The sequence below is a fragment of the Argentina anserina genome, chromosome 2, assembly GCF_933775445.1.
Source record: "Argentina anserina chromosome 2, drPotAnse1.1, whole genome shotgun sequence".
Taxonomy (NCBI): Eukaryota; Viridiplantae; Streptophyta; class Magnoliopsida; order Rosales; family Rosaceae; genus Argentina; species Argentina anserina.
Genome location: NC_065873.1, coordinates 3816978 through 3958315, shown reverse-complemented (window position 1 = coordinate 3958315; position 141338 = coordinate 3816978). Strand labels below are relative to the sequence as shown.

The window sequence follows — 141338 nt, the reverse complement described above, 5'->3', positions numbered from 1 at the left end:
TTCAGATTCTTCTTGTTGCATTTCCATATCTTCAATAACATTACTTTCGATAAGCCATTTTTTTGCTTCTCTAGCAAGTACAACTTCTTTTCCTATGTTCTTCATTCAATTTTTGTTGATAATCTTGGCATTGAATTGAACATACACCAACTTTCTCATCCTTGTGGCATCTAGTCTATTCCTTTTCTTTGTGTGTATCCCTTGAAATGTGCTCAAAATTCTCTCTCACTTGGATGAGCTTGTAGTCAAAGAAATAATCCGTATTGCCATTTTTTTATAAATGTGGCACATCATTTCCATAAGTGGACCACCATGCAACTACAATAAAATGAAAATAGCTTAGGACAACTATATATAGGTCTAACAGAAATAAAACATTTATAATGGAAAGACAAAAAATATAGTTCAAGTTTGAATTTAAACAATATAATTATATAACATCGAGTTTAACAAGATACATACCCGGATCAAAGTCTTTTTTGGCGCAACCCGATTTAGCCTAATTTCTCCCAAACATACGTTCTTTGTTTCTATTCTAGAGTAATTCAACGTCATGAGGGTTTCTTGGGATTGGTCATCATCGGGAAATAAATACTCGGTACAACAAATACAACCTTGCATAACATCCTCATTCAAACATATGCTTTCATCTTTGAAGAAGTAATAAGGTTCAAGAAGTAGGCCGCCAAGTGCAATGGACCATCAAGCTGATCACGGGTTTTTAAATCCATAATCTCTAAGATTGGAGCATAATTTGTGTCTTAGTTCTTGTATACCTCTTTGATCACCTTCCTTGCTTATTGTAGCTCTCCATATAAAAAAAACTTATTGAAGGCCTTTTATCTCCATCAACAAAGTGAAGCACCTTAACTAAAGGCAAGCAAAGTGAAATCCCATTCCAAAATGACATACTTATTATGGTAATAAATGCCGCTTTCCCTTTTGGAATCTTGGAATACTTGCTTTCTTCCCATTCTTTACTTGCAAACAATAATCTCAACAAATGATTCTTGTTATTCAAACTTTGTAAAGTAAAGAAAGAAGTAACAAACCTAGTAACTCCCGGCTGCACTAAGTTTTTTTTTCTTTGTACAATTCCTCAATATGGCCAACATCTTGTGATGTGAATAAATGAAGACGACGAATGCTTTGACTTTCTCAATTACTACTTGCAACTAAGGTATGCTATCTATTCTTTGAAACATGAAATTGATGGTATGAGTGGCACATGAAATCCAAAAAATGTGAGTCCTAGTTTCTTTCAACTTCTTTGCCGCCGCCTTGTTGTTGAAAGCATTGTCCGTCACCACTTATATCACATTTTGTGGTCCAACTTCTTAAATATATTTTTCAATACAAGTAAAAATGTATTCACCGGTATGTGAGTCACTTGAAGCTTCCTTGGAAGAAATGAAAGTTGTGTCATCTTTGTTATTTACACATAAATTCATGATACTTCTTCCTTTACTATCACTCCAAGCATCCGTCATGATTGAGCAACCGGTCTTAACCTACTCATCTTCTTAACTCTTAAGTGCATTCTTTGTCTTCTCAACTTCCTTGTTCAATAATAGTTCCCTTAATTCATATTGGCTTGGAGGTTTGTAGCCTGGACCTGATAGGAGCACTTTGTGCTACGTTCTTAATATGTTTTTACCTCCATTTGTACTTTGCTTAGCCCTTATTGTTGTAATATCGAGTCATTAAGTCACAATAGGAGTCTAGGACGGTATTGGTTGTGCTTTTGTGCTTAAACGAGTTAAAAACGAAGAATTGGTTTAGAGTCCTAGTTTGAGTAAGAATCCTTATAGGACTAGGAAACCTAGTTGGATTAGGAGTTTTCATCTTTCTACGTTTTGGTCGCATTGGCGATATCTTGAGAGTCCTATTTGCATTAGGAATCCTTGTTAGACTAGGAAACGTACAATTTGGGAGAGTCATACTTGAACTCAAACTCTTATTACGAAACTTTCCTAAATGAACTTTCAGGTTCTAGTAATTTACTTGTTCTAGTAAGTTTCCTTTTTGCAAATTAGAAACTTTCCTAATCTAGTTGAGCTCATCTATTTGCATTAGGAATCCTTGTTAGATTAGGAAACGTACAATTTGGGAGAGTCATACTTGAACTCAAACTCTTATTACGAAACTTTCCTAAATGAACTTTCATGTTCTAGTAATTTACTTGTTCTAGTAAGTTTCCTTTTTGCAAATTAGAAACTTTCCTAATCTAGTTGAGCTCATCTATTACATGTCTTTTTAAGACAACAAATGTCTAGATTATGACATGATTTTCAAAATACATTATCTCTTACTATTGTTTTTCTTTTCTTATTCTCAGGTTTTGATTTAAGAGATAATTCAAGGAATTAAATTAGGAATTCAGCCGTGCAAGAGGGAATGGATGAGATAAGGCACGAATTAGAGAAGTTCAAGGAGTCCTATTCCATGTTGGAAAAGAAGAGAGCACGGCAAGACTTGAGGATGAAGCTACTCACGGTTTCAACCCATATCCAAGGAGAAAAAAGAGTCGATGCTGTGCCAATTCATTCAGGATTTAAAAGAGATTAATTTCATAATTGAAGAGATAATATCTAGAGAAAAAGGAGTTTCAGCCGTGCTATCCTTCCATTTAATCAAAGAGAGCCGTGCCTAGCAATCAGCTAGAAGATAAGAGAACAACCGTGCTATTCAAAAGAGTTTCCATTCAGCAAGAAAGAAGGAGTCAGCCGTGATCTATCTAGAGCAAAACAAGGAGATAAAGGCTGAATTTATCAAGAAAACAATGAGAGCCATTCGATCCACTCAAGCTTGAAGATCACAGCCGTGTATTCTTCATGTACCAGCCCATATGCCGAGCTGCTCTCCTCCCTTGTTGCTTCTATATATAGCACGGCTTCACTTCACAAAAAGCATCACCTCTCATTCACAAAGCTAAGCCGAACCTCCGCCAAAATACATTCAGAAAGAGCATCATCCATCACCACCACAAACCGTGTTCATCCTTTCCCTCCTCCATAATCGAATTCATCATCCTTGCCGAATCCTTCAAGGTTTCTAAAGTGTGATTCATCCATAGCTTGTATTTTACTCTTTGGTTTTATGATTTTTACGATTTCTATGTATGGATTATTGAATGTATTTTTCGGTTTTATATATGAAGAACATTATTTCAGACTTGTTTGGTTTTATGTTTTGATTGTATAAAATCATGTTTATGTATAAGGATACCGTGTATAATGATTAGGGGCAGTAGGGTTTTCAATTTATATTTAGGTTTTATTTTGATTAATTCCTTAAACTTGTGCATCTAAATCAATGCTTGAGGAAGCCACGGCCATGACTCTTCTTGGGTTGCGATTTCATTCACCAAAGTAGTATTTGATCGAGTTATGCGCTTCGTGTCTCAATTATTGCTACTTATATAGGGTTGTGATAGTTATAGGAATTTGCATGCTTAAATATGATGAGTGACGCCATGCATGTTTATATGTCTCCAATTCGACTTAATGTGTTTATGTGTTTTTTTGTGTTTATCTAATACGTTGCGTGAAGTTAGACTATTTTTTGCATATGTTTAGGATTGAACGCTTCGTTGATTCTAAATAATTATGAAGTCTTAACGATTAGATGAACCGCTTCGGGCTCTAATTAGAATTCGAATTAAGATGAACTTGGATTGATTCGAAATATACTTGTTGCCTCTTAGTTGTTTTGTGCGTGTCTTACATGTTCATGAGTAGATTTCGTGTTTGGTAATGTGATGAGTGGTAGATCAATTGTATATAAGTAATTTAAAATTTATTTATAGTAGTAGTTTTATAAATCAATCTCAAATCCCCCAATAACATGATAAGTTTTGAGTCTCCTTTGATTCCCCGGACTGAACGATCTTTGCTTATTCTATACTAACAATGATGTTTTACATGGTTTATTATAGACATTATTAGTAAGGATCTACCAGGACCATATGGTCCAGCCGTTTCACAAAATCTTCTACTATCATTATCAAGAGCATGGAAAGGAATATCATTCTCATACACCTATCATGTCAAATATCCATACATACGTTGTGTTCTTACCTTACCAAATGCATCATTGATAACTTGTTGCTTTCTTTTCTTGCTTACATTGGTTGGAGGATGAATAAAAGATGCAAATCTATCCATAGGCCCTCTAATGTCTTTTTTTTTTGCTCCCGTGATTTGAACCTCCTCCTCCTCCTCATCACCACCATTACCATTATCTTCTTCTTCCTCTTCTTATGATGTCATGTGCACTTCTTCCCTCACTTTTATATCATGGACACTCAAAGCATTTTTCTTTTCTTTCTCTTCCAAGAGAGCTTTTTTACACTTGGCGTTAGCTTCATCATTTGCTTTCTTGCATGGGGAACATTACCCTTTATACCGGTTGTCATGCCCCAAATTTTGAAATAACAAAATTCAACAGTTTAAGAGCGTGAAAATTCATAATCAAATTAAATTATTACATTATTGCATTACACAACTAGTACAACAAGTTAACACTCATAAGATGCTCACTACAACAGAGTTATCAAATTTACAAAGTTTTACACCAATGCGACTATGTATTCTCCTCTATTGCAACCTTGACGAACCTCGCCTGCCTGCAAAACCCTACACCATGGATTGGTGCACCGGGTTGTAACAAACAAATCCAATAAGCTATAAAACTTGTATGAGTAAACTGAAACTAAATGACGTCATACACTAAGAAGTTATCCTCTAAATATTATAACTAACAAAACCACTTTTCTAAAGAAAAACCACGACAATTTCCACAAGGGTATGGAAGAGGAGATACTCTCCTCTGAACATGTTCACATGCGTCTAGCGACCAATTGACAACTCATAGGCAAGTAGGAAGTATCACTTAACCTCATTCCTTAAATACACTTACTCGGCATAATGATCAACGTCATTACCCTTAACACTTAGGTAATCAGACTAGAACTCTATTCGTACTCACTCACTCACCCGGCCAAGGTGTGGGTCGTTTATGCCTAATGATCTCATTCGTAACTAAGGAGGGATCATGATCCCCTTCGTCACATATGTAATACCCCGAATTTTCGGGTTTAAATTGGTATAATTTTTGTAAATTATTAAGCTTGGTAATTCGAGTAAAATCACATGTTTTACGCCTTCACATCGATGTCTTGCGAAATGAAACTAATTTCGGAAATTTAAGGTCGAAAAACATTATGTTTTCTGTGACTCAAGAGTTGACTTTTATTTCATCGCTCATCTCTGAAAATATTCTTCACGGAAGTTGTAGGGCTCGTCGATACGAGTTTGTTGACATATGACACACCTTAATCGGATGTCGTATGTGAAAGTTGTTAACGACGAAAGTTTAGTTTCCGATTTTAGAAAGATATAAAAGGAATTTTTGGGAAAGATATAAAAGTTTACTTACCCAAAACAGAAACCGTTTTTTTTCCCGCAGCTTCTCTCTCCTCTCCCTAACCCCAATTTTCCCAGAAAAGTTCTCCGGCCGAGAACTCAGCCGTCCGGCCGCCGATTGGAGGGCCACCGGTGCCATTCTCTCCGCCTATCCATTCTCTCTCGATTGAGCCACAGCCCACGGTGAGCAAACCACCGAGCATGGAGCAGCAAGCTCGGCAGTTTCCATCGTCGATCGGCTCCTCCGTCTCCGGTGACGCCGGAGCTTGCGACCCTTTCTTATGCAGTTATTCCTACTTCTGATTCCGATCCCATATGAATTGAAGCTCAAATCGAGCTGGTTCAATCCCGATCTTCAACCACCGATCCGAGATCTTGCGGCGGCGATTTCGGCGGTCTTCGGCCGATTTGGGGTGAACTAAAGGTATGGTTACGATCTACTCCTCATGATCTTCATCTTTGATGTTGGAAGTTTGTTGATTTGATGAAATTTGGGCGGAGGTGGTGGAGGTGGTGCGCGTGCCGGCGCTTAGGGCGGCGAGTGGGAGGATGTGGGATGGCGGAGAGACGGCATTAGGCCGTATGATAGAACAAGTGGAAAAAGGGTGGAATTGGTGGCCGCAGGCAATCTCACGAGTGGTTGTTTGGGCGGCGCATAAGCACCACATGCGGTAGTTTGAGGTGGCGTGTGACCCCCATGCTCGGCCGTCTGCGGCGGTGCGTGAACAGTATTTTTGGAACATTGTTTCGTGAAAAGTATTTTCATGAAGCGTGTTTTCGTGAACAATGTTTTCACTGTAGTTAATAATCACTTGTAGGGTTACAGGTCATTTTCTAAGAACTTGTCATGCTATTAGGTGACCAACGAAATGAGTGAGGGAATCGCTCTCGGTGTCGTAGAAGTTGCACGCAGGAAATAAGGTGAGTAAATCTCACCATGAAAAGTCTACCCTTGGCGGTGACTCATATTTATGATTTCTTAAAAATAGTGAACTGTGACAACTATATAATATAGTGGGTTGTGTATGTGTACGAAAATGGTAAATACGATACATATATATGCGTTGTTATATTATGTAATGTTATAGTATTTATTTAAATTATGAGATTGTATTGTTTTCGATTAATTGTGACGGATGAGACCGGAAGGGAGGTAACGTACCTTCTGGTGTAACCAATTATTGGAGTGACTATATATATTGTTGTGCAAGAGTCACTTGGTTGTTTATGTACATGTGTGGATTGTTATATTGTACGTGGTTTTAATATTGAGTCTTGTTGAAACTTTTTCTGGTCTTCGGACGTTGTTGGCATTAAATCGGAACCAAGCCTTGGCCGGGTGTTGGTTACGATCAGTTAGAACTCTAGTTTGTTTGACGGTGTACTGCATGAGGGGTAACATATGGGTTGTCTGGGTCTCATGAGTACCCATGTTTGAAATGATATTGGGTAACATATGGGTTGCCGAGTGTCTCATGAGTACACCTGTTTTTAAATAATATTGGGTAACCAGATGGGTTGTCCAGTGTCTCATGAGTACACGTGTCTTAAAATGTTATCAGTTATATTTTCTTTGTATGTGATGTATGTTTTAATGTTGGTTTACTCATACGGGTTGCAAACCTTACCGGGTTTGTGTTTACAATCCAGGTGTACCAAATAGCTTACTCAGTAATCCAGGTGTAGGGGATAGTCCTGCATGTGGGGATTAGCAGGCTCAAATAGATTACTCGGAGGATTACTGAGGGTTTCATTCTTCTGTTTGTGGTGAGGATTGAGTGAATATTACATTTCTAATTGTTTTAATACTTGAGTGTATAAACCGGTATTGTATTATTCAAGTCAACTGAGTCATATTGTGAACTCAGTTTCGATACACTGTTGTTGTAAGATGATTTCATTATATTTGAGATTGTTTTAAAGTTATCATGGCTTCGAATTCGAATTTTTATCATTCGAAATTTCAGGGCTGTGACAACATAGGAGAGACCTAACCTATAACTACAATGTTGGTTATCAAACCAACGTCTTCACTAAGTTACATAACCAACTCAAATGTTAAAACAACTCATACAACATATCAATCTCTCCCTGATAACATTGTACGTAACTCCAAGTCACTCATGCATTAACATATTATAAAAAAAGTCATGTCAATAAACTAATTTACCGGAAGATACATTTTTTTCCTTCCGGTCATTTCTGCTAACACTAACAATTAGCTACAGTTATCAATACAATATAGCAACGTATATATATATATATTTTTATATTACCATTAAATATACATATATAAATAGACTATATCACATCAATAACAACACACATAAACCAATTTCATTCTCAACTATTAATTATAGTCCATAATCACCAAAATCTTTAAAAATCATTTTATTAAAATTTCATTTTACTTATCCATGAACCGTAAAATGATCAAGTTCACATAATTTAAAACCAAAACATATTTTTAGAACAATGAAGTTAAATTTATAATCGGTGAGGTTTACTCACCTTGACATCCCGTTGCGTCTTCTCTCAACAAGTGCTAATGCACCACATACACTACCTCAACTACCTAAACACAATGAAGTCTCGTCTTAGTAACAATCAGAAACCAATAACGCGAACTTAAACCAAACGCTCAAATCCTAATCCGAGGATTCACTCAGAACAACTCTTCCCTCAGGACCTCCCTCGGTTGCTTATGATGATTTAATGTATTGATTACCTTAAAATGAATAGAATGGAATCTAATTTCACCTTAATATACTCAATAGATAACCAAAACCATAATTTATATAGTGGCATGCTTGTATTTGACGACGAGATAAAGGGTCGACAAACAGCCCCCTCCCCTTATTACCACTGCCCAAGACCTTCCCATTGCACAAAATTGACTCATCAATAAGTGTATTATGACTAGGCGAGCATTTCCTTACCTGCAGCTACTGAAAATTTCGACAGGAAAATGGAAAGCACATGAGCTCTCTCACCACCGAGCTTCACTGCCTCAAGCTGCATCCATGTGTGACAGTGGACGTTGGAGGCCGATGTAGGAAGGACCAAAAGGAAGAGCCGAAGCTCTCTAGGTCGGTTGCACCACTAAGGATCGACGGGAACACAGTCTGTTAAGGCCGGGGTAGTCATCGTCGCTTCAAGATCTTTGAACTATGGCTCGTGGCACAAATCAAGTGAAAATGACTAGCCCAGAAATGATCGCAAGGACGAAGGGGATAATTCTGGATTGGTAGCACTACCAAAAGTTACCAAAAAAGGTGGAAATGGAAGTCGGGTCAAAATCGGGTTGGCGTCGCTCCTTACGGGCCATGATGTGCGCAAACTAATGTGAAACGGCACAAGCCACCACGATAGAGCAAGGCGGACGAACGAGACGAAGAATTTTCGACTGGTCTCGTCGCTTGAGTCAACCTGAGTTTGCCGGAAACGTTAGTTCTAGGTCGCGCGGATTCGCGTCGGGTCAGTCAGGTTTCTTTAATACTGAGAGAGAATGAGAGAAAATTTGGGCATGCGCAATAATGATTGAACCCTAGGCAATTTTTCTATTTATACTTAAAATTTTCGAAACCCAAAAACTTCTAATGATTACAACTTTTTCATATGATCTCCAAATCACGCTTACTGCGTGTTTATGAACTCGTATTGATGAGCTCTACGACTTTCGTGAATGAATTTTTCTGAGAAAACTAACGAGTTAAACATCAACTCTTTGACCCCTTACTGTAATGTTTCCGAGTAATTATTCGCTAGAACACTTCTATTTAGGGGTGGGCACGGGACGGGATGAGACGGGACGAGGCTCATCCCACGTCCCGTCCCACTCTTTTGAATTGGGACGGGATCGGGATGGGACGAGGGTTTTTAAGAATGCATCCCACTCGGGATTAATCCCGGTTGGGACGGGACGAGATCGGGACGGGACAAATCCCACATTCCTATGAAGTTAAATAAAAACCTTTATTTTTACTTTTTCATTAACAAAATAACATTTAATAATGAAATTTTAACAAAAACAAATATATGTTATGTTCAAAATATTATAATTTACCATTATTATTTGAGTTGATATAATTTTGGAGTTATTAAGAACATAAATTAGTTTCATTTTAATACAAATATATAAGAATTTTTAAGTTTTAATTAAAGGTGGGATGGGACGGGAAGAAGCGGGATATAAATTATTCGTCCCACGTCTCATCCCACTATTATGAAACGGGACGGGATCGGGACGGGACTAACGGTTTTAGACCTCCGTCCCGTCCCTACGAATTTCGGGACGGGATCAGGATTTCCGTTTTTATGCCCACCCCTACTTCTATTTTCTCCCTCTTATTATATAACCAGACCACCACCAATTTAATAATCTCCCAAAAGAAATTAGAAATTAATAATAAATTTCCGGGATATTACACATGTTTTGTGATCCTTCAATCGAGTTAATCCACAAGTACTAACTCTCTTGTGACACAATGTGCAAGTAACCACATTCATCTTAGTACGATCCTCACAATACCCATAGTCCCAACCAACATCACTTGAAGCCGGTCTCCATAATGATTCAGAATTTTCTTGTGAAGGGGTAGACGTAGTGGTTATTGGAATAGAACTGGTTGCATTTGATGAATCTATTGGGAATGTGTATCATGAAATTGATGATGTTACTCATGTGAGCATAAAATTGGATTGCAAACCTTTCTGGTTTCTGAAATTTTTGGTCCAGAAGAAGGAATGCCTGGAGCTGTTTTGGCGTCGAGTGAAGTTTTCACAGATACATATGGAATTCTAGAGTTCGGAGATGACACATTAGATGATTATATCGGAAGGACTGCAGTTGTTCTTACAAATATTAAAGACAGAGGTGGGGGACTTGCTCACCAACCCTTCGAAATTGTGTCTGGGGTCAATTCTGTACAGGATGAGCAAGTCGTTAAGACAGAAAAGAAGCATCATTGTGGGTTTGATGGGGAAATTGATTTCAAACCTGGTAATCGCTTACAATTTACCTTTTCTCTAATAATTGCCTTGATTAAATTTTGAAAGTGTGGATATATTGAGAAAAATATGAGATGGTTTATCAAGGTTTCAGTGACTAACTTTAGAAATGGGTGCTTGAATTTTCTCCATGACCAGATTCATATCTCTAGTGACATTAAATTGAATAGTTTGTTGGCCATGGAAAATGAGAAATGCATAATTGTCCGCTGTTGTAGTTGCTCTATGGGATGAAGGAGTTGCTGCTATATGTTGGAGTGATACACAGAGAGACTAGTCACATGATTCAAACATTTTTAAGTCTTGAAGTAGAAGTACATTTGTCCACATGTGCTACCATTGAATTTGGTCTTATACCTACTTAATTTGAGCAGTATGTTAATTGGAAACTTCATAAGTCTTCTTCTCGAGAACATGTTGGGGAACAGTGGGCATGAAATGCTACTTCAAAAATCTGATGTTGTTATGCTTGTCAGCAATGATGCAAAGTTTGTTGCTCCGCTAGTAACCAAGCTTGTTATTGAGCATGATGATATTTTTATTATGGGCTGCACTAGGCCTCCAGAGAAGCAACCAAGGCATGTAACTGTGGAAAAAAGCTGTTTGTGAAAGCTGAAAGGGTGCTCGAGAAAATATGGGAGCAGTGGAAAACAAAAATGAATGTCAGACTCGTAAGTGAAGAGGATGCAAAAGAACTGAAGTCTACTGTCAAGGAAGAGTTCTAGCTTTACAGTGAGGTGCTAGTATGTTTATTAAAGACACATAATCAATATTTACCTGCTGAGAACAAATTGGTAAAAATGAATTTGCTTCTTGTTGTTAAGTTGGGAAAAATGGAGAAAATTATGGAATTGATGTTTGACGCCAGTTGGGAGAGATATAAATTCTTAGTAATTTCTGCAGAAAATGACAAGGGTACTGAAGACTTGCATGTTGAATCCTTACTCGCTATGTTGGGAGTCATGTTCAATTATCAGAAGGGCAAATTATAAAAAGATAATCTCTCACCTTACATTAGAAAAAAAATCATTATTTATGAATTAATTATAAAAAAATTAACAAAATTAGAATAAAAAAATCAATTTAAAAATATTTTCTGGATTGTTTTACCCTTTTTCGTCCGGCGAAAAATATTGACGAAATTGGTACCGTTAGAAAGATCTCGCTCCCCTCTTTCATTTGATATACTACCCACTCCGAATCGACCAACCGTACAAGGCGCAATAACCATCGCAAAGGTTGCCACAATCGATGGTGGTGCTCCAAGCAATTCCAGCGAAACCGAAGCTCAAGGTTCCCTAATTCTAGCTATTCTCTTCATTCTAAGCATGTTTATATCAATCTCATTTAAATTTTAACAAAATTTCGCATATTTCTACATTTTCTCTCGACATGTCACACCTACTGTCACAACCACTGTCACAGACACTGTCACACTACCTTTTACACTAACTGTCACACCTACTGTCACAACCGCTATCACACTCACTGTAACAAAAGTTGTCACACTATCTATTTACACTAACTGTCACATCACCTGTCACAACAGCTATCACACTACCTGTCACAACCACTATCACACTACCTATTACACTAACTGTCACACACATTGTCACACCTACTGTCACAACCACTATCACACACATTGCCCATGTCACAACCTCTATCACACTACCTATTACAACCCCTGTCACACTACATGTTACAACCCTTGTCACACTTCTATCACACTACCTATCACACTCACTGTCACAACCTCTGTCACAATACATGTGTAACAACCCCAAAATTTCGAGCTTAAAAACTCAAAATTCTAAAGTCGTTAAACACAAAATAATCTCAAAATATATCGAAATCATTAAATTGTAACAGCGGATCAATTCTGAGTTCTCAATACAACTCAGACAACCAATTATTACAACCCAAATTTATAATCCATACATAAAATGGAAATGTAATAATCCTCACAAATCACTCACAAATCTCACAAATGAAATTACACAAATTCTCACACACAAATCCACGCTAAAACCTCACCACAAGAAGGATACGAACGACTTCGAGCCTCTGTAGTCGTCACTCAACCTCCACTAATCAGCACCTGCGGAATTATCCCATACACCATCGAATTGGTGCACCGGGATTGTAAACACAAACCCGGTAAGCTTATAGCTCGTATGAGTAAAATCAAAATATAATTCGCATATCAAAATATACGAAAGATCACAAAACAACAAATATAAATGCCCTCATGAGTCAATGGTCAGCCCATCTGGTTGACCCAAAGAAATATGAAATGAAACGCTCATGAGAAAATTAAGTAACCCTTCTGGTTACTCAATGCATTTATAAAACGGGTACCAAGAACGCTGGTACACATCTGTTACCCCTCTCGTAATACACCGTTGATATTGGATAGCCACCCGCTACATAACATCCAAAATAAACTGAGTACCCATGAGCAGATAACCACCCGTTACCTCACATGCAGTACTAAGGCAGACAGACTAGAGCTCTAACTGTATTGTAACTTTCGCCCGGCCAAAGGCTAGGTTTCGACTTGCCAAACACGTACAATAATCTCCCATCATATTGTACCAAAAATCAGGTCCGAAGACAATTCACATTTTACAATCTCAATGTTAAAAATCACGTACAATAATCTCACATCATATTGTACAATTCAAATCACATGCTCAATATAATCACAATAAAATCATAACAGTATATTATATAGCAAACTATATATATTCGTACTTATTTACCATTTATACAATACATATATAGTCCACTATATCTTATACATGTCATATTTCACCACACATGCTCAATACACAAACTTCCGTCATCGAAATGACCATTTCTAATGAATTAATAACAGTATATAACATAATGAATTATATATATATGTACTTATTACCATTATACAGTATATATGTAATCCACTAAATTGTATACATGTTGTAATTCATTATTAAATACTCTTGCAAAATCTTGAATCACCGCGAGGGTAGATTCGTAAATATGTGAGATTTTACTCACCTTATTGACTTGAGCGTAATCCCACAATTCCCGAAGATAATTCATTTCCTTGATTTAACGATCACCTTGAAAAGATAAGAAAAGAATTTAGAATCGTTTCGTAAACCTTTAAATGCCGAAACAGTAATAATCGGTTACTGTTCAGCAATTTTCGGTTTTACGAAATTATTGTTCAGTGTTACTGTTCACTGTTACTATTCACGGTTACTGTACAAATATACAATTAATACGTATTTCTGTACGTATAAATATTATATACATATTTCTGTACGTATAATTATTATATACGTATTTCTGTACGTATAAATGTTAATATGTATTTCTGTACGTATAAATATTTAATACGTATTTTTGTACGTATAAATATTATATACGTATTTCTGTACGTATAAATATTAATACGTATTTTTGTACGTATACGTACTATTTAAATGTAAATACAATCTCAGTAAATAAAATTTACTAATTACCTTTTACAAATTACTTTTTACATTTACTGAAAAGTAATTTATATTTACATTTACCGAAGGTAAAATTTAATTACATTTACCGTAGTAAATAAAATTTACATTTACATTTAAGTAAATTACCAAAATACCCCTATCGGAAAACACTGTCACACCGCCGCACGTGGCGGCGCGTGGGGTACACGCGCCACCTCTGGCAGGCAGCGCGTGGGGCCCACGCGCCGAGCCCAAAACCGGCGCGTGTGATGTCACCACCACCCCAAAACCCTCCTCCTTTCTCCCCTCTTCCTCTCTCCGGTCCTAGGCCGCCTCCTACTCCTCCCAAGCTCCTCCACGCGCCGCCTCTAGGCGGCGGTAACCCTCCCCTCTATCTCACTCCGATCTCACTCCAAACACACAAAAAAATCATCACAACAATCACACAATCGTTCCTAGCATGTATCTCACCTCGATTCGATGGTGGAAAGCTCGCCTTGAGCTCGGTGGTGGCGAAGAAGATCGGTGCCGAACTTGCAGGAGCTCGGCGTGGCTTCTTGGCGACGGTGGCGGTTGCGTCCTGGCCAGGAGGGAGAGAAGTCGAGCTTGCGGTGGCCTAGGGTGTGGCCGTGTGAGCCACGGAGGGCTGAGGGCGGAGGTCAGGGGAGAGAGAGAGAATCGCGAGGAGAGAGAGAGAACCGAGAGAGAGAGAGAGAGATGATGGAGGCAGAGGGAAGAGAGAGAGAGGGTTTTCCAATTATGGAAACCCTAATCTCATAATACTCTATTTATACTAGTTTCCAAATCGGAAACTAACTTCCGAAGTTAATAACTTTTACATACGACGTCTGATTCGAATGCGTCACATATCCACGAACTCGTATTGACGAGTTCTACAACTTTCGTGAAGGAATTTTTCGCAAACGATCGACAGAACAAAAGTCGATATAAACGTTACGGAAATGTAACGTTTTTCAATTTAAACGTTCCGAGAACGTTTCCGTTTCTCGTTTACTAACGTCGCAACCAATCACATTCATTCTAAATAAAATTCGAAATTTTATAGAATTCAAATCAAACTAACATTGTTTGAAATTTAGGGTTATTACAACATGTCACACTGTTTTTTTTAAAGAAGAAGACTATAAATAATGAACCTTTTGTTTATTGTTATGTGATCTTGAACTAATATGATCCACATATCGACACTTATGTTGTCGTACAAAACACCACCAGTCACACTGCTTGTCACACTAGCTATCACACTATCTGTCACATTGCCTATCACATTAGCTATCACAGTATCTGCTACACTACATGTCACAGCACAAAGTTAGTGTGACTGATATTGTGGCTGGTAGTGTGACAGGTAATGTGACGGATAGATTAGTCAGCTATATTTCCAGTCACAAAACCAGTTACTCAAATCTATGAAATCAGAAACTAACATTCAAAACTGGGCACCCAAAATCTACTTTGGCACCCATGTCATCTTCTCCAATCGTTGACTTCATGTTAATTTCTCATATGCCTTCCTTCTGCCATATCAAACACGTCCCCGCATCTCCGACGGTCGTCGTCCCCGCACCTCTGAACTTGTACCCGCACCTCCAACGTCGTCGTCCTCGCGCCTCCGATCTCCTCCCCGCGCCTCCGACCTACTCCCCACACCTCCGAATTTGTACCCGCACCTCCGAACTCGTCCTCGCGCCTCAGATTGTGGATTTCATAATAGTGAGAAAACAAAGAGACAATGACATTGACTGTAATTTTTGTGAAAATTTTGGGGCAACACTATAATGGTTTTAAAATTTGGACTTTTTTATTTCATGGGTTAAATGTGACTTTTTTTATAAGAAGCCCTTATTAGAAGTCTCCTCAATTATTCTTATCTTTTGTCGATTTGTTTAATAAATATGGGATGTAGATAAGGTAATAAATATTTGAAAAGCCAATCAGCCTCAAGAAGTCAAGATAACAAGAAGGATCCTTCGGGTAAGTATAGTCTCCGCAAGCTAATCATTATGTTGATTATATCTTTGATCAATGCTTCCTAAACCTTTTTGAGAAAACTCTGTTGGTCATTGCCCAGGAGACTTTTTTTCTTGTGGTTTTTGATCGAAGAGTTATAAATATAAGATTTAAGAAGTTTTAAATACACACTCATAAACTCTTGATACACACCTTTATTATTCAATAATTCAAATAATATTTTGTATGTATACTGAATGACCAAAATAAGTACATGTAATAATTCAGAAAATTTAAAAACAAATTAAATTATCAAAACTAAGAATTTATTTTTAGAAACAATTAAAATAAGAAAATTTATAGACAAATTTAAATTAATATATATTATGATGGAAAATTTAGAAGGAGATTCAAACAATTAATTTATTCCTTAATTTTCACCGAAAAAAATCATTTTTATTTTTAGAATCTCAAACAAGGTAATTTATGAAAAAGAATTATAATTTTTCATCCTTCATTAAATTTCATCTTCATACATTCTTAATAAAGAAATGTTCATCTTCTTCAAACAATCAATTCATCCGTTTCTCTTATATATATATATATATATATTATTCATGTTGTTTATCATTTTTATGGTTAAATAATTTGAAAAAAAAATTGCAATCTATAATGATTCGTAAGAACAAGCAAGAATTGATATGAACATCTATAAGATGTTAATATATATATACATGTTAATATACTAATCACTATAAAAAGTAGCCTTATATATCTAAATAATGACATATTTTTTGATTTTTTTATTTAAGGGTATTTTAGGTTTTTTATGTGGTGTATTTAGTAAAAATATTGGAATGAGAATTGAAATAGGTGGTGTATTAGTATATGTGTGTATTAAGAGATTTGAGGATTGTATTTTAAATCTCTCATAAGATTTTTACTGGACAAAAATATATTTTGGAGATTATGGTCTCTCTAGCATGTATTTATTGGAATACATAAAGTAAAAAATTATCCTCTATCATTTCTTTCATATATGAACTAATGAATTACTTCTACTGGAATTCTTTGGTTTAATTATGCCGTTAATAATTATGATAATACCATTAGTACGTAATACACAAAGTAAACATATATAAACATAAACATCAATCAAAAATCAAGTCAATGGAGAATAATCCAAGTCTTTAGGCCACTTGTCTGTCTTGAATATTCTAAACAACTTCCTGGAATCGGACAATTGGGTACTTCAAGTATTTTATTTTTTACTTTTTTTTGTATTTGAATTGTTTGTTGAAATTTCTCAATGCTTTTTTCTCCCAATAGATCAACTATTCTAAGTTGTCTATTTAGATGAATAAATGTAAAGCTTAGCTAGGCTGCTTCCAGCAACCTTCAATGCGCTCCTCCTATAGCTACAGCCTGTTATATATATAGTTGGGAGTTACTTGTACTCAAACTGCAAAACATAAAATCACTGCACAGAATAGGCTACTCACAAGTACTAGCTAGCCCAAAAAATGTATCCTTCAGCTCCTGACCATGAGAAATATGCAGGTGATCAAGATCAGTACTATATTCCAGGTCAGGTTCCAGCTTTGAGTCCTCATGGTGCAGCAAGAGGCTATGCTCCTCCATATGTCGTCAGCACGGTGCGATCTGCTCGTCATGTAGGAGGGGAGTGGTCAACTGGCCTTTGCCATTGCTGTGATGATCCTGCAAATTGTAAGTGAAAGACGTACAGTGGTCGTCTGTAGTACGTCTATATATATATATATATGGTTAATTGAAGTCTTTACGACTTGTTGATTTTGTTAGTTTCCGAGTCTAACGGAATACTGGTTTCGATTTGATCAACTTTGTAGGTCTGATAACTTTCTTTTGCCCCTGCATCACATTCGGTCAGATAGCTGAGATAGTGGATCAAGGTTCCTCATGTAAGCAGCAACTTTACTTCTACTTGGTATCACAGTGAAATATACTCGTCTTAATAAAATATCCATGATTGCAGCTTGTGCTCAAAAGGGAACTTGTTATGGGATCCTTCTTTCGACTACTGCTCTTGCTTGCTTGTACTCGTGTTTCTATCGGTCAAAGTTGAGAGGTCAGTACGACTTGGAAGAAGCACCTTGTGTGGATTGCCTAGTTCATTTCTGCTGTGCTACCTGCGCACTTTGTCAAGAGTACAGAGAGCTTAAGAATCGTGGGTTTGATATGGGAATAGGTAACACCTTAATTTCTCCCTTTTTTTTGGTTGTTATTCTTGTGCGTTTTCTTTTTTTGTTAGCTAAAGATTACTACTAGCTAATTGATTAATTCATCAATTTGCATCTCCCATTAGAATGACCATGCCAGTATGACATCGGCGGTCAATTAATTTTAGGAACAATATATGCATTTTCGCTATATATACTGCAAAACTACACTTTATAGATCACTACAAGACACCTCAATACATCATATTTAGGAAGAGAAGACGTACTTGTGTCACTAGACAAAATTAAAAGGTAATACTTATCTGAAGTGATGTTAAACTCGTGTTTTAGCTTGAACATGGATGCTTGTTAATTAGCTAGGGTCATTATGAGGCTAGGGAGGTACATGTACGTCTAGGAAATGGGAGCTAAATTAGAATCGAAAGCTTATTATGGGCAGTGTAATTAGTACTATAGAGTTTCAAGGAACGTTTGTTTGTATGGTATCGCTATGTATCTGTAGAGTGATTAAAGAATCAAAAGATCCTATGATGTGAAGTTTTGCGATACTAATTTTTTGTTTGTTCGATGTTCTAGCTAGTAGCTACGACAAAAACCGTAACCCTGTGTACCAATACGTATACGACCTAGCTTGTTTTCCAACCATTAGAAAACTGAAGGTTCATGTCAAGGGACCATCAAATAGTTTTATAGCAGATAGTTTCTGCAATATAATATTTTCAATCAGTAATGAATATGAATATATGTGTGTGTCTGTATTTATCTTTATGAAGGTCAAGTTTGTTCAGCTAGATCATTACAATCGTTATCCTTATTTAATTTATACAACCTGTGCCACAATATAATAATTATATGTTGCTGGGTTTGTACTGAAACTTCATAATGATATGATCTCCGGCCCATGCATTGACCATTGATTCTGTACGTAAATTATTAATCGATCTTTTATTTGGTTCGCTTCTGGGCGATTAATATGTGCATGTTGATTTGTTTGGAAAATTATGAAGGTTGGGAAGCCAACATGGAGAGACAAAGGCGAGGAGTTGTTCAACTTACTCAAGCTCCGATTCCGGCACAGGGCATGACAAGATAAAAAAGAGAAAACAAGAGAAAAATTGTGCGGAATTGAATATGGCACCGGTATATATCAGTGTATAACCGGTATCACTGATTTCTATTATAGTCCTTTATGATGTTCTCATTTTTGAGAAAAAAAAATCTTATGCTAGTTTCGGGAGTTTACCATATGTTATTGTTGAACTATAAACTATTATAATACAATTACATATTGTGAAATTTGGGTGCTGAGTTCTTTCTAGATAGCAAATATACTGTAAAATTTTGCGGAATTTTCTTAGGTACCTTGAGGTATGTGATACCTTTATTTACCGATATCACAACAAATTTGTTGTCATTGTGGTAATCAGGGTGATGTTTTGGATAAACACAGTTATATTAAATGTAATTACTTCACCTATAACATTTTATAAGATTATGAACAAATAGTTGTAATATGGTAAATTTGTTTAATTATTTGTAAATATAAAAAACACATATTGTAATTTTGTTCTCAATAATGTAAATTTAATTCAATAAAATTGTATTTTTAGTTCAAAAAATTGTAATTAAGAATATGCTAGACCTTAAGATATTGTAAAGGACCCTTGATTTTGCGGACATTTATAACATAATTAACAAAAACCAGCAGTACTACGTATCTTGCAAGCATAGATGCCTAAGACCTTCATGGCGTACATTTTTGGATTTAGGCACAAGAAAACTGCATGCACGCCTAAGACTTTTATGGCACCCATTTCTCGTTCCAAGTCCCAAACCAACCAAAAAGGCCAACGGTAAACAAGTCCACAACATAAGAGAATAACTAAGAATTATTTTCAGTTTACACCTATAAATTTTACACTCAAAATCAGTTCACCCTTTAAACTTTTATTTTAATTAGTTTACCCCATATACTTTCAAATGACATCAAATAAGGACAAAATTCATATTTTTATATGGATTATATCGATATTTATGCTACGAGACCTAATTTTAAAGTTGTAGTGTTGTTGTAAAATTATTAGGAATTTTGTTTTGGTCTTGCATATATGATTTGAAGCATTCATTTGATAGTTTTTATCGGATTTTAACCAATAAAACCTGTTTTGATATTATTTGAAAATATAAAGATGAACGGATTAAAATAAAAGTTTAAGGAGTGAATTGATTTTAAGTGTAAAATTTAGAAAAATAAACTGAAATTTATTCAATAACTAAATAAGGATCGGACGATCACTAGCCTCATCTACGTACACCTCGCTCGGACCAGCAAAGGCCAGAGCTCTAGCAGGTGGCTGAGCTGCTTGTACAATTGTACTGTTATAGTCTCCATCTACCACCATCAACACTGCCGGTGTATTTCGTAACTTCTCATATAATACACATACATCTCAATTTTTTCTTGTTGATCAAGGTGAAGATAATATTTTAACGTGACTCCCCCCCCCCCACCAATTAGCTCACAGTCTTGTCTCTTGGAAAGTTATAATATGTGTGTGAAAAGAAACCTACAATAAAAGTCCAGTTTGTTTATTATACATACGATGTTATATATCTCACATTTGACGGTTGATAATATATATTATTTTTCTGATCCTACTCACAAAACAATGTCGACTATCATATATGGGATATATAGCATGCATCAATGTATACTAGAATTTTCCACACAAGTCAATGAAGATATATTCTAGACAAATTTCATTTTTCATTTTTGCAAATTTATCTTAGAGTTTCTTAATCAGCTTTTTTCCAATAGACTCTACTAATTAATTTTGGTTGTCTCTATCAGATGAATATATAAGCCTATGGCTGCTCCCACCAAACTCCTCCTATGCAGGCCAGTAGTATATAGTTGAGAATCAATTAGCAACATAATCAATTAAGTAGCCAGCCCAAAAATAATGTATCCTACAGGTGATCATGATCACCATGTACCAGGTCAGGTTCCAGCTTCTAGCCCTCATGGTGTAGCAAGAGTCTATGCTCCTCCATATGTAGTTAGTACTTAGTACGGTGCACTCTGCTCGTCACGTAGGAGCGGAGTGGTCAACTGGTCTTTGCCGTTGTTGTGATGATCCTGCAAACTGTAAGTGAAAGAGAGTCGTTGTCATTAGTGATCGAGTTAGTATGTTTACGTACGCATATGAGTATATATAGTCTTGATCAATGATTTTGTTAGGTTAGTATTTGTTTCTAATCGAATGGTGGTTTCGATTTGATCAATTTTGAAGGTATGATCACTTGCTTTTGCCCTTGTATCACATTCGGCCAGATAGCTGAGATAGTGGATCAAGGTTCCTCATGTAAGCAGACACTTAACCTCTACTAAATTGATGTACTCCGATCACAATCCATGTCTTTAAGTTGCGTCACAATAAATATTTTGAGCCTCTCCACCCTTTTCTAATTGATTTATTTACGGATTGGAGGACAGTGAACCTCGATCTATAACAATATGTGTCAGCTATTGTAGACCAATGTCAATTTATCTGTTTTGTTGCTGGTGTGCATGCATGAACAGGTTGCTGGGTTTGAATTAAAACTTCATAATGAAATTATCTCCATGCATTGACCTACATTGTTATCTGCATGTTATTAATCTTCTAGCTAGGTTGTCATTTCTTTGCGACTAATATATATATGTTGGTTGGAAAAATAATGAAGGTTGGGAAGCCAACTTGGACAGACAAAGGCGAGGAGTTATTCAAGCTCCAGTTGCACCAGGCATGACAAGATAAAAGAGGAGAGGAGATAAATTATGCAGATGGCACGAATCGCGCTCGGTTCGATATTAGATCTTGTGCACTGTTTATATGATATTCAATCTTTGTATTTTGCCCATCTGTTCTTGTTGAACTTCATTATAGAAGTACATATATACACATGCATGCATGTTGTGAATAAAAGACCCAATTAAGTTAGCTAGCAAATGAATAATTTGAATTTGTAGTTTTCCTACGGTAGTGTGTATATTTCATTTATGATTGACGTACAACTAGTGCATTGCACTTTAAGTTGTTTATATTTCTATAATTCCATCAATATGTTGCAATGACAGATCTAAGATTCAAAAGTTAGGTGAGCGGAGACAAAAATAACATCAAGAATATGTAAAAGTTAAATAATTTTTCATACAATATTTATCAATAATTTGAAGATAAGAATTGCAAATCAAAAGTGTCCATAAGAATTATTATATACAATACTCTAGTTGAATTGCACTTTACCATCTCTAATAGACTGATTAATCATTGCTAAATCAACATTGTCTACATATTTATTTTCAATGTAAAACATCATACAAACGGAAAGGTATCTGTATTTCATCTTATTTCTAATCATCTTATTTCTAAGCCTAATAGACTATCATCACTACACCAAAATATTAAATAGCAATGGTTAATAGACAATGCACGCCGAAAATAACCATTGTCTGAAGAAAATTGCTAGACAATGCTTTTTTTGTACCATTGTCATGTAATATTTAAGACAATGCTTATATTGTGGCAAAGAATAACATTGTTAGCATTTATCTTTTAAGACAATGCTTTTTGTACTGCCCATTGTTTGACTATGAATTGTAGACAATGGTTCTTCTCATTTCTCTGACTATTATCTAAATTGTCTCAGACAATATCTGTTTAACAATGTTTGGTTGTGATCTTTAAACCCATCGCTTACACATATTAGTAACAATGGTTTTTTGAACAAATCTATTGCCTTGAAAACCCTATCACTTCCCTCCGGTTTAGATTTTTTAACACTTGCCAAAAATTTCCCCCTCATTTTTTCCTCACTTAACCCTAGCATCTATGTCATTTTTAGACCAGATCTGAAACCAACGAAACATCACTAAGGCTCGCAAACACCCATTAACCCTTAGCTCATAAACACCCATTAACCCCCAACGTCTTTCTCTTAAAAAACCAAGTCAATCCCGAGAGAAAGACACGCTCTTACCGCAAAAACCCTCTAAATCTATTTCTCTCATCATGAGAAGGTAGTCACATCAACCTCCTTCATCGCCGATGACGCCGCTTGTAGTTATCGACTCCGCCGCAGCCGTTCGCAGTCGTCGACTTGTGGAGGAGTTGCTATTGCTGAGAAGGTAATGACATTGGGTTTTCTTACTTCATTGAAGTTTCTCTATTGCTTGAAGTTTCTCTGTTACTTCATTGAGTTTTAGTTCTTTGCTTGAAGTTTCAGCCGTCAGCGTGAAATGTATTGCTCGGGAATAAGAGATTTCCTTATTCTTTGATGGCTTTTGGAGGCTGCCTGTCACTGTTTTATGGTGTTGGTCTGATGAGAGCTTTGCTACTTGTCACATTGTTTTTCATCTTCTGGTTTTATACATTCCAGTGTATGATAATATCATCAATATGTTGTTACTCATACAATTATTGCTACCAGAAGGGAATCAAATCCCTAGTTCTTCCTACATTGCCGAAAAGTCATTAGTTGCCTTGAGAATGGACTATGAAAAGATACATGCATGTCCTGGTGACTGTATGTTATATAGGGGTGATGATAAAGATGCAAATACATGCCTTACTTGTGGTCAGTCTAGGTGGAAGTTGGGGGAAGATGAGATAGAGCAAGTCAATATTCATGCGAAAGTTTTGTTTTACTTTCCACCTATACCTAGATTTAGGAAGATATTTCAGTCAGTGAGTACATCTAAAACTCGGCATGGCATGCTGAAGAGCGTGTAAAAGATGATAAAATGAGTCATCTGGCTGATTCAACTACTTGGAAATTGGTCGATGACAAATGGCCTTCTTTTGGTATAGAGGCTAGAATCTAAGGCTAGCTCTCTCATCTGATGGTTTTAATCCCTTTAGTTCACTTTCTAGTAAATATTCTTGTTGGCCTGTGATACTAGTCACATACAATCTTCCCCCGTGGTTGTGTTTTAAAAGGAAGCATATGATGCTCACTTTGTTGATTTCCGGCCTAAAACAACCTGGAATGACATTGATATGTACCTCTAACCTTTAATAGATGATTTAAAACTGTTGTGGAATGGGGTTGAGGAAGTATATGACTCTTACATAAAACAGTACTTCACTTTAAAAGCTGTACTTTTTTGGACAATAAACAACTTTCCTGCATATGGAAATTTGTTCGGAAACATCGTACATGGCTACAATGCTTGCCATATTTGTTTAGATAATACAAAACCACATAGGCTTAAGAGCGGAGGGAAGTGTGCTTACCAGCGACACCAGAGATTTTTACCGCGTCATCATCCATATCGAAATCATGCAGATGCTTTCGATAATACAAAAGAAGTTGATACTGGTCCTATTCCATTAAGTGGAGAGGAAGTTCTAAAGAGAGTAGAAGGTTTGTCGGTGAAGTTTGGTATACCTTCGCCTAAAAAAATGCTTGTAAAGGTAAGAAGGGTAAAACTAGGCGAAAAAAGGGTGGTAGAGTGGGAGGTCGAAATCAGCTTCCAAATGGTGGTCCAGATGCTATTAGACCTTGTTGGAAGAAGCAATCTTGTTTCTTCCAACTTGAGTACTGGAAGTATCTTCCCAACTCGCATGTTATCGATGTCATGCATCAAGAGAAGAATATTATCAAGGCATTGGTAGCTACATTGCTCAATATTACCGGCAAGACAAACGATGGTGTCAATGCTCATTTAGATATGGTTAATATAAGACCTGGTTTCCAGCTTATTGAAACGGGTGAAAAACGTTCGAAGCTGCCTATGGCTAGTTGGAACTTAAAGTTAGCCGAAAAGAAATTTGTGTGCAGTTCTCTTTTTGGTATGAAGCTGGCTGATCGATTTTGTTATAATGTCAAGAGTTTAGTGTCCATGCAGACCCTACAAGTTAATGGTATCAAATCGCACGATTGCCATATAATGCTCCATCACTTGCTCCCTATTGCAATTTGTTCAGTATTACAGAAACCAGTGAGATATGCCATCATTAGATTATGTCACTTCTTCAAAGCCATTACCAGTAAGGTCATAGATGTTGACAAACTTAAAAAAAATGCAAGCTAACCTTGTTGAAACAATCTGTGACCTTGAGAAATTCTTTCTTCCTTCATTATTTGATATCATGATACATTTGTCTTTCATCTTGTGAGGCAAGTAGAGCTATGTTGCCTTATTTTTTTTTATTGATATACCCATTTGAGAGGTACATGATGACCTCCAAAGGCTATGTTGAGAATTATGCTTGTCCAGAAGGATGCATTGCTGAGAGGTACATTGTTGAAGAAGCAGTGGAATTTTTGGCAGAACATTGCTATGAAGGAACTGTTGGAGTTCCGGTTGTTGACAATACATGCAGACCTTTATCTGGTGCAGTTATGATCAGACCAACATCAAATCAGCTGAAGCTAGCACACTTGTGTGTCTTGTAAAATACATATGAAGTGAGGCCCTACTTTGAGTAAGTACTATTATGTTTTAACTTAAATAATTTTCTTGTAATACCTGTTGCATGAACATGTGTTTTAATTACTAAGAATTTGCATTTTGATATATATATTTTGCAGTGAACACATGGTGATTTTGAAGCAACGGTTTCTAGATGATGAGAAGTGGTTAAAAGAGGAGCAAAATTCAACTTTTGATGAATGGATACATAGCAAGGTCTGAGCAATGACTATGATTAGTAATTTATCAATTCCTAAGCCATATAACTAAATATATCTCTCTAACTGTACCTGTAATATTTATTTGTAGGTTGCATCACAACTTGTCAATGAGGAACATAATGTGTCAGAACATATTAGGTGGATTACTGATGGTCCTAATACTGAAGTGCTATCCTTTGTCGCCGACAAAATTTATGGTGTTAACTTCAGCACCAAGGATCGGGATGATGTCCATCAAGTTCAATGCAGTGGTGTTTCCTTGTTCGCTAATGCAATGCTGATCTCTAGTGGCAAGGATCAGATTCATGTTAACAATGACACAACTCTACAGAGTAATTAGAGAGATATGATGGTAGCTAGACTATCACAGCTTTAGAGTACCAATATTTTTGTGTGATTGGGTAGACATTGACAAGGGCATTAAAATAGATGACCTAGGCTATACACTTGTCAATTTAAATAAGTTAGGCCACTTCAATGATGCTTTTGTGTTAGGTACTGATGTGAGGCACATATGCTATGTAGATGTCCCTTTAAACACACAATGGTCAGTAGTTATAAGATGTCCTAAAAGGGATTACTTCCTTGGTCATGATGATGACAAAGTTATTGAACTCGAGCAAGATATGGCTGCAAGAGTTTTGCTAACTGTAACGCCCCAAACTGCACCTCACCAGCTTAAGTACGTCACAGTGCCGCGAGTCGATAAAACTTAAACTAAAAACTTAATTTATATTTTAAAGAAATACAAGGCAATTTGTATAAAACAATTTACAAGTATCGCAATGGAAGCTTAAAATAATTTTGAGGTGAAAATCATTTCATATAGGAAATACATTTGTCCGTTCAAAACTTGATACAATTGATATTCCAAAATAACGAACTGGAAGAAAGAAATACCAACAAAGCTAAACAAGGAACTAACTTTAATTAAGTTCTGAAGACTACAAACAATGAGATAGAATCTACAATGAAAATCGAGAAAAAGTTTAACAGAACCTGTATAACCCACCCTGCCCCATCCTTCACTATCTCGTATCAGTGCTAGTACCTGCAGACACACTGGTGTAAGGTTTCTCGATTAGCTTTGAAATTTTTTTTAGGTACCCAGTGTAAAACCAATTTAAATAAATGAGTAAATAAATGACAAACTTTCATAAACATCTTTTAACTCGAGAATTGGTGCAAGATACTCAATACATACGGGCCCGAAAATCCAACATTTCCCGATGACCGGTTCTATAGAGCTACTACACGACATTACCTCAGATAAGTTGTACCAGGTAAGCGTAGCAAGAGCGTCCAGTACCACACCAGCTACACAATGTTTCGAGTCCGTCCTTAAGATCGGAACCCGCACGACTAGTGTAATTAAAATCCTCCAGAGGTTAAAGGGATTGAACCTAAGGAAGTCAGTGTCACCCCTCGCTCGTAAGCCATCACAACCACTCATGGTTCGGTAAATACATAAAGTATTAAAACAACCAAACCAAAATATGCACCATTTATAAATAAAAATGTAAAGAGCTCTAATCGGGATAAATATTGAATCCCTACCTGGATTCCAGTGCTTTCCCTCGCGCACTCCGCGAGTCACAAGCTTTCCACTTTTTCGCTCATCGGGTAACTGGAGTCCCTAGTCCGACATTACAATCATTAATGACTTGACCACAGTCATATATTATCACGACGACTAATAAATCGTCTAATCTGAGAATTGACCAAATCAAAGCGAAAACACACTTTCAACGAATACAAATCGATAACGCAATATCGACAGATACTTATGTATTTACTTTTATCTTCAATATTTGTCGCATAGTAATTAAATAAAATTTACTATGTACACCCATTCAATTTCTACCATTTCACCATAAGGTAAATAAGCAAACAAGGTACACAAGTACCATATCAACTTCTTAAAGCATGAGCATGGTTCCCCATTATAATTAACTTAATCCAATTCAAAGTTCACTAGGTGTGCCCAATTACTAAACTAAGGCCACCCAATAAACATTTCTTGCATAATTCCAACATGACATCATCTCAATTATCTGTCCAGGTTCCACACAGTAACAACACACTTGTTATATATATATATATTCCACAAGGTTCTAACTTTTCCTGACTAATTCTCTTACCACACCTACCAACCAATTTACTTCATTCAAATCAATTCCTTTGACTTTCGTATACTTAGCTGAATGACAAATAGCATTAGTATATCAAGTTCTAGACTAATAAATGTGAAGCAACATCTCATCCAAATCACTGATTAAAGCAATAACCAGAAAGCCCTCAATTCACAGTTCAATTAAGCTGCAACTAACTTCCTGTATAAAAGCAATCTCCTAAATTTCCATAATAAAATGGAACTGATCACACTTCAATCACTCTAACAAGGATACTGGCCAGAAATCAATCAAGGAAACTATTCCCTCAAGTCCAATTCATCTTCAGATTAATTAACTGGGCAAAACAATGAACAAAGGACTTCCCAATTGCCACTCAATTTCAAATAAAATAGGAAACCACATTAGCATTACAAATTTACAATGAAACCAACTTGAAGTCAATGCTATAATTATACCAACATGGAATTAACCAATCTTGCAAACTCTCTGACAACTACATGATTCCATTCCAAAACAGAAATCACAGCAGCCATATAGTTAAACCAATCCTTCCCATGAAAGCTGCAATTTACCTTTGAAAAATCCCAATTAGCAGGAGAACTTTCCAACGAATTGATGGGCAAGAAACTCTCGGCTACCTTCACTTTAATTAAGGAACCTTGTAATTTAGCTACTAAGCCACTTCAAGCTCAACCACAGGACACAAGGAAGGAATAAATCGAGCCCAGAAAGCCAAGTCAGTCCCGACGTCGAAGAACATGACGAACACCCAAAATCGGCCCAAACGGTGGCCGGAGGATGCCGGACCGAAGCTGCGAAGTCGTCGGAGTCATGCAGGAGCTGTCGGCCTTTCCTTCTTCGATTCTCTCTCCTCCGTTGGAGATAGGAAGGAACACGGACACGCGGAGGACGGCGACGAGGAGGCAGTCACGATGCGGCCGTTGCGACGGCCGGAGATGGCCTGACGGAGGCGGACGGATGCGGCGTCGGGCGTGGTGTTCTGGGTCGCGAAGAGCTCGATCTGTTTTCTTTTCTTTTCTTTCTTTTTTTCCTTCTTTTCAACTTATAGATAACCAGCCATTAAAATCCAATGCCTAATAATAATCAATCACAATCCTACGGTCACGATTGCATCGTAACAATTTCTGATTCTCCAATAAATTCTTTATATTTCCGAGATTCGGAAAATCATATAAAATTGCTTGGGAGTCCTGAAAATTTCCCGAAAATTCTTACGCACTCATCGTAACATGTACGCTAATACCATCATCTTCGATTAACATATTCACTTGATTGAAACTCACAAATAACATTCTCGAGCATTTACTGAATTAATCACCGAGATCATAAAATAATCATTGTACGATCTCAATTTAACTCGAAAAAGATTATGGGGCTTACACCAACCATCAATACTAGGGAAGGTGTTGTTGACCATAGCGACACATATATGCGAGATGGTGACAAGATATTAACCGTGTCTAGTAGATGATGGTGTTAACTATGTGTTTGTCTTATGTGTATTACTATTGAATGTTTGATGAAGTACAATTAAATTTGGATTGTTCTGTAATTTAGTGATCTAGTAAGTTGTGTAAATATGTTCCTTATGTGATTGTTTCTTACCTTAGTTGTTTCCTCTACTATATATGTCTATTTTATGATTCTTTCTTGCCCTTGTTTTTTTTTCCTGCTCTATATGTGCCTTATATGATTGTTGGCTGGTTAGCTAATATATGTTTGAATTAAATTCACAAGTCATGGCTCATGTATTGGAGAGAAAGGTGTCCAAGGCAAGGGAGAGGATTGCTAGGGCAATCAGGGCAGTTAGAGTTAGATCTGCAGCCGAGGGAGAGGGTCGTGCGACTAACTCAAGTGCATCCGTTCACATACCATCCCCAAAGAGAGCAATGTCACTCACTGATAGAAGAACATTGGCCAAGAAGAAGCACAAATTGTCCAGAGAATGTACCAAGGAATTATTGGGCCTGAAGCTGCTGAAGCGTGGAGCAGTTACTATGCATAGGATTGTACGATACAAAATCCTAGGGATCAAGCTCAAGGTCTTGTTTAACAATAATGGAACCCCTTATGGAAAGGCATCGAAAGAAATGCAGTTGTATATCGGAGTGCTAGCAAGGACAAATACACCAATTTGGAGACCTACTTGGAAGCAAGTTCCAAAAGATCGAAAAGCCAAAATTTGGCACTGTGTTCAGGTAAATATTATGTTTTGAACCTTATTACAAACTTGTATATTTATGATTAGAATTTGGAGTGCTTTTCTTTGTGAAAGTTGTAGAATTTATGGTTGCTAATACACTGTCAATCTTGTTAGATGGCGTTTGTGGTACCCCCTATTGCAAGGAAGTTGGTTCTTGTTTCAGCTTGCCAAAAGTGGAGGGAGTTCAAAAGCAAGATGACTAGAAAGTACGTCCTCCCATATCACGATGAACCAGAAGTGCTAGAATCCCCCCCCCGGCGGATTATTGCTTTGTTGAGAAGATTCATTGGCGCATTTTTGTGGCTGATCGTTTGTCAGACGACTTTCTGGTAATAATTTTCCATATTTACTTGTAATGATGCTTGTTACATGTATAATGATGCTTATTTAAATATGGATTGAAAATAATCTATATGTGAGGACAAGAGAAGCGCCAGAATTTATTGGCCAAGTTGAAAAAGAAAAAATACAAGTACCCGCATCACATGCCAAGGGGGGCTATGAAAATATCATGGTTGATCTGGTTAGTATGGTGTTATCACATCTAATATTCACAAGAGTCCTTGTTTTGATAAAAGTTATTACCTAATTGTACACTTGTCGTGCTGTAGATTACAAAGGGTATGGATGAAATCTTGTTAACAAGCCGTTTTTTGTGGAAAAAAAAAAAGCACGGCCGACATCAATGATAACTATAACAGAGACAGAGAAGAAGGCATCAGAAATTGTAAGCCCTCTAATATTCTTTGTTTATACAACTTCAAACAATATTTTGAATTTAAATCAGAGCAATCCCTCTTTCATATGTGAATCAAATTGACACCTAAACTCACAAATATGATCCAAAATTTGAATTTAAATCGAACTACTAATATAAACTAAAAAAGAACTTTATTCTTTAATTTATAATCAGGTTTTCAGTTTTTAAATATAATCTTTTACTTTGTTTGAAGGATGAATTGGAGAAGGAGGATAATGAAGCTGACCCGGAGAATTGTGGCGTCAAAGATGCTTTGACCACTGCCTTAGGTAATCCTGAGCATAGGGGTAGAGTACGTGGTGTTGGAGGCCATGTTACTCCTTCGGTTTATTTCCACCAACCAAAGCATAAGAGGAAGACTCATGATAAAAGGATTGAGGAAAGTTGCAAGAAGATTATAGAGGAGGAGACAAAAAAAAGCTGTGGCCAAAGAGAGAAATTTTGGATGGAGAGGTTTAGAGCTGCGTTTGGTATTCGTCAGAATAATGTGGCACGGTCCCCTGTGGCAGCTTGCAGCCTGGAGATTGGCTCAAATTGTGTAAGTGCAACTAATGTGCGTGACAACAACTCTAAGGATATGGATGGGATCTTGCAGCCAGGGCAAAGAAGCGCTTAAAGTTATCGGGCGACAATGTTGATGCCATGGAAGGAAATGGTGGAATCTCAAACCCAGTGGAAGAGGAACTTGTCCCTGAAGAGAACATAGCTATTGAAGAAGAGGCTCATGCACTAGATAAAATGCCTGCAACTTCTCATGTGAAGGTGAACGCCACTCCGGTCAATTATGTGGAAGTTACACAGTCGGTAAATTATCTCTAATCATATAATTACATGTAATGTATAATTTTTGATCTGTTGGCACTTGTGTTAATTTAATAATTGTTTTTTTCTTACTACAACCACTCAACCACTCAACCATCGAAGATCTGATTTGCTTTAGGTTCGGTGGATAATATTGTTGCCATCGGAGAGGTGCTTGGACTCGAAGACGATGACAAGCTTAATGCTATGATTCATGGAGTTCACATGCCATAAGGGTGTGTGCGAGTAACCGTTAAACATGCAATTAATCCTGAAGCAAAAGTTTCGTTCTCAAGTGGTGACGTGATATTAACTGTGTATCAAGCTATCAACAATTACATTGCTTGGCAAATGGATATGATAGTGATATCCTCCCCCTACCCAACCTACAAAATCTAAGGTAATACAAATATTGTTTACATTGTATTCTGAACTTCAAGGAGAGTATGTGAAGTTACTAACTAATATGTGATACTTGGGGATAGGATTATCTAAGATGTGATTATTTATGTTGGTTTTATGCATGCGTATAGAACTATATATTCTGAACTTTAAGGAGAGTATGTGAAGCTACTAACTAATTTGTGATACTTGGGATATGATTATCTAAGATGTGATTATTTATGTTGGTTGTATATAACTTAAGGTATCATTACTATTGATTTTATGCAGAAACTACTGACTAAAAAAGCAGTTCAAGTTTCCAAGAAATGAGTTAACAAGAGAAAAATGGGTGCACAAGAACCTGAGCTAATCTTTGATCTCAAGAAGGTACCAAAGGATTACCCGAGAGAGTTGAGGTGCTTGTGGATATGGGCGGAAGGTTTACTTATCAATAGTAATACACTGGAATTTATGCTGAAAATGTGGTTTTCGGGATCAAAATGAAGTAATATCTTTACAAAAGCAACATGCATGTGGCTTGCACCATGGGTTTGGTTTCCGGTGGCATGCTCATCATTTATATGAGGTAAGTTCACTATTTATGCTATTATTTATCTCATTTACACTTAGTTTGAGAAAACTAAATATTGAACATGTTTTATATCAGCTATTTATTTCAGTGTTGAAGAAAGCAAAGATGACCGACATTGTTGGATTTGTAGATCCTCATTAGATTAGTTGTTCTTGTTGTGGAGACATTAAACAAAAGGGACGAAACCTTTCAAAGAGGTTCGACATTGGAAAGAAGGGCATGTTGTTTCTATTGCCATATCACTCAGGGTAAGTTTATTGATATGGACTCTTAAATTTATCAAAAGTGATCCTACAACTATAATTTAGTTGTAATCACTCTAATTTATCAAAACATTACAGTAAACATTGGACATTAACTGTGGTTTACCCAAAAGAGGAATTTGTCTATTATTTGGATCCACTGAGGCGCCGACTACCTAGAGATGCAGATTGGACCAATGTTGTGGATAGGTAAGTATTTGGAGCTCTCATTTACTTTTTTTAGATATTGCTCCTAACTTTGTCGATTTCTTCTAGCAATGAAACTCAATTTTTAGTGAAACTGTATTTGGTTTTGTAGTGGTCATGTAATTTTAATGTGTGCAGCTATTATCAGTCTAAGATTATTAGATTTTAGCTACAACAAGTTCGAAAATTGCATGGAGATTTGTAGTTGTTTATACTTTTCTGTGTGTTCTTATTAATTTTCTTGTTATGTTAGATTAGTGCTATCGAGATTCACAAGTCTCAATCTAATCGCTCCAGGAGGAAAAATATATCATGGCTGCCATTGTTGGTATGAGTTGTACTATTGTTTTTTTTTTTATATTTGAACTTGGTTTTGCTTGGTGTAGTTATTGGATTGTTGAATATTGTCATGTTATATACATTTGTGTTAGGGTATCCCTAAGCAAAACGGGAACCAAGATTGTGAGTTCTTCATCATGCGCTACATGAAGAATATTGTTGAAGATAAGAACTTGGAATTTGTTTCAAAGGTAAAATCCACATACTATTTAGTATAATTGATGTTTTGGAGCGTATATATATCTTTGTGATGATCATATTGTTAAATCTTATAATTCATTACTTGGAATCAAGCCTTGACATAGCATCAGTTTAGGCCTTATTGTAGATTTGTTGTAAATGCATATCAGTTTGTGATTTGGTGTAATTGTTGTTTATTCTCTCATTGTGAACACTTTCTACACACATTATTACTTTTAAATAGTCTTTTGATTTTAGTGGAGGACTAAGAAGACCCCTAAACTTGTGTACACCAAAAAGCAGATTGATGAAGTGAGGATAGAGCCGTCTAAGTATCTCATCAAGTATCATGCTTATTAGCTTGCTTCAGCAGAGACTAGCTAAGGTTTGCACAACTTTTATAATGTAGTTTGATGATTATAGGGAGCTTGCATTTGTCTTTAAAAACCAAGTACAATTTGTTTTTGCTGATTATAGACATATGCAAGTACTGTAGGCTAACTTCTGGCCAAGCTAGTATGTATGTCGGAGTTTTTGCCAAGTATATGTTTAGACAAAAAATCTAGCAAAAATGATGAATTTATGATAGTATATGTTCTGATGGATTTGTTATGATTTATGTCGTTTTTGTTGTTTCTAGTTGATGTATGAAATTAGTACTAATTGATGGATTATTATATGTATTCAATCAGGTCATTTAAGCAGATGAAATACCAGATGAAAAAACATACCATATTGTATATCAATGATGGACAATGGCTGCTCACAAAACATATGTATAAAACCATTGTCTAACAAAACCCAAGACAATAATTAAAATAAAAGAGACCATTGAGCTAATATATTGAAAGCATTGTCTGTGATTTTATATACAATGGCCATAAAAAGGACGAACCATTGTCTATAATGATTTAGATAAACTATTTTGTGAATGATCGATGTTCGAGACATCATTATATAACGTAATTTTCAAAAAACAATATTGGCTAGAATGAACTTGGTTAATACTGTGAACAAAATAACCATTGTCTCATGTCTTTCAAACATTACTGGATAGGAAATGAACCATTGTTAAAGTTCTTTTAATACAATGCTTTATATAGAAAAAGCATTGTCATTTCTAGATGTCAAACAATAGGTCAGTTAACCTTGTCAATTGTTTGAGTTGGCTGATAGACAATGTTTTATGTGCATTGTCTGAACCATCAAAGAGACAGTTGTTCAATAGACAATGACACAACCATTTATTAGACAATGGTCTAAAACCATTGTCCATTTCAATTTTTGGTGTAGTGAATTGATATAATAATAGGTCAATTTCACAACACAAACACAACAAGAATACCCATTCAATATTCAATTTCTATAAAGGGAATGGGGTGGGAGACAACCCATTACAAGTACTTACCAAAAAGAAAATCATCATTACAAGTAGTTAGGAGTGCGCAACATAGTGACATACTATTACAACGTACATTACAAGATCAAAAGTAAAATGGTCAACTCAAACACATAGAAAGATGTTTGCAGATGACTGCTTAATTTTTGGTAAAGCTTTTCCCAAAGCGGCTAGGAATGTTCTTAAAGTTTTAAATGTTTTTTCTTCTGCCTCGGGATAGAAAATCAATTTTCGCAAGTCGTCTATTTATTTTTACCCAAAATTTGCTTCTTCAGTTAGGAATGAGATTTTTAATATTACCCAAATTCAACACAAGGCTACCATTGGTAAATACCTTGGGGTTCACAATATTGTTTTCTGGAAGGATCCAATGCATGCAAATGAATTGCTTCGTAGGATTAGCAATAAACTAGCAGGTTGGAAGAGAAATAGTCTTTCCCGAGCAGGATGATTGACTTTAATTAAAGCTAATGTTTATGGCATGCCTAATCATGTTATGTCTTGCTTCAACTGCCCTACGAAAATTACTAAAGCTATTGATAAATGTGTCAGATACTTTCTCTGGAACTCTAAATGAAAAAACTAACGTTGTTGCTTGGGATCAAGTTTGTCAACCTTTGCTGGATGGTGGTTTGGGTGTCCGTGCTGCTGGTTCTTTTAATGATGCAGCTATTGCCAAGCTATAATGGAAAATAGTCATAAATTCAAATAGTTGGTAGAATAATATTATAAATAAAAAGTATCAAAGGAATGTCAGCTTTTTCCAGGCCAAGAAGAAATTCAACGCCTTTCTTGCTTGGAAAAGAATTTTAGACTCAATAGAGATTTTACAGAAAGGTATGCAATGAATTATAGGTAATGGACATTCTATATCTTTTTGGACTTTCAATTGGGCTTTTCCCTTTCCTCTAATATCTTTTCCTGATGCCTCTGATTATGACAAGATTAATTGGGAAAGTAAAGTGGCTGATTTTATTTCTAATGGTCACTGACTCACAGGAACAAAATTCATCTCTCTCAGTTGCTTGATAATAATATTGTGGACCAAATCTGTGGCATTCCAATTCCTGCTAGTTCCCAATAAGATGCTTTTGTTTGGGGCCCCTCTGTCAGTGGTATTTTTTCCATAAAATCTGCTACTTGGTTGCAGCATGAAAGTTTGCAGGCTCACTCGATGGCCCCTTTGTTAAAAAAGATATGGAAACTAGACATTGCTCATAAAATAAAAATCTTTTCTTAGCTGCTTCTCAGGAACATGTTGAAGACTAGAGATAGACTGCACCATTTCGATGTTGTTTCTACCAATCTTTGTCCCCTCTGTAATTTGGATGAAGAAAATGTGACTAATCTTTTTTGTATTTGTCCTCATTCTGTTCAATCTTGGAATATAGGTTGCCTACAAGACTTAATTAATGTTGATGATTTTTCTCAGAAGATGTATGATCTCTTTGTTAATGGTTCTTGTGATGCTGTGAAGCTTGCAAAAAATTTGACCTTGTGTTAGCAAATTTGGCATAGAAGAAACAACCTTGTGTTTAGGAATGAGGCTTTCTCTCCCCAGACTGTTGTGGCTGCTAGTGCTTACTACACTAATGCCTCCTTAGCTAATGTAGTCCACCACAATTCTGGTAGAATGTCTAGTATCTTTGAGTCAATTAAATGGAACCCCCCCTTATGTTGGCTTTGTCAAGCTGAATTTTGATGGCTCAGTCATTCAACAAAGCTCAAGTGCTACAACAAGTTTCGTGTTTCGGGATAACTTTGGATGTCCTATTCTTGCTAGTGCTAGGAGTATTGGTAAAGCTAATGTTCCCATTATTGAAGCCACTACTCTTAGAGATGGTTTGCTTAAGGCTCGCGAGCTCAATATTTGTAAAATCCTCATTAAAGGAGACTCGCAACACATCTTCCATTGCAAAAACACATAGAAAGATGAGGAGTCTTGGCAAATATCGAAACTTTGGGGGGTATTAACACATGTGGCGTTGGCTGGTTGGTTGTAGTGTTGCACACCTAAATTGCCCAGCAGGAAAACCTTTTGGTCTGATCTGTTCTTTTTTCTGCCTAGCAGCCGTTACCACGATCCGCCTCTGGATTATGTTGTACAATAATCAATTTGGTTTATTTAGGTTCTACATTTCATAATATATAAAATTGTTGTAGCGTATTTCTATGTCCTATATATTCTTTAAGGATTGCGTGGGACATTTCGATCACAAGTACAAAATAGTTTCTACTTTCTAGTATTCAAACTTCAAAGAGCAAAAAAATAGAATGAATGATAATGAGGCCTTTAGTCTGAAGTTTCAATGGTTCATCAGAATTTTCAAGTGTTAAGCTTTTAATTTCTTGGTCGCATTCTCTGTCTTATTTTTGGCGGTATTCTCTGTCTTACTTTGATGGATGCAATACAACCATCGACCTTGCTAAGTTGTGCATGAGGTATGCCATAAAGACGTCAAACATTCAATCTAAGAAGCACAAGATAGCTCAGGAAATTGAACGAATGTGACTTGGGATGACCATAAAAAGTTGTAATCCTGGACTCATCCGATTTGGAAATTTATGGGGACGGGATGAGATGTGATGAGATGGAAAGCTATAAACGTCAAACTTGTTCCAATCCCGTCTTGTTTGATTATGGCAGGATGTGATGCGAGACTAAATATCCAAGTCTGGTTTAAACTCATCTCGTAAACATCCCCCTTTTAAATGAAAATTTAAAAAATTTAAATTTTGGTGTAATTTATTCATATGATTAAAAACTTCAGAGTTTAGACCATTTGTGTATTCACGAAAATTTGTAATAGTTTGAAACATCCTACCCATTTCTTATATTAAAATATTCAGTATTTTCTTTCTCTCTTTTTTTTTGAGAAAATGAAATATATATTGCACGAAAATAAGATTACAACAAATGTAACACTCAATGGTGGAACAAGAATCCCCACACTCCGTCGAACCAAACATTGCTAGTCACATGACTATTACAAAAGGCAATATACATGAGCCAAGAAGGTCTAATCTTGAACCAATCAAAACCATTTTCAGAAATAGTCAATGACTTACTCGCCACCAATCTCAAGAAGAGAACTGCTCAAATAGTATTACATATCAAAACCTCCGGCATATTTGTAGAAATAACCTCCATATTACCTTCATACTCAGAAAGAACCGACTTTTAAATAATCTCTGAAAATGACATGCATCATAAACATGTACTCAACGACACGACCAATTCTACCTACCGACACCCTAAACCCTCACTCAAAGAGAAGAGATGAAAAAGCCACTTAAAACAACGAAAAAACAAAAGAAAATAGACCTAGGTCAAAAGACCCAAGCCCACCTAAACTAACATATCCCAGGCCCATTGAGCCCAGTCCCACCTTAGTGGATCTCCAGAGACCAACAAGTCAAAATTACAGTAAACCTATCACGCCTCTAACCTCAGGCAACCATCCCGTCAACGATGCCGGATGCCACTAGAAGGCGCTGCCCGAATTTGTAGCAAAAGAGCGACACACCACCCTTCGATAATCAATCAAGCACCGAGGCAACACCATCCGACCCTGATTCATGAAGGTATCCTAATCAGCCGTTGCCGCGCCGCTTCCCCATTTCAAATCACCATTATGCCATCATCTCCAGCCGCCACAACGCCTGGCCAACGTCATAAAACAACATCATAATCGGCACCGAGATCCAACTCGTGCAAATTAAACCACGCGATATCCCAACCGCAACACAGACTAGCCACCCTCCGACTGTCCTCTTGTCACAACCACCAAGCAAGGCCACCATCTGACCCGCCCAAAACTCCTTCCGAAAGCCACGTCAAAGGACGCGCTGTTGGACAGAGACGACAATGTTCAAAGAAATCCTAAGAGCACTTAGGGACTTTTTTTTTAATAATAGCTAAATTTCAGTATTTTCTTTCTTTAAAATTTAAACTAAGAATTGCATTAAAACGCAATTTGAATGTTTGCATAATTGCATTTGTACTATGAGAGTCCCTCTTGAGTCTCTTCTTCTCATAGTAGGAAAACCCGAACCCGCGATCCGGCCCACCTGAACCGGGTTGAATCAGGGTTTACATAATAAAACAGAGCTCACTTTCACTTCTCAGGGTTTTAGCTCTCTCTCCATCTCCTCTCACTCCGCCTTCAGAAATGGCCTCTCTAATGGCGACTCGACGCGCTCGAAGCCCCGCCCTAATCTCCTCCATCTTCAACAACAAGGTACGCCCTCTCCACCCTTCTCACGCATTTCACTTCCACCCAAACAACCCTCACCCCCTAACCTTCACCAAAACCCTTACCTCCTCCGCCGCCCCAAACCACTACCCAGGTGCTCCTCCGCCGCAGCAAACCCCACCCTCCGATCCCAGAAACTTCAACCCTAATCCTAATCCTAATCAGTGGAGCCCACAGAACCAGGGCTACGGAAACCCTAATTCGCAGCAGACCCAGAGACCTGGGTTTAACAATTACCAGGGTCAGCATCAGTGGAGTCCTCAGGCTCAGGGCCAGAGCTACCCTCAGCACCAAAACCCTAATCCATTTCCGAATCAGAATCAGTGTTATCCACCGCGTGGAAGCCCTAATCAGTGGAGCCAAAACCCCAATCCCAATTATCAGCAACCACCCAGAAGCCCGAATCAAAATCAGTGGATTGAGAATCAAAATCAGGATCAAGGGCACCCCCAATATGGAAACCCTAATCAGATGAACCCACCAAGTCCCAATTTTCAGCAACCCAGAAACCCAAATCAGTGGAATAATCAGAATCAGAATCGGGGATATCCCCAATCTGGAAACCCTAATCAGCGGGCCCCTCAGGGACCTAACCAGTGGAGCAACAACAATGGGGTTCGGGTGGAGAAGGAATCCGCCGCAGTGGTTTTGCCGCCTTCGGTTGACGATTTAAGGCGGCTGTGTGAGGAGGGGAAGGTGAAGGAGGCTCTTAAGATGATGGAGGAAGACGGGGTTAAGGCCGACCCTGATTGCTTCCAGCATTTGTTTAAGCTGTGTGGGGATTCGAAGACGTTTGAGAATGCGAAGAAGGTTCATGACTTCTTTCTGCAGTCGACGTGTAGGAGCAGCCGTGACTTGAGCCATAAGGTGATTGAGATGTATGGAAAGTGTGGGAGCATGACCGATGCGCGGAGAGTGTTTGATCACCTGGTGGAGAAGAACATTGATTCGTGGCATTTGATGATTAACTGGTATGCGGAGAATGGGTTGGGTGATGATGGGTTGCAGATGTTTGAGCTGTTGAGGGAGCAGGGGTTGAAGCCTAATTCCGACACTTTCCTTGCAGTTTTTGCAGCTTGTGCTAGTGCAGATGCTGTGGAAGAAGCATTCTTTCACTTTGATGCAATGAAAGAAGAGTACGGATTTGATCCAGAAAAGAAACATTATTTGGGGATACTAGGTGTGCTTGGAAAATGTGGTCATCTACATGAAGCAGTGGATTACATTGAGAAACTCCCATTTGAGCCCACAGTGGAAGTTTGGGAGGCTTTGTGGAATTTTGCTCGGATCCATGGAGATATTGATCTTGAAGATCATGCTGAGGAGTTAATGGTTGCTGTTGATCCATCAAAGGCTATTACTAATAAGATCCCAACTCCTCCACCAAAAAAACGTACTGCTATTAGCATGCTTCATGGGAAAAATAGAATCACCGAGTTCAAAAACCCCACATTATACAAGGATGATGAGATGTTAAAGGCTATCAATTCGATGAGAGGAGGAGGTTATGTTCCTGACACGAGATATGTTCTTCATGACATTGACCAGGAGGCAAAGGAGCAAGCCTTGCTCTATCACAGTGAGCGTTTGGCCATTGCATACGGTCTGATTAGTACACCAGCAAGGACACCGCTTAGGATCATAAAAAATCTTCGTGTTTGTGGTGACTGTCACAATGCCATTAAGATCATGTCAAAGATTGTTGGAAGGGAATTAATTGTTAGGGACAATAAACGTTTTCATCATTTCAAAGATGGAAAATGCTCTTGTGGGGATTATTGGTGAGTAAAATGTCACCTGAGGACCTTTCTAAAGAGATGTGCACCCCAGTTGCTGAGTGGTGTGTAAAATGTATCAAGAATGCCGGGCAATATATGGGATACTCTGAAGATAGATGAGCATTGCTGGTACTAATTGGTTGGAGTTGAACTATCCACTTCTAGTTTTTGGCATATATTATTGTGCGATATATGTAATGCCAGCTTGTTTTGACATTGGGTCTGATATATGTCAAAATGCCAAAACTTTTTTTCACATCCTTTTCAGCTTATGGCTTTATCTTTCTATGAGATTATTACCTTTGGTTGATGGCGTCTTAAATTTATAAGAAGGATACTTTTTTTTTTCTTCTGAAAGAATTAGAAGGATACATTTAGATACATCATTATTGTTAATGTATTCATTCTTTTGGTATATGGCAGAGCATTTGTTTTTGTCAACTGAGTATTAATTCAGCATGGACAATTTGCCTATTGTATACTTGTATCATGTTTGTGTTCTGTGCCACCTGCTCTTGAATCTGATCACCATATTTTCTTTGAGTGCGGCTGGCTTTGGTGTGAGAGATTGGTCTTATTTGTTGAGCAAGTGTGGCATTTGTTGGTTGAGGGCTTAATGCTATTAGTGGGCACTGGGCAGCAGGTCAACAGCCATCCACATGCTTAACTGTGTCTGCCAGATCTCCTGATCTTGTGCATGTAATTTGTTATGGGAACTATCTTTGTGACCAAAGCTTCATTTGATTGTCCTAAAACCTATCATTCCACACTGTCTACACTAGCCATGGGAGAGCATGGAGTTCTGGTGCTAGTTTCGAATGGCATCTTGGCTGGTGTGGCTTGGCCCGCACCAGTGATTGGTCTCTGGAGGCTTCACTTCTTAGTGAAGCATGCCTCTTCATGCTATTGTAATGTTTTGTCGTTGCCTCTTCATGTTTGTTTCCCAGCTGATTCATTTGCCGTTTCTCTCTGTTGTACGTGTGGTGATAGTCTGCAGACTTGAGAGGGATCAGTGACTGATTGACTCATCAATTTTGCTCGTGTTCTCCGATGTTCAACTTTGGTTGCTAGTCTTATTAAATTTTCAAGTCCCATTAATTTGAATTCTAGTTTTGTACATGAATGGTAGTTTGATAATAAGTTGTAAAGAGAGACTGATTAACATCAGTTGTACGTAATTAGCCCCTTTTCTTCTGGGAATGAGTGTTATTCAGGGGTCATTGACCTTATCTGGCATTCTGATTGCAACAAATTTGGCTTTTGAACCATTAGTTGCTGGCCTTCTACTCTTGACTGCGTTATGGAAACAATTGCATCCAGATGAATCTAGAGTAATCCTATGGCACTTTAGCCATGCCTTGTAAGCTAAGGGGAGCTCTTGCTCCAAATCATCTGAAAGAAAAAGCAAGCGCAAAGGGGAAATGCCAGAATGGGAGCAAAATGGGGCATAATGAGCTTTAGAAGCATTATTTTGGCAAACAAAGAAAAGGGTATTCGAGCCGGATCATGCTTTCAGCATTAGCTACAGATGCCACATTATACAGCAGCCTGCTTTACATTGAGGAGCAGAAACGAACATTTCTAAAGTCGTCTCATGGATCGAGTCATCATGGTCATGAACTCGTCTAAGTCGACCATACCATCACCATCGGTGTCTACAGCTCTAACCATTCGCTGGCATTCTTCAAGGCTGCACCTCTCTCCTAGCCTCTTCAGCACTTCCATAACTTCTTCCGCACTTATTTTTCCATCCCCATTCAGATCAAATGTTTGAAAAGCATTCTGGATGTCTGTTGCTTTCACCCCACCTGCCTTCTTGTGCACTTCCATGAACTCCTTGAAGTTTATAAACCCATCCCCATCCAAATCAACAAGACTGAAAATCTTTGGCACTTCTCCAACCATACTACCCTTTCCAAGTGCTCTCAATATGGCCCTGTAATCCTGCTGAGATATCTTCCCATCCTTGTTGGTGTCAAATTTCTCAAAGACACGCTTCATCTCGTTGATATTTGGCTCAAAACCAGGTGTTAATCCGGAGTTTTGTCTGTCCCGGGAGGAAAACATTCGAGTTGGTTTGCGCAGAAACTTCCTTTTCGAAATGCTGTATTGAAAATCAAGGAAGCTCAAGTTCGACATATCTGAATCAAATATTTGATGGAACACTCAAGATGGCCTTCAGTATGAGATGGTGGATACATGGGTGCTCTCATGCAATCTTTATATGCCGTGTGCCGTGAAGGAGAGGTAACAGGTTGAGATTCCAAACCTATAGCAGCCCCATGAACAAAAGATTCTGATGTAAAAATGAGAAAAGCAAAGGGTGGATAATAAAAGAACATATTCCTTCCAAAAGCTACAGGCAACTACAATCTCCTTTCCAGACATCAGAAGTATCCTTGTGCAAAGTTGATAAGGATTCTTTATAATTAGATACAAAATGTTATTACATTAAAATGGATTACTAAGGATCAATGCATTCTTGATACAGATCATCTAAACAAAAGCAATACTACAACACCGTCATCTTATTTTACTAGTCTGAAGCCCTCATCCTATTATCTACTCCATAGCTCCCCAACCTAGTAAAATAATTAACAATGATAAATCTATTTCTTTCACTTCAAAGCGGGAGATTGAAAACTCATCAAAAATAGTATTCCCGATGTAAGAAAAAATTGCAAAATTGTACTTTCTGTTCAGCTCATGGTGGGTTTTCCTTATCCAAATCTTCCATAACATCAATGTCGGTGCGAGTTGTTATCTTTTGTACATATCCTGCAGTCACGAACATCTTGTGTAAGAACTCGGGTTATACATCAACAAAAGGGTGGGGGTTTAGAAAGAAACATTTAAGTCTATATTAAATACAGTAAGTAAGAAGGAAAGCAAACAACTTGCAAGACATACACAAGCCTAAGCACACAAGTTAACTAAAGGAATCAGTATAGTTTTCATAACAGAACCTCCACATCAACAGATATTCACATATATCTCTTTAAGTGGACCGTAAAGGAGACTCTGATTCTCCATATCATCAGATCTTCGTAAATATCCCTCCAAGTGTATTTTACTCCTGAAAAGCTTGCTATACATTATCCTTGGTCCTGGTTTTACCATTAAAAACCACCAACTGATGCAAAACCAAATTGGCCAACCTAAGAAGTGGCAGACTCAAGACATAAATTCTGCCATAAATTAATAATAGCCACACCAAAAAAAAGGTGCAGGCAAGCTTTTATAAGTTACCTGGCCAAAAAATATATATATGCTTGGGTGGTCCTAATTAAACCACCAACTCAAAGTCTGAAAGAAAAACTGGCATACCTACGAAGTGCTGGAGTGTAGGACTGTAGGCAAAGTCAGCTATTCAAATGGACCAAAAGAACTAAGTTGGTGACATGCTTATGTGAGTTACCCAATCCAAAGAGAATTGGTTACGCGAGTTAATCCAACGTTAATCATCTTGAAAGATAGTTATTTTCCTGTATGGTAACTTTCTCAAGAGAACCTAAGTTGAGAACTTAGCTCTCAAACTTACATCTCACCCATAAGGCCATAAGCATAATATGACTCACAACTAAACTCATAGCGAGTGAAATACATTCATATAATTTATTAAAGTACCCAGTAATGCTGCTTAGCGGCCTTAGCCTATTTAACACAAGAATCGTGATAACTAAAGTCACAATGCATCTATAAGAAACATGAAAGAGGTTTAATGCAATAACCTGTTTTTAAATTGTTATCTAAAACTACCATTATACAACTTGATTAGCGTATTAAAAATAGAGAACAGCTTAAACTTCTTTTGAATTGGGTTTAAATAAATTGGTTTAGTTATTCTTTAAATTCAGCATACATGAACTGACATCCAAAATATGTATTGTCTGCACTCTGCAGGTAATCAGTAAGTTCAATCACTTCAATGTACTTAGATGGTAAATTTTTTATAATGGAATTACACAAAAAATACTAATTAGTCTCCACTGAAAGGCCATTTCATGGAAATCTCAGCAAATTCCCAGATATCTCTGACTTTCATTAAGAGTGTAAATAGGTTTCATAATATACTGTTCAACTTAGCCAAAAACTATGCTAGTTAATCTCTCCATAATCTTGCACTAAGAATTCTGAATAACCAGATGACAACATGTACAGCACCAGAATTTCTACAGGCTGGGAACCTAATGAGAGGTTACTCCAATAACATATCTCAAAGGATTACTCCCAATCAGATTGTCTTGTTTACATTAGGGGATTTGAACCAAGGACTTGGAAGCAGCTATATTCTATGGTCAAAGAACTGAAGATTATATACTGAAAATGGGAATTAAGCATGTTGAATTTCCCTGTCAAGTTTACCAGTTGGATATGTAAGTTTATACTGCCAAGAAAGAAAAGGGAAGCTTATGCAACTGACAGTATATAACTACTCAGCTTATCTAGTGCATAGGCAGCGGGTTACTACACACAAGTCGTATAATCTCACCTTAATCATTTCTCAGACTGAATTTGAATAGAGTTAATAAGCTTATGACAGAGTAAACACATTTGACAATCAGCATCATGATTGGTTGTGTAAGAGCAAAGAATATTTACTCAAACCCCAAGTATGAACACACGCTTGGACACATACAAGTACTCAACCAAAGCCAGAAAAATGCCGCATTACAGTCATGAAGTACAAGTAGATAAACGAGAATGCTCAATACTTTAACATGAAACTAAATTAAACCACGGCAATTACAGCCATGAAGTTACCAAGCTCTGAAAATGGATGATATATCTTTTACCGATTCCTTGGCAAGGTATGCATTTGCACACATTCTGCTTCCCTCTTTTGTTATAATAAGTAGCATATCCTGAGCCCTGGCAACTCCTACACTTTCCTGTCCATTCATACACAACTATCTTGCAATCCTACACAAAATCCCAAATTTCACATTTCAAGTATCCACATTCAATTTCTACAACACTATCCACAAATCAAAGATTCAATCTTTATATCAAATAAATATAAAAAATTCAATTTTTACAATTCTAACCTCAACTACAGGGTCGCACTGGAGCCTCTTGTCAATGACCTCCGGCGTCACCGGAGCCGTATCCGGATAAGTCATCGGAAGTGGCAGCGCGTCAACATCGTCGACCAAGTAGCTCTCTCTATCCCTCGACCACTTGGGCTCCTTCGCCGTCACCTTAGTCCCACCACCGGAGCTTCCGCCGCGAGGCCGAGCGGCGCCGCCGTCGAGCTCGGTGTCGAGGCCGATTCGGCCGCTGACGGAAGCGACGTCGGAGGCGGCGAAGGGGAACTGGACGAGGCGAGGGAATGCGGCGGCCCGAGGAGGGTCGCCGGCGGCGGCGCGGAAGCGGCGGGAGAAGGGTTTGGTGGGGAAGAAGAGGCTAGGGTTAGTAGCCAACATTCCAGAGAAAAATGAGAGAGAGAGAGAGAGAGAGAGAGAGAGTTAGTTTGGGTTTGGGTTTGGGGGTGGAGCTGAGGGCGGTAATGGAAGTGAGACGTGGAGTGGGTGGTGTGGTTTAGTTTTTGAGTAGAATCGTGTAGCTTGGTTTAAAAGTACAACTTTGCTTTCGCACCAAAACAAAATTGCCGACCAAAAGGGCTAATCCGATTTTAATTTTTGAGTAATTCAACTCATAAAGAAAATATTTCGCTATTAATTTGGACCTGTTTAATATGTCATTTGGATAACATGAGTTATGAGCTCTGTTCATACTAGTTTAGTTTGTGAAATCAATATGGAAATTTGCGTGATTAGTTATTAACATGTCGTTATTGCTTTTTCTTTTTGTTAGAAATATACGTCTTTGTGTTGTGAGATAGTGAAGTGTTAGATTATGCTACTTTTTTTTTTTACATGTGATATGTTTAGTTGTTTATCAATCGATGCAATTTTAATTGAGGTATTGGAAAAAAACTATTAATTTGATAGTTGCAAACAGAGTTTTTAGTTTGTTCTCTTTCAATTTAAATTAGTAGTTTTACTGAACTCAAAAGAATGAAAATATCATCAAGATTCAACAAATCTCTGTTTAATTCTGTAATGTTCCTCACACTTGATATTTTGTAATGGTTTTATCACTCTTATTGATTAAAATTGTCTAAGGTCATACCTAATTTTTGACTATGGGGTAGACAGTTTCTATGGGGCGTAGGCCTCCCAAAAGGTAACGGAGGTGTGCAAAGGTGTCCGGGACGAGGCGGTACTTGTGATATTTCGGCTTCAATTCTGACACAAGGTACTTATTCGATCTAATGTACTTATGTCACCCTACAAACTAAACCGTAATTTTTATAAAACAAAATAAAAAACTAAAACTAAACTGTTAAATTGCTTTCGTATAATAGTAATTGAAATTTATATAGTTGCACATATACTATTGGCGGAGGGAGCATATGACGAGCCCTCACTGAGTTTATGATTTTGGTGCGTTTGAATTTAATTGTGCCCCCAGTGATTACAAATTTTTTTACCCAATATCTATTTGAAGCTTCTTGTGGATTCTAACTAATAAATAATTAATTGTTTCACGTCCTCCTTCTTCAATATTCCAAAAACTTCTTTACGTCTGTTTCTCAACTCAACCCTCAAACATCAATCTTTCCGGATCAACAAGACAACAAGTCCTTCCAGTTGGGGCAAGAAAGCATAAGACTTATCAACACATGTAAATCTGCTCATTGTTTTGGTACATTGCAACAACCACATTTGAAAGGATAAAAACTAGAGAGAAAGAGAAACCAGATCTAGAATTATGCCTCCTCCTCCCCAACTCTCTCATCTAGATCTTGAATCCATCTCGATCTAGATCACCGAAAAAAGAGTTGGGAGAGGACTTTCAAGCCTCTTGCTTCCCTCAATCTTTACTACTTCTCACTTGTCTCTTGCCTTCTAGGCAAGCTATTTTCACCCTTGTGGTGAACTCTTTTACCCGATTTGTGGTTGATTCTCACCCTTGTGGTGATCTTTTTACGGATTTGTGGTTCATTTTGTTACTCATTTGGTGGTGATTTATGGCTTATGTCCAACACATGAGGGCTTTGTTCCTCATTTTCCTTATCTATGTTCTACTTGTCGAATAATCCCACATGTTTCTAGAGCAAAACCCATTCAATCACACAACACATCTTCTCTTTCTATCATCAACCACCAAGGAGACTTCTATGGCAGCGACTACAAAGTGCATGCCACTTACCTCTTGAATTATGGGTGCTCCTTGCACTTGGGTAATCTACCCCCCCCCCATTCTCTATGGTTAAGGTGTTTGTTCTTGTTCGTTGCTCAGGATCTCATATCCTCGTCGGCTACCATGTTTTCTTTTTGGTCTTGTTGGTGGAAAAACGGATGTTGTTGTGAGGGATTTCATCCTCTTGGTTGGTGGGTCTATCTTATTCTGTGGTTTGTGATTGTTTTGCTTCCGGCGGTTGGACGACGATGCATTGATTGTGGCTCAATCTGAATGGCAACAACTAGGGTTCAGTAATAGGCTTGATCTCTATATGGTCCTATGTATTTAAATTTTATTATTTTTAGGGATTAGTTTTCTGATAATGGCTCTATTAAGTCTAGGAGAATATTAATTTTCCATTGTTGCTTATGTCTGGTTAGGTGTGTCCATCAGACTAGTTAGTTTTATCGTTCTTCAGCCCTTTGGGTTAGCTTTCGGGCAGCTTAATTGATCCCCTCTTCCAAAAACAACCACATTTGAAAGGACTTTCTCTGCCATGTGTCATAAGAAATCAAATGCTTAATCAAATGGGAGATCGATTAGTAGTTGAATAATAGCTAAATAGTGTACATTGTGAAAGATATGTTCAATGTCATTGACAATAATTCAACGATTTCAAAACATGCCCCCCTCCCCCCCCCCCCCCCCCCCCCGGTTGAGGGTAACTATTTTTTCTTCTGTTTTTGGTTATCTTTTGTGTTGGTAGTAATTTTTGTGTGGCATATGGATTAATAAAAATTCATTGAGATGTATTGAATTGAATTGAGTTGGAGCATTTTTAATGTTAGAAACCTATATGGCGTGTGTATTAATTAGTTAAAGAATTTTTGTGTGAACAAAAAAATGTGCCCTCAATCACATTTTTTTTCTCCGTCCGGCACTGCATATACACAACTTTAATTTGCTCATACGGTATATTTCACATTTCACTTATTTTAAAATTATCGCACAACAATATCAAATGGAACAAGCCTGTAGTACAGCTACTGGTACATCGTATTCGATTGAAACATTTCATCATATGAGGTTTTCTATTGAGCTTATTAACTTATTGATTCCATAGGGTTAATAAGATAAATTTGACCCAAAATCATAAAATGTACAGCTACTGGTACATCGTATTCGATTGAAACATTTCATCATATGAGGTTTTCTATTGAGCTTATTAACTTATTGATTCCATAGGGTTAATAAGATAAATTTGACCCAAAATCATAAAATTCGATCACATAACTTTTCATTGCATGCTCGCATTGGGGATAGGCCCAGCAAGCGGCTACCTAGAGCCCCCAAAAGAAAAATAGGTCTGTCTAAAATAATAATATTATTTATATATAGGCAAAATAGAGAGAAAAAATATGGGTTTTATAAATGCAAAGAGAGTTGTATTCTTATTGATGCAACAAAGTAGAAGATTAAGTTTAGTTTCCAGCAAATTTGGGAATTGAGAAATAGAGAGAACAATGTCAATTCCAATTCAACTTTTGAATTCAACTTGTGGGTGATTCCTGTCTGCAAATTTCAATTTTTTTAGTCAAATTGTTTTATGGTTTTTCTTAATTTGTGGTATGTGTGATGTTGATTGATCAATGATTTACTGGTTGTGTCTTTGTGTGATAGTATAAATCATCCTTATTCCTTAATTGTCATCTGGCTTCAAATCCTCTTTCCTAAATCTCCTATTTCCTCCCCTGTACCCCGTTCAAATTTAGACATTTGGCACTTTCTCCAACATGAACTTAACGTCGTAACTTGCAGAAAACAAAAAATAATTATTTTCATAGGTTAGTCTTGCTTTTTTTAAATGTATTCATATGGTAGTCAGACATTTCCATAACACAACCACCGCCACCATCAGTCCTCTCCGAGCACTTTCGCCACCGGCACTCCGACACCAGCTTCGCAAGCAGCCGCCCCTCCTCGATCGAGTTCGGCAGCGTCGACTCCATGGCCAACTTCAACATCTACGATGACGGCTCCTACAAGTAATTCGCCATCCACCGTGCGGATCTATTTTTCTTTTCTTCTTGCAATTCTACCCATTGTTCCTCTTTAATCCTGCATACTGAGATTTTTTTTCAGATCCAAACATGAACAATTTCGACTAAAAGTGATTATGAATATCATGTCTGAACTATCTGATCAGTTCTAAAACTTTGAAGAAAGATGAAAACGTTATTTGATGCTTGGAGATAGGTATTTGTTCTGATCCAATTGTATGATGATTAATTGATACTTTGATTTGATTCAGTCCACCAAAGTCAATAGCTGGGTGTTGGCAGGGCCGGCCCTGAGATTTCCGGGGCTCGAAGCGACGAGAAAAATTGGGGCCTCTTGTCAAAAAAAAAATTGAAACAAAATTTTTTTTGAAACAACAAAACATAGCAATAAAACTTTCAATAATAATAAAATGCTATAATGTTTGAAACAAAAATATAAAAGTTACAAATATCAGTACATTTTTACTCAAAAATTGCCCTTCTTGCATTTTTAGAAGCAAAAGTGTCAATTGCATTTTTGCATTTTTGAAAGCAAAAGTGTCAATTAAGCACGAACACTCAAGCTTTTCTGCCAACTCCTTTTCAATCGATAATATAGCCAAATCATTCAGTCTTTCTTGAGACATAGTTGATCAAAGATAAGATTTGATCAACTTTAACTTCGAAAAACTTCTCTTAGCACATGCAACAATAACAAGTATGGTTAACAAAAGTTGTTAAGCAATCCAAGCATGTAATAACCGCTATCTTTACTCATTTCAAAGTGCTTACAAATTGTTGTTCTACATAATGTAAGATGTAGTTCCATCATAACTGTTAGTAAAAGTAATATAACAACAAATATAAATACAAGTAATTGTTGTATTATATTGCAAAATTGCTCAGGTAATACATTGTCTCAGCCAACAAGGTTTTGTATTGACTTACATTGTCAATATCTTTTGTCCACAAAGTCAAAAGATATTGACTTACTGATATCCTTGAAATATCAATACATTCTTACAGGGGTCTCACACATAGAAGATTGTTAAATTTTCCTACTGGTGCTAAAGAAAATCAACACTAGATACATACAAGAGAGATATAAATGATAGTTACGACACACATTACATTACCCAAGACACAGTCTAATCTTCACCCAAGCCAATGGTCCTCTTGTAGTTGCTCCAAAACTCCAATAACTGAAACAGAATCACCATTTTCTTCGTATACATATATAAATCAACAAAGCATATTCATAATCAAGCTAAGTTATATACTTGATGAAATGAGCCAATTCAGATCTACTTTCTTAAATCAAGATCTAAATAGATACCGCAAAGAAAATTAGATCCTAAACTATGACAAGCACACACTAACCTTTTGTTTTGGGGACTTGGCGTGGCTATCCAGCAACGAGACTGGGTACCAATAACAATTTCTCTCCAATCTCACATAGATAAAAACTGTCAACAATTACTAGTGATCCAAATTAAAATTAATAAATAGAAAGCCTAACCCCCAATTTCACATTCTAATAACCCAGACCCAAATTAAATATCCCAACTCTTAAAGTTTTTATTATCTAACGAAATTGAAATTAGACTAAAATTGAGAGGATGGATAAAGAGATCGTCGTTGAGGTAGAGAAGACTCAGAAGAGGACATAGGTTTCTAACACTAAGATTGAGAGTATAAACTGTGAAAGCTAGATGATAGATAAGAGAAAGTTTGAAAAAGCAAGAGAACTCACCTAGAGGAATGCTTGGATGAAGAACGAAGACTAATGAGAAAAGATCTAGGAGACTAAAGGGATCCTAAAAAATAGTTTTGATTTTACAAAGGTGAGAGAAGTGACGCTCTAAATTTTGGAATCATGTTCTTTATTTTGGTATTTTGAAGTCTGACTCTTCTTTTTTTCCATAGCGTTTACCGTAAAAAACGTTGTCACAACTTTTTTTTCTGACCCAGTGTTTTTTTTTTAATTATGTGTATATGATTAAGGGGGCCCTTAAAATTGGGGGCCCAAAGCTGTTGTTTTACTATCTTTAGCCCAAGGCCGGCCTTGGGTGTTGGAGATGGTAGACCAAATACTTAGCAGTCAGCACCTATGCAAAGACAAAAGTGAAGATACAGAATTGTTGCAGGCCGCGAAAGAAGAAACACAAAAAGACGAACTATTTCAAAATTAATTTTATTAATTTAGATTTTTACAAGAAGGAGCTTAACAGAGGTTAAGTTCTGGAAGATATTGGGACATGTGTCAAAATTTGAACAGGGAATAGGGAAGAGGGGTATTTGGGGATAGAGGATTTGCTGCCTTGTCATCTTTTCTTATCCAGTTCGTCATCAATTCCGCAATTATTTTGAGCAAAATTTTATTTTTCTCCCACCATCATCATCATGGTTACAGAAGTACTAGGTATAAGTAACTATAACTTCAATGAACTATTATGTTTTGCAGCTTATTTTGATTATTAGAAAGAAAAAAATTGTAGCTACATTTTTTTTATAAAGAGGCCCCATTTTTTCATTTCGCCTATTACCCCCCATTCTCAGGGCCGGCTATAACTCACTGCATATTCGAAAACCAATACTACATGTAGTTGATGACCCTCAACTTAATCAGACTGCCTACACGTTTATTCTTAGGTCAAATAAACCCCAACATGCCATAGATATTGAACACACCATTTTTTTTTTTTGCGGATTAGTATATGAGACCGGCATATATGTGCTCTGCGTGATTAATCATCTAATTGTGGGCATACAGCTAACAAGCAATCAGAACTCATTACAAAATTTGATTTCAGCAATTAAAAAAGGACTTATGAGTTCTGTGTATGCAGCATTGTTTATGGAATTAGTGTTGTTTTTATTGTGAGTTGCCGAGTACTCTCCTAGGCATACACATACTTACATCCATACTTTTGTTAAATTAATTAAATCGGATATGAGAGGAAATTAAATTAACTTTTTTTTTGGACAAGATTAAAATTAAATTAACTTTGAGCGCACAAACATCCAATACTAGTTCACCGTTAGGTACCGTTTGTGGTATATCAAAGGTAAATGACTTACGTTACGTAGATCACGAGGTATAATATGATTGAATTTTGACAGTTCTTATCAAGATAGGTAAATATAAGTTTGAAAAAAAAAGGGTTTGTTTCGTGCTTTTTTTCTTTTTCCTTTTCTTTTAAAGAATAAAGTGGCACACATTAAATATGATGAAATGTTGTACCTCAGAAACCACAAGGAACTTAATAAATTTGAAATACTATTTGTTAAGTCACGACAATGGTAGTTGTTAAATGAGTACATCATTCCCGGGGTTTGTAAATTGATAAAATCTGCTCAATCTAAAACTTCATTTCCTTTAATATGAGCTTCATATATTTGGTTCAAGTATAACTAGACCTATGCGCTTTCACAACATTCTCATTAGCAATTAAGTAATCAGTTTCTGTGGAATAGTGGTCTATATGTAATTCATATGTTACATTATAGTTTGTTGAGTTTAAAATTATGAAGGTGGTACTTTGAGAAAATGAGATACACTGACATGAAGACCTTCCCAATCCACAGTACTACTGATCCGGGGCTCATAAATTCCCCTCTGCCATCTCTCCACTCCATCCTACGTAGATCCATTCCTGTCATTCAACTCTTTTAGTTCCTTTCCATAGACTACAGTTTCCTGATTACATGTTCGCTGGAGATTGTGATATGCTCTCTTCCTCATATTTCATCCTGCAATGTTGGTCATAAGTGTTGCCTCATTCTCTGTCCGCATATATAGTCACAAATGAAGTGCAAACTAGAAATTTAGGTTGTTGTTTCTTACTGAATCTTTATTTTCTTATTTTGTAGATTCTTAGGTACATCGCCTGTAAGTTTGTTATTCTGCAGATATCTGTAAACCAAAAGCAGGTTACCGGAGAACAATATAACTACCATGCAACTGGTCTATTAATCATATGTCAAACACTCACATCTCACGCAGATTCGGAAGTTGGCCTAACGATTCGGAGATTTTTCCTGTAAGCTGGTTGTTCTCCAGATGCCTTAACCAGGATTACAGAAAACAAAATCAAAGCATGCAGAAGACATATGCATGGACTGATAAGTATGGAAAACTAATATTTTAAGACTATAGAAACATACAGAGTTTCCAATTCCTTCAATGTGCCCATGTCTGGGATCTCGCCTGTAAGTTTGTTACTGCCAAGCCAACTGCAAAACACCATCAAAGGCACCATTTAGAAGGTGGTCTGATGAGAGAAGGCCATTGATCAATGCTGATGTCAAATTAACAATTGCATGATTACTTACATATGGTGTAGGGCAGTTAAGTTTGCTACGGTTGGTGCAATTGATCCAGATAGCCCGACATTAGTTAAATTCCTTCAAATGACAAGACAAACATGTTGACACAGATCAATGTATATCCTCTGGTGTTAAACAATCTAATAACCATATTGGAAGTATGACATACAAATACATAGTTCATTACAGAACTAAGATCTTTCTGAACTTACAGTGATATAACTCGAGCAACTTTTTCATGAGAACAAGTAACACCAGTCCAAGAATTGGCTTCAGGCAGACAAGGATCGCCACTCCAATCGGGAGGTGGATTGTCAAAACTTCTCCTCACCTCATGCATTGCAATGACTAAAATAAAACAATGAGATTAGAACCATGTTCGAATATGGAATGATAAGTTAGAAGGTGTGTTTGATAAACAATAACCGTGAGACTGAATAAGCTATGTACCATCTCTGTGGAGAGTCTCTAACCCAAGAGGAAAAATCTGCATGATCTCCCCAGCACTGATGACCGGCCCAACAGGCATGCCTGCACTAGGAGTCATGATAATCTCAGTCTTTCCAGAAAGAGGCCATTTTGATGCATAAACTGTTAAAGCCTTAGTGGTGACATTGACATTGCTAGCAAAGGGCTTGCCATTCACTGAAACATTGAAAACTCTCCAACTATAAGGGCTCGGGTTCCGGTTGTCCTGGAAGTAAAATGCAATGTAGTAAGCGGCATTGGGGAGTAACACAGGTGGCCACTGGACCCGAAGTTCCTGACCTCGGCTTGATGTGATAGAATTCTCAAACACTTTTGCTGGTGGGACATTCCAAAAATCTGAGGGAGTGACATTGCCCTTGTTAGTGGAAATAGGGTTCTTGTCCTTGAACGGTAGCCATAGCCGGTTGAACTTGTCATCTGGAAAGCTAAGTTCAAAGTTACACATTACCAACAGATCATAGTTCTTCATGGTATATAGTTGTCAGGTGATTCCTTATATATGTACACACTAGATGACGTAGCTTTGATGCAAAATTAAGCCCAAATTCAGAGATGAAAGTTATATTTCCTTTTGCCTTATCTTCATGCAACAAACATTCCATCTCCGGCATTAAAATTAAAATTTTTACTCATAGGTGGATAAACAAATATGACTAATGCAGCATCAGACAACAAGATAAATGAGACTCAAAATGACCCTCACTCAGCTTATGGTTGATATTTTCTAGTATGAAAAGAGAGACTATTTATGGGAAACATTGACCACATTTCTTACAGAGATGGATCGATATATGTGATAGATGTGGTAGTCTTTCTAATATCAATCTATTGCACCCAAATTATTATAAAGCCATTATACCTCAATGTAAATCACTTTCTCAGGCAGCATGGAGTTGCAAAACAGTTACTAATGAAAAAATGGATCTGCAGACCAACACTATAACTCATATCAACTAGAAAACAAAATGAGAATTATAGGGGTTTGAACCTCACAAACTTTACCTTTTTACCAGATTAGATAATTCCTAGAACCTTAAACCAAGAATTTCTAAACAAACATACAGTATATCAAACTAACAAGGGAATCAATAAAATGATCTGGATCCTACTGTTGATCATATTCCTAAAAGAGGTAGTTCTCATTTCTATAGGTTAGTCCTGCCGTCCTGCCTCATTAGTGGTTTAACAGATGATACTACTGGTCGTAGATGTATATCAATAATATCATCTAGTACTACAATTCTACAATTAACAAATTGCAGTGAGTAATCAAGGAGGAGCAGATTTCGTACCCAACAACGTATTGTTCACCAAGGATTCCGAAGTTTCCCCTTGCTACAGTACTAAGTGCATACTTGTTAAAATCGGTCGAGTTGTACACCGAGTCATCCAAGTACTCAAGCTCAAGAGCTGAGATGAAGGGACTAGAATCAGTACTAGTCATGTTATTCCTAGCAAGGCACACACTTAGTGCCTTCCCTTTTGCAAGCACCACTATCTCATAATACGAGCTAAGTCCATTGGCAAAGTCTTCTGTCGTATTAACCACACTCCACTTAGTCCCCTCAACAATTTGGTCAAAAATCGGTGGCTCGTTCCCACCATCGAAACCACCATAATAGTAAGTCGTCCTCACGAGGTACTTCCCCCCTTTGATCACCGGAATTTCATAACAATATTTCCGGGCAGACTTGTCTGGAAAATAACGCAATGTAGTGAGTATGGGAACCAATTCTTCGTTCTTGAGGTCGCTTGTTTTCCCAACTGATATATAACCTTCATCAGTGATATACTTCAGGCTACCTACAATCACATCATTATTGGATGAGGCTCCAGCGCCACAGTTTAGGAGGTAACCTGCATTTTTGGTAATTCATTAGAGAACGTTAACGAATTTTTACCTGACACTGATGTAAATTCTTGTTCATGATGCATTAAAAAGACAGGACCATATATATATATATATATATATATATATGCTATAATAGCTAAGCTCAAGATTAATAACAGAACAAGAAAAAAAAAGCCAGGATTTTAGCCATTAGAAAAGCAATATGTGAACTTGCTGGTATGAAATTTAAAGGACCTAGACTTTGATTTGAAACACAATCAATCAAGTCTACAATGTCTCATCAAATAAACAAGGAATAACCAAATAAGAAACACCCCAGCAGAGTACATTAACAAAATGGGGTTTAGCAATCAACAAGAGGTAAATGCTGGATTGTTTAGGGTGAAAATGCACAAACAAAGATAATCCAATAATAAAGATTTCCCCAAAAGAAGAAATGCATGAACATGTGTGGGGTTTGTAATGTGTACAGACCTCTAGGGTCACTTTGAGAGTTGGCATGGAGAGGAATGGTGAGGATCCATAGGAGTAAGAGGCAGAGGGACATGTTTGTCCTGGCAAGGCACCAAAGGTTTGCCCAGAAAACAAGGCCAAAAGATGCAAAACCATTAGAATCCTTAGTTAGTTTCTTTCAGAAGATCAGGAATACGCGCCAAAGTGGGAGGTTGGGGATGACCCCTGCTTCAGTTTGACACGTCAAGGGCTCTGCTTGAAGATAGATAGACTACCGGACTACCCCAGCAGATGTGTGACTAGGTCAATATAATTTTTCATTTTTTTATCAATGTTTTTTTCTAAATGTGTCGAACATTCGAGCTTAGTGAATCATATCTATCTAAATGTGTAACATTCGAACTTAGTATATCTTACCGTAAATCTTTCTAAATGTTCAGCAGGTAAATCATTGTGGCATCGTAAGAGAATTCGACAAAGAAGTTGAGGGAACTTGACAAAGAAAGTGTAGCTTGTGACACAGAAACAAACCAGAATTTATTGTTAAAAAGCTTTCCTTGTTTTTTTTTACTTTCAAATATATGTATTGGATCAATACAAACTTGTATTAGAAATAAGCAAATCAAGCGCCTGTAGCTCAGTGGATAGAGCGTCTGTTTCCTAAGCAGAAAGTCGTAGGTTCGACCCCTACCTGGCGCGTATTTAGTTTTCATTTTTTCATATTTTTCTACTTACCATATTCCCCTCACAACGACGTCGTTTAACTAACAAATTGGACGATTCCCAACCCTAATTTTCACCTTCAGTCTCCAGCGACTGTATCCGACTCTGCACAACCCTGCAACTTCCTCTGCTCTCTCATCCCTCATTGACATTGGTACTACTTAGTACTCTTCTCTTTATTGAATTGAATGGATACCGATCAGATGTAGTCACCCATTTTTGTATTTCAGTTTACAATTTGTGTGCTTCAATTCCATTGTTTTTGTTGCAGAGCAGCAGAAAGCTCACAACTTTGGAGGAGTGACAATGAAGCTGTTTGAGGTCAATGGAAGCACTCTCTCCCTTGCTCTCTTCACTGATGTTACTAATTCCAAGTACTCTTTCTCCCTCTCCTGAAACTTACTTAGCCTAATTGGGTTTGTCTTTCTAATGGGAAATTCTGGGAACACATCTAATTGGGGATTTTGTGCTCTTAGATTTGAACTTGTTCATTTAAACATGTCAGAGTGAAAATTTTATCATCATCTATTTTTTATCAACACAATTCTAATAGACTAATAGTAACTATGGATGTAAGATACAATCCCCAAGGAACAAATGTAGAGTTTTTGTCAACACCAAAATGAGGTAAGAGTCCCATCTTACAAGTATGAATGAGCACTTCTCTTTGAATTATATTTGAATGCCATCTATGCTGTATGTGTAATAGTAGATAAGGACGATGCCTAATTTCTTCTCCCCTGATTCATTCACCTGCAATAAGTTTAGTTTCTTTATTATTATCACTATATTATCTATGTTATGTGAGAATTAAGGTACTTAGTAAAGCCATTATCTTGCAGGGAACTGCTTGATTCTATGCAAGCTGCAACACTAGATCCAGAAGTGGCATTTCTGAATGCTTCACTTGTATAGTCCTATGCTTTGACCAATTTTTTTTTCTGTCTCTGTTGTGTACTCTTTTCTATGCTTGTTGCTGAGTTCACTAATACTATCGTCAATCACCATGGACACAGATTTCAGATGTTTTCCCTTTGCTTGCAGCTGCTCATAAGACACTCATATCCAAGTCACGAGACTCACTGACAACACGCACTCTTCATTCTGAGCTTGTTTACAACTACTCAGGATCCAAGCATGTAATCAGTTTTCCATTTAACTATTGTCTATCTTTTATAGCCTATTTTGCCATTGCTGAAAGTATTTAAACTTTAGCTTTGATGATGACTAGATCACAGAATCCTTGAAAAGATGTGGCATCTCTGAAAATTCAACTTATGTGCTTGCTGCTCGTTTCAATGCTACATCTGATGAGGTAAGATCCCTCTGTCAAAGATGTAGCCAAGCGTTGTATAATTTATAATGCCTGACTATAGATGAGGTGTTGGCCCTTCCTGTTTGATAATTTCCTTGTTATAGTAGATAGAACAGAAAGTAGTGGAGAAACTTGTCAATGGGAAAGAGATTGATATGGATGAGCTAGGAGGGAGAGCAGACCAAGCACAGATACAGAAGGTATGTGTGCATCTTGTCACTTCAGCTGATACTTGGTTTCCTCTGATGGTGGCTTTTCTAGTTAATGATTGTCAACATTTGTATTTCAGCATTATAAGATAACTAGCCAGGAGTTGGGGATATCCTCACTTGCTGATGCTATTACATGCCGGATTGCTGCTCGTGATGCATTGTGAGAAGAAAACTCGTAACTTGTTTGATGATGTTCTAGATTGAGGGTACTATTAGGTGTCTAATGGGATTATGGGAACTAGAAAGTGGAGGATTTCACTGTTTAGGAAATTGAACTGTCCGCTGGTGTATAACAGTTATTTATTGAAAAGCTGGAATTCTAAATTTGAGGTTCAGTCAGTGATTTATGTTGGCGATATTCTTAGAGACTTGCATTTCTTCAGTTATCAATATTGTTTATATTTTCTTTTACCTATTACCAGCCATCTGCTTAATAAATAACTCTTAACAACGTCGTTTGGTTATTGGAATTGAAAGGAAAGGAAATGAAGTTCTTCCTACTTTCCATTGTCATGGGAAATTTAAAATCCCATCAAATTTCTTTTCTTGTGTTTGGAGAAACTAAGGAATGTAAATGAAACCCATAATACCCTCATAGTATTACAAAACTAAAGGGTAGTTTAGTCTAGTTTGAATGAGAGTGATTCCATGGGCGTATGGAGGTTTCCCACCAATTTTCCAATCTTATAGGAATAGATTATAACTTAAAGTTTGGGCATGCATTCTAAATGTTGTACAACTGCCCTACATTCGAGTTTTTAAGGACCTCTGAAGTAGCCAGATGATAATTTTTATCTTACGATCATCAGATGTAAGATATAGGAGTAAACTTTTATATCTGAAAGGGTAAACTACGAAAACCCTTATTTACGAGTATTTTGATTTAGAGGGAGAGTTCAAAGGCAGGAGAGCTGAAAACCGATGATCTCTTTTTAAAGTACAAGCCAAAATCTTTCATACCTCTAGGCATTTGAAAGAAGTATTTGGCGTTGCAGCTACATCTAGCCTTTATAAACGATGATTGAGAGGTTTACCGGGAAATGGGTGCGGCCATGGAAACCAGACTACAATGGATCAGTGCATAACATGTTTTTCAATTTTTAATCAACACTTCAACATAGGAATTCCTTTGCTAGGAAAAGTTGTAATTATAAAGTATTTAGGAATTCCTCATTGAGATCTAAACATGTAATGCTCAAAGTCAAGAAACTTGAACCTACAGCACAAAAAAATTGTTTGAACATCAACTAAATAAAGCGCAATCCATTAGAGAAGAGGCAGGAAAGACTAGTATGACTAATAAGTGCGAGAAATGAAATATTAGGCAGCAGCACCCTTGCCCTTCTTCCTCTGGAGCTTCTTCATGTAAAATTCAAGCTCTTTGCCCTCCAAGATGTATCTGCAAAATTATAAACGAGAATCAAAATTCTGTACATGCAACAAATATAATGTGTTTGTGATTAAACATTACTTCAATTATAGAAAAACATAAGTAGAGCAAGCATCATACCCATCTGAACGGCCGCATTGGCCAGGCCTTGAAGAAATGCAAGCCAATAGACGACCACCGCCAAATTGCTCCTCAATATGTGAGTCCAGTACACGAGTTTGCTGACGCTTCTCCAACTTCCTTTCTACATGCTTGCTCTTCTTCACCTCCTCAGCAGGTGCAGGAGCAGTAGCGGCCTCAGCATCCTATCACACCAATGGTTAAAACAATTAGCAAAAGCTGGTGAACACAATTTAATGCACCATATCTAATTTCACAAATTAGCCGGTGCAACAGGACGTTCATTCTTAAATTTACTTGCCATTTGCAGCATGTAAATTTGAAATTCGCACACTCCAAACCAATAACTAGAAACTGATAAATAAAAGTGAACACATGTACAAACTTATCATGATACTACCTAATATATGTTTCAATTGACCAAAGTAGAATTTTAAGTCCTTACCTCTGCTTCTTTCTTGAGAGCAGCAGCAGTTTTCTTCTTGCGGCCAATTTCAACACCATAGTGTGTGGAGTACCACTGCTTGAAAGGTGCTGCATCAACCTGAACAATGGCGCTCTTCACCAAGGTTTGAGTACGCACAAGCTCATTGTTAGATGCATTGTAGACAACATCAAGAAGTCGGGTCTTCCTGGTCACAGCCTCACTACCCCAAGAGAAATTTCCAGTGTCGAGCCTCAAAGCACGCCACTTCACATTTCCACCTCGAACCCTGATCCTCCTAACTGTCTTGTTGCTGGACAGTTTGGTGTTGGCAGGCTGCCTTCCGAGCTCATACCTTCACAAAGCAAAGCTAAACACAGTCAATTCTCAAATTCCTTCGCTTAAAAGAAAACCAATTCCTACACTTCAGAGCAAAATACAGACATAACCCAGTAACGCACTACATTATCATTCCAACCATACTGCTTTTTAATCATGAAAGTTATTAGCAAAAGCGGCAGGGTTGAACTATGTTGTTGGCATAGCGATCCTTAAACAAAAACATCAAAAAAAGAAAAGCTAGTTCCTAAATATACCAACCAATGACAACAAATCAAAACAACCCCCGGCAAAACATAACCAAAATCAAACAACAATCATCATGAATCTCTTCGAGATACAAAGAAACCCAAATGAATGACACGTTGTATACATTGAACATATAAAACACAACAGAAATCAAAAACAGGGTATAACGATTATTAATACATGACCCACAGTTATCTAACTCAAAGATCTAACATCTATATGAAAACGAGAACAGCGAGAAAGAAAATCTTACTTTCGCTTCTTCCTCCAGGCCTTCTTCTTGCCTCCAGTGGCACGTCTCTTGTGCATAGAATCCCTAGAGATACCTAACAAAACATGAAACCAGATCTCAACATTAGAAAAGATCAAAACTTGAAGAGAGATCAAAATCAGAGAAGATGGGGACCGAGGAGGTACCCATTTTGGCAGAAGGACTTGCAACTCTCTTCTCAGAGCTGCCGCCGCGTTTATGTTTTGAGGGTTCTCAAAAGAATTTGAGGAGGTAAAACTATATAAAGTAAACCCTAAGTCTAAGCGGCCCAAGCCCATTATAAGAGTTTTGTGAACGGTAAAAGTTATATTTTCTAGTAACTCCAACCCAACTCAACGAGTGTATTTTTTTTTTTTACCAAATACCATAGCGAATACACTACAACAAGTCTTTTTTAAGTCAAATTCACGACCTCGACCTTTTAGCTATGTTAAAGAGACTTATGCCACATGATCGAGTTTCGATAATGTATATTAGTTTAACAATAAAGTATATTATTAAGTTGATATATATGGTTCGGTTTAGAGACACTAATTTGATAGCAAGCTACTCTAGTCTAATGCATAGAGTTGGTCTATCGATCATTGTATCATATCTCTTGTACTTGATGTATTACTATATTATTGATGTAACGTAAAATTTTAATCTTGTTATGTGACAACTTATTGAATGAAATTGGTCTCGTGGTGAGCAAAATACCCCCACTTTTAACTTCCAAGAACCTAAACCCTAAGCGCACATATAGCACAATTACGCTGAGTTTAACCACATAGTACGTCATCTTGTGGTAATATGCAGCAGTTCAAGCCTTGAACTAATGAAGCTATGCAACATCACTGCAAATTGTGAGGCTCAGTAACTGGTTTCTATTAACGATATTTTTGGAAACTTGCATTTCTTCAGTTGTTTTTTTACTTTCACTTTGGGGTAATGATGAGCTTTGGGTACTTATTTTAAGCGAGCCACTCTACCACAGGTTCGATTCCCTTATGCTGTTACCAGCCTTCTGCTTAATAGAATTGTTGTTTCTACTCTGGCGAGAATGAAAACATGATATCTTGGGCCAAATGATGCAAGAGACAGACCGTAGGCGCATGTACGTATTTTACACTACAATATAGAAACATGCAAAAAGGTAAGCACAAATCTAGGCCAAAATTAAAAAACTAAATAGTTAGATCATGCATTCTAGATGTTGTATACTTCACAATAATCCACCCGATTAGCCCTACAATATTAGTGTTCTAGGAGTAGATCATGATAGAAAATTAGAAATAGCTATATGACTTCTTTATGTCTATGAGATATTGGGGTGAACTAAGATATATCAGACTTGAAAAGAATAAGCAAAATTAAGAGTAAAGCATTGATTTTGTATAATCTGATGGAGACCTAACTTTTATGGTCTTTAATTTTGATTCAGGGATTACCAATGATGTTTTCCATAACTAATGCTCACAACCATATTAAAATGTAGACATGTCAATAGTTTTTATTGTCAATAAAATTGTAAGTAACTGACATTCGTTAACTTTAAATGCTCTAGAGAGACCAAATTTTTTCTTGCTTTGGATTCTTCTTGCGAACATACACAACCGTCAAGCAAAGCTATCACAACCATTTAAATCATGAGAAGCAAGGGTGGATAGAAACTTACGGCTTCCAACAAAAACATTAGCTAGCTCTCTGATTCTTGATTATTAAGCGGATGTTTTGTGAGAACAAGGTAAACTAGCATGTCAAAAATATAGCTCTAATTTAATCAATAAAAATTTTGAGATGCAATGAATTTCAGATTTAACCTTAGGCTACAACTCTCTTGAGTGACAAAACTAAAATTATTACTTCTTTGAGACCTGTGGTAACAAGAAATTTACTTTAGTGTGATTTTCCCATTACTGAAACTGAAAGCTGGTGACCACTTTTGTTTTTTTGGGTCTGAATAAAACTTCCATTGAAATAAGGCAAAAACCCAAGCCAAAAAAGCAAAGAACAACAAAAACAGAAACAAAACCAGAAACCGAACCACTTTAGTCGGTTTTGTATAAACTCAAACCATTTACCGAATTAAATTAGTCTCAACCGAAACAATCAGTTTAACCGAAATTCGGTTCGGTTTCGGTTTACACCTTATATGTAAATTTTTTTAATTTTTCAAGAGGTGAGACTTGATAGATTACTACATCACACACACTTTTCATTAATAACTATGTAAAGATTATATTTATTCTCATTTTGATAGATATTTTCAATAAAATATCAAATATCAATGTTGTGATTCAAACTCTTGACCTAGAAATAACAATCATGCGCTCTACCAACTGTGCTAGACAACTTTATATGTTATGTTTTGTTATTTTTTGTACTAATACTCATTATTTTATATTTTTTAAATCATTAAATTAAATTCGGTCGGTTCGGATTTAAATCGGTTGGTTTGATCACGTAAACCATTTCAAACCGGTTTTAGTTCGGTTTTTTTCATTTTCTAAACTACATCTCTTCATTTCGGTTATCCAGACCATATTTTCGGTTCAGTTTGGTCGGTTTTTCTTGTTTAATTCGTTTTATGCCCACCTCTACAATCAACTACAACAAGACACAGGAAAAACAAAGCAACATAGACAACTACAACCAAAACCATAACCAAGCAAGAACAAAGCAAGGTTCTACAAACTCCCCAAAGCACTTAGGGAGGGGCCGGAAGCCCATCATTCCTCAAAACCTGAAAGAGAGAGGTTAGAGGCTGATTAGCCCATTCCAAGGAGCTCGACCTCACCATGGCGAAACCCAATTCCAAGTCACAATATCAAATAAAGCACAAAGATGCCTAGCTCTTCGTAACATAGAAGAAATACGTCAGTTCCCAGCGGAAGAGGGATTGCAGAGTGCATTAAAAACCTCAAAGCAATCACCTTCCACAATAATAGTTCTCAATCTCAAATGAGAGGCAAACTGCAGCCCCCTAACAATAGCATCAGCCTCAGCCTCCACAACCAAATTATGAGAGCCTAGAAAGGAAGCACCAGCCACCATGTTACCTCTGTGATTCCTCACAACCACCCCCAAACTGTTACACCTAGAACTTACTTTCCAAGAAGCATCCACATTTACTTTTGAGAGGTTTCCCGGGGGAGGAGACCAAACTCTTGCATCTGCTGACCTTCTCTGAAACTATAACAGGCTACTTCTCTTTGAAAGAGCACCATTCATTGACCTATGAATAACAATCAGAACCGAGCCTGGATTCAGAGTACCTCCCTTTAAGACCACATCACATATATGCTTCCATATCTCAAACAAATGAATACATACAAGCATAAAGAATCCATCCACATTATTAGCCAAACAACCCGCCTTCTTGTGAATAGCCAAGAGCCAAGAAATCCAATGTAGTGACCAGCTCTCTACATGGAGTATACCCGAGAGAGCCCCCAAACCAAACAACAGCCGTCCACAAACAAAAAAAAAGACTAGGTTCCACTGACTCGACATGCTCACCACAAATAAAGCGCATCGGGGAGGAGCAAAATTTTCTTTTAAACACATTCCAACCTGTTGGAAGAGAATTGGATATTGCTCTCCACAAGAAATTAGAGATTTTCGGCAAAAGTCCAGAGTGCCAAATTATCTCTCAGACCTTAGAGTCAATCACATGTGATGAAGAGGCCTTAGAAGTCTTCGGAACCGCAAGAAGCGCCACAACAATAACCTATAACCACTTTTTGTCGAGTACTCACCACCTTTAGACTTAGGCCAAACCAGAACATCATCTTCATTCTCTCCACCAATCGGAATAGTCTTAATAACACAAGCATCCGAAATCTCAAGAAACGGCTCAAGATGCTCAACATTCCAGCACTTATTCTCATCGATAATCTCTAAAACACTGAGACGAGTGAACCGGTTTGAGGTGAGGATAGGATTTATATGACCACCCGACTCATTGGAACCCATCGATCCTTCCAAACGTCAATACTTCTTCCATTTTCACTTGCCAAAGAGCATTTGGAGCAATGATCTCTCTGCCAGCCAACAAGCTATTCCAAATCCAAGACCGCCTTGACCCCTTCTTAGCATTAAAGAAATAAGAGTGCTCAAAGTACCTAGCCTTGAGAACTCGGCACCTCAGGGAGCTAGGATTTTTCATTAGACGCCAACATTGCTTCGCCAAGAGTGTTTTATTATGAGTTTGTAGGTTCTTAAACCCCAAGCCACCATTCAACTTGTTCAAACACAAAGCATCCCAAATTTTTCCAATGCACTTTATTCTTCTCCTCGTTGAAGCCCCACTAAAAGTTAGCTACATCTGAATTTATACCCCAATTTTTCCAATTGTCGGTGAGGTTTTGTCGAGGAATGTTCCAATAGCTTTACAGAAGGGTAGGCTTCATTGTATCAAGATCATGTGTCATTGAAAAAAAAAAACAGGATAAACGTTCTTTGAGACGACTTTTGTATGCGCCTCATGCACACGATACAAAACAACAAAAACCATTTCTTGTCTACCTCTCATTTGGTTGCGCGGCTGCGTTGGTGACAGCCAATGGCCTAGCTGGTGCTTGCGGTGTGTGGCCGGAAGGGACGCTGTCACTTTGGCTCAGAGGAAGGATTCGTGGAGATCCCTGGTAATAGTAGGTCCCTTTCTTCCGTGGTGTTACATCGGAGAGTGATTTCCAATCTGGTGGTGCGGCATTTGTGCAATTGGAGAGATCAATGGTTAAGTCAACGATGGTGGTTAAAGGAGTAGCTTGTATGAGATCGTCAGGTCAATGTTGTCGGTTGTTCGATGGTGTTGGTGACTGGCGGATCTGGATTTCTAGATTATCACTATATCCAGATCTGGTTCTCACTTATGTTTCTTTCGACAATTGCTGGATGTGTGGGCGGTTCCACGCGTCCGATCTGGTTCATGATCATCGAACTCGACGACATATTGAGGACTTTGGTGGTGGTGCGGCGATCTCGACATCGGAGCACATACTAAATTTTCTCGATGCACAGTGATACTGAATTTTTCATCCTAGTTTTGCATTGATAATGGTGGCGGTGCGTCATATCAGATCTGGAAACCAGCGATGTGGACGGCGACTATTGTGCAGGTTGCACCGATCCGAATGGCCTGGTCCCTTCCTCTGGGAATTGGGCCTCCGCCTCATGGGTCCAGAATTTGGGCCTGGGTTTTAGCTTGGGTCTGTGTTTTTGGCCCATATGAGCTAACTATCTTATTTTCTATGCCTACTATTGTATGTAGTCATTTTCCCCATTTTGTGGTACATTTCTCACCCAATATGTGGTGCATTATCCCTTAGAGGATATTACTGGCTTGGTCCAGTTCGGAAGGACTTGATTACTTAAATATGTGTCAATCTATCTCAAATGTTTCCAGATTATTGGTTACTCAAAGTCGAAACAACTCGACAACTATCATTGCATACTCTCATGAAAGCTTGTGTGTCTGCATGCTTAAAGTGCATTTAGGCACTTACCGATTGAATTATGGGTGCATGCTTTCACGCTCACTCATGGGTTCATCACCCCCCATTTTCCTTGGTACTGGCTCTTTATTATGATTACTATTCTTGGTTCCCTTCTGTCAGTTACTGCTTGAATCAGTTACTGCTTGGCGTCGGGGCAGAAGGTTAGCTTTGAGAAATCGTCGATTTTTCTCTCCAAGAATACCCCAGAGGAGGTTAGAGCTGAGATTGCTGGGTTCTCCAAATGCCGATTGCGGAGCAACCTGGCCTTTACCTTGGATTACCGACTATTTGGGGGAATTCAAAGAAAATGTGCTCTTAGCTACATTCGAGAGCGGGTTAGACAGAAGTTGGAGGGCTCGAGATCAAATTTTCTTTCGCAAGCGGGAAGAGAGGTTCTTATTAAGGCTGTTTCTATCTGGAAAGCTGGTGACCTCACCCGGTCTCCTTTCAGCCGAAAACTGCAATTTTCTTCGCCAACAAGTTACGCCGTCGTTAAAATCACTACTATCCGTTTAACCCAAAAAATAAAATAATTACACAACGCTTTTCCTTTTTTGTTTCCCACGGACGTCAAATCAACGCTACTCGCTTCCTAAACTCGCCACGCGTCTCCAACACAGAATAAGCTAAAGAACACCACATTATAAAAGGAGCCCCACCCAAACTTTAAATTCCTCGCAACAAATCTCACACACTCTCCCTATATTTCCGCTCCCCATTTTCAAATCCCCCAAATTCTCCAGAATCCTCAGAATTGCCGAAGCTCCGATTTGAACCGCCATGGGAACCGCACAGAGCCGAGAGGACCACATCTCCGACTCCGACGACTACGAAGAGTCCGACGACGAGCAGCGCCACTCCGACGAGGAAGAAAACTACCAAGACGCTCCGGAGACTCAGCCCACTCCAATCGGAGACATCGACGCCAAGCTTAAAGCCTTGAAGCTCAAGTACGGCACTCCTCCTTCTTCCTCCTCCGCCTCCGCCGTCGCCGCCGTGTCGCAGAACGCCGTCAAGCTCTACCTCCACATCGGCGGCAACACTCCCAACGCCAAGTGGATCGTCTCCAGCAAGCTCGCCTCGTTCTCCTTCGTCAAGACCGCCAAGGTCGACGGCGACAGCGACGACGACGACGACTACGACGGCTCGTCGGACAGCAAAGGACAGTGGATTCTCAAGGTCGGTGGCAAAGTCCGAGCTAGGGTTTCCACCGACATGCAATTGAAGATGTTCGCCGATCAGCGGCGCGTGGATTTCGTCTCCAGAGGAGTCTGGGCTCTGAAATTCTACACCGACGAGCAGTACCGGCGATTCGTGACGGAGTTTCAGGACTGCTTGTTCGAGAACGTCTACGGCCTCAAAGCTACGGAGGAGAGCAAGGTCAAGGTTTACGGCAAGGAGTTTCTAGGGTGGGTGAAGCCGGAGGCGGCCGACGACTCGGCCTGGGAGTATGCCGACGACTACGACATGGCGGCGAGGAGTCCCCATTCGGTGACGCCGGTCCGGTCCAACCAGCAGTTGATGGAGGAGTTCGAGGAGGCGGCGAACGGCGGTGTTCAGAGCTTGGCGCTAGGAGCAATGGATAACAGCTTTTTGGTGAATGATTCTGGTGTGCAGGTGTTCAAGAATTTCAGCCATGGGATCCATGGGAAGGGCGTGGTTGCGAAATTCGACAGCGGAGGTGGTTCGAAGTCGACGCCAAAGAAGGCTCTGCTAATGAGAGGGGAGATTAATATGATGCTCATGAGTCCACTCAAGGAGGGGAAGCCGCAGGCGAATGGGCTGCAGCAGCTGGACATTGAGACGGGGAAGATTGTGACCGAGTGGAAGTTTGAGAAGGATGGAACTGAGATAACAATGAGGGATATTACTAATGACACGAAAGGGTCGCAGTTGGATCCTTCTGAGTCCACGTTTTTGGGTCTGGATGATAACAGGCTGTGCCAGTGGGATATGCGAGAGCGTAGAGGAATGGTGCAGACCATTGCTAATTCGCCTGTGCTGGAGTGGTCTCAGGGGCATCAGTTTTCGAGAGGGACGAATTTTCAGTGCTTTGCTACCACTGGAGATGGGTCGATTGTTGTTGGATCTCTGGATGGGAAGATAAGGTTGTATTCGAAGACATCTATGAGGCAGGCAAAGACTGCATTTCCAGGGCTGGGTTCCCCCATTACTCATGTCGATGTCACTTATGACGGGAAGTGGGTGTTGGGTACAACTGACAGTTTTTTGGTCCTTATATGCACTCTGTTTACTGACAAAGATGGAAAGACAAAGACCGGGTTCAGTGGTAGAATGGGAAACAAGATACCCGCTCCCAGGTTGTTGAAGCTGATCCCTCTCGACTCGCATTTGGCTGGCAAAGACAACAAATTTCATGGAGGCCACTTCTCATGGGTAAGGATACTTCTTTTAAATTGCTGCAGTAATTGAATTGTTGGATATGCATGCTTTAAGCTTTTAACTAAATATTAGGAGTTTATGATATTGATTTCTGTAGTTGGGTATGTAATTTGTTCGGACTCATACTTCTTGAAGGAGTTCAACATTTTCCTGTAGTGTTTGTGTTTCAGTCTCATATGTCTTGGTTAGATTAATTTCCATCTATCAGCAATGAGATTAGACAAGTGTCTTTCTTATTTGCTTAGTTTCTGTTATATGAACTTACTTGGTTAGTTTTCTTTTTTGCCCTGTGACTTGATGATGTTGTTATTCAGTTGGTGATTTATTTAAGTTCCTATACATATCATCACTCTATAACCATGTATAAGCATAGTTGTGTATTACCTATGTCATGTGTGAGGAGTTGATGAATCAGGCAACATGGAAAAAAAATCGGCCAAAAGTGTCATAGTAAATTCATTTTTTTTAAACAGAGAGAAAGTTTTATAGTAATTGACTTTAAATTTACTCTGCTGGAAAACAGTCCCGACTTATCTTGCTGGAAGTTATTACATTAGCTAGTCATTTGGGGATTTTTTCTGATAAATTTCATTCTTATCAACGGATACAACCAGCAAATGCAATTTGCTACCTAGCTATATATAGTTTTGCTTCCCATACATTGGTTGTAGCCTTCTTTCATTGTGTCTTGCTTAGTCTTATGTTGTATGTTTCAGTTCATCATTATCCAGTGCCCCATATGCTATGATATGGGAAATGACTTATCTTGTAGTGCATTATACCATGAGGACTATTGTGTTGGCTTTATAGGTTGCCCTGCAGTTTGACGAGTTGCTCATTCTTGGCTATAACTTTGTCTGATTAGTAACTGGGTTTGAATGTGAGCATTTGTGTGATGGATGGATTTGCACTTGATTTGTTTCTATACAATGTGAGCATCTGTTTTTTCCCTAGAATTAAACAGGTTGCAAACATTATGCCTTGTTCATCAATCCATTGGTTTTTTAAAGTATATCCACATCACCATATCCGACATGTTCAGTTCTTAGTATGTTCATTTTGTACTTGAATTTGAATTTGGAATACAGAGACCTGCACCAAATTGTGCGTCATTATTACAGTACACTTTTTGAAATTCTTGTGTCCACGTGTGTTGAGTGTGAGATTTTTGGCCTTTTAATTGCGTTGATAACTGAATACCTTTGTTCATGTGTGTTTACAGGTCACTGAAAGTGGTAAACAAGAGCGCCACCTTGTTGCAACAGTGGGAAAGTTCAGTGTCATATGGGATTTCCAGCAGGTCAAGAACAGTGCCCATGAATGCTACAGGAATCAGCAAGGCCTCAAGAGTTGTTACTGCTACAAGATCCTTTTAAAGGACGAGTCTATTGTCGAGAGCCGTTTCATGCACGACAAATATGCTGTCAGTGACTCTCCCGAAGCTCCATTAGTGGTGGCCACCCCGATGAAAGTCAGCTCGTTCAGTCTCTCTGGCAAAAAATGATCTCTGTCACTGTGTATATGAGTTTAACCATTTTTATTGCTAGTGTTGTGCATACTACGTTGCTTTAGTGCTAAGTTTCTGCTGCTTTGTCATGGATCATTGCCTAGCATCGTAGTTTCTAAGCTTATCTTGTACCTATTTGAGTTCTTTTCTGTCTGCGTTTTTCACACTCTGCGAAATAGGGTGTTTGATTGATGGTTTTATCTCGAAGTTTGTACAATTGAACATGATGAGTAATATTGAGGGTGATCATTGAGTTCCCAAGAACGACGATATTTTTAAGTTTGTACACTTTTAATTCCCTGATGTTCACGTACTCAAAGACTTGCACTAGCTAAAGACTCCATCATATTAAAATTTCCTTTAAAGTAAATCTAAATCTCTTATTCTCTTTGATGAAAAACAATCTTGCATTTTATTAGAAGAAAACTAATACTGTTTGAGAAGTACAATCTTGGCAGTTCTAAACTTCTAATCAGAATTCCTTGCAACACAGCAGAAAGCTAGAATGTCAGTTCTTAGACCTTCAACCATTGCTTCACTCAATCTCTTTTGCAAAAGTCCTCCATGAATAACTTTGTGCACATTGTAGGATTTCAAACCATTGAATTCAAAATGTTGAAGATTTGGAGTATCAATTGTGGCCTTCATACGAACATTGCATTGAAATAAAACAATGCGGCTCAGGAATTGCGCACGGATGTTTATGTATTTCAAGTTCTTGGCTTCAAACAAAGTCGCACGTAGAAGCCCTCGATAGTTTGAAGCCAAGGTAAAATATTCAAGATTCTTGGATTGAAGTACATCAACATGGTTAGGGTTGCAATCCCTGATATCCAAAGTCTTGAGAGAAGAATTTGAAACTTCAAGCCCTACATCACTATTCTGAAGGGCATGCCTAGAGCATGAAGTTATAGACAAATTCTCAATAGAACTGCATCCCCTAAGTAGTTCTGACAGAACCAACCAATCCAAAAAACTCATATTTTTTAGGGACATAGTTTTCAAAGAAGGAAGATGTATGCTACCCATAGTACCATCAGCCTTTAAGCTCACGTAATCGAGACTTAAGGAAACTATAGACTTCATCTGAGAAAGAAGTGTCGAGGGTAAGCAGTAATTGCAGCCTTTCGCTATCGTGGAAGGTGCAGTTCTAAGGCTGAGGTCTAAATCTTTGATGCTTCTCTTAGCTAGAAAACTCAACCAATTTTCTAAAATCTCCTCTCTGATCTGGTTCATCTCCATACGAAGCCTAAATTTGTCCAGAGGCCGAGGGTCATTCTCCCGGAACTTCAAGTACCTTGTCAGGATGTTGGTGAAATTCCTATCTTCAAATGCGTCGTAGTTATTAAAATGTGGATTGCACTCGTCGAGATCTATTACTGGGTGGAAGGACCATGCACCTTCAAATTGCTTGAAAAGAAAACTCATGGCAAAGGCGGATTTAGTGGGAAGGAATTGAATGATATGGCGGATTGTATCTTCGGTTAACTGATCTAGTGCCATATCCATGGTGTTTTGGTCATAACGATTATCTTCTTCCATTTTCAGCCTTTTATTTGTGTTTCGGTCGGTTGAGAAGTGTGTTTCGTTTGGTAGCCATGTATGATCAATATGATAGTGTAGATGTAGAAAAGGCAGAAGTCGAATCCGATCCTTTATAATTCTTCGAGAAGGCGTGCATGGTATTACTTATACAAGCAGAGAGGCGGAGTCTTAGTTATACAAGTAGTAGGAAACCTAATCGAAAACGGAATATGATTATACAACATTTGCATTAATTAATTAGAACGAACATCGATCAAGTTATGGTCACTTCAATGGAGATTGGAAAATCTGCCTTTTGAGTTTAGTTAGTATCAAATTGAAATTCCAAATAATCATTAGTACTTGATTGAATGTTATGGCACAAACTAAACAAAAAATTTTGGTACATGTGAACTAATTAGATCGACAACGGATAAGCATATGATATAAAATCTTACTGCTGGAAAATAGCTCAGTTGGATGAGAATGATTAAACAATCAACAAATATACAATGAAATTGTATCCAAAAAAAGATCCATTGATCCTACTTCAACGATCATTACATTAATTACCAAAAGCACCGCCCTGGTGAACATGGATAAAGTCCAGATCTAGTGAAACTTTGCGGCAACTTTTGCTCTTTCAAATAGATGTGGCCACAGAGACCCCTAATTTATCGTGCAAAGTTCATCTTACCCTCGAATATGAAGTATTACGTCGGTGCTGCTATGGTAAGTACGTTGGTAACAGATGTTAGACACTTAGACACAAATGGTTGTTGCTGACTGCCTTTGGTCTCTACGCGCGGGGTACATAGTGCACTGCGCAATACACGACTTCGACTCAGAAGAGAAGGAAAGGGAACGGGAGACGACGAGAACGGGAGATGACGGAGAGAAAGAAAGGGCAGATGGAGGGAAGAGGCGAAGAAGGTAGTTGATTATATCATTATAATACTAAACCCTAAAACAGTTCACGGTTTGGTAAACTATTCAACATTTGATCAGATTAACTCATCAACAAGAAAGGCTCAAATGGTTTATAGTTAACCAAAAACAATTCATAATATGATACAAGCATGGTAAACATATATATAGTACTGCTCCAAAAATGAAGGAACTTATCACAGATAACCTTGGCAGCCAAATTTATCTACTTAAAATTACAATTTCTGCAAATGGTGCCATCCAAAGCATGGAATTCCGCAAATCTGAGTCTCTACCCTTAAGCTTATCTTTACGACGAACTACAACATTCTTGAGACTAGGCAACGGTGGACAAGAGACACTTTCTCTTAAACGTTCTGGAAAGACGATATCAACCTCAGCATCATCAACAACTAGAATTATTCTTTTGCTGTGACCAAATGTTTTGAGAAAGTCTACCAAAGTAGAGAAATCTCTCCACAGAACTGTAATTGTTGTGTCACATAGATTTGGAGCTTCCATACATAATGTGGATTTCAGATTGCCATTGAAGTGGAAATACATCAGATTTGGAGTATAAATTGTGGCCTCAACACAATCTTTGCAGCCACCTAATACAACAGCCTGCAGTTGCTCAGAGCAAATGTTCACATGTTTCAATTTTTTGCACCCATGCAAGGCAGCTCGAGTAGGTTGTCGAATTTCTGAACCAAGTTCTGAAACGAGGGTAAACGATTCCAGATTCATAGCTCCGTCCACATTTAGCTGACCAGCATTGAGATCAGTAACTTCGAAGGTTTTCAGACTAGAACTTTTAAATTGGACATCAGACCCGCTAGGAAAAAAGCATGAACTGAGTGATAAATACTCAATAGAAGGGCAATTTTCAAGTAAGCTAGAGAAGGTGTTAGACTTCAAGTTCACATTGTTGAGGCTCATGGTCTTTAAAGGAAGTACAGTCGGGTTAACAGCATGAGAATTAGGATCACCCCGTATATTCATATTCTCTACATGTAAAGTAATTATACACTTCAAACCCAGAAGTGTCTCTAACGATAAGGAAAAATCTTTATGACCAGTAGTGTCGTCGACCTCAGCAGTATTGTTCTCCAAATTCAATGACAAATTCTCAATTTTAGGGCAAGATGAAACCAACTTTGAGAGAGAATCTTGGGAGTCCAATACAACACTTTTGAAGGACAGAGTTCTCAACAAAGGAAGATTTATACGACGATTTCCTAGGTTGATTCTCAAATACTCCAAATTCAAGGTAGTTATATAATTTCGTTCAAGAAAGGCCGACGATAATGTGTGGTATGATAGCCCAGGTTTAGATCTAAGGCTGACATCCAATACCATGACGTTTCTCTCGAATGCAAAACCCAGATATGTAGATATAAAAGCAGAGTCTTTGGGTGAGTACCTCATCATGCGAAGCCGGAATTTATCTACGTGCTTGTCGTTTTTGCGTTCCCGCAAAGAGGTCTCCACGAAGTTGATGAACTCTGTGTGCTGATGAGAATTGTCGTGATCCATATCAAGTGGATCGCCCTCGTCGAGATCTATTGACCACAGATCGTCGAACTGCTTGGAAAGAAGACGGATACAAACGGCGGGTTTGGTGGGAAGGAGTCGGAGGATTTGGCGAACAATATCATCAGGCAACTGAGACAGGCTAGGGTTTTTTGCGTTGGTCATGATCGATAGAGCAATAGTTGCGTTGTGAGAGGATTCGTGAACTGAACTCCCGAATATGATGAAGAAGGGATCTCTTTAATAGACAACTAACCCTAGATGAACCTCGCCGACTTTACTTGCCGACCTAATCCCTATATATTATTCCTAGTAAAATAAAATAAAAAGCTATTTTCAGAAACAAAAAAGAATTGTGAAATTTCCTTTCTATAGGAGGAAACAACAGCAGTAATAGTTCTCAATCAAGTTCCGTACGTTGCCCCCTGCGGAATTCTTCAGAGGTCAAATTGGTTGAGTCAAATTGTTTTGAGGCCATTCCTGTTTTCTGTTTTCAGAATTGATATTTTTACGAGTCTTAACTAAGATTCAAAATATTGGTATCGGGGATATATCGTTTCTTTGAAAAATAGAGATATCAGATATATCGGAGATATTGGAAAAAAAAATATCGTTCCTCTTTTGAAATTATTTATTTATTATTGAATTACATAAAAATAAATACAATTATTAATTTTATCTAGTACCCAAAAGAGGCTCTAGGTGCTTGAAAATATGCACGTTGGTCAACAAAACTATAATATTTTGCTCAAGACATACGAGACATATAGTACGAATTGTAATTGTTAACATGATAGTCATATATTTTTTTTGAGCTGCTAACAGTTTCTCTGAGAAGGAGATAATAAATATGAACCCAACTCGATAATTGATCATAAACGTCTCCAAACTGTCCATAATTGTAAATAGGATTGTAACGACCCTAAAATTTCGAGCTTAAAAACTCAAAATCTTAAAATCGTTAAACACATAAATAATCTCAATGAAATCGAAATCATTTTAATGTTGCAGCGGATCATATCTGAGTTTAAAATATAACTCAGTCAAGCCGATTATTACAACCCAAATTATAATCCATACACAAAATGGAAATGTAATAATCCTCACAAATCACTCACAAATTCTCACACACAAGTCCACACTAAAAACCTCACCGCAAGTAGAATATGAACGACTTCAAGCCTCTGTAGTCGTCACTCAACCTCCACTAATCAGCACCTGCGGAATTATCCCCTACACCATCGAATTGGTGCACCGGGATTGTAAACACAAACCCAGTAAGCTTATAGCTCGTATGAGTAAAATCACAATACAGTTCGCATATCAATATATACGAAAGATCACAAAACAACAAATATAAATGCCCTCATGAGTCAATAGTCAGCCCATCTGGTTGACCCAAGAAATATGAAATAAAACGCTCATGAGGAAATTAAGTAACCCTTCTGGTTACCCAATGCATTTATAATACGGGTACCAAGAACGCTGGTACACATCTGTTACCCCTCTCGTAATACACCGATGATATTGGATAGCCACCCGCTACCCAACATCCAAAACAATCTGAGTACCCATGAGCAGATAACCACCCGTTACCTCACATGCAGTACTACTCTGATATTGGGTAACCACCCGCTACCCAACATCCAAAACAATCTGAGTACTCATGAGTAGATAACCACCCGTTACCTCACATGAAGTACTATGGCTGACAGACTAGAGCTCTAACTGTATCGTAACTTTCGCCCGGCCAAGGCTAAGTTCCGACTTGCCAAACATGTACAATAATCTCACATCATATTGTACCACACATCACGTCCGAAGACAAATCACAATATTTCACATTCTCCGTGATAAAATCATGTACAATAATCACTCATCATATTGTACGTTTTAAAACTTTCACGATATCACCACAATAAAAACAATAACAGTATATTATATAGCAAACTATATATATTCGTATTTATTTACCATTTATACAACATATACATAGTCCACTATATCCTATACATGTCATATTTCATAAACACCTGAAAAATTACGTACGATAATCTCACATCATATCGTACCATTGAAATCACATACACATGCACAATTTTTCTGTCACCGAAATGACTATTTTCAATGAATTAATAACAGTATGTAATTTAACGAACTATATATATATATGTACTTATTACCATTATACTGTATATATGTAGTCCACTAAATTATATACATGTTGTAATTCATTTAATAAACACACTTGCAAAAATGTTGAATCACCACGAGGGTAGATTCGTAATTCAGTGAGATTTTTACTCACCTTATTGACTTGAGCGTAATTTTCACAATTCCCGATGCTAATTTCCTTCCCTCGCTTATAGATCACCTTGAAAAGATAAGAAAGGAATTTAGGATCGTTTCGTTAAACCTTTAAATGCCAAAACAGTAATAAACGGTTACTGTTCAGCAATTTTGGTTTATACGAAGTTATTGTTCACTATTCACTATTCACGGTTACTGTACAATACTCAATTAATACGTATTTCTGTACGTATAAGTACTATATACGTATTTCTGTACGTATAAATATTATATACGTATTTCTGTATGTATAAATATTATATACGTATTTCTGTACGTATAAATATTATATACGTATTTCTGTTTAAAGGTAAATACAATCTCAGTAAATAAAATTTACTAATTACCTTGTTACAAATTACTTTTTACATTTACTGAAAGTAATTTATATTTATATTTACCGAAGGTAAAACTTAATTACATTTACCGTAGTAAATAAAAATTACATTTATATTTACCGTACACAGTAAATTACCAAAATACCCTTCTGTCAAAAATGTTCCCACCGCCGCACGTGGCGGCGCGTGTGGCACACGCGCCACCTCCGGCGGGCCGCGCGTGGGGTCCACGCGCCGACACTCTCAACAGCGCGTGTCGCACCACCGCCGCACCAAAACTCTCCCCTTCCTTCCTCCGCCCTTCCCACGGCCTCACGCCGCCCCTAGGCTACTCCACGCACTCACACGCGCCGCCTAAGGCGGCGGTGCTTCACTCTCCTCCACACCTCCGATTCTCCTCCGAAACCCTTCCAATTCAATTCCTAAATCTTCCCAAATACTCCCAATCATCATACAAACACACACAACGTCAAGAACATCAATTCATACCTAGATTAAAACGTGGAGGCTTCGATTCGTCGTTGGTGAAGCTTGAGGCCGAGGATGTCGATTTCGTGCAGAGGTGAGGCCGAGCGGGGAATGGAGGTTCAACCCTTGTCGTGGAGGGCTCCGGGTGTAAGAGAAAGAGGAGGCGTGCCTCCTTGAGCACAGAGTCGGCGAAGGAGCTCGGGCGAGCGATGAAGGTCTCGGCGGCGAGTTCGTGTGTCGCAAGCTCGGGGGTTGGAGAAGGGAGCGGCGCTGTGCTTCCTGGCTAGGCGGTGACGATCACGTCTCCCTGTGAAGGGAGATCGGAGGTGAGGCCGAGAGTGAGAGGGAGAGGGATCGAGGTGAAGGAGAGAGGAAAGAGAGAGAGAGAGAGAGAGAAAGGGGAGCGGCGGAATGAAAGGGTTTCCTGTTATGGAAACCCTAGTTAAGAAAATTTCCTTTTTATACTAATTTCCAAATCGGGAACTAACTTCCGACGTGAATAACTTTTACGTACGATGTCCGTTTCGAACGCGTCACATACTCACGAACTCGCATCGACGAGCTCTACAACTTTCATGAAGGAAGTTTTCGCAACCGAGCGACGGAATAAAAGTCGATAATTTCGTTCGGAAACGTAACGTTTTTCTTAATAAACGTTCCGAAAACGTTTCCGTTTTTCGTTTCAAAGCATCGCAAACAATAAGTTTCATTTTATTTGAAATTCCAAAACTTAATAGAATTCAAATCAATTCACATATTGTTTTTAAAAATCTAGGGTTATTACAATAATGTCACAACCCGGACCGCTCCGCCGTAACACGATATTGTCCGCTTTGGGCATAGCCCTCACGGTTTTGTTTTTGGGAGCTCAGAAGCACCTTCCCAGCGGGTCACCCATCCTAGGATTGACCTGGGCCAAGCATGCTTAACTTCGGAGTTCTCCTCTCCTCCGAAGCCGTTGAGCCCCCAAAAGGCCTCGCGTTAGATAGAGGTGGGCATGTACATATAAGACGCATCACCCCCTCTCCGGTGGCCGATGTGGGATATTACAATCCACCCCCATTGGGAGTCCGACGCCCTCGTCGGCACACTCGCACCACACGGTAGAGTGGCTCTGATACCAAATGTCACAACCCGGACCGCTCCGCCGTAACACGATATTGTCCGCTTTGGGCATAGCCCTCACGGTTTTGTTTTTGGGAGCTCAGAAGCACCTTCCCAGCGGGTCACCCATCCTAGGATTGACCTGGGCCAAGCATGCTTAACTTCGGAGTTCTCCTCTCCTCCGAAGCCGTTGAGCCCCCAAAAGGCCTCGCGTTAGATAGAGGTGGACATGTACATATAAGACGCATCACCCCCTCTCCGTTGGCCGATGTGGGATATTATAAGGATGGCCAGGTTGATAGTTGACTTCATGTTATTCGTTTAACATCCCACTATGTTATGTGCCTAAACTGATAGAATCAAAACTTAAGGCAACTGAACTAACATCAGATGAAATATTTTGATCATCAATGACTCCTCTTGTCCTCCTCCTGCACCTATTTTACTGTTGCGCACCACGCCTGCTCTAGATCCATGATTCTCATCTTGAGTAGCATAATCAAAATTACTTTCACAAGTAAACTGCTCAAATTCTCCACCTATATAAAATTGTCCACATTCAAACCTTGTATCTCCACTACCTTGTCGACTTCCACCACTACCATCACATTACCATCACCACCACCACCACCACCACCACAACCAACACCACCACCATCATCATCATCATCACTATCTGAACTATCTGGAGCTGCTACACCGCCCCACACACTAGCATTATCAGAATCATCTCTCTGGTCTCCAACTTCATCAGATAATACCTTGTTTACATCAATTCCAAAATCAGTTGCATTTTCTACGACATGTGGAGGAGGGTTGCCATTTTCATCATCAAGGTGTGCATGCATAATCCAATCATGAAGATGATCAACATCATTATGAAGTAGTTCACTAGCAACATGAAGTAGATCGATATAGTTGTTTTCATTGATCACATTATATTTTGCTCATTTATCACATAGTCGTAACTTCATGTTATAGTAGTACTATACGAGTTTTTCCAACTTATGATATGCAAGACAGTTCATTTGCTTTGTATGAATAAGAGCAAAAGTACTCCATTTTCTTTCACAAGCAGAAGATGAAGCCGTTTATGCTAAAATACGCATGTCAAATTTCAGTATTATCATCCTTCCATGATGGGTTCACGGGTTAGTAGCAATCTATGAAGGTATGAGGGAACTTCTAGGAGACAAAGACTACAATGTGACTCATGTTTTCTTATTTTCCCCAATAGTGCTCGAGGAGAACACTCCTTATCTAGATATCATTTGAGAGGACGTCAAGGAGATAAAGATTACTACTCTTTCTATATTCCTCGAGGAGAACACTTGTTACTAAAATTATGGATATTCTCTTATGACCTTCATGAGAGTGTGAGACTATGTTGTGACCCTTTATTTTGGATTCCCTCACGTTCAAGGAGAGTACTGGTCACTAATATGGCTTGACTTTTAAGAGTTAAGACTTGAACTTTCACTGCTCATTCGATATCTTTTACGAAAAATTAAAAATTAGCCGATTGAAGGACTACTGTTCTAGTCTTATTTTTTATATCCCTCGAGGCTCGAGGTGATTAATTAATTAAAACTTCCAGGTCAAGGAGAGTCCGAGAGATCCTCAAATTTTAGTTAATTTTTTTTAAGTGAAAATTTTCAAATATTTCTCTAAAATATCGAAAATATATCGGATATATCGTAAATATCGGAGAAATACCGGAGATATTTTATGTTATCGGAGAAATATCGCAGATACGGGAAAAAATAAGATATTTACCCCTAAGACATATCGTTTTTTTTTTGAAAAAATAGAATTGGATAATATATTGAAAATATCGGAGAGATTTTGTTCTTTGGTCTTAACGTCTAAAGGGAACCTTGCTGGGACGAGGTATTGTGCTGAACGTTCAGTAATTCGTGTTTGTCAATGCAAGCACAACTGTTTATTGTTCGTCTATTCGAGTACATTCATGATTCATGGATGTACGTAGACAGGTAGAAAACCTGATTGAGATCAGTAAAGAGGTACGTGAGTTATGATCGATATTGAAGGCTAACAAGTGTCAACTTTTGCATATCCGAGTTAGGGGCTCAAAGGCCCTTCGTAAGCTTGTACGTGACTTAAGTTCTGATTATTGCTATTATTTATAGTCACGCAAGCTATCTATACTACAGACTACAGACTACGGAGACTAGCTAGCCAAAACCAGAGGACACATACAACAGATCAACACCAAGAGATCGAGGTGTATCTACGGCATATATTATACCAAAAGCTAGCATGCGCATGCATGCATCAGTAACCTGTAACTGAATACCTTTAGACTATTAGAAAAACTTGAAACTAGAAACTAGAAACATGTACTCCTCCCATACGAAGGATTCGAGACAATTAAAACTTCAATATTGTACACCGAAATAAAAGTACCTTAGGTACTAGCTAGCTAGAACATCGAAAGTTAACATGGTTTAGTAACGAGACATATATAATATATTTCAAGACTAAAACTTGTGGGGGAGAGAATATTTTTATCCAAAGGTCATACGGGAAACACAAAAGGGAAAGATTTGTTAAGTAAATGAAGTAAATACAGCAGAGTGATAATGACAGTCAAGACCATAATGAAAGAGACAGTTTAATGTGGTTTGAATGACAATATGGTTATAATGAATAATTTGTTTGAAACTGATACATAAAGGGGACATGAATGTGATGAGTTAACAACAAAATAAATAAAATAATGAGGAACGTACATAACTACACATTAATGTCGTCATGATGACGAACGTAAATATATTTTAATGAGGAATGAGGAATTCCACTATATAAAAATATGATTGTGTAAAAGGTAAAATCATCTAATCTGATTACAAGAAATATACTTACTTGGGCATCAGAGGGTTTTATGCAAGTACCCCCTGTCAAATGTCGATTGTCCGAATCAAGGAAGGAGCTAGACGGACGTCGATCCACGTCAGTTTCCGCCCAAAAATATTTAGTTTGGTGAGTCAAATGCCCTTGAGGAATTTTTCATTACCAAAAAAACTTTGTGCATGTTATCGAGCTTTAATTGGGACAATGGACGAGCTCATCAACTTATTATTAACGCAAATGCATAAAGTCGCAGCTAATAATCCGGATAGTTTTGTTTAGTTTTGACTCATAATATGACTTTAGAATGAAATACAAGCTCATCATATGAGAATTCTGTTATACGCTGCTGCATGGGATGCAACAACACTTTCATCCACACACAAACTTCTCACACCCACTGTGCATTTTATCAAACTCATCATTCATCACACACAAGTGTGTGTATATGATACCCTGCTGCACGGCAGGCAAACCCCTCATCATAACTCACCTTCACATTTCTCAAACTCAAATTACCCGACAAGTTGGAATCAAACGTGAGAGAGCATCAAAGTTCCAAACACTCCCTAGTCCCTAATTCCTTCTTGAACTTCTCCTGAGAAAATCACTGCTCGTAAGTTCTCACGAGATATTACCGCGATCTCATATTCACTTCTCATATAAATACCATCGCACACTCATTACTTCCGCCAAAACGTCGCAAAAATGACTACCCCCAAATTCAAACGGCTCAAAACCCTAAACACCGCAGACGACGATCGGCGTCACCCGATCACCACCGTCACCTCCGCCACCTCCGCCTCTGCAATTCTTTACTTACCCGACAACGTCATTGAACGAATCATCTCTTTCCTTCCGATGAAGCACGCCGTTCAGGCAACCGCAGCTTCGAAACACTGGGCGTCACTCTGGCCGTCGTTCCCCGTGATCGATTTCGACGAGGGCGACTCCTCCGTTTCCGACGACCCTGCCAAGTTCCAAAGATTCCTCCGTTTCTTGGAGAATTGCATTCACCGCTGCCGGAATCAGAGGAGCTTAGACAAGCTCAGGCTTCGAGTCCTACACGGTCTCGCCGGAGACGATAGCGTCACCGTCACGGTCGACAAGTGCGTGACGTTTGCACTTGAGAGATGTGTGAAGGACTTGGAGCTTTGTTTCGTCGAAAAAGCCGAAAATGAGGTCAGCTTCTACCTGATCCCCCAAGCAGTTTTCTCCTCACATTTCTTGACTAGTTTGAATCTGGAGAAAGTGAGAATCAGTTTAAGTTCAAGAGATATAGTTAATGATGCTTTAACCCTACTGTCACTGAGAACCATGTCCCTTAAAGAGGTTGATTTGGATGACGTTCTTCATCCTAATATTCTTAACGAGAAACATGTCCCTAGGCTCGAGCATTTGGTGTTAAATCTGTGTGATCTTGGCGACGAGGACGGGTGGCTTCGAATTTGTTGTTCGAGTCTTAAATCATTGGAAATTATGAACTGTCATCACGCTAAATTTCAAGTTTTTGATTGTGTCAATCTCGAGACTTTTATGTTCGTTTCCGATGGCTCCTGTCCCCCGCGTGGTGCTTTAATCTTTGGTCAATGCGACAACCTGAAGCATCTCTACATTTATTGTGTGGAGTTGAAACACCTTTATTTGTTTGGATGCCCAATGAGTATGGAGAACACAATTTTCACTCCAAGTCTGGAGAATTTTCAGTTTACTGGGGTTGTGGAGGCCAAGGTCAATTTTGTGGCAACTCCGCGAGGTTTATTAGATGCAGAATTCATTATTGAGAATTGCCGGTGGACCTCTCAATATTTTGCTTTATTGAAAGATCGTCTTGGAATTTTTGACTGCACAGGAAAACTGGAGATAACTATTTGTGATGCCGAGGTATTATTGAATCTCATTCTCAGCTTATATCCTGTTTCTCTCATTACACCTAGCTTACTGCTACTTTTTGTTAATATGAGAATGTACAAAATTAGTACCTCCTGGACAGCCACAAGATGCAATCGCTGTAATGTTAAAAGGAACTCAGTAAAAGTGTGATTATTCTATGGACCAATGTATGTTCTTTCTCTCTTTGATTATCTGATGTCAATGGCTTGTAGGGGATCATAATACCAGAAAATTGCAGAAGGGAACGGTCTCCAATATTACCTCGTGTCAAGCAGCTGCAACTAACTGTTGCTGTTCCTCTACGGGACGGAGATTATCGGTTGCAGGACTTGGATCGCTCCTTGAGTTGGATTGCACCATCTGCAGAGATTCTACCCCATCAAAATGATAGCTCGATCTGTAGCACCATCTGAAGATCAAAATGATAGCATTGTCCCTCTTTAACTGTAAGATATGTCTTTCTTTCAAAATTATCAGTATTCCACCAGTAGGTTTCATTGAGAAAATTAATCAATTGTGTTTGTATACTGATAACTGCATCCATCTTATCTTATTCAGAATTAGTAATTAAGTCTCATACTCCAAGTATTAGTGGCTGAAATTAAAGAATCAACCAGCCCCTTCTTAAGAAAATCATACGGACTAAAAGAGTAGGACCCTCACTAATGCTGATATCCTGAAAAGTAAATAGAGACAAACATTTGCAGTGAACATTATGCATGTTCCAGACTTTTGATGTTCTGCATTGCAGAGATCAGCCATTTGAAATTTATGCCTTGATCTCGATCTCCTTGCATATGTTTAAATATTTTCCCTGCTTCAGAGTATAACATTTGTGTGGATGGTGGAATGTCTGCAAGTGGAAACATATCATCAACATACATTTGTAACGACTAGCTGAATGACCTTCAGTTCCATGATTTTCAAACAATGTAGAGGCCTCCAGCTTACCCTTAAGTTCTGTTTTTTACTTTTCCAATTTTGGGTGTTTTTCTTTTTAGGCCTCCTGTCAGTTTTACTTGATCATGGCTTTCCATCATAAAATCTCCTGTCTAGAAGAATTTGCCTGGTTTAAGAGATTACCTTGAACGCGTTGCTTTTCAGTGAAACAATTATCATGTACGCTCATCATTTTGAGTTCTCTGTTTAATTGTTTAGTTTTTTTTTTTGGGTTGAATGTTTAATTAGTTTGTTTGTGAATGATGTTGCAGGAACTCATATTTCTAGAACTTCCTCAAAACCCATGGTATGAATCAACCTTTACCTAGTTTTAAGAAGCTGCAGCTATCCATCTTAGTTTTCTAATAGTTGCCAGGGTTTCCAAATTTCCGAGTTGAGAGATTTTTGGTGTGGTGCATTATATTGTACATTAGGGTTGAACAGCGGTGTACGTACTGTAGTCAAATTAATGTATCTTTAGTACTCTTAAATTTTGTGGTGACAGCATATGTGAGATATGTTATGGAAAAATCTCATTTTCATGAACCACACCACTGCAGATTCGTTTGTAGTGCGCTAGTTACTAACCTTGTCAATAAACAACGTTTTGGAAAGAGAATCAAAATTGAGATGGTGATCAATTTGGTTAGGGTAGAATTATATGCGTACATTGGAGAAATTCTTGCGTATGGCTCCAAGTTCATATTCCTTCCCAGAACTATCAAACGTAGTTTCAATTCCTTGATGAGAGAAATGTACAATTGATCCAACCTCATGTGGAGACTTGCGGTCATTGGTGATCCTTTCAGAGTTTCAGGTAGCATCTCTGTCTTCTGCAACTCAAGCCATAGTCCTCATAGCAGTGGTGAGATTACTGGCTACCACTTTTGAGCACAATGCTGACATGTTAGCTTTCACGCTCTGGCTCCATACATGTTCCTCGATCTAGTGCCTGAGCAGAACTGGTTGTCCGGCAGGTGTAACTAGACCACAAACGAGACATCGTCCAAAATATTTATCGTACTTGAATTTACATAGGAGTGGGGATTCTATCTTCCACCCAATGACCAATACCATCTCGAATGTTAGGGTAAACTATGATATGCTGGTACGTTATAAGTCTACATTGAAGTATCGAACAATATAAACCTTGAACTGAGAGATTGTAGTGTTGTACAATTCCCATGAAATACTGTCACCGTAAACTTCTGCAATTTGTTTTATTTTATTTTTATTTTTTTGAGAAAAGGAAAATTGTATTTCATCAAAATAATATTATAATTACACCAAGACTGCTAATTACAGGACTGTCACAAAAAACAATAAACATAAGTCAAAAAGGTCCAATCCCAAATCAAATGAAGTCCAATTCCAGAAATAGATAATAATCTACTCGTCGCCAATTTCAAGTTGAGCACCGCTCCAATAGCATCATATACCAAAACTTTCGACATATTTGCAGATACAACCTCCCCATTACATTAACACCCAGAAAGAATCGACATATAAATAATCCCTAAAAGTGACATGCACCATAAACATGTGCATTCAACGACACGACCAAACCTATCGAATAACAGACCAAACCCTCGCTCAAGAAGGAGGAACGACAAAACCACTTAAAAACAAAAACAAAAAAACTAGACCCTAGTCAAAAAGACCAAGCCCACCAAACCAATCCTAAAAGACCCAACCTAGACCCAAAGGCCCAGGCCACCTCCTTTGACACTGCAGAGAGCACCGAGCCCTAAGTAGCCAGATCCGTTGCGCGCCGTCCGACCGCAGGGCCGCCCCACGTCGATGCCAACCGCCACAAGTAATGTTCTAAATATCCCGATACATCCTTGATATATCTCCGATATTAAGAAAACGATACGATAAGTTGCTTATCGATCTTTTATATCGGTCCACCTGAAAAATAAAGTAAAAGGGCGATATATCGGGTCAAATCGAGTTTGACCCGATATATCAATGTTTTTTTAAATATTTTTTAAACCACGTTGTTTTGAAAAAATAATTTAAAAAAATGAAAGATTCGTTAATAGAATTCGATAACAATAAAGTTTATGTTGAATGATCACCTCTATTTTTATTAATTAATACTATTTATGTATTTTAATTGTCAAAACAATTAATTTTTTTATGAAGTTAATTTGGTACATTTTTAAGTATAAGTTTTACTTTCTCAAGTTTATTTAGTATATTTTGAAGTATATGTTTATAAATATATTAAATTTAATTAAAAATTAGTAAAAAACGATAAATCTGATATATCTCGATATACCCCCGTTATATCCTTATTTTATAAAACCGATACGATGCCGATAACCGATGTTTAGACCATTGGCCACAAGCGAAGCTCTGACCATATCAATGACATAGATGGAGCGCTCCACCCATCCGGATACAACCCAACGACAAAGCACGAGGGTCTGACCCAGAAACAATCCACGTTAACCACCGTCGCCATCGTCGCTTCTCCTTCTCCAACCACCGCACAAACCCCAAACTCCACCGGTCAACACAACAACAATCGTCACCACACCGGCAACACCATAACATCTCTGTCAAACCCACCGCTACAACCGAAAGGCCGACCCCAGAAAGACGGACACACCAAAGCCACCGCTCTACCGCACGCTTTTCCCACAAGCTAGGCCCCTATGGACCCGCTGCACTTCCCGTCCGACGACGCCGTCAAAGGATGCGCCGCCGAACGAGCACGCAACCTCAAGAAGAAAATCGTAGTGATCTCTGAGTTTTGTGGAGAGAATAGTACTTCTGCTATTTGTTATGTGATGAAGTGGTTTTTTTTTTCTGATAATTAATCACACTAAAAATGGAAAACGCAGTTTGAGAGGCGAGAACAACTTCGAAAACATGAAATGCACCGTCTACACTTGACATGTACGTCATGTGTGCCGTATTAGGTTCTATTTCAGACATATTAGTCCGAGTAGAATATACTACTCATAAGGATTTAGGGATCAACGTCAACGTTTGTATGCACTGTACCTTCTTAATTCAAAGAATTATATGAAATTGTCATGAAAAAAAAAAAATGATATACAAGTTTTCAAAGTTTTCCCGGAAATTCACAACTCGTGAAAATATCGCGATATATAATGATGGGCTTCCCTGATAAATACTTCAACTCGCTACATCGCTGCTTCCGCCAAAACCAAGCAAAAATGGTTTCCCCCAAATTCAAACGAGTCAAAACCCTAAACATCACAGACGACGATCAGACCCGCCCGATCACCTCCGTCACCACCACCACCTCCGCCGCCGCAATTCCTTACTTACCCGACGACGTCATCGAACAAATCCTCTCCTTCCTTCCGATCGAGTGTTGCTCGAGCATCCGCCGTCTCGAAACACTGGGCTTCCCTCTGGCCTTCGTTCCCGGTACTCGATATCGACGAAGGAGAAGTCTCCGATCCTGACGACCCTGCCAAGTTCCAAAGATTCCTCCGATTCTTGGAGAATTGCATTCACCGCTGCCGGAATCAGAGGAGCTTAGACAAGCTCAGGCTTCGAGTCCTACACAGTGTCGCCGGAGACGACAGAGTCACGATTGACGAGTGCGTGACGTTTGCACTTGAGAGGTGTGAAAAAGTTGGAGCTATGTTTCGTCAAAAAAGCCGAAAATGAGGTCAGCTTGTACCTGATCCCCCAGGCAGGTTTCTCTTCACATTTCTTGACTAGTCTTAATCTTGAGAAAGTGAGAATCAGTTTAAATTCTAGAGTTAGTGATGATGATCCTATTACCCTGCCATCATTGATAACCATGTCCCTTAAAGAGATTGATTTCGATGACGAAAATGATGTTGAGATCTTGCTTTCGGGTTGTCCTCGTCTCGAGCACTTGGAATTAGTTCTGTGTGATCTTGGCTATGCGAATGGGATTATTGAAATTTCTAGTTTGAGTCTTAAACATTTGGAAATCTTGAACTGCCATGCTTTGGATTTTGAAGTAACATGTGAAAATCTCAAGTGTTTCATGTTCCTTTCCGGGTGTACCTGCGACCACCATGGTGGTTTGACGGTGTGGAGATGCCACAACCTGAGGCTTCTCTATGTTTGTAGCGTGGGATTGAAACAACTTCACTTGCTTGGATGCCAAGAGGGTATCGAGAGTAAAATTTACACTCAAGTCTGGTGTATATGCAGTTTAATGGAGTCGCGGAGGCCAAGGTCCATTTTGTGCAGCCTATGCCAAGTTTGTTACATGCTACAGTAGAAATTAGGAATGACTGGTGGAGCTTTGAGTATTATTCTTATCTGAGAGCTGTCTTGCAAGTTTCGATTGCTCCGAAAAAGTGAAGATATGCATTCATGATGCTGAGGTATTACAGAATCTCTTCTCAGTTCTTTTTCTCAGTGCTTTAGATTACAGAATTTTATTGAAGAATTATATGTTTCTCATTTTGCACCCACTGTTTTAAATTCATTGATGTATGAGATTCTCTCAGACGGCAACAAGGTGCAATGTCAAAAGCAAGTTAGGAAAGTGTAATTATTCTGTCTGACATATAATTTTTCTCAATGGCTTTTAGGGTGTCATAATACCAGAACATTGCAGAAAAAAATGGTCTCCACCGTTACCTAGTATCAAGCAGCTGCAGATAACCTTTGATAATCCATTATATGACAGAGATTATTGGTTGGATCCCTCCTTGACTTGGATAGCACCATCTGCAGAGATTCTACCCCATCAATATGCATGATAGCATCACCATCCCTCCCAATTCACTGTGACATACTTCTTTCATTCTGAATTCTGCTAAAGGTAATAATATTCTTGCAATAGAGTTTATTGAGATGCTCGATCAATTTATTGCTATATGTGTACTCCTGTGATTCAACTTTAAATTCATTAACCTACTCAAAATACATTATAAAGTTTTAAAAAGCATTCATAGCTGAAGTTAAAGTATCGACCAGCATCTTCTTACTCTGAAGAATTATGTTTACTGATGAGAATCAGAGTCCCTAATTTATTCATCCTTGACCTGAAAATAAAATATAAACAAACATGTGCAGTGAATATCTTGCTTTTAAATTGATTGAGATTAATATGCCCAGACTGTGCAGTGGGCATCCTGTTCATGTCCCAAACTGTTGGGTGTTTTGCACTGTGTCACATGCCGACTTATTATGCAGCGGAATATGACCCGTGCGGCGCCAAGGTTACTCTTAACCAAGGCCAGCTTAACTCAACATGCATCCGTGATGTCAACTTTTTTTTCTTACTTGTGCGCCTCCCGTGTCATTTTGATCCTTCTCACGTACATTCCTTGCTTGTGAGGTTCCACCAACGAAAGTTACTCACACATGAGTCTCACAACTTGTGATTTACCGATCGCTTCCTCGTGTCATGGTACTCCCAAGACACTCGCCCAACCGATAGATTTCCATGCCATCCCGGCTAGTGCCAACCCCTTACTAACCAGCATGCACCTTGCACCTCGTAGTAAGCGACATAACACTAGGCCGAGACTTTGATGGTCCTCGCTTCCTTCTATCTGACCGTCCCTTGGAAGCATGCGCACCTTACTCGCCTCCTGAGCATCCATCATCATGCTCACTCGACATATAGGCATACATTGTCACACTTCACCCATTGGGATAATCATATGGGCAACTCGGCCCCAGGGTGTTAACATGTTGGGCGAGGCTCGCCTCCACGGCTCACCTCCTACATATCCTTCCGACAACGTATCCCACTTGCTAACATATTCTTTTCTTAGACCACTTGCCCGCGTCTGCCCACTATAGGCTTCCTTCCTTCTAGCACAGTGTCGCCCTTCCGTGTTTGCTGGCAACTCTTTCATTTAGGCAAGGTCGAACCCCTAACCTATGCCCACCTTGCTTTACTCCGTGGCCATTGCGCACCACGGGGTTCCGACATATCTTCCTTAAGCCCATGCATTCGCCCATGCCGCTGGCATAAGGATCGCCCACGTACGAACCTCGCCACCCGCATAGACTCGCAATATCGGCCTCCTGGCCGATACTGTCCATGAGACATCCTGACTCATGGAAACGCATACCGCCCCTCTTTGACGACATCCGCCCGGCTCCTAGGTTCCTCAAGGTCTCCCAGGAATGACTCGCTTAGTGCCCCATAAGGCCGGCACCGAGGGTGGTGGAGAGTCAAACACCATATACCCCCCTATAGAGCATATTGGAGAAAATTAGACTTGACATGAGGAAACATCAAATATCCGAGGAGGGGCAACTTCCATAATTAATTCATAAAAGCTCATAAAAATATGCCGTCAAGTGCATTGAACTCTTTTCGACATCCCCGACATTTTTCGTGTTAAGACTTTTTCCAAATTCCGAGCCTAAGTGCCTCAAACCTAGAAGTTCATCTTAATTACGAAATTGCCACCTGGACACCCAATTAGCCTGCATGCTTGTCGCTTGACACCCTCTTCGGCATCGCCCCTAGGAAGTGTCACGATGGCACAACCATTTGTGCAACTCGTGACACTGCAAAGACCAACCATCTGAAATGTATGCGTTGAATCTCAGTCTCTTTACATATGTTTAGGAATTTCCCCTGCTTCAGAGTGTGACCTTTGTATGAATTGTTGAATGTTTGTAAGTAGAAACATATCATGATCATGCTGAAAGACCTTCAGTTCCATGATCTTGGGACCATTTGGGAGGCTGGCTTGAGTTTTTTTTTGTCCATGAAATCATACTTTTGTTCTTTCTCTAAGCCTCCTGTAATTGTTACTTGATCATAGCCTTCCATCATAAAGCTGGCCTGGGAATAGTTATCTAGTATACTCGATGATATGTACTGATGAGTGTGAGTCCGTAACATATGCATCCTTGACTTGTAAAGAAAAAGTATACAAACGTGTTGCAGTGAGTTTCGTGCATTTTATTGCTCAGATATTAATATTCTCTTCATTCTCATGTCCCAAAATGTTTGATGCAGTTCGAAGCCATTTAAAATATATGTTGCGTCCCTCTAAAAAAAAATGTTTTGTATCTCAGTCTCTTTACGTGTATCTTGTGTGACTAGAATCTGAATAGTGTGGGCCTTTAGTGTCGGATTGAGATCCTCTCTTAATGCAAACTTTGCTAATATTGGCTAATAAACGAATCTTGACCATTCTTTGTCAACCAACAGCCAAGATGAGCCTAGTTGTTAAAAACTTTTCCTACCATTCTCTCACCAAATTCCCTCTCTCCCCCTCTCATTCCCGAACGGTTCCACCTTATGTTTCTTTTCAATCTATCTCCTCCACTCTGTCTTCCATCCTAGAAGGTCCGCCGCCACCTATAAGCCCCCATCGACGTAGCCATTGAGCCACCTACACTGCCGCCGCCGCCGAACTTGGTGCTTCGCATGTTCCATCTATTCTGTTTGCCCACGCGCCACTGCTTGTTAACTCTTTGAGTTCGGTTTGAACAATGTCAAAGAACTCTCCGCCCCCATCTCCTCCCATGTAGTCTAACAAATAACATTTTTCTGGAGATTACGAGGTGCGTTAATATTATGCTATTGTTAATTAATTTTGAGTTATTGTTATGAAGATGATTGTTGATTTTACTTTTCATGGTATTTGTTAAATACTTAATTATAGGTTTTGAGAATGGAAGAATCTGTTGAAGAAGATTTTCCATGTAAACCTAAATATGATATGGAGTTTGATTCTGAGCAAGATGCGTATGATTTTTACAATGGGTATGCACGTAGAAAGGGCTTTAGCATAAGAATAAATGCTTTGGCACAGATAAATTTAACAAAATGTTTTCAAGGACTTTTGTTTGTTGCAAGCAAGGTATCCGAAAGAAGGATAAGAGAGACGATTGTACTAAAAATCCAAGAGATGAGATAAGGACCGGATGTGGAGCACATATGGGCATTAAGTTGGTTAGGCTTAAAGATAAGTATTGTGTTTACTGGTTCTCTGAAGAGCATAATTTTGTTCTTGTTCCGAAAGACTGTGCATCTGTTGCCATCTCAACGTAAAGTTGCAACTTCAGATAGTGTATTTTGAGACTTGACTACAAGTTCAGGAGTTCTGCCAAAGGCTGCATTTGATTTAATGGGCAAGCAAGCTAGTGGTAAGGAGTCATTGGGATTTACAAAGCAAGACCAAAGGAATTATCTCCAAACCGTTCGACAAAAAAAAAATGAAATTTGGAGAAGCTACTTATCTGACAGAATATTTTGCAAAACAAATGTTGGAAAATCCATCATTTTACTATGAGATGCAGTTGGACAATGAGGAGATGATCACTAACATTTTCTGGGTAGATGCTAAAATGATAATGGATAATGGTATGTTCGGAGATGTTGTAAGTTTTGATACAACTTACAAAATTAATAAAGCAAATAGACCATTTGCAGTGTTTGTTGGACTTAATCACCACATGCAGACCGTTATATTTGGAGCTGCTCTAATGTATGACGAGACTGCGGCATCTTTCACATGGTTGTTTGAAACATTTTTGAAGGCGATGTGCGGGAAGCCTCCACAAACATTTTTTACCGATCAAGATGCAGCGACAGCCAAAGCTATATTAAATGTGATGCCTGAGACGTACCACATACTTTGTGTATGGCATTTGATGCAAAATGCTGTCAAGAAAGTAGGTTTTTTATTCAGAAAGTCGACTGGTGATGCAAATGGCGTTGAAACTGGTAATGCAAATGAAGCTGAATCTAGTTATGTAGATGGTGCTGAAACTGGTGATGCTCATGTTGATGATAATGCAAATCATGGTAATGTATTCAATAAATTTCTTTATCAAATTAAGGAAGAAAATGAGTTCTTGCTTACATGGGAGTCCATGCTTGATAAGAACAATGTACATGATAATACTTGGTTGGCTGCGACCTTTGCAATAAGGAAAAAATGGGTGCATGCATATGTTAAATGGACATGGTTAGCAGGAATGCAGAGTACTCAATTGAGTGAAAGCATTAATGCTACTTTGAAGGGTTATTTGAAATCAGATGTCTAACTGCCTGACTTTTTTATTCACTATGAGATAATGGTATATGAAAAGAGGGAGAAGGAAAAAGATACCGAATATGCTATCTTGTTTCGGATTGTTCACTGCAAAGTTGAAGCTGCTATTTTGACACATGCAAGAGAAGTGTATACCAAGAGGATATTTAAAGAATTTCTAGTTCAATTTGAAGCCTCTCTAAAATCTTCCATAACGAATTGTGTGTCTGATGGTCAAAATTATATCTTTACAGTTGTTAGGGATGGATTCACCAAGGAACGACTTGTGAAAAGAGAAGGAGAGTCTACTGTGTCTTGCTCTTATAGAATGTTTGAGACTGAAGGTGTCTTGTGTAGGCATGTCATCAAAGTGATGTTAGAAGGTAGAGAAGCTAAATTAATAAAAAATATTCCTCAATTGTATATCTTAAAAAGGTGGACTAAACATGCAAGAGTCAATAATTTTGTGAAAGACATACATGGACACAAGATTATAGAGGACTTAAGACTGAAACAAAATTCTCGAAATAGAATCTTGTGTTCTAAACTTGTCTGATTGGCATCAAGAGCATCTGAGAGTGAGAAGACATATGAGTTAGCAATTACGGAAGCTGATAAACTATCAAAGATGGTTGAAGACATGTTACGTGTAGAAATAAACAGTGATGAAGATTTGGAACTCCAGGACCAAAATGTATTGGTTGATTGCTCTAACACTGTGATTGCTAAGGGATTCAAAAAGAGAGAAGCTACCCACCGTGGAAAACGCAGAGCTAAGGGGGACTTTGAAGCTAAAATAAGCAAAAGCAAAAAGATGTCTGCACATGTTTGTTGTTTTTACTATGATTGAAGTTATTGTGTATTCATGCCTTTTATATAAGTACATTTTAATAATTGAGACAATGATAGGTTGCTAAAGTTCCAAACATAAACATAGTGCTACACTGGACCAATCTCCCGTACCTTCAATACATCAATCTCATGTATAATATGTACACTTTTTAATTACTAATATTGTATGTATAGTGGAAATCCCATGAAATTCTCGTGTTATATATGTGGTCACTGAAATCCTTATATACATATGATGTATATCTCCTATGATGGATGATAATGGTAGATATATGACAATGATGTCATCCTTATAATGTGAGTCTTTGTTTGCTGTTACTGACTTTGTTTTGAAATATTTGTGTGCTTAATTTTTTTTTGCAAAGTGATTATATTACTAAGAGTTACTACTTACTACATGTTCATGACTTGAATATATCCAGTCAAATGTCTTGGATGCCTTCTCAAGAATCCTCTAGGCCAAGTTCACAAGTATTTGTTCAATCAAATATCATGGGATTTCCTAGAATATCTAATTGTGAGGAAGACTAAAGAATATAGTAGTGCCGGACTGCCATCTTGATTTTTGCTAATGCAGGAAAAATACTGCAGATTGTATAGCCATGCTCTACCGATTCCTCTAATATTGATGTTAACATTGTTAATACAATAAATTCTTTTTGTTGGACATCTATCTTGGTTGTTATGAAGGCAATAGTTATATATTCATGTCATAGTTCAACAAGGTCTGATGAGTTCAATTCAACTATGTTACTTCAACTGATCTTGTAGTCAGTATTTGGATGGATTCTGCTTAAACATTATGTAGCAAGTCCTACGTTGGCAACTTGCTCTCCATAGCTCTGTTCTCTATTCAGATTGATTTATTAAAATATGTAACTTTCAAGTTCATACTCACATATGTGCTTTACCAAAATTATTAACTCATTTCCCTCTCTGATGAAGATTGAATTTTGTCATAGCAAATGGAAATGAGATCAGTATAACAGGCAACCTTGAGAAGTCAAGAACTAGTTTCCAAATTGAAGAGTAATCGTTTTATGAAGGAACTACAATAGGACTGTAGGAACAACGGTTCTATAACCATACATCCACATGAGGCATTACAATGGAACCAACTTGTAAATTCAATATCATGCATAGTTGGTAGCAGCTTAGTGGAATCACCAAGCAATTTAATTCCAAAAAACTAGATTAATACCAACTTTGGTTCCAATTCTGATCAACTAAATTTCCAAGTAAACAATGATCAAGGCAATAGTCCAAAATTTAATGCTAGTTATAACTTTTCTCAATAGTAGAATATTTTCTAATGAAGTTGGTAATGCAGGAGCCCTCTTATCCCTCTCTTAGCTTCCCTTAATCCTCCAACTTCAGAAATTCAAAACTCCCTCTTACTATTCAGCTCCTAATCGACTTAGAACTCGACTTTCTTTTGATTCACCAATCTTCAAGGAGTAGAACATGCAGCTTGGATTTAATCTCCAAATAAAACTGAAAACTAAAGCCACATACTACAATTCTAATTCCAAATTTATTAAAGAACCCATTACTGTAATGGTAATCAATTCTTAAAAAAATCTCACTTGGCAGGAAGCTCATCAATGAACTCCTAACAACAAAGTTGTCTTCCAACTTTTCCTCTTAATCATCCCGTTCTGGAATTGAGCCTCTAATTCGCTTGAAGCTCAGCTACAACGTAAGCTCATATAGCTCAAACAGTCGCCAAAAAAGGGGCTGCGAAGTTCACCCGAAAACTCATGGTTGCCTGAGCTTTGTGTCTTTGATTTCTTCTCCTATGTTGACGATAACACACGCCACCACCACATAGAGGAGCACGGCGACAAAAAGGCTTAGGCGACGAGCACCAAGTTCGGCGGCGGCAGGTAAGTGGCTACGTCGATGGGGGCTTATAGGTAGTGGCGGACCTTCTGGGATGGAAGACATAGAGGAGGAGATAGATTGAAAAGAAACAGAAGGTGGAACCTCGGGGATGAGAGGGGAAGAGAGGAAATTTGGTGAGAGAAGGGTAGAAAAAGTTTTTAACAATTAGGCTTATTTTGGCTGTTGGTTGACAATGAATGGTCAAGATTCGTTTATTAGCCAATATTAGCAAAGTTTGCATTATGAGAGGATCTCAATCCGGGGACTCGTCGAAATGTCAATTGTTTATGAGTAGAAACACATCAACATCGTTTTCTGATGACCAACTGATTGAAGCACCTTCAGTTCCACGACTTCCAAAGCATTGCGGAAGCCTCCTTAAGTTTTTCTTAAGATCACTTTTTAATGCTTTTTATCACTGTTCAAAAAATAATATTAAAAAAATCCATCATAAGACTAACTATCTTGTATGCTTGTCTGGTTGAGCAATTTATAATTAGAATGCTTTCCAGTTTATATATAGTTCAATGAATTAATTTTGTGATTAGTCGAATTTTAGTCGTAATATGTTGAGGCCCTGTTTTATCACTTTGTTCTGAACTTCTGAATGTTGATGCAGGATCTCATGTTTCCATAACTTTCACCAAGCCATGGTATCAAGAAACCATTGGTAAGGTTCAAACAGCTGGAGCTAGCATAATTTCCAGTAGACACCAGAGATTTCAAATTTCCGAGTCAGATACTATTTTGACGTGGTGCATTGTATTCAGTATGGTTTAACAGCTAAGTGTACTGCACTGCCCATTTGTTTCACATTACACAAGGTGCTCCTTTACTGTATACTTTGTTCAAGTATTCTAAACAATGTACTGCTTACTGCAATGCACAATAGGTTTCAAACTATCAATAGTGAATTAAACATGTTCCACTTATTTTCAATTTAGTTGCAAGAAATATAACTGTGCTCAGATGTTTATATATTGAAAATTCAGATTTGTTATACACCATGAGATTGATCTTCATAGAACAAAACAAAGAAGTTGTCACATGTTTCATGTCCCTGCAACTATCCGAATTTCTTGATGCATATTTTTATTTGTTAAGTTAATAGTGGTACTAGAAGATCCGAATGATCAAGCAACGTACTAGAGGGAGTAGAGGCACATATTAGGCCCATAGGAAGAGATTATGTATATGTATTTGTAATAACAATGCATAGGCAATTGCAGTAGGCTTCTCTGTAGGGCCTTTCAGCCTAGTCCAGTAGGTAGTTATTAACTAGTTATGCAGTTGATGCAGTTGATGCAGTTGTAGAGTCGTATTAGGGTATTACAGAGGTCTGTAATCAAACCAGAAAGGTATGCATGAAAATTTATATTGATGTAGTCTTATATATTCCTGAGTTTGATTAGTTTCTTGTAGATTAATCCCAAGATTCCCAATAATAGGAGACTAAATCTGTCGGCAGTTTCTATCAACCTCTGGGGTTGTGGTCAGATGTTGGTGTACAACTAAACAGAAAGACAAAGGTGCCTTACTATGTGGTTCTATCAATGGTTAATATTAGAGTAAAAACTTAAATGGTACATGAACTATTGTCAAATGTACTTTTTGGTACCTACAAATTTTTATTACCAGAATTGGTATTTAAACTATTGTACAGTTGCCAAATTTGGTACATCACTTAATTTTTCCGTTAAACTGATAACGTAACATGTATTTAGAAGGGAAAAATGGTCTATACACATAATTATTTATTTCCTCTCGCTATTTTTTATATTTTTTTCTCCAAAATTCTCACAAATTCACCAAATTGATTGCAAATTTGGTGGACTTGATAAATCATACATATATTATTTGTGAATTTTTTTAATGAAATTTGTAAATTTAAGATGAAAATCAACTCTTATAAGACAACATAACACAAGTTTTAGTGTGTGTGTATATATATATATAATATATATTTGTTGGCAATAATAACAAAATTGATTAAAAAAATCAAATTTAGGGTTTCTCATAAAAAAGTCACTTTTGATACATGAAATTAGAAAATAATCACCCAACTTTTGAAAATTAGAAAAAAATTTGTTTTGAAAAATGCTTAAACCGTTGCCCAGGAAGTTGATTAAAATTACACAATGTCACTGCCCTTTTCTATCTCTCCCTAAAAAAAACGATCTAGGCCACGGCGACAACGATGACAATGATCCAAAGCCCAGCGTGGAGGGAGATGAATCGGAGGCCGACAACAACGGTCTATCCCCCAACAATGACGACGCAAATCCAAACCCAAGGTCATCTTCGCCACGCGGCTCCGTCGACTAAAAAAGAGTTGCTGCTGATGCAGGACTTGCCAGAAAAGAGATCTGGATCTATCCGATCAGGTTTCAAGTTAGATGGAGGCAATCTGGAGGAGGTGACTACCTTGGGGCCACGATGTTGTGGAGAGGAGGAGGATGACGACTGTGCTTCTACTGATGCAAGGCTCGCCGAGAGGAACCCAAGTCAAAGAAGATGGTGACAATCTGGAGGTGGTGATGACAACGCAAAGAGGAGGTTGAACGCGGGACAAGGGCTGCTGTTAAAGCAAGGCTCACCGGAAATACCTAGATCGGAAAAAATGGTGATGCATGGTGTCCAAAGCAGTTTCTTCTTCTTCTTCTTCTCACAATAGTCACATAAAAAAGTGTGACAGCGAGTGTGATAGGTAGTGTGACAGGAGGTGTGATAGCGGGTATGATAGCGGGCGTGATAGGTCGTGTGACAGGGGGTATGATAGGTAGTGTGATAATTGGTGTGATATGAGGTGTGACAGGTAATGTGACAATGAGTGTGATAGGAGGTGTGACAAGTAGTGTGACAGCGGGTGTGACATTCTGAGAGAAAGTATCAAAATATGCGAAATAATGTTAAACTGCAAAAGAGATTGATATGAGTATGCTCAGAATGAAAAGAATAACTAGAATTAGGGGACCTTGAGCTCCGGTTTCGCCAGAATTACTTAGAGCACTGCCATCGATGACGACAACCCTTTGCGAGGGTTGCTCCAGTTTGTAAGGTTATCGGTTCGGAGTGGGTAGGGTATCAAATGAAATATGGGAGAGAGATCTTTCCAACAGTATCAACTACGCTCAAACCAATCGCCCGACGGCAAAGTTATGGCCAAAATTCAAAGAAAATGAGAAAGAAGAAGGATAATTGGAGAAAAGGCAAAACCGTTCGAAAAATATTTAAAAAGTTATTATTTTCCAATTTTGCTCCAAGTTTGGTGACTATTTTCTAATTTCTAGTTAATTGAGATGACCTTTTTTATAATTGGAAAATAAATAGTGATATTTTTCTAATTTATGATTATAAATTGTACTATTTTATAGTTTGCTCCAAAATTTATTATTTTATTAATTACTTATTTGGTAAAAAAAAAGTCAAAACACATGCCACATCATTGACTTAACGGAAAAATTAAAAGATATACCATATTTAGTAACGATGCAATAATTCAAGTATCATTTCGGGTAACAAAAATTCTTAGGTACAAAAAAATCTATTTTACGATAGTTTAGGTACCATTATGAGTTTTTACTCGTAATATTATAGGCTTATAGCAATGCAACAGTGGCTCTAACAGTGTATAGGGTGGCTGGAGTTTAGTTCAAAGTGGATAGCTATGTGACTCAAATAATAATATGGTGCTGCTAAATGTACCCAACAAATATCTGAGTATACTCATCAATAAAAATTTTACCTTCAATCTTCCAATATCATCCTCATCTAACAACAAACAAAAATTTATCCCCAAGTTCTTTCTCTTCTTCCAATACTCCAGTTCACTTGATTTTTTTTCTTTTTCTCATGTATCATTTCAGGACATAGTCCCAAATTGAATGACTCCAACTCCATATTGTTATTTCATCAATTTTACGAACAGCTCATCAATCTGGTGCATGTGAATTCCTCCTCTTTCATTAAGTTATAGCTCAAAATCTCAGATGGACAATATCCAAAAAGCTCTCCAACAAGAAAGCCACAATCAAGATGGTTCCTCGTGAGTCATGATCATCATCTATCTTAATTTGAGAATTATAACCAAATAGTGGATTATAATACTTTTGTCTCAATGTATTGATGACACTAAAGTTTGGAAAAAAAATAAAGTTTGAAAAAAAAATTAAGGAGGTCTGAATAATATTTTAGTTGTTAGTCAAAATAAATTAGAAATCTAATCACCAGATAGGTTCAAATGTAGTTTTTATTTATCGAGGGGGTTAGCTGTTAGATAAGTTAGGCAACGCACACACCCATACAGGGTATCCCAACAAAGCCAGACTAATCTCTGCACGTCGCGGAGAACACACCACAATTCAAATACATACATGACATGGGCCTCCACTAGCTGGCCACCCAGGCCTTTAGGGGTTTCGAACTCCAGATCTTATGGTTAGCAAGGATATGAGTTTTCCACCCCGCCATATCCCAGTTGGGTGGGTCAAATGCAGTTTGAAAGTGAATAGAAGTTCTCAAAATGAATTAAATGATATACAAGTTTTCAAAGTTCTCCCGGAAATTCAAAACTCGTGAAAATCTCGCGATATATAATGATGGGCTTATCTTATAAATACATGCGCTCGCTATTTCGCTGCTTCCGCCAAAACCAAGCAAAAATGGTTTCCCCCAAATTCAAACGAGTCAAAACCCTAAACACCACAGACGACGATCAGACCCGCCCGATCACCTCCGTCACCACCTCCGCCGCCGAAATTCCTTACTTACCCGTTAAAGTCATCGAACAAATCCTCTCTTTCCTTCCGATCAAACTCGCGGCTCGAGCATCCGCCGTTTCGAAACACTGGGCTACCCTCTGGCCTTCGTTCCCGGTGCTCGATTTCGACGAGGGAGAACTCTCCGGTCCCGACGACCCTGCCGAGTTCCAAAGATTCCTCCGATTCTTGGAGAATTGCATTCACCGCTGCCGGAATCAGAGGAGCTTAGACAAGCTCAGGCTTCGAGTCCGACACAGTATCGCCGGAGACGATAGCGTCACGATTGACGAGTGCGTGACGTTTTCACTTGAGAGATGTGTGAAAGAGCTGGAGCTCTGTTTCGTTGAAAAAGCCGAAAATGAGGTGAGCTTGTACTTGATCCCCCAGGCAGTTTTCTCTTCACATTTCTTGACTAGTCTTAATCTAGAGAAAGTGAGAATCAATTTAAGTTCTAGAGTTAGTGATGATGATCCTATTACCCTGCCATCAATGCATGTCGCTCAAAGAGATTGATTTCGAAGACGAAATTGATGTCTTGCTTTCGGGCTGCCCTCGTCTGGAGGACTTGGAATTGAATCTGTGTAATGTTCCCAGGGATCTTGATATCTCGAGTGTGAGTCTTTCAGAATTGGAAATCTCGAACTGCCACGCTGTGGATTTTGAAGTAAACTGTAAAAATCTTGCGATTTTCGTGTTCCGTTCCGAGTGTTCCTGTGCACATCATGATGATGAAGCTCTGTTTTTGTGGGAATGTGGCAACCTGCTGTTTCTTTATGTTACTGGTGTGGGGTTGAAACAACTTCATTTGCTTGGATGTGAACAGAGTATGGAGAATCACATTTACACTCCAAGTCTGGTGTATTTTTTCTTTAGCGGAGTTGTCGAGGCCAAGATCCATTTTAAGCAATTGCCACCAGGTTTGTTGGATGCTACAGTCAGAATCACTAATCTGTGGTGGTCCTTTGAATATTATTCGTTTCTGAGAGACTTTCTTGGAAGTTTCGATTGCTGCAGAGAACTGGAGATAGAGATTCGTGATGCTGAGGTATTATTCAATCTCGTCTTCAATTCGCCTCTTGTTTAAAGGATATTTTGCATTCTTTTTACTGCACATAGCTGTCTCTCAGTCTTACTTTTCGTTAATCATGCATGTATGAACTGTATTCCCTTGAACACCTACAAGGTGCAATGTCAAAAAGAAGTCATCATGTTTGATATATTTGTATTTCGTACTGCACTTCCCAGTTGTTTTACCTTTCGCAAGGTGCGCCTGTATTGTATACTTTGTATTCAGTACGATGTACTGCATTACTGCAATACTACGTAGGTTTCAAACTATCAATAGTGATCCTAAATACGTTCTGCTTATTTTCAATTTAGTTGCAAGAAATGTAACTGGTCAGAGGTTTAAATGTTGAAAATAGAACAAATCTTTATACCCTGAGATTGATCTGCAGAAAACAAAACAAAGAAGTTTTCACTTGTTTCTTGCCCCAGCAATTATCCGAATTTCTTGATGCATATCTTTTTTTTTTGTCAGTCTATGGTTGTACTAGAATATCCGAATGATCACGTAACGTACTAGAGGCACATAACTGGCAGAAGACCTTAGCTAAAAATCGGATACGACGAGACTACGTGTACTAGCAAATTCTGAGTACCTCTGCGGTTGTGGTCAGACGTTAAGAGGCTACTATTGTTGGGGACTTGGGGTGGCAGAAGCGCGCTTAGTTTACAACGAAGGGTTTGAAGGGGTTGAGGCGGATAGTTACGCTACCAGAATAATATTTGATTCCTACACCCTTATTTACTTTAGCCAAAAAATATTAAAGCACTCGGTAGCCAGAAGGGGTCATACAAGGCTCTAGAGAAAAGGGAGGGTAATATTGTCACACTCTAAACTACAGTCTACACACCTCACCTCACTTTTTACTAATAAATAATCAAAAACATCCTTGTGTTTTTCTCTTTAAATTATTCATGTTGAGACATGTTTGTCATTTTCATAGTAAAAAATAGGGTTTGTGGTTTATAATTCGGAATGTGCCAATATCACTACCCTAAAAAAATTCCTCTAGTAGGTGTAGTGTTTATACCTCTGGATGCGAGACTACAACATTAGTGCTGGATTTTATATAGATATTTCCTTAGTGTACTCTATATATAGTACGGATACATTTTTTCTATAAAAAGGAAAATATAGAGCTGGATTTGTTTTTGCTTTAATTAACTGATTATCCAGTTGTCATGTAATACGACGATACATGTGGTTGTTGGCATAGGCTTATGCCCGTCATAATCAGCACAACTATCAGCGCATTAAGGCCAATAAATAGCCATGTCTTACAATACTAACAGCGAGTCAGCCGCACTAGCTACGCAATGGACCTCCCCGTGGCTCAAATTGACTACGGACACGCCCTTACGCGCATCTCAAAGAAGACTCCAGAGAACACCTTAATTGGACCTCGTCCCACACCGAAAAATAGGTAAATGATCTACCTCAACTCAACAATAAAAGGTCAAACCCTTTACCTCATAAGGTAAGTACACCACATCCTCTACTGTTACTCTGCATAAATTACCATCATCCTAACTTGAGCGTCGGAGAGTTGAAGAACACGCTACCGTGGTCTCTACTTTGACGACGTATGCCACTTGTGACAGGAAATGGACAAGGAGTACGGCGTATCTCATCTACAAAGAATACAACGTATCACATCAAGTATTATCACTACGTTAACATTGGCGCCGTCTGTAAGAATCAAACCCACGACCATAAATTAGATAATCTCATAATCCATTACTTTTTTTTTGGTAATGTGGATAATCCATTACTTTAGTGGTTTCAATTCGCACGTTGAGAATATAAAACGTGGGAAACATGGGAAATAACAACTGATTAACTGCCAGAGAATCCGCACATGTCGTATTTGTAAGTGACTTCATGCTTATTTTTTTGGGTTAAAAAGTGATTTCATGCTTATCAATCATGTGAATATGATAGGATCTAAAACGCCCACGTGATCGTATCTTTGTAATATTTTTCTGCTATTTCAGTGGTCCGCGTGGGACCCACACTCGGATCAGATCGCTTAGCTTAAACTCAACTTGTAAAGTGCGTAATTCAAATTTGGCTGGCATTGATTAATTAAGGTAATCTCATGCTTATGATAATCAATATATACGTCAAATTTTACATCGCAATCCTTAACCAAACAGTAACACAATGTGAATTTCTCCCTCAAAAACAAGAAACTCCACATGAATGTTAATCAAAGAACAATAACTAGACAACTAATGAACTGATTCTCCAGCCTACGTACAATAATGGGACCAAGCATCTAATTTAATCTGCTTCAAGCATTAGTAACTGTGAGAATTTCCGGCAGATCCGTTTCCAGAATCCGACGAATGACAAGCTGCGTAGTCCGTCATAATCCATTGCTGAAACAGCTCGTCTTCTCCAATCCTTTCCCAGAACTCGCGATCGCATTCCATTTCTTTTGAATCCTCGCTCTTGTTCTCATGCTTTGCTTCGCGATCGGCAGCAACTACCTTATTCTGCTTCTGGGGTAGTACCTGAATGGGCGCCTGTGCCGGCGGCGTTGCGATTTCTTGGTTCATCGACGTCAAAGAATTATCCGGAAATGGGAAATTGAGCTTCGCTCTGGGGCCGCGAAACTCAATGGCTGCCTTGTCGTAGGCTCGGGCCGCCTCCTCGGCCGTTTGGAATGTACCGAGCCAGACCCGAGTGGCTCTCCTCGGGTCTCGGATTTCGGCGGCCCATTTCCCCCAAGGCCGCTGCCTCACTCCCCTGAAGTTCTTCTTCACCCTCTTCTTGGGTCCCTTCTTGTTGCTCTCCTCCTGAACCGGCGGGAAAAAATTGCATCCGAGACAGCCTCTAATGTTACAAACAGGACACGTGTCGACATCGGAGCCAGAGAATTGGGCGGGAGCGGAGGAGGTGGAGGAAGTGACGGTGGGGCAGTAGTAGGAAGGGAAGAGAGAGTTGAAGTCCATGGTGTTGGCGGTGGTGTTGCCGGCGACGACGTTACGAAGAGCGGACACAATTACGGTGAGTTCTTGCTCGTGGGAGAGGCGTCGAGGCGGTGGAGCAAGTGGGTTTTGGGTAAGCTGCGGTGGGGCTGTGGCTGCGTCGAGTTTGGGTCGCTTGGAGTAGTTTTGCATGCTTGTGGAGAAGTGGAGGTGAGTTTGAAGTTTGAAGGCCTTTGTGGTTGAGGTGGGAAAGGCTTTGAAATTTGGAAGTGGTTGAGGTCAAAGGGGTTTTGGGGGCGTATATATACGCTTTGGAGTGCAGCTGTCACACAGTTCAGACACGTAGTTTTGGGTACGCACGTGCCTAATGCCTTTTTTTGTTTGTCTGACTGGCTCTTCGGGTTAGGGAAGGGAAAAGGGGCGAGTGAGAGTCACGCGGGTTGTACACGAGAGTTGTCAGGACGTGGGGGGATTAAGAGTGAGACATGTTGCGCTGTGGACGGGAACCTGAAGTTTCTATGTTGTTCGAGCGTGGCGCAATGCTCGTCTTTTACCTGATTACGGGAGTGCTTGTGTCATCATCCGGGACCGACCTTTTTTTTATTTTTAGTTATAAAAACAACTAATATACTATAACTAGCCTTGTCTTATATGGAGAGGAGCTTATTCATAGCACTGTATGTACCCATTTAAATAAATTATCAGATATCATTAAGTATATATATATTTTTAAATAAATATTTATAAATATTAATGATTGAGATTAAATAATAAATGTTGATCTACTTTGTACTTTAGTACTTTGAATAATTTTTCTATCTACGTACCTTTGAATAATAAATGTCTCTACGTACCTTTGATACACCTTTTATCAAAGTAAATTTTCTAACCATCCTAATTTGCCCACTAAAATGCCCACTCTCTTTATCTTACTGACACATGTCCTTCTTGACCAAGGTTAGATAATTTTCATAAATAAAATTTCTGGACAAATTGAAAATATCACTCTCTCTCTCTAAAAAAATCTATTACTCTTTTTTTTTTTGAAAATATTATTGCCCTTTCTTTGATTGTGTCAAATTGAAATATTGATACTATAAAAATGCATTTGACCTCTGTCACTATAAAAATTGAACCCATAAAAAGTAGATCAAGATAGTTCAAAATTATATCTCTAGGTGTGATTCGGGGTGTGAATTTTGATGACTTTTGGGCATTAATCTTGATAATTCTTGGTTTTTGAGGGCGAGACGAAACCATTTGAGTTTGAGTTCCAGCGTTTGTGGTTTGACTGGGTTTGACCGTGCCCTTTCAAAATTTTAGTTTTCTTCTCAAAATTGGCCATGAAAATCGAATCAACTAGAACTACCCAAGCCCATATCTCATTGATTATATACTTTGATTGAAGTTTATGCTACGTAATCCCCAGAGGTGTTAAAAAGGGGTTCATGAGGGAGGATTGATTACTTGCATATTTTCATGAGAATAAGAGAAGAGTTCCACGATCTAGGTTCATTAATCTATAACGACTATAGGTTGATTTTTCTTTCTATAAAAATAAATTAAAAACAGAAATTGAGTTAAACTAAAATTAAAAGAAATATAATTTTATTTATGAAATATAGATATATTGTTAACTTTGGTTATACTTTAGTTAAAAAAGGACGCGTGCCATTAATTTGTAAGGTGGACATCAAGTGGGCAAAGTAAAAGTGATCGGTAAATTTGCATCTCACCTTTTATTTTATTAATCTCATAGAAATGAAGATAATATATAAGACATTAAGTGTACGTTTGGTACCCCTCACTATTGTGTACCTCACTAATTGTTAATATTGTCCTCCTCTCATGAGATGAGGCTTAGACTAGAGGTGGCAATGGTATATAAAACCATCCCAATCAATTCGTATACCAACAGTACCAAATACTTGGTACACGGTATATGGTACAGTATACTGTATCAACATTAAAAATACGGTAGGTAGGTGGTATAGATTTTCCATATACCATGCTATAATATCGTACCTACCAACTTATATTATATTAAATTATTTAATTAAATAATATATATATATATCTTTAAATTTCAACCGTAGAATTATTGAAAAATAAATCCAAACCGTATAAATCTACTAACCTTAATCTAATCTCTCTGAGTTTCTTTCTCAAGTACACTCTTTTTTTCGTCTTCAATTTCTTTATTTAATTATGAGTGAATCGATTCAATCGAATTCCCAAGTACAAATGCTTAGACCTATCAGTAGCACCATTACTGCTTACAACATGTCAACATATATCGCATTTAAACCTAACATTTATTTTTTCAATTGTTTTGAGAATTCATAAGTACTTTAACAGTTTGACTATTTGGACTTTGACTTTCTATTTATGACTTTGTATTTGGTAATTTGGTTGAAGTTATATAAGACTTTGGAATTCTATTGCTATTTCACTTATTTGTTATTACTTATTTAGATTGAGCCTTAAATATGTTGGTACAAGCCCATTACCAACCGTACCAACTGAGTACCAACCGTACCACTTAATTGGTATACCAACGTTAATGGTTGGTATAAATTGTGAATTTTTCATACTAAATACATATTAGTTGGTATATGGTATTGGAAAATTAAGACTGCTATACCAACTGATCCAGTCCTAGCTTAGACTACACTAACTTTGTACTACGTTTGGTGTGGTCAAGTATAAACCAAGCTACCCAGATTAGAGTTTACTAAAACGAAGAACACAAAAGAGAGAAGACCAAGAACAAACCATCTACATCAAACCAATCTGATTCTTATTTGCAAATTTGAATCATCCAATTTCAAGTCTATCATACCCAGATGCTATCCTTACAAATCTCATCAATTCAAATTAAATTATGCATCCAAATTCCCAAATACCAATCACCCACAAGTATCCGAGTTCCTAATTACCCAATCCTTATTTAAGAACTAAAGAAACTATTGATTCTCAAAAGAAAAATGTTTAATTCAAACGAGAATTGCGATGAAATCAATGAATTACCGACCCCAAAACTCAGACTCAGATAGATTCATCAAACCCAATTTTTTTTTTGAATTTCAAAAACAGATCATCCATGAAATTCAACCAACATAACCAAATCAAGTCACCAACAAAACGCTATTTGATTCCGCACAATTCATAACCCCAAACACCCATAATTCTCAAAGCTTTTCTCTTTAAAATTCACGTGAAAAAGAAAAGAGAACAAACAATTATCTTTCCTATTCCCCGCACTTTTAATCGGAAAAGGCTCATCAGAATCAGAAAAACTCACACCAGAATCCGAAGGTTTTTCCCAGCTGTTCAAAAAAAGAGATAAAATGGCTCTGTGTTGAGCGAAGAAATGTTGAGCGAAGAAGAAAGGAGAAAGAGCGCTTGTCGCTAACCTCACTATCTAAGGACCAAAGAAAAGAGCACTCAGTTTAACACCACCTAAGGAGGTAAATCAAGAAACACAGGGCTTGCTTAAGGTCATTAAGTTTATACCTGTGCAGACCAAACATGGGACTAGCTACTTTGTGCTCCTTATTTAACACAATCCGGGTTAATCCTAGCAAACAAACATGCACTAAGAGCGGAGCGGATGTGAAATAATGTCTTTTGACGATCTTCTTTTTGATAAAGGGAGGAACTTCATTAAAAACCAAAGAAACTACAACAACAAACAACCCACTTACAAAAAAGAAACCGAAAGCAGACAGGGACCTCTCAAAACAAGGAGGGCCCACAAAACCAGGAAGCTGAGCCAGACTTAAGGCGGAGGTGAAGCAGCATCGTAGATTAGAATACGCATGAGGGAGGACGGAGGATTAAGAAACTAGTCCTCCGGGGCCATGGAAGCAACCCAATCAGCTGCATCATTAGCCTTTCTACTGGTCCAGCACCAGTTAACTCGACGATCTTCTTAAATGTAACCGAAACTAGAACTCACGCGGGAGATCCAAAATACTCGGCTATTTTGTTAAGCTGCAATAAACGGTGTAAAAATATATATATATATCATGTAATTAATAACCACGAGAACTGACATAATAAATAGGTCGGTATATATTTACTCCATAACGGCATATGACAAAATGACATAGATGATGGATCCCCCAGCACTTTTTATTTATTTTTGGTTACAATACCTGCAGCACTTTTTAGAATATATGAAAACACGGGGTCAATGTCATTACGTCATAATAATCAACTTTGTAGCACACACGGTCTCTACTCGACTATTCTCTACATACGCACCAAAACTAAAAGATTCCCATAAAAGGCCAATCTGGATCCCTCTAACCCAGGTGTGAAAGTATGGGACTTACCATTTATGGAAAACATTGACCCCAGAAAATGGCCTGCCTTTTTTTCTATATTTATCTATAGAAACATCCTCCGCTTAGTTGGCTAGCTTCTGATATTTAACCACCCAACTCAACGGGGAAGCTTCATCCTCAGCTGCTCAGCACATCAAAACGGAAAAAGATTTCTCCGTCCAAGTTAATATAGGGGTGAATTTATCTCTCTAATATAACCCCGATCAATAATGAATCCCATACCACAGTAAGAGTTACGTTACATGTTTTTACTCACTATCTCTATCGCGATCACCGGACATTTCTATATATAATTTCAAATACGTGCAATTGATGAACTTATCATTTAATTAAATTGAATGATCGATACGTACGAATTATTATATATCTAAGGTTGTATTTGTAATATAACGGTTTTTCATAACGCTTTTTTACATGTAGTGCATTTCTAACCTAAAATTCGGACTGATAGCATGTTTGCATATACTGGTTTGGAGCGTCCACTATGGTAATGGTATCAATAAAACAGAAAGGATTACTGTATTCAGAAATGAAATAACACACGTTTTGGTTGTCCAGAGTATAAGTCACATGTGAAGATAAGGCCAAATGAGTCTGGACCGCACTGAAAGGAGAGCAATCATGTACAGCAATATTCTGATGTGGTTTCCCTGTAGACAATGACGTAGACATCCTGGTACGAATGGCACAGAGAGAGAGAGAGGGAGCCCCCCGTATCACATCAAATTCTGATGCCCACCTCATTTTGGAGCCATGATTGATTGATTATTACATTGTTGCACTTTCACATATTATTATATAAACAAGTTCTTCCAAAAATAACTATGCAGCTTGGTAAATCTGCATGTGTTCTTTTGCGCACAAAAAGGTATGTAAAAGGCATGAAACATGCAAAATATGTCGGAACTCTATCAACATTAATGTTACATCCTTTTTTTTCAGAGTGTCCATTCGCTCGTTGTATAAACTTCATGCATGTGAGATTGCTCCAGGATTAGGGACTATGATTGTCATTCCTATGGGTTCAGACATGCCGATCCGATTAAGTTTGGGGAGTTTGTCGCTAGCCGGGGACTTAACGTCGAAAAATGGAGTAGGCCGCCCTACATAAACTGGTCGGGGTCTAGAGTCGATGCCCTGATGAGCCCAAGACAGGGCAAAACTTGCATTGCCCAATTGGATAAGGCTGGCTTCTAGGTGATGGAGCGCCACATGGACCAAGTATGACAATCGAGTGGCTAGGTCTGTGACAAGTGGTATTAGAGCCACTTCAACATTGTTGTCGTTGTGTCGCCAAGTGCTCACATCTATCGTCGTGTCCAAGATACAGGGGGCTCCGTGGGGGAGTCAAGTAAGCAGGGTGCCTCCAAGGGCAAGACCAGATGAGAGATCCAAGACAAGGTCCAGGACGAGAGATCCGGCGCGAAGCTTTGTTGGGCGATTTTTGGGAACTCCTTTCGTCTCTCAAGCATCGTGGGCGTATGTGGGATACGCTTGCCACAATGGGGATGCCGTGTACGAGGACGTACATCTTATTTAGTGAGGAAGGATGTTACGTCTCATTTTCGGGAGTGTCTATCGTGGGGGTCACTGATTATATGAGCTTCATGTATATGTGAGATTGCTTCAGGATCAGCGAGTGTTGATGCATATGTGGCTGCCCTTTCTAAGGGTTCAGACATGCTGATCTGGTTAAGTTTGGGGAGCTTGTCGCTAGTCGGGAATATAATGTCGAAGACGCCTTACACAAACTGGTTGGGGTCTGGAGCCGATTCCGTGACGAGCGCAAGACAGGGCAAAACCATTGAATTGCCTCGTTCGATATGGCTGGCTCCTATGTAATGGACTGCCGCATGGACCAAATGTGGCAGCCAAATGGCTAGGTCCGTGACATTAAGGTGATCTTCCCTCTCTTTGCTTCATGTTAATATATTATTTATATTATGTAGTTTAGATTAGGTTAAATCGATCTTCTATTTGAGTTTTTTTTCCTGGGAATATAGCTAATACGTTGCTACTTGCTTTGATCATTTGGATCTTCTAGTACAACCATTGGCTATAAAATTAAAAATATGCATCACGAAATCGGATAGATTTAAGGACATGAAACAAGTGACAACTATTTTTTTGTTTTTGCAGATCAATCCCATGTTCTATTTCAACATCTAAACATATGATCACAGTTACAGTTTTTGCGACTGAATTAAAAATAAGCGGACCATGCTTAGAATCACTATTAATAGTTTCAAACCTATTGTGCATTACAGTGAAATAACCAGTGATGCAGTATATCGTGCTGAATACAAACAAGAGCACCGGCCTTGCAAAATGTAAAGCGACTGGGTACTTTAAAATACCGTACAATACAATGTACTGGGTAAAAAAAGTATCTCAACTCAGAAATTTTAATTCTTTGGTGACTAATGGAGAATTACGATGTCTTCTAAAAAAAAAAAACAGGAGAATTTCGAGGGCTATATATAGCTATTTGAAAGTGGGTAATTGTTTATAGTCCCATGACGACATTCACTGGTTAGTGGTTACTTTTAGATTTACTAAATTGATAAATTTGAAAAATCATGTGCTCTTGTCTTATTTCTCTCAGCCATAGCTGCTAGGGTTTCTGAGATCTTGAAAAAATTTCCCCTACCTATCGACCATGGCCGATCAAATCTCTTACTCTCCTCATGGTGCTTCGTCCTCTCAGAGTATTGTCCCTACAACGCAACCTTCTGGTTCGGCGCACGTCGTCCTTAACCAGGCAAGCCGTGTGGTGGCAGGTTCAAGGAAATCTTACCTTGTCACAGAAAACTCACACGCATTTGTCGTGACATGTGCAATAGTATGTACCAAGCTCTTAAATCAAGGACTTCACCAAGTAGAAAATTCTGATTTCTGAAAAATATTCTCAAACTATTACTTTAATAATTATTGAGATTGTCAAATATATACCGTATAATCTCAATTTAGCTTATCAATATTTCCGGGGCTCACAGTAATGCCAATGGCCACCCTTGAAAATGTGATCGCGCTCCGATGCCTTATCAAACTGAAACAAATACCGATCTCTGGCATTGTGAACACTTACACCACGACGTAAATGCCATATGGAAGAAATCGCGCCTTTGAACCAGATATCAGGCCTTGGAATTATTCAGATTCACGAGATATTATATATGACTTTCCAAAGTTTGGAAACATAAGAAATTATTGAGAAAATCTGAAAATTATTACGGTGCAATATAGGCTGTAGGATTTTGATCAATTGATCTCACCCCTTGGATTATTAAGTGGGTTGTGAATATGTAAATGTGGGTGAGATAGGGATTCAACATTTTTCCCAAAAACCCATCGAGTTTGACTCCTTTCTTCTGCTCCTCACCCGTGTGACAACCAACGGCGATTCTATCGTCATCCAATCGATTCCGGCGGATGCACTAGTTCGACCTTTTTTATCTCACCGTCACAGACGTGCTGGTGGTGGTAGCTTGCTCTATTTTCGTTGGAGAAGAGAGAATCGAAGCGGGGAAACGCCGATTGTTCTGGGTTCCTTACGATGACTTCCCAACCATTCACAGCGTCTCTGACCATCGTTTGACTTGATTCTGGTATCGATGTTCATCTCTTCTCCGAGTTCTTCAAGTCTATATAATCACTTTATCGATTTGGTCCTATTGAAGATATTGGATGTGTGTGTGAATTGAAGAAACAATTGGCCACTTTAGTCGATATGTTGGTCTCTTTGGTTGACGTTTATGACTATCTTTCTCTTAATGCATGCTTAGCATCCTTTGTTGACAATCTTGCTTGAAGCATGTTGCTCCATGAGTTGGAGTGATTTTTCTTTCATTTTTCTTTCCTTTCATACTTTAGTTGTTAAGATCGGATTTGTTCCTCAACTGGTTCAATCCTCTCTCTAGTTTGTGTATATATACACCCTCTTGTATTGTGTAATCAACATGAAGTATATTAGAGAACATAAAGTTTATTAGAGAAAATTCATCTCAACTTCTCATTCTTGTTCCTTCATTCGTTTGTCATAATTTCAACATGTCCATTTAGAACTGATTTTAGGATTTCTAGGTTTGTGTTCTTTGTCGTTCTTCACCATCGGGACTGGCTTCGGCTTCCATTTGATTCGATGGTTATCTCCTTCGATTCCATGTCGATTGGAGATGCAAATTCAAGTGTTGCTTCAGAATTTTGAAGTTGGGTTTGAGTTCGTTGACGTTGGGCAGATGACCGCTTGTGTGAAGGAATCAATTTTGGTTGAGGAGGCTGAATCGCAGAGGAGAGCAAGCCTTCTAGTGTTAATCCAAGGCCTCTATTTGGGTAAATCCTTATTCGGGATTGATATGAAAAATGGAATTCCTTGGTCATTGTTCAAGTCCGGTTAATTGAATTGGATTAAAGAGTTTGATTGCGGTGACGTTATTCTATATATGTTGGTCATCAGAAGCATGACTTTGGATTGAGTTCATATTTGTATATATGGAGGGTGGGTACTGGGTATCAATACTGAGAATGGTACTAGATTACAAGCTTGGTTTGATATTTAAAATTTTAAATGGGTAGAGTTAACTTGATGGAATTCTATATTTAAATGGATGCAAGCTTTGTATAGAGAAGTTAAGGAAATGGTATTTTCATAATTTTAAAGGAAATACTGGGTGCCCATAGTAATCTATGGGTGCAGACTAAATTGAATCTAGTAATGTAAACATGTTAGAAAGTAAGATAATTGTTATTGAGACAATGATCAGAAGTTTGACACGGATTTTCATGTCTTTATGTTACTATGCGTAATTTATGGTGTCCATAGTAATTTTGTATAATCATTATGTGACAAATTTTGAAAATTAATGTAAATATGAGTATTGATCAATATTGAATTATCAAGTTGTATTCGTTGAAAGTGTGTTTTCGCTATAATTTGGTTAATGACGGTCAATTATCAGATTAAACGATTTATTAGTCATCGTGGTTATATATGATTGTGTGGTCAAGTCATTAATGACCATTATGTCGGACTAGAGACTCTAGTTACTTGGTGAACGGAAGTGGAAAGCTTGAGACTCGTAGAATACGCAAGGAAAAACATTAGAATCCAGGTAGAGCTTCAGCAATTTATTTATAAATGACGCATGTTATGGTTTGGTTATTTTAATACTTATGTATTGACCGAACCGTGAGTGATTGTGATGGCTTGAGAGCGGGGGGTGGCACTGACTTCCTTGGGTTCAATCCCCCAAACTTTTGGAGGGTTTAGTAACACTGGTTGTGCCAGTTCTAATCTTAAGGACGAACTCGAAATGTGTGTGTAGGTAGGTAGTGGACATTCTCGCTACACTTACCTGTTTTATATGGATTTGAGGTAAGGTCGTGTAGTGGGTCTATTGGACCGGCCAACATGTGATATTTGGTTTTGGTTAGCCGTATTGAGAATCCATGCACCGATTCTCAAGTTAAAATATTTATTAATGTTTGTCATTCATTCATTTACTCATTCATTTAAATTGGTTTTATATTAGGCTGCCCAATAATATTTTTAAAGCTAATCGAGAAACCTTACACCAGTGTGTTTGCATGTACTGTGCACTGATATAGGATAGTGGAGGATGGAGCAGGGTGGGTGATTCAGGTTTTGTTAAACTGTTTCTTGGTTTTCGTTATAAATTCTATTTCATTGTTCGTAGTGTTCAGAACTTAATTGAAGCTAGTTTCTTATTTAGTTTTTTATTGATTTTTTTTTCAGTTCATTATTCCGGAATATCAAATAGATCAAGTTCTGGATGAAAAAAAACTTGAGGGATGAGGAGGCTAGCTTCCACAATACTTTGATAAGATCTTAATACGTTTCTACTTATAGACATTCGACATTTCGACCAGTCGATAAAAAAAAGTTCACACTATTGAGATTTCAGTCACACAAGATATATGTAAAGAGAATGAGATACAAATTAAGCATATATATATATGTTAAAGTAATTGGCTAGTCTTTGAAATGCATCAAATAATTTGGGACATGAGCATGAGGGGAATATTAATCTCTGAAACTGAAGAAATCTTGAAAGAAATGAACAAAAACTTTTGGTGATTGAATTTCAATCTATTTCAGTTGTAATTGAATACAGAGACTTGAGCAGCCTAAATAGCAAAAGGAAAGCTAAAAGCTAACAACTCTAATACCTACTATGTACAAAACTGATCTAAAACAAGAGGTGTGAATCAGTTTGTGTGTGAAACAAACTGATTTTCCGGAAAGAAGATCTGCAGAAACAGCCTTGCAATTAATGCAGCTGCAGAGTACAAAACGACACAAAATAGCAGAAACGACCAGCCATGATATAACTGGAAACGACAACAAAAGGAACAAATGACCACCAATCTGCAGGGGATGCAGCTCTGCCTGCAAGCCCTGTATGAATGCCCTGCAATCAAAGAGCAGCCGTGCACAGAAAGCATACTTCAATTCAATATAAATGCACGAAACTCATTGCACACATTTGTTTACTATCTTGTTTCACAGGTCAAGGATGCATAAATTGGGGCTCAATCGCACTCATCAGTATAGACATGATATAACTATTTCCAGGCCGTCTTATGATGGAAGGCTCTAATCATGTAACGATAACAGGAGGCCCAAAGAAAGAACAAAAGTACGATCGATTTCAGAAAAAAAGAAAAAATGAATTAGCACTCGATCCGGACTATACAAAAATTTGGAGATCGATTTCAGGTTAAATCTTCTATTTGTGTTTTTTTTTTCTGGGAATATAGCTAAGACGTTGCTACTTGCTTGATCATTTGCATCTTCTAGTACAACCATTGGCTATAAAATTAAAAATATGCATCAAGAAAATCGGATAATTTCAGGGACATGAAACAAGTGACAACTATTTTTTGGTATTCTGCAGATCAATCCCATGATATTCATGTAGTTTCAACATCTAAATATATGACCACAGTTACATTTCTTGGAACTAAATTGAAAATAAGCGGAACATGCGTAGAATCACTATTAATAGTTGTTTGACAATTGTGCATTGCAATGGAATGCCAGTGATGCAGTATATCGTACAAAACAGGAGCACCTTGCAAAATGTAAAGCAATTGGGTACTTAACTACTGTACACTACAATGCACTGGGTAAATAAAGTATCTCAACTCGGAGTATTTAAATTCTCTGGTGACTAATAGAGAATGACGTACGATGGCTATGGCTATTTGGAAAATTGAAAGTAGTCAATGATTGCTCAATAGTCAATACCATGGCTTTGCGAAAGCTATGAAAGATGAGATCCTGCATCGACATCAGAACGAAGTGATTAAATAGGGAATTCAACATAAATGTTACGATATGCATCAAATATGAAGAAATATCATCTTTATTGTTGAAGGATAATAGTGTGCTCATCCAAACATAGTAGGAAGAAGTCAAATTCTGTTTAGTCAATAACAGTTTAGTATTTGACTGCAGTGATAAGATTATAGATTGAGTAGGACTTATCTGTTGTAAACATCCCCTATATAAAGGGTTATTGATCAATGAAATGAGTGAGCACTTTCAACGTATCCACGTCTCTCACACTTCCTTGTTTTTACTTTTAAACGTTATTAGCACGAAGCTCTCCTAGCTTCCAAACCCTTTTCTGCATCTAGATACCAGCAAAGAAGTATGTTTCCTGGAGAACTCGATTGTCTTGCTGATTGTGCAACTACACACACAATACTTCGAAATAGGCAATTATTCATTGAATTTTTGCCTTCTAAATCTTATTTGAGTACGATGACTGGGTCATCTCCAGTGATTCATGGCCGAGGAAGAGCCCAATTCTTATTGCCAAATGGCACTTTCCTTGATATAACCGAAGCACTTTATGCTCCAAGAGCTCCTCGAACCCTTTTGAGTTTTAAGGACATACGTGCTAATGGTTATCATTTAAATACTCATCATGAAAATGGACAAGAATACTTATTTATTACTTCTGATCTATGCGGAAGAAAACGCATATTAGAAAAACTTCAAGGTCAATCTAGTGGGTTATACTTAACCACTATTCGAATTGTCGAATCCAATCATGTTATAAGAGATGATCTTTGGGATTCCGAAACATACAAGCTTTGGCATGACCGTTTGGGACATCCTGGTCGTGATATGATGATCCGCATACTAAAAACTTCACATGGACATCCATTTTTTCGAATAAAAAGAACTAATGACCAAAAGCAAGTGGTCTCCAAGGGGTATTATCCTTCTAGTGTTATCAAGGACTTTAAGAGTGAAGCAAACTCTTCAATGATTATTTCTAAAGCCCATCACTCATTTTGTAAAGCATGCACTTTAGCAAAATTAGGATCTAGACCATCCTATGCTAAAGACACTAAAGAAAATATTCCATGCTTACAAAGAATTCAAGGAGATATTTGTGGACCTATCCATCCATATAGTGGACCATTTAGATACTTCATGATTTTGGTGGACGCGTCGACACGTTGGTCACATGTCGCCTTATTGTCCACAAGAAATGCTGCATATGCTAAACTCCTAGCACAAATTATTCGACTAAGGGCACACCACCCAGATCACCCTATTAAGTCCATACGCCTTGACAATGCTGCGGAGTTTACATCTAAAACTTTTGATGATTATTGCATGTCTATTGGGATTGATGTTGAACATCCAGTACCCCATATACACACACAAAATGGTCTCGCAGAAGCCACCATCAAAAGACTACAAATGGTTGCTAGGGAATTGCTTATGCGTGCCAATCTACCCATATCTGCTTGGGGTCATGCAATACTACATGCATCTTTACTTATTCGTTTCAGACCCACCGCCAATCAATCTTTCTCTGCATATCAGATGGTAACTGGATATGAGCCTGATGTCTCACACTTGCGCATATTTGGTTGTGCAGTTTATGTGCCAATAACGCCCCACAACGCACAAAAATGGGTCATCAGAGACGATTAGGTATCTATGTTGGATACAATTCTTCAACAATAATCTGTTACATAGAACCTATGACAAGCGATCTTTTTACCGCTAGATTTGCGGATTGTCGCTTTGATGAGACAGTCTTCCCGTCGTTAGGGGGAGATACGAACAAGAATGTTCAAAATGAACGACATGAATTATCATGGTTTGTTCCTACTCTGTCTCATCTTAATCCCCGAACCGTACAATGTGATAATGAAGTGCGTAGGATACTTGACCTTCAGAACGTGGCAAATTCAATGCCGGATGCGTTTTCTGATATCGCCAAAATAACAAGATCACATATACCAGCTGCAAATGTACCTGCAAGGTTGGAAATTCCTATAAAGGGACATGGTGCAGCAGTACCTATGATCAATGTGCACGGCACTGCAACCACACATAGTGCAGGTGTGGTTGAGGCCATGGCTCCCCAAAGAAAGAGGGGGAGACCATTTGGTTCGATGGACACTCACCCAAGGAAGAGAATGAGTTCGGGACAGAAAAATCCTTTAGACATCAACATTAAAAACCCGTCTCATGAGATTATCTCTGATTACAATTATGTTCAAGAATCAATATTGGGGGACACCTTAATCTTTGAAACAGAAAACAAAGAAATCTCAATTAACTATGATAATATACACGAGATGTTGGAAAGAAATTCCATCATTGTTGACGATGTATTTTCATATTATGTTGCTCGAGATATTATAGAGCATGATGGTATCGAACCACGCTCTGTTGCAGATTGTCAACAACGAGCAGATTGGCCTAAATGGAAAGAAGCAATCCAGGCAAAATTGGATTCTCTAACTAAGAGACAGGTTTTTGGTTCGGTAATGCTAACCCCACCAAACGTAAAACCTGTTGGATACAAATGGGTATTTGTTAGAAAGCGTAATGAGAAAAATGAGGTCTCAAGATATAAGGCCCGCCTTGTCGCCCAAGGTTTCTCGCAACGCCCTGGAATTGACTATGAGGAAACATATTCTCCTGTAATGGACATTATTACGTTCCGCTATCTTATCAGCTTAGTTGTCTCTGAAAAACTTAACATGCACCTTATGGATGTGGTTACAGCATATCTCTATGGAGATCTAGATTCATAGATATATATGAAGGTTCCAGATGGACTTCAATTGCCCAAGTCAAATGACTCTAAACCACGGAATGCATTTTGCATAAAATTAAAACGCTCTCTATATGGTTTAAAACAATCCGGACGGATGTGGTATAACCGTCTAAGTAATTACTTGATTGGGAAGGGATATGTGAACAATGATATATGTCCATGCATGTTTATAAAAAGAACAAGTTCTAGTTTCGCAATAGTTGCCGTTTATGTGGATGACATGAACTTAATTGGTACTCTTGAAGAAATAAGAGACACGGCCAATTATTTGAAATCCGAATTTGAAATGAAAGATCTTGGGAAAACTAGGTTTTGTCTAGGACTTGAGCTAGAACACCGAAAGAGTGGAATATTAATCTATCAATCTGCATACGTCCAAAAGATGCTAAGACGATTTAATGTGGACAAAATGCATTCAGTTAGTACTCCCATGATTGGTCGAACACTAGATCCAAAGAATGATCCGTTTCGTCCTAAAGACGATAACGAAGAACTTTTGGTGGCAGAAGTGCCATATCTAAGTGCAATAGGTGCATTATTGTACTTAGCACAATGCACTAGACCTTATATCTCCTTCGCTGTGAATTTGTTAGCTAGATATAGCTCGGCACCCACACAACGCCATTGGAATGGCATAAAAAATATCTTTCGATATTTAAAGGGTACGATTGATATGGGCTTGTTTTATCCATATGGAGAGGTAAGAAAAATTGACAGAAATATTGGGAAACCTATTCCATATGTCAAAAACCCTTATGATGTTTTGGTAGGTTTTACTGATGCTGGGTATCTCTCTGACCCACATAAAGGACGTTCCCAAACTGGTTATGTGTTTACCATGGGAAATACGACAATATCTTAAAGGTCTACAAAACAAACACGTGTTGCCACATCCTCAAATCATGCAGAGATTATTGCGTTACATGAAGCAGTTCGTGAATGCATATGGTTAAGATCAGTTATTTCACATATTCGAAAAACTAGTGGTTTATCATCTACCACTGAAGAACCGACAAGCATTTATGAAGATAATGCTGCTTGTATCGAACAAATGAAACAAGGATACATCAAAGGTGACAATACCAAACATATTTCACCTAAGTTCTTTTACAGTCAGCAACAACAAACTTTACTCAAGATTCAAGTGAATCAGGTTCGATCTGATGAGAATGTGGCAGATTTATTTACCAAATCTTTACCTAAAACCACATTTGAAAAACATGTAAAAAGCATTGGTATGCTTAAGTTATCAGAACTCCCATGATTTCAAAGAATCAGGGGGAGTTTCGGAGTTCAGGGGGAGATTGTTATGTTCACGCTACTTTGAGGTTCTTGTACTTTTTTTTCCTTTGATCGAGGTTATTTTTGTCCCACAGGGTTTTTTTTGTTACTCGACAAGGTTTTAATGAGGCAACGAAAAGAACACTACGTTTGAATCACACAAGGGGGAGTGTTGAAGGATAATAGTGTGCTCATCCAAACATAGTAGGAAGAAGTCAAATTCTGTTTAGTCAATAACAGTTTAGTATTTGACTGCAGTGATAAGGTTATAGATTGAGTATGACTTATCTGTTGTAAACATCCCCTATATAAAGGGTTATTGATCAATGAAATGAGTGAGCACTTTCAACGTATCCACCTCTCTCACACTTCCTTGTTTTTACTTTTAAATTTATTTATTAATAAAGAGGTCTTATATATAAACATTACATTGAGTATCTCGTTAAATAAGAGATTATATATACTTCTTTATCTAGACTAACATATACTAATTAGGACAAGATACACCAAATGATTACGGAGAGTAATTCTCCTACAACACTTCCCCTTATATCTCGATCCTAATGTGTCATGGTGCATAATCGTTGCCTCGGTAAAAACTTCTTAGGTAAAATAAAAAATTTAGTCGAAGGGAAAAAGAGCACAATACACTAACTACAATTAAAGATAATATGTGGTAGAGACTCCATATAAAACTCACGAACATGCTCCAATTCCCCTCCAAAGGTGTTTCAAGTTCCATGAGAACGAAAAGATCAAAATCAGCTTTTAGATAAATTCAGGCTTCGCATGACCAGATTTTTTTGTGTGTGGATATTCTACCATGCTAGATAAGCTTTGGAATTTTGCACTTGAGCTTGCGAGAGGCGTCAAAGAATTAGATATTAGCCTTCAAAGTCAATTTCTAGATATAATTACTGTTTGTCCATGACAAACTTTTCGAATGCAAAATCGACAACTGAATACAAATTTAGTGCGGAGGTTCTTCCCTCCACCCAAGTGAACCTTCACATAGTTTTTAGTTAACGACGTGTGGCTACATGCGCTAACGATTTGAGAAACAAAAAAAAGAAAATTTTAAGAACGATACATGAATTATAGCCCACTGTGAATTAAGATGAATATACTTTCAAAACTATCAGATTAATACATGAACTTCAAAATCTGACCCAACTTAAGTACATTCTGTCTTATGCCCTATTAATATGTTGATTTCTGTTAGACCTGTGTGGGCAAATTCGTCTTTCCCAAGATCAACTAAAATCTCTCCCAAGATTCTGAAATTGCAGCATGAAAAAACCCCGACCCAAGGACCAGCCATGAATCGTAGACCATCGCATCTTCAACTGCGCAACCAATTCATGGGTTTTGATTGATTGAGATTTAGGAGGAAGCACTGATTTGGCTACAATATTTGACTTACAACGCTCCAATCCACGAAGGAAATGAGCCTCAGAGATTTGAATCGAAACGATCCAGTTCTCCATATACGGCGATGGGAGATCATCGATATTAAATCTCTTGAGCATCATTGTAATTCTTCCCCACAAATATTCAGTTAGTGGTGCTCAAATAGAGAAGATAAATGCTGAAATTGATTCCCTCTATCTATGTCCAGAATCAAACCAAATTACAATGGAAGGAAGAAACTCATGGATTTAGAGGAATAGAAGACACCCATTTCGAGGAGGCGAATGTTCAGAGGCTCCATCAGAGGGAAAGAAGCCGATGAAAACGAAGAACAAGAAAACCCAATCTGGCATCTAAAAACAAAGAATTTGAATTGATAATGTCCAATTACATTGTGGGGTTGGGATTGAAAGGAAAGGTGCTGCTCGAGTAAGTATATAGAAGAAGAAGAGAATTATGAAGAAAAGAAGTCTGTCGTTGGGTAGGAGATTGCAGAATTGCAATTTGCAGGTGAGGTGATGAAGGTGAAACAAAGAATTGGAGAAAAATAGTCGCAAGCTGGGGAGGAGGGCAGGAGGCATGAAAGAGAAGAAGAAATACTAATTTAACCTTTAGAAATTGGAAAGAAGTAGCCAACTAACAGTGTTAGTAACGACATTTGTTAAAACTATATTAGGTTCCTAAGATTATATACTAATGTGATAGTTTTGAAAGTTGAATAACCTTGATGCTCAATGAACAATAACTCATGTACTATTCTTAAAATTTTGCCAACAAAAAAATGTAGCACAACGGGAAATAAAAAGAACAGGTCAGGCCAAAAAAGTTTTCCCGTTGGGCAAAAATAGGTGCACAACCACCCAACGCCACATGTCTTAGAACTTAGAACCCCATAAGGTATTCATATTTGCTAAGACTCTACTTATCTCTCTCTGTGACTGAGTTGATCATTTTACTATTGATCTTGTAATGTTGTGATAGAAGTTGCGCACTTGCGCACCCCTAACTACTTGTAATGGTTTTTTTCTTTGATAAGTATTTGTAATGGGTTGTCTCCCGCCCAATTCCCTATAAACAAATTGAATACGGAATGAGTATACCCTTGTTATGTTTGTGTTGTGAAATTGACCTATGATTATAACAATTAGAGACTTATAGTAGACTAGACTTAGAAATAAGGGATAACTTTCCGTTTATATAATGTTTTACATTGAAAAAAAATGTAGACGGTATTGATTTAAAGACAGTGGTTAGTCGGTTTGTTATAAATGGTAGAGCGCAATTCAGCTACAGTATTTTATATATAATAAGTTTTATTGGCTCTTTTGGTTTGCAATTCTTATCTTTTTTGAATTATTAATATATAGAAAAAAAAATTTATTTAACATTATCTTGATGATTTTTTTCTACTCACCTAACTTTCAAACCTTAAATTCGCCACTGTCCCTTAACAAGTAATTTGATGTAAGATTATCTGAAGAAAAAGAAATAAAAATGCAACTTTAAAATTATGGGGAGATTATAAAAAAGTCCATTTAGATAATGATAATTAAAAAACAGTCGATCAATGTTTGAAAATTATAAAAAAGTCAACAACCTAAATCCCTTAAACCGTAACCACTGAAGTTGATGATATTTACACGAATGCCACTGTCTAAATTACTCTCCCTAAAAAAATCAGGCATTGGTAGAGGAAGTGGTTGTAGTCGAAGGAGGAGTTGGGGACTGCTTTGAGGCCAAAGAAGTGGCGGCCGATGAAGCCGTTGGAGGGGCCGCCGAAGGCGAAGGCGAAGCCGAAGCCGAAGAGGTAGTAGAAGAGGCGACCCGCGGTGGCGTCGAGGACGTTGGTGAGCATGATGTTCATGGTGTTTTTGGCGCGGACGGAGCCGGCGCAGAGCATGGCGAAGCCGAGCTGCATGGAGAAGACGAGGTAGGCGGAGAAGAGGAGGTAGGTCATGTCGATGGTGTACGACATCGTACGATGGTCTCAGGGTAGCGATCTGGGATTTTTTTGCAATGGAGATCTTGCCGAGTAGATTTGGTTTCGACCGACGGGAGGTTGGAACTAAAGAAAAGACGACGTTGAGGACAGCTTGGCTGGCTAATGCAGGGCCGAGACTAGAATGGAGAAGATAATGATATGATAGATTCCATCCCCTAATTTCCCATAGAAATCGTAGATGGTCCTATACTCATTGATACCATAATGACATGATTTATCTATCTGTTTTCTTCCTTATCCTCGTTGCCCTACTATTGATGAGATATGGCCACCCTCAGTCAATTATACAATGATAATATTTGTGTTTTACTCATTGTGATAGGGGTTATGAAAGAGGTAATGTGTGTGACAATGGTTGTGACAGGAGGTGTGACAGTTAGTGTAATAGGTAGTGTGATAGTGGTTGTGACAGATAATGTGACAACGGTTGTGACAATGGGTGTAAATAGATAGTGTGATAGTTGTTGTGATAGTAGGTGTGACCGTGTGACAGTGTGTGACAGCATCTGTGACAGGAGCTGTGACATGCCGAGAGGAAATGTGGAAATATGTGAAATTTTGTTAAAATTCAAATGAGATTGGTATGACAGTGGGTGTGACCGTTAGTGTAAATAGATAGTGTGACAACTTCTATGACAGTGGGTGTGATAGGAGGTGTGACAGTTAGTGTAATAGGTAGTGTGACATAGATTGTGACAGTGGATGTAAATAGATAGTGTGATAGCGATTGTGACAGTAGGTGTGACAGTGTCTGTGACAGCGTCTGTGATAGGAGCTGTGACAGTCCCAGAAGAAATGTGGAAATATGTGAAATTTTGTTAAAATTCAAATGAGATTGGTATGACAGTGGGTGTGACCGTTAGTGTAAATAGATAGTGTGACAGCTTCTGTGATAGTTGGTGTGATAGTTAGTGTGACATGAAGTGTGATAGTTAGTGTAATAGGTAGTGTGATAGTGGTTGTGACAGGTAGTGTGATAGTGGTTGTGACAGGTAGTGTGACAGAGGTTGTGACAGTGGGTGTAAATATATAGTGTGATAGCGGTTGTGACAGTGGGTGTGACAATGTCTGTGACAACGTCTGTGACAGGAGCTGTGACAGCGTCTGTGGCAGGAGCTGTGACAGCGTCTGTGACAGGAGCTGTGACAGCGTCTGTGACAGGAGCTGTGACATGCCGAGATAAAATGTGAAAATATGTGAAATTTTGTTAAAATTCAAATGAGATTGGTATAAGTATGCTCAGAATGAAGAGAATAGCAGGAATTAAGGAACCTTGAGCTTCAGTTTCACCGGAATTGCTTGAAGCACCGCTATTGATGGCGGCAACCCTTTTGTGGTGGTTGTTGCGCCTTGTACGGTTAGTCGATTCGGAGTGGGTAGTATATCAAATGAAAGAGGGGAGCGAGATCTTTCTAACGGTACCAATTTCGTCAAAATATATCACCGGACGAGAAAGTTATGACCGAAATTTAAAAAAGAAGGAAAAAAATAAGAAAAAGAGTAAGAAATGGCAAAATAGTCTATAAAATATTTTTAAAGTGATTTTTTTCTAATTTTGTTGATCTTTTTATAATTTCCACTTAAATGTGATGGTTTTTTTATAATTAATTCATAAGTAGTGACTTTTTTCTAATATAAGTTAAGAGATGATACATTTTTATAATTTGCCCTAAATTTATTTTTCTGTTATTTGTTAATTACCTATCTATCCTCCATAAATGATATAGTCATATCTTACATCGATAAGGGGTACTAGGTCAATCACAAGTCATGTATACATTGTTACCTAAATTTAAATTTAGTAATAGCGTATTGGTTACCCATATTAGAGTGTTATGAGTTTATGGTCACACTTACAAGTCCACTTCTCCTCTTCTAGTACACCACATGTAGACCTTGTATCAAAGTTTGGGTTTCAAATCTCAGTTTACCACATGTAGAACCTCTCTCTTTACCTTTAATTATATGGTGGCTTTGAATTATTGAAGCGAACAACAGATACTTTCACGCAATCGTACGGGCCAAGAATTTTCAAGAACTATTCGTCATCTCACATAGTTGATTAACCAAATCATATACATTTTCCACTTCATTATGTCGAACCTATAGAGATAACATTGGTCCGACATTGAAAAATGGTAAGTTGACGATGCCTTGTTAACTAACAAGCATGCTAATAACTATCACACGTGTATAACTGCTCAGATGCATGCATCCAAAAGGAAAAAAAATTGTTAATTTTGCATATCTAGTAACAAGAAATACTACTATGTCTAGTATTGTTATGCAACTTGTTCATTATGTGTAGGATGATTTGAATCATATATATCCATAGACTATTGGCAAGCCACTATGTGCTCCGTTGCACAGTGGTTAATGCTAATGATGATGATAGTGGTGAATGCTAATATAAATACAAACTTTACAATCCAACATCAATCAATAGTCTAACATTGACAAAAATAGGTATATTTTAAGCCATCAGACGGATTTATTTGTCACAATCACATCCAACGATTTAGTTTTCATTTTATCAATTTAGTCAAACAAAACATGTATTTCTCAAAAAGATAAAAAAAGAAAAACCGTTGTCACAACGTGAGTACTATAGTGGTATAATTTGTTTCATACATTAATATATGCAAGTGTATATATTTTAAAACATTCTAAAAAATGAAGAATTTTTAAAAGTTATGAAATTGTAAAACCTTGTGAGGCCAGAAAAGCACAACGTGGCAAATTTTAACTTTATAATGATTTTGAAAGTTGTAAATCTTCCAAAAATCTTAAAATAATAGTTTAGATGTTCGAAAAATTCGTCAAAAATTACCACATTCTCAGAATGATGAGCTCTATTGACCTATGTAAAAATTTTGAGATATTTATTGCTAGGGGAAACAAATGCCACATTGGAGGATAGGAGGTTATAGAGGGTATAGTTCGTGATCAAGGCCTAACTATTTATGAAAATAAATAAATTTTGAAGCATAACTACAATTCACTATCATGATCAATTCAAACGGTCGAAATTTCATAATCTCAAATTTAGTTAAATGAGTCACATTGTGTTACAAAGTTCCTACTAAAACGGCATAACTTGGACGTTCATAGATTATATGAAAGTGTATATGCTACCAAACCAACTGTATTGATGAACATGAAAGAATTGAATGTAGAAAGTTTACATATGCAGTGAAATATGAGTACGGTTGAAAGTTAAAATATTTTCAATAATGTTTGGGTCACAACTCACTTAGTTAACATTTAGTATATTTATACTTTCTTAAGAGCAAATGGATATGGACATTTTGGTTAAAAAGTGGAGGTCTAAATAGCATTTCACTATATTGTTAAAATAAATTAGAGGTTCACTCGTCAAGGAGTTGTAGGTGCTCATTTAAATAGTATGAATATATGCTCCTTACTCTGAACTCTAAAACAAAAACTGAAAAAATTGAAACCACGACCTTTGCCCGGCTTTCCTCTATCAAGTATCAACTCGATTAGTCTATTTGTCTTCAATCTGTATCGTTGGTAATAGGTTGAGTCCGCCGGCCACCTTCAATCCATGGCCACCCTTCTCCCGCTCTAAACCATAAATCCCCCACCTTCCATGGCAACCCTCATGCATCATTTTCCTCCATCGTCATCACTACTCTCCTCACCACCCTCCTCCTCCTCATCATCACTGCTGCCCATTCCCAACCATCCTCCGACGCCATCACCCTTCTCTCCTTCAACTCCCACTCCCAACCCTAAGTGACGGTCCCCAATCAAGGCGATCATCTACTGTTCCTCCTTCAAAAATGCACCATATTCCTCTCTCATCTTTCTTCTGCGCACATTTATGGTTTATAACAATATCTGCTATGCTATGTATCCCGTTGGCTTCCATATTTTGATGTGACATCATAGAGCCTGCCAGGCATGTAGCCCTAAAAAAAATTCCGAGTGGGAGTTGAAGGAGAGAAGGGTGATGGCGTCGGAGGATAGTTGGGAATGGGCGGCAGTGATGATGAGGAGGAGGAGGGTGGTGAGGAGAGTAGTCAATATGTCTTGCCAAATAAGTCTATTTGGGGTCAGCCAACAAAAAAATATGAACCTACCCTTCAGACTAAAACTAAGTATCCTGTGGCAAATTTTATGTCTACCAAAAGATTGTCTAAGTCATATGAATCATTTGTGAATCAAATATCAACTGTATCAGTACCTAACAAAGTGCAGGATGCATTAAGAATTCCAAAATGGAGGAAAGCAATAGAGGAAGAGATTGAAGCATTACAAAAGAACAATACTTGGGAGCTTGTATCTCCACCACACGGCAAGAAGACTGTGGGATGCCGTTGGGTGTTTACAGTGAAGCATAATCCAGATGGGTCAGTGAGCCGGTATAAAGCACGCCTAGTAGCAAAAGGGTTCACCCAGACATATGTCATAGACTATGATGAGACATTTTCACCTGTTGCAAAGATAAACACTATTCGGGTATTGCTCTCTTGTGCTGCTAGCTTAAACTGGCCACTTAGACAGTTTAATGTTAAGAATGCATTCATTCATGGAGAACTTACAGAAGAAGTGTACATGGATCTTCCGCCGGGGTATGCGGCCGCTTCTCCAAATAACTTTGTATGCAGATTGAGAAAATCTTTGTATGGTCTTAAACATTCACCTCGTGCTTGGTTTGGAAGATTCTCACAATTCATGAGGAGAATTAGTTACAGACAGAGTAATTCAGACCACACATTATTTCTCAGACATCAACAAGGGAAGGTAACAGCCCTAATTATATATGTTGATGATATGGTAGTTATTGGGAATGATATTGTTGAGGTGGATAGATTACAAAAACAGCTAGCCACATAGTTTGAGATGAAAGACCTAGGTACACTCAAGTACTTCTTGGGTATTGAGGTAGCCCGGGGAAGTGATGGTATCTATTTGTGTCAGAGGAAGTACATCCTTGATCTACTAACAGAGACCGGTATGCTGGATTGCACTCCCATTGATACTCCTATTGAGCAGAACCATCGGTTAGCAGAATATGCAGATCAAGTGCTTACTGAAAAACTTCGTTATCAGAGGTTAGTTGGACGTCTGATTTATTTATCACATACCAGACCAGATGTTGCGTATGCAGTAAGTGTAGTGAGTCAATTGATGCATAATCCGAGTGTGGACCATATAGATGCTGTTGTATGGATTTTGAGGTACTTAAAGTCAGCTCCAGGGAGAGGAGTAATGTTCTCTAATTACAATAATATCCTTGAGGTTTGTGGTTTCACGGATGCAGACTGGGCTGGAAATATAACAGATCAGAGATCTACATCAGGGTACTTTACCTTTGTTGGGGTTAATCTTGTTACATGGAAGAGTAAGAAACAAAAAGTCGCAGCTCGATCTAGTGCTAAAGCAGAATACAGAGGTATGGCTCAGGGAGTGCGAATTATTATGGCTTAGAAATTTGCTACAAGATTTGGGTATTAAGCCTCAGTGTACTATGCAGCTGTACTGTGACAACAAGGCAGCTATTGATATTTCCCAGAATCCTGTGCAACATGATCGTACAAAATATGTGGAAGTTGATAGTCACTTTATAAAGGAGAAACTAGACGCAAAAATCATCAGTTTTCCTTTTGTTCCTGCAGAAGAGCAACTTGCCGATATGCTCACAAAATGAGTGTCTAAAAAAGCCTTTTATGATTCACTTAGCAAGTTGAGCATGGTTGATATGTATGCACCAACTTGAGGGAGAATGTTGGCGTGAATCACATAGGGGATTGAAGAATAATTGCTGTTAAAAGTGTATACTTTCTGATTATATATAGGATATCAATATGTATAGATCGATAAAAGAAAGTTTAATATATTTTTCCTCTTACACCTCCTTGATGAGTGAGCCTCCAGTTTACTTTAACAATATAGTGAAATGCTATTTAGACCTCCACATTTTTTCCCAAAATATCCATATCCAATTAAATCAATAAAATGTTATTCATACCTTCATATTCTCTGACAACCTTCGATCTTTTACATTTGCTTCAGCATTTATAGCTACAGGAGAGCATGGTTATAGATGATGAATGCACAAACTTGATATATACATGCATCCTTGCACATAACCTATACGAGTTGTACTTGAAGAAACCAGATGTGACTTTTTTAGATTTTCGTGATTATTTGAAGTACACATTGTCTATCAAAGCACCTATATATATTTTATTTGATGCCGGCCGGTTGGAACTTCTCGACAGAGAAACATCCTTGGATCAGTTGGATGGGGCATTAAAACATTTTCTCGAAGAATTCATAGCCTGCGTAATCATATGCCTCGTCGCTTCTGATGCCGGGGTAAGTTTATCTATGCAATTGCAAGCTTGATAAATATATGGACGTTTTACATGTTCCATATATTATTGACTTAATGTGCCTTACCAGTCAAGTTTTGTGAATCTTGCAGTTACTCTTATTTCCAGAAATATCAGAAAGACTTGCTCTTCACCATGCATGCTTGCTCTGCAAGAAAATCTCTGTATACGTCAGTAGGAAAGATGCCAGAGACTAAGTCGAGGGACTCATTGAATTGGATGGCACCTAGAGTAGCAATAGACACAATTTATTACTCAAGTTCTCAAGTACAAGATTAGTAACGCACAGATCGATTGTGCAACCTTGTCAAGATTAAACTTTTTTATTTTTATTATATATATATATATATATATATATATCTAAACTAATACGTACTTGCAAGTTGCAATACATCAATTACCAGCACTTTATTAATCGATTGTTTATAAACAAGACGTTCATGCTGATTTCTCCCACACAGCATAATCCTTCCCAGAAGTTGCAACTTTGTATGTTGGAGGAACAAGGTTCCCAAGGTCGAATCTGGGACCAATCTTCATTATGACTTTGTCATCTATGGAAGCTACATAGAGATCTGCATCAGCTGCTAGGATCTGCACGGCACTGTCGGGTTTGATCCCATTCCTGGACCTTATTGCAGCGAGTTTCGAGATCTCCTCTTTCAATCCCCAGTCAAAGAAGTGGTCATAGAACTGTTACATAATATACAGAAAGTTAGACCACAAGTAATTAGACTATGAACACTTTGCTGAATAGCAAGATGAAGTCATTTAGTTTTTAAGAAGGCAAAGTAAGATGAAAGACTTACTACTGATGGGATCCCTGGATGAGTAAGAATGTAAGCATATCCCTGCATGACTTTATCTGAAGGAAATGGCCACAATTTTTGGGTGGAGCCTGTATCATGATTGTCTACGAAGGTCACACTATTGCGTGGCATTATTCCAATCAATCCAGGAGGACCTCCTCTTGAGTCCTTCAACCTCCCCAGTTCACCTTGGACAGCAGCTTGAAGTATCCCTTTAGTTGTGAAATCAAAAGCAGTAACCTCTCCTCCGGCTTTCCCTATCCATCCAGCTAGCTCATTGCGATGGTTGTCCTGATTGTACTCAGGTTTTCCATCACTTCCATAAGCAAGGGAGTTCCAAAACTCTCCTACTGCAAAACTAGGCTTTGTGTTTGCCACATACAACTTGGTGTACTCTGGAGCATATCCCCTGACAAAATCAAATCGCCATCCGCTATAACCAATTTCGTTCTTTAACCAATTCATCCAACCTGAAAGCTCATTCTGGACCCTTGTGTTTTTGTGATCAATGTCAGGGGCACCACCAAAGTCAAGTCCAGTATCAGGGTTCCCCTTGCCATCAGAATATTTTGTGTCGTCGCTGCAAATAAGTGACGGTCCCCAATCAAGGCGATCATCTGCTGTTCCTCCTTCAAAAATGCACCATATTCCTCTCTCATCTTGCTTCTGCGCACATCTATGGTTTATAACAATATCTGCTATGCTCTGTATCCCGTTGTCCTTGTAGGTTTTTATCAGTGCCTTTAATTCATCTTGGCTTCCATATTTTGATGTGAGATCATAGAGCCTGCCAGGCATGTAGCCTTAAAAAAAATTTCAGTTCAGTTAATTGTCATAAGAGACTCAAAGAACAGATCAACTGATGGTAGTAACCAAGGACAATGCTATTAACATTTTCAACAAACACGGAGGAGATATGTACTAGTCCACTTGAAAGGAAATATAGCAAACTGGTTTGGTTAACAGTTCGAATGCAAAATCTGAACTAATAATCAGAATTCTGCTGCATATGTGATAGACAATGTTGCCTAACAAAAAAATTGCGATTTTTATCTCTGTGCTTTGGTGATGTTAGTCATTGCTATAAATCTCATATGCTATACTTTTTTCTAAACATAATGATTTTAATCTCTGTTATATGTGACAGGGTGTTGAGAAATGGTCATGGACCATGTTAATTGCAGATTCAAAACACAGGTATTGAAAAAAAGGGTAATTGTCCTTGCTGATAGATGTATATGGTAATCATCAAGTTTAAAAATACTCATATTAATATGGTCTAGGTAGCAAGAAGGCTAAAATAAAAGAAATCTCACAACAGTTGAGAACAATGTATGTGCATTTTTGGAATAGAAACCTCAAAATTGCATTATTGCTTAAATCCTACACAAGAGACAAGATTTTACAATCTAACTCTTGTGGAGGACTTTGTGGACTAGTTCTGATCGGATTGTCATGTGGCAATAGCAAGCTTAACCAAATTCTGGCTTGAGAATGGTAACAAATCAACAAAGAGAGTTCTGAGTAACAGAATATACGTACCTTCATCTGAAACAGCCTGAGAAGATGGTGGAAGCCAAACATGCGTTATCTTTGACGAAGCTAGTTCAGCTGCAGACTGCTTCAAGATGTTGTACCATCCTCCCTTCCTTGCTGATTCCCAATTGAACCCCTGAGATCACCAACCAAAAAATTTTAGTACAGAGAGAGAGAGAGAGAGAGAGAGAGAGAGAGAGAGAGAGAGAGAGAGAGAGAGAGAGGTTATGTGCTTGTTTCAGTACCTGAAATAGGATCTCAGAAGCAGTGAAGTTGGGTATGAAAATGATAGAGAGTAGGAAACAGAGGAGGGAGGTTCGTAGTGAATTCATGTCTCTCCCGCTATGTGATGATGCAAATTTCTCATTACTCATCTTATTCCATATATAGGCTTTCATGTTTTCATTACTGTTTAATTTGGCAACTAATCAGCACGATATTGGAGCAGTGATGGAAAATCAGCTTTCCATAGAATTAATCATGCAGGCACCTCTAATTTCTCCAAAGATAAAGTTTTCAACCCAACAGTTACGCTGAGAGTTCTCCAAGTCAAGTTTGGGAGAGTCTTCATCATTGGGAGAAAAAGATGCAAATTATCTTAATGACACGTTTACTAATTTGGAATAGAACTCATCAGGAATGAAATTCATCACGAACGGGAGGGAGACGAAGTGATTTGAATGTGGAGATTTCAATTTCATTGAAATGTTTACTTATACCATTGAATTAGAATATAAATAATATTAATTACGATTGATATTATTTACTTAACATCAAACTCAGTATTAAAATTAATTTAATTACTAAAATACCCTTATATATGAAGTCACTTATTTTTTTCAACTTACCAATAGTACGGTGCTACTATGCCACACCAATTTTTACCAGCATACGACATACAAAGATCATTACACCATTTTTTTTTATCCTTTAGCACCCAATAAGACAAATTCAATTTCAACTAGATTTCACCTATTGATCATATCATATGTAAACAAAACAAATGAGAATATTAATAGAGAAAGAGAAGAACTCATGTAGAATTTACGTCATTGTTTAATTTTGGATTTTCACAATAATATATATATATATATATATATATATATATATATATATTCTCAATTTAGGTTGGACAATTTAGAAATATTCTTAATTATATTAAGGTAGTTTTGGTAATAAAAATTGATACCCACCTCTCCCTTTGAGTATCAAGTTAGGAGGTTTGTTATAAAAGATTATTGATGAGGAGGTAGGACCCATATTAAATCTAATTCCTTGATGTGTTAGTAAACAATTGAATTATTTCAATCCGGAATCAATTCATCAATTTTCAATTCCATTCTAAGTTAGTAAACATGCTATGATGGTTATAAAAAACTAGAGATTGTTTACTTTCACCATAAGAGGGGTTGTAAGCTTATTGGGTTTGATCTCTCCTTCAATCAAGCATTAGTTATGCTCCTTTGAAAATTGGACGTGTTTTGAAATGTAGCCATGGAAACCGGACAATGTACCACAATGTCAAGAGTTCAGACCATATAATGTTGTGAACTCTCGGACGCACAATATAGGATGCCTTGTGTAAATCAATGGCGTCGACTTGGCAATCTAACCAAGAACCGTGTGGCAGTCCAGTACCAATATCCGAAGAAGACTTGTGGGAATCAATAGCGTAAGACTTGACAATCTAAGGAAGGTGCCAAGAACCATGTTACACCAGTTGGGAAAAGGACGAGAAGAAAGGAAGAAAGAAAGAAATACGAGTACTGTATATGATTTAGACATACACTAGCTTAGAAGCAACAATAAGCCAATAAAAATACAAATATCTGTGAAGAAAAACCATTCCATGGAATATTCTCTTTACTAATTTGTGAATACCTTTCATTTGTCCATACAAAAGCTAATTTCAATACATGTGATTATCCAGAGAGAAGAATTATACACGAATTTACCTATCACTTATACACCATATAACATGAGACTCCATCCAAAAAAGAGAGAAGAAAAATAATACACTGTAAGATGAGCCATGATCTGTGAAGCTCAAACAAAATTTGATAATGGAAGAGATTATCAACCCCTTCCTACAGATAAGGGCCAGTTTTGAGTGCAGCTATAACCTACATACAGGTCAGCATTAACAATGACAAGAGAACCTTGCACACAATCTTTCCACCTAATCATCATCATCTGAATCTGTAAACAGCAGAGAAGATCATTAAAAATAAAGCGGACTGAATCTAAAACCATTAATAGAAACCACACAGCAAGATGGACGCATATGATGTTAGAATGCAATAGATTCTCTGATACACAACAAGTTTCCAGGCTAATAAAAGAAAAGCAAGTTTCCAGGCTTTAGAAGTAAAATTGTATTCATTACCCAAACCTACAAACAGGTATTTATGGTTAAAATGAGTATGACCTTCCACAAGTAGTTTTCCGATATTCAACAACACAGCAAGGTTGGTCTGAGTATGATGAACAAAGAAAATGACTCGAGTGAATAGCTAAAAGCCTAAAACCCTGATCTCAAATACTTCAATTAATTATGTAATTTCGGACCCATTCAATATACAAAGAGCAATCCAGTGGGGACCAAGCTGAGGCTGATACAGGTATGGAAAGAGAAACATATTAAGCCAACAAGCCATATGTTCCCAATTCTGGAGAAAGCCCACACCTCAAATTCAGTGACACCCAGGCATGGACAAGTGATATACCAAACATCCAAATTTGAGTTGAATAATTTCCTGGTTTGACATACTAAATGTTTCTTGTATTTTATGAGTGAGGTGGAGAACATATAATTCCCACAGAGAATAAGAAAATTACTGAAATTGACAAGCAGCAGCAGGTTTTGAAAAATTTTAAACAACCAAGCAGTATATATGGTTTACCTGATCTTATATCTTCTCCAACCTTTCCACTATTATTCAGTTGTCTCCTAATCATTGAGAATATCATAACCCACCAGTATATGTGGAACACAAGCAGCGTCATTAACATCGTATTGAACAGATAGTACAGTGTTGTATGAGAGGACTTTGACAAATCCAAGTGCTTGACGAGGTCATAGCTGTGAAAAGAGAGCCAAAGAACAGATAAGTGAAAGGAGCCACCATACAATCATAAGTAGTATAATAAAATGATTTACCATGAGAGCAGACCTTGAAGAGCTTATGACCCAGAAGGGGAAGTATATTAACCGCAGCACGAGCCATGAAACAGCAAAACATCCAAACAGCACGCTTGCTGCAAGCTCCTTCCCCGAATATTTGAAGACCTTGGCAGCTTCCATGAATACATCACTTCCATCATGCAGGGCAAGAATGATGGAGCCAATCCGGAAAAAGCTGCAAGTGGAAAATGTGATACTCAGTCTTAGTTAATAATTTCAAATGCAACTGATTTAATAGATATAGCTACCAAGAAAATTCAGTAAAATACGACGGGGGTTTGATCCTAAAGCCTCAACCCTTTAAGATTTATCACACATTGGTCCATAGGTTTATCATACACGTATACGTATACATATATATTATTGGCATGGACAAGCAAAGGAAATACGTTTGGCATTCCGGTACCAAAGTTAGGGATTTTGATCAACTCATTTCTTTGGCATTTAGCCCATACATACTTTGGTAAAGCCTATAACCTCGGAATAGATAACTGTTTTTAAGCTTTATGATAATACTTGAGATTTTCATATCATCTATATGTCATCATATGCACATCCCACAAAATACCCATCGATAGTTTGATAATTGATACTAATGGTCTGAGATGAGCTATGCTTCAAATTGTGCTTTTCTCAATGTAAATATGTGTGTGTGTGTGTGAGAGAGAGAGAGAGAGAGAGAGATAGAGAGAGTTAATACTGTCACCCACCATTTAAGGAAAACCGGTTTTATTAAAACAGTATCTAAACATGCCATTTTGTTATATAACTAAATTATGACTACAGCTACTGCAAGAAACCAGATCAAACTAACAATAAAAGTAAACTGTTAGGGCCCTGTTTACTAAGTTTTAAATTATAAAAATAAAATAATTGTATGATATCCTCCCCACACACACACATATTTATAGTACTAACATAGAAAATGCACTGCATATTCACATAAATGTACCTTGTAATGTATGACATCCCAATCAGGAAGACGGTAATTACATGATGAGACATCATCACTGAGAAATCCTTCCTTCGGGTTTCCCATGTGAGGAGAGCAACAATGCTGTAGGTGTAAAATCCACATTGACACATATACACAAGCTTCAAGGGAAGCCTGAAATAATAAAGGAACAGAATTAGTATATGGTAAGCCCGCTAAAACTGAGTCATGAAAAATTATTCAATCTATATGAATCAAGTCATCTTCTTATGTTTCTTCTATATGAGAAACAAAGACATAATACATATACAGAAACAGGCTGTCTAATTAAATTATGGGCAGAACTACTAACCTACTGGCTGACAGAAAAATTACAAAATGCCAAAAATGAACAAAAAACAAAGTAGAAAAACTAAATCATACATTGAAATTAAAATTAAACTTGAGACCAATGGTCTAAATATCGTTTTCGGCATCGTATTGGTCAAGAGGTAAAACGATATATCGGGGGATATATCGGTTTTATCGGATATGCTTATTTTCAATAAAATTATACTTCAATATGTACCAAATAAACTAAAAAACGGTACTAAGTAAACTAAAGAAAATAAATACTTGATTTAATGACAATTAAAGTACACGAACGACATCTAATAATAAAAATAGGTATTTAATAATGATTATTTAGACTTGAAATTCATCATATATATTTAAAATTTATATAAATTAAAAATATATATGAAAAAATGAAAAAAAAATATAAGTTTTTTTTTTAAAAAAGAGGAAATAAATATTAAAAAATTAAACAAAAATTGAAAAAAAAAATCAAAGTTTGACCGATATTTGACCGTTGACCATCATTTTTGCGTTGACCGATAAATTTTGACCGATATGCTCTTATCGTATCGGATTCGAAATATCAGCGATATATCAGGGATATATCGGCGATATCACCGATATTTCGAACAGAGACACCACTCCAATCTGTGTGGATAAGGATTAAAGATATATTCCAGAATCATCTTGTCCACCACGTTCGAAGGTTACACCTTAAATGCTCAAACATATGACAGACTAAAATAGAAGTGACGCTCTTGATATAGAACAGAGCTTGAGACCAGACACCACTCCAATCTGTGTGGATAAGGATTAAAGATATATTCCAGAATCATCTTGTCCACCACGTTCGAAGGTTACACCTTAAATGCCCAAACATATGACAGACTAAAATAGAAGTGACGCTCTTGATATAGGATGTACAAGAGTAGTATTTGAGATGCTTTGCCCTATCCCTCAAGACAAAAGGCCAAAAGTACTTTAAATTTTAGAAAATGCAAAAAGTAGGTGACACCATACTTAAAAAAGAATTGATATTTTAAGTGGTCAATAGATAACAGAGTTCACAACAACAAGCAATTCAACTAGAAAGTGAAGATAAAGAGACTTAATATTGTGAAGTATGAAAATCATATTCACAGTTTACATTAATATGTCTCCAGAATTAAACAAACTGCAGATTACTAACTTCCCAATTAATTAAATCCCTTAATATTTAACAGTAGGCATTTTTGCCTTATTCAACTAATATCTGAAGCAAGACCAGCACTGAAGCTGGTCTGCAGAGAAGGTAAACACAATTTTTTTTTCCCATGTTCTTTTGTATATTATAACAAATCATGACAATTCTACAGCACTGAATAAAAGATCATCAAACCAGTGGTAGGCATGCAGGACAACTAACCACTGTATGAGTTACTCACCCCAACTCTTGGTTAGGCCATCCTTTGAAGAACTCGCTTGTATCTGTGAACCATGGCTCCTGATAGCTTATGCTGAGAATGCAGGCTTCGACAGTTGCATAGTATGTTAACTTCCACATTGACTCCGAGCATTTTACAAGCTTTGCCCGTTGGACCATATCAATCTTCAAAGGAGCAGAACCTTTAGTCGACAACCAGATGGCGAGTCTCTGAAATTCAAGTAAAATGAAAAAAAAAATTATATGAACAATAGACAAAAGCAAATGACAGATAAGTCATATTTTACACTGATTTTATAACTCAATTTCATTCTCACATGAATAAAACTATTCCATGTCATAGAAAGAACTGAAGAGTGCCAACCAGTATGGAATGGCACGACAGCAGAACTGTTAGTCAATGAGTAATCAGTACAACTCTTCATAACTGGTAGTGTGAGTTTCAATCCATAACAAAATTACCAGACGGTAGATTGCTCACAAAGATAATGACATGCAGACCTTAATTGTTAATCATAAAACCATCTCATAACAATGTGATAAGGATATACAACTTTTACGCAGAGAAAAAAGAAAGATAACCTATAAACCTAGAACCCTTACGTCACAGGTTGACATTCTTAACAAGGTCATCATTTTTTTTAGAGGGAACTTGAAGACAACCTAATAAAATTTTGTTTGAAGGGAGGGTGGACAATGGAATAGCTTCCAGGTTTCTCAGTCAACCTTGAACAGGAACATCAGTAGATTTGATGATGATCCTATTTGGTTAAGAAAAGAATTATGCAAGCATGCCGCTTTGCCAGATTGGATAAGGTAGATTCTGTAGAGCCATAAAATTTTGTTCTCAAGGGAGATTCAAAATCCAAATTTGCATCTAAATCGTCAGATGTCAGAATTTTTCAACTAAACTAAGTATGTAATAGACATACTTACATTTACTTGATGCTGAAGTTAACACCAGACAAGAAGGGCAAAACAAAATATCTGCCAAAATCGTGTACATAGTTATGTCTACACACACACACATCCAAGAACTTTATGGCTACAAATTCATGCAGATCTACGTGTGACTCTGGGTCAAAGCTATTAAGTAAATGGTAAACCTATGCCAAAATATTCCGAATGCGAAATTCGTATTTAAAGCATATTTATCCACCATGTTCAGACAATCAGCATAATCTTTCTATTGGACAACTTATCTGAAAAGAGTTGCACTGAAAAAGTAGTAAAAATACTTATTTTGCAATTGTAGCAAGTCACTTTACAACCAAAAAGGAAGGAGGACA

General features: G+C 38.0%; 14 protein-coding genes, 1 long non-coding RNA gene and 1 other non-coding gene across 18 annotated transcripts in view; 8 read left to right on the top strand and 8 right to left on the bottom strand.

The window, feature by feature from the left end:
- The first annotated feature begins 17267 nt into the window (after window positions 1-17267).
- Window positions 17268-19419, top strand: LOC126783682 (protein PLANT CADMIUM RESISTANCE 2-like). The gene is made up of 4 exons (XM_050509194.1): window positions 17268-17620; window positions 17761-17832; window positions 17907-18119; window positions 19119-19419. The coding sequence occupies exons 1-4, from the start codon at window positions 17416-17418 to the stop codon at window positions 19202-19204; spliced, it is 576 nt and encodes a 191-aa protein (XP_050365151.1). The 5' UTR covers window positions 17268-17415; the 3' UTR covers window positions 19205-19419.
- A 19793-nt stretch (window positions 19420-39212) lies between these two features.
- On the top strand, window positions 39213-41870 carry LOC126783675 (pentatricopeptide repeat-containing protein At2g15690, mitochondrial). Its single transcript, XM_050509185.1, has one exon. It carries the CDS (start codon window positions 39227-39229, stop codon window positions 41093-41095), a length of 1869 nt encoding a protein of 622 aa, XP_050365142.1. The 5' UTR covers window positions 39213-39226; the 3' UTR covers window positions 41096-41870.
- A 467-nt stretch (window positions 41871-42337) lies between these two features.
- On the bottom strand, window positions 42338-43396 carry LOC126783683 (calmodulin-like protein 30). Its single transcript, XM_050509195.1, has one exon. The coding sequence runs from the start codon at window positions 43225-43227 to the stop codon at window positions 42670-42672; it is 558 nt and encodes a 185-aa protein (XP_050365152.1). The 5' UTR covers window positions 43228-43396; the 3' UTR covers window positions 42338-42669.
- An 88-nt stretch (window positions 43397-43484) lies between these two features.
- LOC126783681 (protein disulfide-isomerase SCO2) lies at window positions 43485-46606 on the bottom strand. The gene is made up of 3 exons (XM_050509193.1): window positions 46137-46606; window positions 45885-46011; window positions 43485-43866 (listed from the first exon to the last, which is right to left on the bottom strand). Exons 1-3 carry the CDS (start codon window positions 46512-46514, stop codon window positions 43793-43795), a joined length of 579 nt encoding a protein of 192 aa, XP_050365150.1. The 5' UTR covers window positions 46515-46606; the 3' UTR covers window positions 43485-43792.
- A 7340-nt stretch (window positions 46607-53946) lies between these two features.
- On the bottom strand, window positions 53947-57535 carry LOC126783678 (probable LRR receptor-like serine/threonine-protein kinase At1g67720). The gene is made up of 9 exons (XM_050509189.1): window positions 57463-57535; window positions 56429-56993; window positions 55098-55561; window positions 54860-54995; window positions 54654-54725; window positions 54486-54554; window positions 54314-54385; window positions 54166-54234; window positions 53947-54071 (listed from the first exon to the last, which is right to left on the bottom strand). Exons 1-9 carry the CDS (start codon window positions 57533-57535, stop codon window positions 54023-54025), a joined length of 1569 nt encoding a protein of 522 aa, XP_050365146.1. The 3' UTR covers window positions 53947-54022.
- A 532-nt stretch (window positions 57536-58067) lies between these two features.
- TRNAR-CCU (transfer RNA arginine (anticodon CCU)) lies at window positions 58068-58140 on the top strand. Its single transcript has one exon. It is a non-coding gene; the product is annotated as a tRNA-Arg (tRNA).
- A 71-nt stretch (window positions 58141-58211) lies between these two features.
- Window positions 58212-60059, top strand: LOC126783684 (uncharacterized). Of its 2 annotated transcripts, none has more exons than XM_050509196.1 (7): window positions 58212-58318; window positions 58436-58538; window positions 59007-59073; window positions 59181-59303; window positions 59396-59479; window positions 59587-59679; window positions 59769-60059. In XM_050509196.1, exons 2-7 carry the CDS (start codon window positions 58471-58473, stop codon window positions 59853-59855), a joined length of 522 nt encoding a protein of 173 aa, XP_050365153.1. In that variant the 5' UTR covers window positions 58212-58318; window positions 58436-58470; the 3' UTR covers window positions 59856-60059. The 2 variants fall into 2 exon arrangements, with proteins under 2 accessions (XP_050365153.1, XP_050365154.1); XM_050509197.1 differs by having other exon boundaries at window positions 58254-58318; window positions 58439-58538.
- A 710-nt stretch (window positions 60060-60769) lies between these two features.
- LOC126782861 (40S ribosomal protein S8-like) lies at window positions 60770-62720 on the bottom strand. Its single transcript, XM_050508193.1, has 5 exons — window positions 62631-62720; window positions 62467-62539; window positions 61647-61980; window positions 61202-61386; window positions 60770-61090 (listed from the first exon to the last, which is right to left on the bottom strand). Exons 1-5 carry the CDS (start codon window positions 62632-62634, stop codon window positions 61012-61014), a joined length of 675 nt encoding a protein of 224 aa, XP_050364150.1. The 5' UTR covers window positions 62635-62720; the 3' UTR covers window positions 60770-61011.
- Window positions 62721-68656: 5936 nt separating this feature from the next.
- LOC126781989 (protein CYPRO4) lies at window positions 68657-72138 on the top strand. The gene is made up of 2 exons (XM_050507129.1): window positions 68657-70361; window positions 71590-72138. Exons 1-2 carry the CDS (start codon window positions 68745-68747, stop codon window positions 71869-71871), a joined length of 1899 nt encoding a protein of 632 aa, XP_050363086.1. The 5' UTR covers window positions 68657-68744; the 3' UTR covers window positions 71872-72138.
- Window positions 72139-72342: 204 nt separating this feature from the next.
- Window positions 72343-73416, bottom strand: LOC126783805 (F-box/LRR-repeat protein At4g14103-like). Its single transcript, XM_050509342.1, has one exon. It carries the CDS (start codon window positions 73414-73416, stop codon window positions 72343-72345), a length of 1074 nt encoding a protein of 357 aa, XP_050365299.1.
- A 10280-nt stretch (window positions 73417-83696) lies between these two features.
- LOC126783804 (putative FBD-associated F-box protein At5g22720) lies at window positions 83697-84406 on the top strand. Its single transcript, XM_050509341.1, has 2 exons — window positions 83697-84320; window positions 84377-84406. The coding sequence occupies exons 1-2, from the start codon at window positions 83697-83699 to the stop codon at window positions 84404-84406; spliced, it is 654 nt and encodes a 217-aa protein (XP_050365298.1).
- A 109-nt stretch (window positions 84407-84515) lies between these two features.
- Window positions 84516-86263, top strand: LOC126784857 (uncharacterized). The gene is made up of 3 exons (XR_007670991.1): window positions 84516-84872; window positions 85094-85327; window positions 86093-86263. It is a non-coding gene; the product is annotated as an uncharacterized LOC126784857 (long non-coding RNA).
- Window positions 86264-89458: 3195 nt separating this feature from the next.
- On the top strand, window positions 89459-103566 carry LOC126784556 (uncharacterized). Its single transcript, XM_050510018.1, has 2 exons — window positions 89459-89503; window positions 102692-103566. The coding sequence occupies exon 2, from the start codon at window positions 102764-102766 to the stop codon at window positions 103382-103384; it is 621 nt and encodes a 206-aa protein (XP_050365975.1). The 5' UTR covers window positions 89459-89503; window positions 102692-102763; the 3' UTR covers window positions 103385-103566.
- Window positions 103567-105451: 1885 nt separating this feature from the next.
- LOC126783459 (ethylene-responsive transcription factor ERF109) lies at window positions 105452-106559 on the bottom strand. Its single transcript, XM_050508933.1, has one exon. It carries the CDS (start codon window positions 106489-106491, stop codon window positions 105667-105669), a length of 825 nt encoding a protein of 274 aa, XP_050364890.1. The 5' UTR covers window positions 106492-106559; the 3' UTR covers window positions 105452-105666.
- Window positions 106560-131696: 25137 nt separating this feature from the next.
- On the bottom strand, window positions 131697-134630 carry LOC126783351 (alpha-amylase). 2 transcript variants are annotated; one of them, XR_007670861.1, is made up of 5 exons: window positions 134418-134630; window positions 134179-134308; window positions 132637-133439; window positions 132204-132520; window positions 131697-131975 (listed from the first exon to the last, which is right to left on the bottom strand). XR_007670861.1 is itself a non-coding variant. In XM_050508807.1 (4 exons), the coding sequence occupies exons 1-4, from the start codon at window positions 134568-134570 to the stop codon at window positions 132266-132268; spliced, it is 1341 nt and encodes a 446-aa protein (XP_050364764.1). In that variant the 5' UTR covers window positions 134571-134630; the 3' UTR covers window positions 132039-132265. The 2 variants fall into 2 exon arrangements, 1 of the variants encoding a protein (XP_050364764.1); XM_050508807.1 differs by lacking the exon at window positions 131697-131975 and having other exon boundaries at window positions 132039-132520.
- Window positions 134631-136004: 1374 nt separating this feature from the next.
- LOC126783019 (ceramide synthase LOH2) overlaps window positions 136005-141338 on the bottom strand; it is a 7324-nt gene continuing 1990 nt past the window's right edge. The window contains exons 2-6 of the mRNA XM_050508399.1: window positions 140051-140259; window positions 138309-138464; window positions 137346-137531; window positions 137076-137254; window positions 136005-136371 (exon numbers count right to left, since the gene is read on the bottom strand). Coding sequence (XP_050364356.1) covers window positions 136352-136371; window positions 137076-137254; window positions 137346-137531; window positions 138309-138464; window positions 140051-140259 — 750 coding nt within the window. The 3' untranslated portion in view covers window positions 136005-136351. The remainder of the gene's footprint in view (window positions 136372-137075; window positions 137255-137345; window positions 137532-138308; window positions 138465-140050; window positions 140260-141338) is intronic.

Coding starts and splice junctions, on each gene's coding strand:
- LOC126783682 (XM_050509194.1), top strand. CDS start 17,416: ATGTATCCTTCAGCTCCTGACCATGAGAAATATGCAGGTGATCAAGAT. Junction 17,621..17,760: donor CTGTGATGATCCTGCAAATT/GTAAGTGAAAGA, acceptor TCAACTTTGTAG/GTCTGATAACTTTCTTTTGC. Junction 18,120..19,118: donor TGGGTTTGATATGGGAATAG/GTAACACCTTAA, acceptor AAAATTATGAAG/GTTGGGAAGCCAACATGGAG.
- LOC126783675 (XM_050509185.1), top strand. CDS start 39,227: ATGGCCTCTCTAATGGCGACTCGACGCGCTCGAAGCCCCGCCCTAATC.
- LOC126783683 (XM_050509195.1), bottom strand. CDS start 43,227: ATGTCGAACTTGAGCTTCCTTGATTTTCAATACAGCATTTCGAAAAGG.
- LOC126783681 (XM_050509193.1), bottom strand. CDS start 46,514: ATGTTGGCTACTAACCCTAGCCTCTTCTTCCCCACCAAACCCTTCTCC. Junction 46,012..46,136: donor AGTGCGACCCTGTAGTTGAG/GTTAGAATTGTA, acceptor GATTTTGTGTAG/GATTGCAAGATAGTTGTGTA. Junction 43,867..45,884: donor CATACCTTGCCAAGGAATCG/GTAAAAGATATA, acceptor TCGTGACTGCAG/GATATGTACAAAAGATAACA.
- LOC126783678 (XM_050509189.1), bottom strand. CDS start 57,535: ATGTCCCTCTGCCTCTTACTCCTATGGATCCTCACCATTCCTCTCCAT. Junction 54,996..55,097: donor AGAGACTCTCCACAGAGATG/GTACATAGCTTA, acceptor GTTTTATTTTAG/TCATTGCAATGCATGAGGTG. Junction 54,386..54,485: donor TTGAAGGAATTGGAAACTCT/GTATGTTTCTAT, acceptor ATCCTGGTTAAG/GCATCTGGAGAACAACCAGC.
- LOC126783684 (XM_050509196.1), top strand. CDS start 58,471: ATGAAGCTGTTTGAGGTCAATGGAAGCACTCTCTCCCTTGCTCTCTTC. Junction 59,074..59,180: donor CATTTCTGAATGCTTCACTT/GTATAGTCCTAT, acceptor CCATGGACACAG/ATTTCAGATGTTTTCCCTTT. Junction 59,480..59,586: donor TCAATGCTACATCTGATGAG/GTAAGATCCCTC, acceptor TTGTTATAGTAG/ATAGAACAGAAAGTAGTGGA.
- LOC126782861 (XM_050508193.1), bottom strand. Junction 61,387..61,646: donor CTCTCAAGAAAGAAGCAGAG/GTAAGGACTTAA, acceptor TTGGTGTGATAG/GATGCTGAGGCCGCTACTGC. Junction 61,091..61,201: donor CAATGCGGCCGTTCAGATGG/GTATGATGCTTG, acceptor ATAATTTTGCAG/ATACATCTTGGAGGGCAAAG.
- LOC126781989 (XM_050507129.1), top strand. CDS start 68,745: ATGGGAACCGCACAGAGCCGAGAGGACCACATCTCCGACTCCGACGAC. Junction 70,362..71,589: donor ATGGAGGCCACTTCTCATGG/GTAAGGATACTT, acceptor GTGTGTTTACAG/GTCACTGAAAGTGGTAAACA.
- LOC126783805 (XM_050509342.1), bottom strand. CDS start 73,416: ATGGAAGAAGATAATCGTTATGACCAAAACACCATGGATATGGCACTA.
- LOC126783804 (XM_050509341.1), top strand. CDS start 83,697: ATGACTACCCCCAAATTCAAACGGCTCAAAACCCTAAACACCGCAGAC. Junction 84,321..84,376: donor GAACCATGTCCCTTAAAGAG/GTTGATTTGGAT, acceptor ACATGTCCCTAG/GCTCGAGCATTTGGTGTTAA.
- LOC126784556 (XM_050510018.1), top strand. CDS start 102,764: ATGATGATCCTATTACCCTGCCATCAATGCATGTCGCTCAAAGAGATT.
- LOC126783459 (XM_050508933.1), bottom strand. CDS start 106,491: ATGCAAAACTACTCCAAGCGACCCAAACTCGACGCAGCCACAGCCCCA.
- LOC126783351 (XM_050508807.1), bottom strand. CDS start 134,570: ATGAAAGCCTATATATGGAATAAGATGAGTAATGAGAAATTTGCATCA. Junction 133,440..134,178: donor TCAGGCTGTTTCAGATGAAG/GTACGTATATTC, acceptor ATTTTTTTTAAG/GCTACATGCCTGGCAGGCTC. Junction 132,521..132,636: donor ATCCAGGGATCCCATCAGTA/GTAAGTCTTTCA, acceptor ATTATGTAACAG/TTCTATGACCACTTCTTTGA.